This window comes from Xiphophorus hellerii, chromosome 9 (assembly GCF_003331165.1).
Source record: "Xiphophorus hellerii strain 12219 chromosome 9, Xiphophorus_hellerii-4.1, whole genome shotgun sequence".
Taxonomy (NCBI): Eukaryota; Metazoa; Chordata; class Actinopteri; order Cyprinodontiformes; family Poeciliidae; genus Xiphophorus; species Xiphophorus hellerii.
In genome coordinates, this window is record NC_045680.1 from 10934093 (window position 1) to 11056386 (window position 122294).

At 38.1% G+C, this 122294-nt stretch overlaps 1 protein-coding gene and 1 long non-coding RNA gene across 5 annotated transcripts; one reads left to right on the forward strand and one right to left on the reverse strand.

Annotated features, from left to right (window-relative positions):
- The first annotated feature begins 50764 nt into the window (after positions 1-50764).
- LOC116725236 (WAS/WASL-interacting protein family member 3-like) lies at positions 50765-56321 on the forward strand. Of its 4 annotated transcripts, none has more exons than XM_032571161.1 (5): positions 50765-51643; positions 51723-55031; positions 55137-55190; positions 55515-55630; positions 55935-56321. In XM_032571161.1, the coding sequence occupies exons 1-2, from the start codon at positions 50950-50952 to the stop codon at positions 52466-52468; spliced, it is 1440 nt and encodes a 479-aa protein (XP_032427052.1). In that variant the 5' UTR covers positions 50765-50949; the 3' UTR covers positions 52469-55031; positions 55137-55190; positions 55515-55630; positions 55935-56321. The 4 variants fall into 4 exon arrangements, with proteins under 4 accessions (XP_032427052.1, XP_032427051.1, XP_032427050.1 ...); XM_032571160.1 differs by having other exon boundaries at positions 55944-56321; XM_032571159.1 differs by having other exon boundaries at positions 55515-56321.
- Positions 56322-58649: 2328 nt separating this feature from the next.
- LOC116726505 (uncharacterized) lies at positions 58650-120476 on the reverse strand. The gene is made up of 3 exons (XR_004340608.1): positions 120372-120476; positions 115127-115280; positions 58650-59498 (listed from the first exon to the last, which is right to left on the reverse strand). It is a non-coding gene; the product is annotated as an uncharacterized LOC116726505 (long non-coding RNA).
- Positions 120477-122294: the final 1818 nt, after the last annotated feature.

Here is a 122294-nt window from a genome sequence, read left to right on the forward strand (position 1 = left end):
TGAGAACAGGATAATAATTCTCATTTGCACGCTATACTCAATAAGCACTTCATTGAATGTCTGATTGTGTGATAAAAGAGGTGGAAGAGATCCCAAAGCCAATCATCATTAAATCACTGTGTGTTTATTTGTTTAAGAGACCATGGCTCAGAAGGAGAGCTCACAAGAGCTGGGGTGGTCCACAATCTCCTTTTGTTCATCAAGATGATAAGCTCACAAACTGACTTTCTGTTTGATTTGAGATTAAACGCTGTAAAAGGGGAACAAAAAGTTCATGCATGGACAACTTCTTTCTGGGAAAATTACGTAGTGTATTTTACTGCATGAAATGAATAGTATGTTCTATAGTTTTAATAAAAAGTAGTCTTTATCTAATAAGCAAAATAGGGTTGGGGCTATTTCAGATTTACATTGAGTGCTTTCTTGTTGCTAATAGCTGCAGTGGGTAAATTTTAAAACTATATTTACATATTTGTTACAACTGTTAGTATAATATGAGACATAATGCATGACAAAATCGAGCTCCTGTTCCTCCTCACTTTGGTTCTACTGTCATTTTCAGAAATGCCCGCTCCCGGTCAAAAACAACCAATCAGTGCCAGGAGGTGTGTCTTAGCAATGTCAATCATTCTCTATTATGCGTTGCTCACACTCTCCTTCTCTGTCGCACGAGGCCCACAGGGTGAAGGTAGACGAGTTTGCTTTTGTCAGAGATTATTTGTCTCGCATTAAACTAGCAGGACATGGTGATAATTTTACCAAATATGTAAAAAACATATGTTTATCAAAGTTACCTGACTCTTATTTTGTTTACCCCAAAAAACTAACATTGTGTTACACATTTACAGCCTTGTTCTTTCTATTCCTTCCTATCCCTTCTAGCTCCTTATGAAATCTTCTTCACGTTTTGTCTGCATGCACAAAATAAACATGGGTCAGGAATATTAGTGATGGGTTGTCAAGGTTACGTTAGTCATCTAAACTCTCTCAGGACTCCATATACCAACCTCTCCGCTCCCTTTCCTTCCTGATGTGACTCAACAGGATTTCATTTTTCTCAACTGCTCCTACTCCTCTCAAAGTGTCAAAAAAGGTCATTTTGAAAGCATCTGTGTCTATTGCTAACTATCCACATACTTAACACTCAATTATCTTCCTGTTCATCTTTATTTATCCATAAAGCTCCCTTAGAAAAGAGTGTGGTGGATCTTCATTGGTTTCAAATTTGCAGTGCTCTTACCTTTCAAAACAAACACTTTTGATTACAGGCAAATACTTTGTTTTGTTGCATAAAGGAGAACCTGAGCTTTAAAAATGAATTAAGTATTGTTTGGCTCGGGGGACAAAACAATAATTTGCAACACCTTTTGTGACTATTATTGTAGGTAAGTTTTAGTGGTTAGTCAGAAAGAAATAGTGTGATCACCACCCCATGTTTGTGAAACACTCCCTTTGAGACCTTGAAGCTTAGAAATGAACTCTCAAAATCACAGGAAACATCCAGAGGAAAATGTCTATTCTCTCCCTCTCCTGCCTTCCCCTCCTCAGTTCCTCAACAACAGTGGATTTGGGACCAGAAAGCTTGAGAAAGGTCAAAGGTTATTGAAAGAAAAGCACAGATGACTCTCAGATGGATTAACACTGAGTTATCTGGGCTCTCCCACGCAATCACAACACCTAAGAGGTCATATTCTTGAGATGCCCACTAGGGCAACTGGGGGACCAAGGAATTCCTATTTTTTGTTACCTCTGTCAAACTGAAATTTTTTTCTCTTGAGTCTGAAATAGTTATAGCATTAGCACAAAAAATCCTGTACTATAGCTTCTTAATCAATCTGCCCTGAATAACATTATCAGAAAATTAGTGGAGCATGAATTGCTTGACAAATTATGTATTCCAAGTTGGAGGTGGGAAGCCATCATTAATCTTACACACATGTGGAAAGCAAGAAGAGTGGCTTAACACTCTTAAGTTTAAATTAACGGCAATCCATCAATTTTGGTGTATCTCATTTTTGCAGGAAAAGGCCGTGATAAGACAGAAAGACTTCTTATCAAAATCTAAACACTGTACTCATTTGTATCTTTCAAAAAATGACCAAAATCCTAACTTCCCAGAGCACTATTGGAGTTCAAGCAGGAAATCTTCCCTCAATGTAGCCTTCTCTGGCAGATATTTAAACGCTAAATGTTGTTTGGAGTTTTCAATGACGTAAATCATGAGCCAATCAATGAATGCAGTCAGATGTCAATAAGATGGTTTCAGTGCCATACCCTGATTGGTCCTACTAGTAGGTACTAAAATCTGAGAACAGTTGGGCTGAACCGCACCGGATTTGCTAATGGAAAAAAAAAATCTTGCTGAGGCGGACCGCGATCGTACTGGTTAAAGGCTGGCTAGTGGAAAAGCGATTACAGAAAATCTGTGGGCAGAGCTGATACTGTAGATTAGGTGTGTAGGGTCAGGATGGCCCATCAACCTGGCTCTCAACAGTTTCTTTTAGAAGTAATGGGTTAAAACATAGCAATATATTGCTATGAGAAGTTTGTGGAAAATGATACAAAACATTTAATCCAATTTATACTATCTAAAAAAAAGGCTACCAAACTTTGTGGCAATCTATGTAAATCTTTTAAAATGCTTCATTTTCTGGTATTTTTAAAATGGAAGTAATTTTAATAATCCTAACTAACCTACTACAACAAAGGCTCAATTTGATAAAATGTAAATCTATGAAAGAAAAGCTCATGCGTTTTGTATACTAGGTACGTAAATACACTGCCTGGCCAAAAAAAAAAGTCGCCACCTGGATTTAACTAAGCAAATAGGTACAAGCCTCCTATTGGATAAGTACTGCATAGGCGATTATCTTTCAGCTGGCAACAAGTTATTTAACCCCAGCTGATGCAATGGGTAACTCCTCATTTCTTAAACAACCATGGCAAAAGACACATCCTGTGGTCGTGGAAAAGACGTTAGTCTGTTTAAGAAGGGTCAAATCATTGGCATGCATCAAGCAGAGAAAACATCTAAGGAGATTGCAGAAACTACTAGAATTGGGTTAAGAACTGTCCAACGCATCATTAAAAACTGGAAGGATGGTGGGGAACCATCGTCTTCCAGGAAGAAATGTGGTCAGAAAAAAATCCTGAATGATCGTGATCGGCGATTACTTAAACGTTTGGTCAAATCAAATCGAAGAAAAACAACAGCAGAACTCAGGAGTATGTTTAATTGTGAACGCAAAAGCATTTCCACACGCACAATGCGAAGGGAACTCAAGGGGTTGGGATTGAACAGCTGTGTAGTCGTAAGAAAACCTCTAATCAGTAAGGCTAACCAGAAAAAAAAGGCTTCAGTTTGCTAGGGAGCATAAAGATTGGACTCTGGAGGAATGGAAGAGGGTCATGTGGTCTGATGAGTCCAGATTTACCCTGTTCCAGAGTGATGGGCGCATCAGGGTAAGAAGAGAGGCAGGTGAAGTGATGCACCCGTCATGCCTAGTGCCTACTGTACAAGCCTGTGGGGGCAGTGCTATGATCTGGGGTTGCTGCAGTTGGTCAGGTCTAGGTTCAGCAACATTGTGTGCCCAAAGAATGAGGTCTGCTGACTACCTGAATATACTGAATGACCAGGTTATTCCATCAATGGATTTTGTCTTCCCAAATGGAACGGGCATATTCCAAGATGACAATGCCAGGATTCATCGGGCTCACATTGTGAAAGAGTGGTTCAGGGAGCATGAGACATCTTTTTCACACATGGATTGGCCACCACAGAGTCCAGACCTTAACCCCATTGAGAATCTTTGGGATGTGCTGGAGAAGGCTTTGCGCAGTGGTCAGACTCTCCCATCATCAATACAAGATCTTGGTGAAAGATTAATGCAACACTGGATGGAAATAAATCTTGTGACACTGCAGAAGCTTATTGAAACAATGTCACAGCGAATGCGGGCTGTAATCAAAGCTAAAGGCGGTCCAACAAAATATTAGAGAGTGTGACCATTTTTTGGTGGCGACTGTTTTTTTGGCCAGGCAGTGTAGCTTCAACTGTATTTAAGATTTGTGTTTGGTGGAATATAACATAATGTAATTTTGTCAGGTACTGGTTTTCCTTGCCAGTGTTTCATTCAGCTGAAAATTCCCACATTAATTTTCTCGGTTGCTGTCCGAAGGAATAGTACTGGCTTGAAACACATCAGGGCTTCTGCATAGCAACAGTTTCCCAAACCAAATAAAAGCTATTTTTGTGTCACTAAACATTAACAGATGTCCTTCGGCATTAACAGTTTATAGTTCACAACTAATATAAAACTGTCACATCATTCTTAGAGGCAAAGAAAAGAAATAAAAACTGGGGCAGTTTGAGCTCCGGTGTGAATATTGCCTCAGTCACAGTACTCCAGCTCCCCCTCTCTCCTGTGGAGGACTTTCTCTCTTTTTTTGCCCTTTCCTTTCATTCAGACCCCCCTTCTCACACTCTTATCCTTCTGCATCTCTCCCCTATACATTCCTCCACCCCCAAATCGTTATCCCAGTTTCCACTCCACCCTTTTTTCTAATCAAACACATTCATACATCAGATTCTCTTGAAAATCCAATATTTCTCAATCTCTTTATCAGGCACTCTTCTCGCAATGTCCCCACCCTTTGTTTTTTTTTCTCTTTCTCTCTTTCTACAACCTTTTTCTAAGATTGCACATTACCAATCAAGACAGCAAAAACAAAAAAAAGCTGGTGGCTGGAGTGATGGGTATAGTAAATTTATCCCAGTTCATTGTTTTAATTCAGGTTTACTTAAATCTGATAATCTATCCACTCACTGCATATACCAGCCTGTCTGTGCACTGTAATGGGGGGTTGGGGAAGTATTGAGTACACTTTAGATAGCCACCAGTCATCACAACACAAGAAGACATAAGACAAACTATATACAGTATATATATATATATGTTTATACACACAATATTAATAGTATTTAATTAATTGTACAGTGGTGTGCCTCAAAAGACTCAAATGACTTGCTGCTAAAAGTTTTTTTTAAAACTACAGTCATTTTTTTTCTATTACTGTAATAATTTAAAATAGCAGTAATAGGATCAATTTGACCTTTTCTAGTTTTTGATTAAAGAAATTAATCGTTAGTTAGCATTGGCTAATAATGTTAGTTAGCATTGGTTATGCTAACTAACATTTCTGTAATTAATGACAATAAATTGCCTCAAAGTATCATAATGTTAGTCAACGCCTACTATATACTAATTTTAAAAATCTTCAAATCATCACCACATCAGCTTTGGATTAAAAAAAAGTATTAAAGACTCAGAAGATCATGAGAAAAACCTTAGCTGGCACCAATGAATGAGAAGTAGTTACAGAGCATGGTAGATAAGAACAAATTGTCCTTTACTTGTCACCCATTTTCTGTTTTTACATTTGCTCTTTTGTGGAAATTTTAGGCAGAAAACCTAATCATTTTGCTAGGGTAGAGTTGTTGGCGGAAAATTTTCCCACACCACAAAACATTGCAAGATGTTTCACTTTGTCATTGCCTAAACATGACACATCCAAACCCCAATGACCAAGCCTTGCCGCCATGTGATATTAATTAGTGCTTGTACTTTGCTAATCTCTCTTAAAGTAAATAGAATGACTTGCCTACTTTGACGAAAGTAGGTGAAGTCATGCCAGGAAACACTGACTCACATTTTAGCTATGTGAAACTACTCCTATACTGTAAGCCATGTCTTTAATTCCCACCCATCATCTAGGCATGAATTCTCTACCTAAAAGGTGTTTCTCTTTTCTTCTCCTTATTTCTGCCAACATATCAATGAAACTTTCATAACATAAACATTTTCTTTTTGCTGTGAGACATTCTTTCATTCACTAAAGCTCGTTTAAGGTCTAAGACTGACAGGTAGCCTTTGGGTGCTCTTAGCAGGATGTGGTTTGTTGTTAGGTCAGGTAAGCTATTTATTCTCATTAGTGCTGATAGTGGAAGACTGCTTTATTCCTCTTTTGCCTGTCATTGCTGACAGATGTAAGTATTTTGCCTTTTGCAACTAAAACAATTGACAACAAAGTCAAACACATCATAAAGAGTTGGGCAGTCTAATTGGTTATGCTAACTAACATGTCTTTGTGTACCTCATTCATATTTCTATGAGTGTAGATTCAGCTCATCCAACAGCTCTTGGAAAAACATGATGGATGGAGCCACTTTGGACTAACAGCTCACAAAGTAAATTTTATGATGAGGACATCAGTTCTGGAAGATTTTCCTCATGCAACAGAAAACTTCACTTTTCTTTTTTATGCCCAAATAATTCCATCCATTATGATAGCAATTTATGAAGAAGCTGAAAGACTTAAGCTTCTAATTAATTTTGTGTTTGTATTCAGTAATTCTGGTTTGCTAAATTGTGTGGGTGAAGTTTATGTAGGAGACCGATGCGTGCCAAATATGACTGACTCCATTTTTTTGTCAACATGTGCCTCTCACATTTTATCACCAACAAACATTCAGTAATAATCTAATCTTATCAAATGGAAGGATTCAAATGAACATACCATGGATACATGCAAAGATATAAAATGGATGTCTCCATAACAATATGAGCATTGACAGGTGATGGGAATAACAATAAGTATGTATAATGGGGTCTGTTAGTAGGGAGGATTCATATAATTCTGCAGGTAAACAATTTGTTATCAGAGGTGATGGTTTAGAAGCACAAATTTTGGTGCATGGATAAATGAGTCCATTTATCCATCCATGATCTCCAACACTGTAGTTCTTTAGACATGTTCCCTGTCCACAGAGGTCAGTATCTTTCACAAGTAGTCCAACAATGGAACAGTGGTGAACTGGTGTGAGGGTCAATTGAGGCCAAAGCTCAAGGATGCATGTGGAGAGAAAAGACTATCCCATGCAGTTTGGTGCATCAGACAAGCTAATTCCCCAAATCATAGTTTATAGGCAAAGCAACTGTAATGTTTCAGTTGTTGATTTGTTGTGCTTTTATGATGTAAATTACTTTGAACTGCCTTGTTGCTGAAATGTGCTATACAAAAAACTTGATTGATTGATCGATCGATCGATTGATCAGACAAAATGCCCACATTGACCCCTATTCACTGTCTGGACCATGAAGCACTGTCCCAAACAATGTTGGATGTAACATGTTTTCTTTTGCATAATACATCCAACATTGCACAGAGGGTTGAGTGCACAAACAAGAAATTTGACCTTATTTTCAGCGTTCACAGCATACAAACATTAAGCATGGATATATAAACTTGAGAAACAAACAAAATAAAGGATAAAATGAACAGTATGTACATGCATGTGTATGTAGAGCCATTTTTCTATATCAATAACAGAAGAAAGAAATGCAGGTTATGAAAATATGCTTATTTTGTTTCATAGCAGAGCACCTCACTACACTACACAGGCTGCAAAATACTCTTTGTGTTCATCAGAGATAGCTAGGGGGGGGAACTGTCTATGTGGAGGACATTTTTTGCAAATAGTAGTCTGTAGTAACAACCTGAAGGTAAATGTCTAGTAGACAGTATGTGTCCAGGATGTGTGTGGTCTGCACACACATCCATTAGACCTGTACCTATACAACCTTAACACAAAGTAGCCAACCTTTCAAGCAGTCCTCTATGATAGCAATGGAAAAACCAACAGGAAAGAAATTGATCTTTTGTTTGTGTTTTTACTTAGATGTCATTGTGATGCAGAGATGGTAGGTCTGACCATTCAGTGAGGGCATAAAAGACTAGATGAATGGTATTGATTACACTAGAACATGAGGTACTACAAACCACTAATCTGTTGGTGCATCACCAGTCGTACATCTTCATCTATCATCCACCGTCCTGTCCTTCATCACCATGGCTTAGGGGCAACCCAGGAGCCAGAAATGCTAAATTCCCTTCCTGCGCGTGCACTTCATGACTCAGCGCCTGTGCATCCATCAACCTGTCTTTTTCTGTTCATTGCTCATACAAATGTGACTTAAAGATCGGTGCTCAGTTGATTAAGTCCTGGATAGCTGGATGACAGTTTTATTTGCCCTCCAAAACAAAAGATAGGAAATGAGTGTTTTGGCTTTCAACTTGGATCCAAATGAGTTTCTTGCAAACATCTGTTTCCTGCTTTATAAATATCTGTTGCTGCTTTGCCAACTTTTGCTTTAGGTCAGACTTTTTGTTTTATACAGTTCATAAGGCAGAATGTTGCCCTATTATCTACGTTGCTAATTACCTCAATCGTGTCACTTAAATGTAATTATTGAAATCATGTTATAGTTTTTCAATGAAAATGCATTTAGTCAGAGAACTTGGGAGGGATTCTCCAGCTTGGCAAATGCTCCACCGATCCAAAACAAAAACATGCTTTTAAAATGGGATGCAGACTTTGATGTTTTTGATCACGAAAAACTGGGATGAGAATCTTGACATCTGTACTTAGCAGACTCCACTTTACGAAGCCACATTCTGGATCCATGCACTGAGTGCTGCTAAAAGGTGCAGTATGAAAGCTCAAATTTTTTTCTCCCAGTGGAAATAAAAACCAGAGCTTTGTGAAACTGAGTAACAGAGACCTTATTTCCTTAACAGATGGCTAAAGTACTTCCTTTTCCACCGACATTAACATGTTGATCAAAAGGAGTTTGTGGTGGTCAGGGAGTAAGGGGCCTTCTCACTGTTATCACATGCTGCTGAGAGACATCGTCTGATTCAGAAACAGTGGCCCATCCAGCTTTGAGGCAATTACACTGAAAGCAGAGAGGTCAGCGAGAAGAAGAGGTAAGAATGGGTCTGCTGGATCTGCTTATTGGACAGTCAGGAAACACAAGGAAAGCTGAGGAAATTCTCTACAGTTTCCTCAAAAGTTAGGAGAGTTGAGTGCAAAAGTGAAGGGCAAAGATCATACGTTATGGTTTTGTTTCAAAGATTTTAAAGCAGTGATGCTTTAAAAATCTTCTAAAGTAGCAATACTTTTAGAGCACTCTGTGCTGTTATATTCAGTGATAACATATCACTCTCCTAACAAGTGCAGTGATGAAAAGTTTAATTAAGTATAATTTGCTTAACCTATCAGTGGTATATGTTTGAGGTTTGCAGAACTTGGAAACAACTAATGAGAAAAAAAAAGGCCTGTTTGCGAATGTCAAAGATCAACTCTGCTTTTCTAGTTATTTTCACGCACGGACACCATATGCTGAATAGAACATATTAAAAATTACTCATCATTGATCCTGACCTCTAGAGGCTTTGATCCATTTTTCTCTGGCTTTTTGCGGTTGCCACATGTTCTTTTGCGCCACACAAAACTGTATCAGCAAATTTTTCTTCATTGTCATCTGCAGATTGTATGAGTTTAGGTTCAGGAGTTCAACAATACGGGTTGACAAAATGGCTTGTCCATTAAAGCAGCAGCCGGCTACGTCAGAATAGCTTCCACAGACTGAAACCAAATGGCCTCCGGTTTTATTGGGACATGGTACAGAACAGTGGAAAGGCAGCTAATGAAATGCTCAGGACTACCACTTCCACCTGAGGAGAACAAGAAATGTTTCTCTAAAGCATGCTTCATATCTCCTCTATTCATCTCTTTTGTATTTTTAAAGCAGTAAATTCTTCTGCTCTACCTACTTAGGATGTGATTTAAAACACACCGATCTCGTAAAAGTGTTTTTGCTTCATACCAAACCTTGTTTCTGTCCCTTTGAAGATACAATCCTCTCCATCTGTGACCAGCTCATTCTCAAAAGTCTGTCTTCCCCTCACTTTGTCTGCAGTTGATAATGCCAGAAAAGAGCTCAAGGCTTAAACTATAAACAGGCTTTGCTTTATATTATCTTGCCAGCGTGTAATGCACATGATCTCCATCTAGAAAATGTGCATATTTATTCTGTTGACATAGTCAAAAATGTTAAAAACCTGTTTCCATTAACTGTAATCTGTGCAATGCAAAAAGGAAGGGAAGTGTGTTTATTTTGACTCAAGCAAAACAATCTCCAATTCCGTTCCATTCTTCTGGCAGATTAATTGGTGCATTTGACTTTTGTTTGCAACACAAGGCTGAAGGCAGACTCCTTGAAACCGCCGGCATGGCAGCCAGGAGCAATTGGAGCGCCACGTAGCAGTTACTGTGACGAGACGACGGGGCGAGCACTCTAGGTAATTAAATGCAGTTTAAGAGGTTCATATGTCTGATCAAAATGACTGCAACAATGCAGGATTTTTACCTTCAACCTTGATTTGAGGAAACTTCAAGACAAAAATATACATATATATATCATTCTGTTTATCTTTGCTGTTCAGGTGTGGACACTTTTGTTGAGAAGATTTGTCAGTTATGTGCCAGGCTCTCCATCAACAACTCAGCACTTCCTTTTAAACATTTTCTCCGCTGAAGTGGGGATCCATCAGCAAAGTGTTGGGTTTACAGGACCCCTGCTGACATATATGGGACACCCAAGAGATCTCCCAGCTCTTTTCTGACTTATGACCTCATCCTTCAGAGGTTTTTGTTGCCTTAGACAAGCTCTGACCCCAGTATCACAGGCATACTTGCATACACACACAAAAAACAAAAAAGTGGAAGTTATCCCTTAATACTGTTACTGCTTCAATGCTTTTAAAAGCACATAGATGAAAACAAACTCTCTTCTAAGGCAATGCATTTTAAAGAAAGGGGGATATTTGGGTGGCACTTGAGGTGATTTTATCTACCCACTGGAGTGTTTTAGAACCAGAAATTATGCAAAACATTAAAATATTATCTACAGGCATAGCTGTGTACAATTTATAAGACGCAACAATACACAAAATAGGAATAATGAGAAAGTAAACATTTGAACCAGTTAGCCCCACCATTACTGCAGCTACAGTACAGTCTGTCTGTCTGTCTGCAGTATAGACAGACTGTATATCCCAGCCAATATCAGGGGGAAAGAGAACCAACAATAAAGTAAACATGATCCCCAATATGTTATTAATTACAACATGAGTGAGAAAGACAATTGAAAATTTAGATTGAAGCTTGATTCAATTATATACAACTTATAGAAAGAAGTCCAGTATTATTCTTACATTTTAGAAAAATCCTTCATGTTAGCAACAGTATGTTTCTGTCTGGCTGTTGTATTCGTATTACTATATTACTCACATAGTGAGCTGAAGCGATAACAGATAATCACATAAAAATATTTTAAAAGAAATACAATTAGATTCAGACAAACATTCGTCTGTATCAGAGCTGCTTAACCTCTTTGTCCAAATAGCATCTATCACAGCTTATGGATTGTCTGAGTCATATTCTGTCTCATAAAGAATAAGTTTAATGTGTTGCAGGTGGTCCCTTCCTTACTTTTGTCATTTTATTTTCCATCTGCATCGTATATTTTAGAGAAGGCTTGTACATTTTTTGGCTGTGCACAGAATGCACCTCTGCCATTTTCCTAAAACAACAGATTTAAATGCAGAACAGAGGTGTGACCTGCTAAGACTATAGGCAATACAAGTCAGTTAATTTATAAAGCACCAATTCATAACATGTCATTTTAAGGCACTTTACTAAGGCACTTTGAAATTACTTTGACTAAAAAGTAATTTCAATTATTATTATTATTAATTATTATTATTATATTATAAAGAATAATGCAAAAAATGGGAATAACAACAAATACATTAGTTCATGCTGCAAAATAATTTAATTAAACTTTTGTTAATGATATCTTTCATGTTTTTATTGTATCTTTCTTATTTTACATATTTACTAAAAATAGCAAACTTTTACTTTAGTTGAGAACTTTTAGTTCTCAAGGTAAAATGCTTATTGTACAGAAAATTAGAACTTTGTGTCATTGCTATGTTACACTGTATGAGAATTCTTTCAGCCAAATGACCATTGGTGCACAGTAGCAGGGGAGGGACGGAGAAAGGGAGGGGTAGCATTGCAATGCTCCATCCAGCAGGAAAATCCACAGTCACTCCAGGCGCCTGCTCTTGCATCTCATTACAAAGAACTTATTTGAACTTTAGTAACAATATAATGACAATTTTGTGATCTGAATACCTGTAACAGGTCCACAACTTACTTTGATTTCCAAAGAGTAATAAATTACTTGTGCTATTTTTTAAAAACCACTTCAATCTTTTAAAGTACTTGATGTCGCTACTTGTTTTTATATCACAGCTAGTTTGTTAAGTGCTTTGCTGGAATAAAGGTTTCAGCCTATTATCAATATCACAGTTTATGTTAAGAAAAGAGTGTACATTGTACACTTGGAGCTCATCAAGTTCCCTACTTACAAATTTTCACAAAGCCATCTGGTAGCTATTGAACAATGTTTTGGATTGTTTAAAAAAGAGCCCATAGCTTACTCATTATCCGACATAGACTTGTTTCGGGCACTCCGCTCTTTCTGACTGCCTCCTATTCTCTCACTCGCTCTGCCTGTCTCCAGCTCACTAGACCAGTTCACTTAGGCAGACACATTACTTAATGAGGTAATTGGTCTGATGTCTCTGGGGTACAATGAAAAATGCCACAGGACGGCATGCTATTCTGGTTAAGTTTTAGACCTAAAATCACATGCTCTTTTACATTATTGGATGTCATGCATTCTGGGTATGTCATACACAGTTTCAATCATCCTGAATTTAATATTACTTTAACTGTATTAAATAAAGACCTAAGTGGCGCTGTAAATGTCGGGGGCACATTTGCAAGTGAAGCATTTTTAACTGGCCACTTTCCACAGTTACAGCAACACCGACAGCATAACAATGTGCTGCCGTCAAAACGAAATGCACGTTCCACTGTGGGGGATCCTGATTCCTGGTATGTGACCTTGTGGTTGACATGGAACCACAAAACTAGTGATCCCTTTCCATCCCTCCGCAATTTTCCATCCAGCTCCATTTGTTTTTCATTTGGAGAAACAGAACTGTTCACCCTTTTCCTTCTGTGAAAACATGCCATCCCAGAAGGCTTTGCGGGAAGTATCAATCACTGAAACGACTGTATTGTGATTACCTCAACACGCCGTATCAGACCTGCCCTCCAAAAGGAAAAACACTAGACAGTGTGGTCATGACAGGCAAGATAACACGCTGTGTTGTGAAGCACAAGTAAAGAAAAATCTTATCTTTGACAGGATAGAAAGTCTACGTCTTTGTGCAACCTCAGTATCAGACAAACCAAGAGCATATAGAGTATTGATAGATGAGCAAAGGGAACCTGTCAGAAGATACAGTGCCTTGTAAAATATTGAGTCTGTACAGTGAGGAAACAGTGGAAACAATGTAAGTCTACAAGTATTAATCCGCCTGCAAATGTTTTGGGATAATTTAATTATTGCTGTGATTTATTATTATTTTTCTTCTTTTGTTGTTTCAAAGGCAAAGCAAATTATGCTGAGAATTACTGCAAAAAATAAATAAATAAATAAAATATTACTAGCAAAGTCATTTGGGGTAAAAAAGTAACTTTGATAATCATGTCTCCAACTTTATGCTCCAGTTTAAGTCATTTTAAGTAGCTGAATTATCAAATTCTTCTTGATTATACTGACTGCTTTCATTAAACAGACAACAGGAAATGAGTTCCTCTGCTTCTCATGGACTGCTCTGTCAATGCTATGTGCATGCATAATGAATAAAAAGAATTTGCAGAGTATGCAGTCATTTTAGCAATCTACTGTGGTTTGAGTTGATAATCTATTGCTATTGTCTAATTTAGCAGTTGATTCATCAACAGCCCAGAAGTTCCTTTTCAGGTCAAGTGGATTCAATTTCAAGAGAACTACAAAAACTCTTTGAAATTACCAGTTAGAGAAGGACTTATTGTGTCTATTACCCCTAGAATGACCTTTGACCCTCAGTTCAAAAGCCCAGAACCAGATGACAATCAGATAAAGTTATTAGTGTTTGTATATTTTTGTAGAGCTTTACACAAATGCATATGGGAAAACTGTGACTTCTCACCAAACAGGGAGAACAGACAAATAATGTGGATCTGAAACATGTTCTCTTGTGTTACCGCAATGAAGAGTGTTATAACTGAAAACATAAAAAACTATACAAAATTTTCATCACTGAATTACATGACATGCTGCAATTAATGTTAGTGGAATGCCCAGACTCTCTTTATCTTACATAAACATCCTAACAGCCAAACAATGTACTATAACAAAGTCGGCCTTCTATCACCTGAAGAACATTTCCAGGATTAAAGGACTAATGTCTCAGCCAGATCTAGAGAAACTCATCCATGCGTTCATCTTCAGTCGTATTGATTATTGCAACAGCGTCTTCACAGGTCTGTCCAACAAATCAATCAAACAGCTGCAGCTGATCCAGAATGCTGCTGCTCGCGTTCTCACTAAAACCAGGAAGATAGAGCACATAACACCAGTTTTAAAGTCCCTCCACTGGCTCCCTGTAGCTCAAAGAATAGACTTTAAAATACTGCTGTTAGTTTATAAATCACTGAACGGCTTAGCACCACAATACATTAAAGATATGCTTTTATTGTATCAACCTTCCAGACCTCTCAGGTCTTCCGGTTCTGGTCTGCTCTGCATCCCCAGAACCAGAACCAAACGAGGAGAAGCAGCTTTCAGCATCTATGCACCACAAATTTGGAACAAACTTCCAGAAAACTGTAAAACAGCTGAAACACTGACTTCTTTTAAATCTCAACTGAAAACCCACCTGTTTAGAATTGTATTTGAAATGTAATCAATTATTGATGTAACTTGACTTAATGATTGATTCTATATTGCATTGTGATTCTGTGTTTGTTATGATGTAAAGCACTTTGAAATGCCTTGCTGCTGAAATGTGCTATACAAATAAAATTTGATTGATTGATTGATTTGATAACACAGGACTCTACAAGTCCAGCTTCCGGGCTTAAGTAGTGCTTGAGTATTTGTTTTATTCTTCTTTGAGTACCACCTGAATGGGATTTACAGGACCACTTGATTGAAAATCCAGAACACTATTCTGCATAAGTGAATGTAAATGAACAAGTAAATAAATTAGTATTTATCCAACCTGTGTCTTCATATATATATATTATGAATATGCAATATTGAAGTAGTAATTACTAGAAAAAAGTTTTATATTTTGTGCCTATCAAAAAAATGCACACAAATTATGAAATCAGATGTTTTACTTAATTTTTTGATGTGGCTCGGTTAAAAAAACCGAAGTCAAAGTGATCCAGGGTCATACTGCCTCCCTTAACAACATACTTATTACCAAGCACTGCAACACATTCCTTCTCCTAAATCTTTCAACACAAGAAGTAAAAACTAGTGTTCTTGAGGAAGTGGAGAATATGAACCGCAATGGTGAGAATTTCCGTTTTATGTCTCCAATAACTCCCTTGTTTGTTCTTAAATGACTTCTATCCTATTCATTATCATCATAGTAGCAGACTTCCACAACGAGGTAGCAGCAGGACAAAAGGTTAAATTTATTTAAACTCAAAGAATACCTTGTTGTTTCCCTGGCTGTTGGCGTTTCATATTTATTTTCACATCATGCAAGAAGGGTTAACTGTTAAGGGCAGACTATTTCTTCAGTTGTATAAATGATGGTATTTGGTCTGGCATTTGTACAGCTGTGATTTATAAGCAAACTAAAGGCTAGATAGTGAGTCCCTAACAACTTAATATGGCATCTAGGAATTTATCCCTGTCCCCTTGGTCTCTGTAAGTGATATCTTACTAACTAGTTAAACTTGTCTTGATTTTAATGTGGATTGTACTCTGCTGGAAAAAAATCATGCCTTGCTGGAGATGCAATGCATCTATTTCATGTCCTGTTGTTTTGTCAAGCCAGAAAAATTTCCCAAACTATCACCCAATGTCACTTGTCAATGTCACAAACTAAGATCTTATATTCATCTGTAAAAAGTTGGCCACACAGCTTGAAGAGATAATCCTATGAATTTTACAAAGACTGAGTTTAGGAAAAACTATCATGATATAATTTTTGACCCTATGGTCAAAAATTATATCATGTATGGTCATGAGCTTTGGGTCATGACCGAAAGAACGAGATCGCAGATACAAGCGGCCGAAATGGGTTTTCTCCGTAGGGTGGCTGGGCTCTCCCTTAGAGATAGGGTGAGAAGCTCAGTCATCCGGGAGGGACTCAGAGTAGAGCCGCTGCTCCTTCACATCGAGAGGAGCCAGTTGAGGTGGCTCGGGCATCTGGTCAGGATGCCTCCTGGACGCCTCCCTGGTGAGGTGTTCCGGGCACGTCCCACCGGGAGGAGGCCCCGGGGAAGACCCAGGACACGCTGGAGGGACTATGTCTCTCGGCTGGCCTGGGAACGCCTCGGGATTCCCCCGGAAGAGCTAGAAGAAGTGGCCGGGGAGAGGGAAGTCTGGGCCTCCCTTCTGAAGCTGCTACCCCCGCAACCTGACCTCGGATAAGCGGAAGAAGATGGATGGATGGATGGATGGATCATGATATAAAATAAAGCAAGAAGACGTTGCACTATTCCATGGACTTCGGGGGAAGTTCTCCTGAATTGGCAGACTGGGGTGGTGCCCTTTTTCAAAAGAGGTACTTCAGTTTAGATAACAGATTTTGTTTTGATAATTTCTGTCAAAATGATGGAGAAAATTCTACGTCTTTCTACATCTCTTTTTTTTTTTTAAAGTCAGGCGTAGAGTCACAAAGATGATTTGCTTCAGTAGATGGAGCATGCCACTGGATTTTGTGTATAATTCAAAGTATGCAGATCACAAATCTTTTAACAAATTTCATACCATGTATCATTTTACCTTCATTTCAAAATTATTAGCTAATTTGTGTTGTTCTAGCAAATGAAGTCCTGGTAAAATTCAACAAAATGTGTGGTCAAAAACTATTTACACACTAGTAAAGCACTGTATTTGACTGTATGCTTACCAGGAAATCCTGTTTTCAAGTCTTGAATCTGAGTTATGTTTGCTCTGAGATATTTTTATTGACTCTTGCTACATTTCTCTCTGTGTCTTTGAGTTTATTTGTGTCCGTCTCCATTGCTCGCCTGCAGAGTGACACAGACGAAGGTGACGCCTTCAGGAGTCAAGATACTGCAGAGCTAATGGATTTGTCCCAGACGTCTAAGTGACAACTGAACCTCGTCTCAAACAGGACGAATAACAAAGGCAACCAGTTCAAACGTGACTCTCTTTCGTCTTCGTTTGGCCCCAGAAGGGATGAAAAAGGAAAAGGGAGCAAACGTCTCACATCTCACTTCATCTACACCACAGCATCCATCCATCATCTGTGGCAGCCTAAATTCCCATTTTTCCGTCCCCTTAAAGAAGCATAGCCGTTAATGCAGAGGGGTTTCTTACAGAAAAGACTGTTCTTTATATCCTCTAAGAAAAAAATACCACTCAAAGTAATCTTGCCTCAATCTATGTTAATGACCTTGTTTTAATATTTCAAATAACCATGTGTTTCTTATTTTCTGACAGTCTTCAAATTGCTGAATCAAGTGCAGATCCAGCTGTACTGGGTGTTGGATTATTTAAAAACATCCCGCCAGACAGACTCAAATGCCAGATTCAAGGCAGATTTGGATTGAGAGTCATCCACAGTGAGAGAGGAACGAACTCACCAAATGACCCCAAATATTTATTTTTGAAGAATCCTCTGTGTAATTTCACTTATATTACTAAAATAAACTTTAAAGATCTCTAGTCAATAATGGCACACACAAACTCAGCTCTCATGCATTCAGCTTAAGTTTTGGTAGAAAGGGAAATGTGTTTTTTTCATTTACTTGAAACTCTAACTTTGAAAACCCTTCCTTCAGCAGCACTAAGGTGGTAATAACCTCCACCCCAAAATCCCATAAAACTATATTTGTTTTGCATGTCTTTTTAAAAATGAAGCATTTAGTGAATATCAAACTTTATTTTAAATAATCTATGTGCATTGTAGATGCAAATTCAGTGATGTGTAAGCATTTTAGATTTTGACAGATACGTTCCTGAATTATTGAGAAGTTAAAAGTAAAAAAAATGCTATTAAATAACCCCTTACTGAAGCACCAAATCTGCAGTACAATCAAACTTCTTACTTTGTTTACATTACACAAAATATTATGTACATTTCCTATTGATTAGATATGCAAATAAGCACTGAAAAAACAGATTGTCATCAAGGCTGTAACTGACGTCCTGGTAAATGGAATAAATTATATAATTACAGTGTTTTTAAAGATTTGGGTTTTTTTACATAGTTGCAAAGATGAAATGTATGCAGTAAATTTGTCAAATAAATATGACTTCGGCTGTTGCACCCTGCCACTCTCCTTCAAATTGTCCAAGGAAATCCTTGAAATGCAATTGTAATCCATCCTTTGTGATGAAATATTGAAGCACATATGACCTTTAAGTTCAAAATCAAAATGTGTCAGAGTGTTTAACTGTTTTCAAACATGAATACCAGGAATTAGTTTTCCGTTGTTGCTTGTTGAATAATGAGTGGCACAAGTGTAATGCATTCCCGTGCAAACATTATTGATTTACTTTTCAGCTCAAATCCATTCATAATTCATATTTAAGCCCCAAGCCTGTCCTTGATAGCCCAGAAAATCCCTTTAAGACCCAGGTGGGTAGGCACTTGGGAGACTCACAAGGCTGTTAGCGAAAACTGAAGCGACAGGAAATGAAAAGGGGAGCGAAGTAGCCAATCATCCAACATTCCAGCAAAGGTGTACTAGGCGGTCGTGAGGTCAGAGGTGAGGGCTTTTTGCGTTGCAAGCACAGCTGTGTGCAATGAAGAGAGTACGAAGCTGCCCCAGCATGACCCCCGGAGTCACGGCTTCCACTGGGAGTTACCCATAACACATATGGGCCTGATTCCCACTAGCAGACAAGTATCACGGCAGAACAGAAGGCCCCCTTCTCTCTTGTTTGTTTGTCATATATTAACCTCATCTCAGCTTCATCGTACCCTTCTCATCAGAGATGTGATTGACAAGTTAAAATGCCGACCTCACCAGGAGACACTTTTGGAAAAAGCTATATATGAAAAAAGATGTTTGAAAATATAACAAATGAATGTAAAATGTTTTAGCTTTATTATTTTATGAGGTACCTGGGTATTGTTGGATGTAATGTCTTTAACATCACCATTAAATGTACCGAAAACTGGTAAGTCGAGACTAAGGAATTAGTTTTCAGTTTCCTTTTAATATATCCTTTTAGCTCCAAAGGCACAACCATTAGTGGAATGGAGTCTCTTTGACACCAAAGACTGATAATGTGTGCCGGGAGACCAAATGCATGATGAATTGCTCGGCTCCCATTTTTTAGATGAGATGCCCTCCAGTGCAAAGACCTTTGACCTCTGGTCACCTCTCACATTGGCTGTGTGTGTGCTTTTTTGGGAGAGACTGAACTATGGTGCTTGTTGTCCGGAGTCTTTATTTTTGCCTTGCACGTTGTCTGCATGCCTGCATGTGTAAAAGATTTCAAGATGTTAGTTTTAATTCATTCTCTCTCACCCTCCACCCCGCCTTCCTCATTAAATACACATTCTTCATTTGGCTTGATGGTAGAGTGCCTGTCCAACTTCTGTCCAGCACAAGGCCCAGGGTTTCAGAAGAGTAATGGGATACACCCACAGAGGAAGCAAGCCTCCATCTGCCAGCACCAGTCAAGCCAGTATCTGTGGCTCTTATGGCAGTCCTTCAACGCGGCAGTTGATTTGCATTCATTTTAACAAATAAGCGTTTTTGAAGTCTGTATTCAGACATATATGCAAATAAACTGACAGTAGAAGATTAAACATATGCCCGCATTTACACATTTACAAGGGGGAAAGAGGTGCTTCACTGTATTTATGTTTTTAATGCTTGTGAGTGTGTGCATATGTTTCTCCACCATCCACCTCCTAAAGTCCCATCTCTCTGAATGTGGGCAGTGCAAGCCAATTCACTAATAGTCACATCTCTTCCTTTCCTCAGTAACATTACCATAATATATTTTATTTATCAAACAGCCTGACACTCATGTCTTCTCCCGCCACCTGTTAGCGATGCTCTCTCCATGTCACCAAATGCAAACTAGACCTTGGCACCACACATAATTGAGCAACGTGACACATCTTCAAAGCAGATGCAGCAGATGTCTCTCATCTCCCAAGACCTTATCTAAGAGGAATGGATAAATAAGATATAGGTGTACAAATGCGGATGAAGGAGTGGAGGGAGTACAAGAAGAACAGGGTGAGGAAGACAGACTGGAGCAAGAGAGGGCAAAAGGCAGAGGTGTTGCTTCAGGTCACAATGTGTGAGAGTGAAAATAGTAGTGTGGATTTGAGTGTAAGTTAGACGGTGTGAGAACCAGAAACATATATGAGAACAAGCTATGAAAAAGTAACCATTAAGATGGATTGTAAGTTACAGCAGAAGAAGCACTCTTGGCTGTCAGGTTTGAGTAATATAATCAAACTTGAATCTGGATAATGAAAAGCTTTGCCTATTTCATCTCACTAGTATAAAGAAACTCCCCTTTTCTTCAGATTGACTTCATGAAAACCTTAGTAGGTGTTCTGTGAATCACAAATGCCTGTTTTGACATCTGCAGCACTGAAAAAAAAAAAATCAGGACTGTCACAAAGCTTTGATGTGATGTGTGAAGATGTACCTGCTTACAGCAAAGTTCTAATTACTAACAGCAAGCAAGACCTTCAGATTTCATTCTGTTTTTATGCTTTTTTTTCTTGTTGTTGCTATGTACAGTATATGAGCTATGTATATAAAGAGTCACAGGTGATCTCTGGTTACTTTAAACAATGTTCTCACAGATGGATCTGGTACCTTAATGCCATTACAGGACCAGCGATGCGTGGGATCCAACTGCAAAATTCACAAAGTGTCCTGGTAGGGAAGAGGCAAATTATACTGCATTTAATATTTTTCATAATCCAAATTTCTTATGACATTTGTCCTATACAATTCAGCTCAAAAATGTCAAATGTAATAATGACTAACAATAAAAAAAAGCTATAATAACTTGGTAACATTTAGTGTGCACACCGTTAAGCACTACTTGTTGAACCTTTAAACTCTCTACAAGCATTTGGTCTACTTTGGTAGGAGACTATTGACATGATTCATCTTAACTAAATCCATTTCTTTGTTCACTTTTCCTAAATTATCAGATCGTGAGGACATATCTTGTCAACAACTCTCCTCACGTGACCTTAAAGATCTTCTGTCGCATTTGGTTATGGGCGCTGGCTGTGACATTCCAAAACTTCCATTCTCTTCAGGGTAAGTAATTCTTTTGACTTAGATGGATGTTTGGATTTTCTCATCTGCTGAAAAAGGAAATTCCTCTGACTATAGCTGCATCTTTAGCAGCTATAATAATTTTTTTTGACACTCATTTTACAATTGTGGCTTGGTGGGATTTTGATAACTTGCTAAGAATTGTCTGATTTTCACCTTACAAAAAAGTAGACTTTTAGCAGAAGTATATATACGTTTTAAATCGACCATATATGGACTTTAACTATGACTATGCAGCTTTTTGGTTTCTCTCAGTTGTGATTTAAATCAGTCAAACACGGAGCCTCAGAAATGATTTATAAGCTCGTACGATAACAGCTAAAAGAGGATTTCATTGTTAGAAAATTAAGGTAATAGAAGATCAACAATGATTCAAGTCTTATTTTCACCACCATATATAAATGATAAGTTTTTGTTCTTAATCAATATTTTGTTGTTCAAATCTTGAGTCTTACTGTCACATTTCAATGGACCTGGAAAGCCCAACTCATCGCACTTTTAAACTTTAACATGTACGTCTTTAAGCACAACTTTCGCAGTACATTGGAAGTAACAGTAAGAAACAGCAAAACATATAAATGTTTGCTTACACTCTATTTACCTGCATGAATCGATTAGTTTATTTACATTTTTGAGTTTTAAAATCTAACAATTAAGATAGTTACAAGGTTTATTCTACAAGATTTTGATTGGCTTTCTTTAGAGCTTTAAATTTGCAGTGCCATAATTCCAGCACACTTTGCTCTATCTGAAAAATGTTAACGGTTTCTGAAAGGGGAGACATTGTGTTTTCCTTCCAGTGTCGGGTTATTACAGTAATTTCATCCTCGCCGTAGCAGGATGTGGAATTAATCTGAGAGGCACTCTTTTAATACACGGTAAATTGCAAAAACAACTTGCTAGATGTTGAAAGCTCCAGTTGTTATGGATAAATGGGCAAATATTTACTCACAAGACATTTAAGAACTGCGTACAATTAAAATAAGCCAAAAATATCCAGGCGGACATTATAAATTTAGGACATAAATTAATCTAACATGTAGATTGCAATAGGTTTCATGAACTAAATGCTAAATGCTTCCACCTATAGCCTTCCCTTTGTTGTTTTAATGAGATATTAAGACCAGGCTTATTCCTAGTGGAGCTTCTCAGCAGCGTCTTGGAAGCTTGTTGGGTGTGAGGAAGAGTAAATTAGCAATTATAAGACTGGCTCACAACTTCTGAGCCTGGATAGAGTCAGCAAAATCCTGCTGCTTTCCACCATCTCATTAACAAGCAGTCAGGAATATGGAAACAAACTGAGTATCTGAGGGTGTCTGACGTTACTCCTGGTAGGAATCTAATCAATGAAATGCTCATCCTCTGGGTGCTGACGAGGTATTAATGAGCTCCCAATGTGAATGAGAGCCAATTATCAGCCTTCAGGAAGAGGAGAAAGAAAAAAACAAGCAGTGTTGACATAAAAAAACAAACAGAAAAAGCACATTTTTGTCCATCAGATACTGGAAGATTGAGAAAAATGTTATTGTGGAGAAAAACAAATAAACTTCCATATGAAACAAGAGAGACAAAATCATTCCGTTCAAGAATATTTGACTCCTTCTGTTGTCGATGAGTTTCTTGTACTTTAAAAGTTGGATGAACTGAACATCAGAATATGACAAACCTTTCTAATATGTTTTTTAAAGGTAAGCATAGTTTTAGAAGGATATTTAAAGCAGTGGCGGGCCGTGCATTTCACACCTAGGCCTTCAGTAGTGCTCTGTCTGAATCAATCCAACCCTCAATAACTATTTTATGGCTATAAAACGTCTACAGCTGCGACACACATAAAAAAAGCATCAAAAATAACCTGATAAAATTGCAATATTATTTAGGAATATAGCAACATTTTACTCACCAAAAATCCTGATTATTTGTACACAAAATCCATCCTCCTTTCTTTCCTCAAGAAGATTTCAATTACTCTGTTGTGCAGATTATCCGTGCGTTTCACTTCCATGAAGAAGTCCTTTTCTATCGCCATCGAAGCTAATGCTGAAAGTCGAGCCTGCCCTGTCGTATTTCTGGCATAAGTTTTAGTTAGTAGACTGAAAGTGGCGGACAAATCCTTTTCCTGGTTGTGACAGGCTCGCTAGCTCCGGAGTTGCCCGACCTTGCTTAACAATGTCCAGCTTTTCTTGAAAAGTCCGTCTTGAAAATGGCTTTGACAGTAAATCTCCAACCAAATCCATTTCTTCTCCTCCTTTACCCATTGTGGGTTGACAAACCAGCTATTAAATCAACACAATATCTTTGCTTGTGCAGCTCGCTACAGGTGCAGTTTACTAGCTCTGGCTAGTACACTCTTTGACTATCCAATCAGAGCGTGTGAATACGCTGACGTTTCCGTACGCCTGCTAGAAGGCCTTGGTGTCGCCAACTCAAAATCTGATTGGTTGAAGCAACAGTTTGATAGACATTTATTTTATGCTACAAGGCCTCCAGGCAGATTTCTTTGACCCTGGCAACAAATAGTGGCTGAAATGTGATTGGTTAAATGCTTAAATATGAAAATACTCGTCTGGAAGCAGCGCAACCAGGGGACTAGCAATGAAAGGAAGCGGACAGACCATTTGGATTTATTTAATACGTATTCATGGACAAAATATAATTAACATCAGTCTGTGATGCAGATATTTTTAGGCCAGCAGAGAAGGCCTTGCAGGCCCTGACGGCCCACCACTGATTTAAAGTCATCCACATTTATTGTCTTTTTTCTCCTATATCCACTAAGCATCATGTTGTTTTATTTTCTTGAGAAAAAAAAACATTGTTGCTATTTCCCACATATAATGTCAAACAAGAGTGATTTGATCATTTTACCACATTTGTTAATTGCCAATTATAACTTTGCTGTTCCTTTTTCACCTCTTATATAGCTTACATTTGGACATCAACACCATCCTACATAGATGGAAGGTTATTGATATACTTTCTTAGATAAAATGTAGCTGCCCTGTTACTTTAACTTGTTGGTTTCCCAATATGTCTGTATCTTCTGTAAGTGTATTTTGCACATATCATCATTGTATAAAACGTTCTGGCAACAGTGAATGCTGTATTTCTAATTATGTCTCTATTGCACTGCATTTATGCATACAGATTTGCTTCATTTGCTTAAAGGGGCAGTACTATGTAAAATTAACTTTTTTGAGGTTTACAACAAATTATAATGTTATTCCCTTATTAAAGACATAACTGGAGTCTTGCTTTGATTCTTTCATGCATGTTTGAGAAATCATTTAATCTCCAGTGGCAATCATTCAGGGTGCATAAATGCTCGCTCTCACCAAGCCCCGCCATTTCCACACAGCTCCTCATTGGAGCTGCAGTCTAAAATTTCAAGCTGTTAAATTGCTAAGTCAAACTTCTTTTAAGTCATATTTGATATATACATATATCAAACATATATAGGCTACAGCATTTTTGTAACAACTGGAGGTAATGTTAGATTATTAGTACTTAAATTCATGTAAAGAGAACTGTCCTTTCTTTGTGTAGCAATGACAATAGCCAGATATAGGAAACCCCCATTTTCCACAGTTGTTGAAAAGCTGCAAAGAGTCTATGCTTTATTTTGAAGTTCTTGCTATGTACACTTAGAGAAAGCCTTTAAGGACTCACATAGAAAATAGTTCAAACCAGTTTGGTCACACATAGTCACATACTGACCTACAAGAGACAGAGCTCCGTCAATGAAACCAGGTGGAGGCTAGATAGGGATAAAAGGCTGTACGAGTCTATGTACAGGATTTCCCTGCCGCAAGGACAGAGGATAACATGTGTTCATGAGTAACCACCAGCAGGCTGCTTATTCTGTATTATTTCTCTGCCTTCCATTCATATTAAAATGTTAAAGTTAAGTATTGTGAAAGTGTTGTCTTTGGAGGGCACAGATAATTAATTCTCTCTAGTAAAAGTCCCGGTTCAGGCAGTGGCCTGATGGGAGGTGATAAAAGTAACATTGTTCCTTGATTGTGCTGTAAAATGGCAATATATGCCTGGAAAATATATAATACTGCCCCTTCAATACTGTGAGCACAAGATGGGCTGATGCCTATCTTCAGCATTCACTGGGGAAAGGTTGTAGTTTATCCAAGTGTCAGATAAATTAGTTGCCCCCGTGCACAGAAAGTTACTTTTAGAACTGCAAAACTCTAGATGCTTCCAGTTTATGGCTTCTATTTAACTTTTTAATACACACACTAGGCCTGATGATTATATTTCAATAATAAATTATCTATTAAGTTGGTAAGACGTTATTGCTTGTTTAAAAAAGTGCAAACAGTAAAGGCAGCAGGCTAGGATTTATCGAAGTCACATTGCTTTAAATAAAAGTATACGATAATGAATATCCTGAGTCATACCAGCGAAAACCATTGTGGCTTTTGACACCCCCCTCTTCCCATTTAATATAAAACCACAGGAACCATTTAGAGCAACAGAGGATGCACTCGAGGCTGGTAGAATCGTGACGCCTGGCCACATGAAAGCATGCCTGTGACTGGCTGTGACTGCAGTGCCAGTGTTTGTGGGTCCTGGAGAGGAATACTAAACACACAACAATGCCTTAAATGTTCCTGAAAAGGGCCATATGCCAGGGTGATAACACCAAGGGTACCATCTGGCTTTTCTTTCTTTCTTTTTCTTTTGACACTCTTCGTAAAACATCTAATTTAAAACCACAGAGAAGTTCATGTTGGACTTTTCTGGAATGTACTTACAGGAGGGACCAATATAAGTTTGGGGGCGTATATTTTGAAATACACAGTCAATGTTTATGAGAAATTCCACTACTCATAGCTTCAAAAAACACTAATTATGGAGAATTCATCATTGTACTTTGTTTCTTGTACTTTACTGTTTTTTTCTCCTAATACACATCTGAAACATGTAAACTTTTCCCATTCAACTCTTTTTTTTGCTTGGAGACCAGACCAAAAAAAAAAAAAAAGAACTGCAAAAAGACCATTTGTAAAACTGTAAAATGTTAAGATGTTTTTACACCAGAGAGACAATTAGAGATTAATTGTATGATAAAAAAAATGCAGAGTAATTTGAAATGTATTTTGCTATTTCTCTTTTCTCCAGCTTCCCCTGGATTAAGAGACTCTGCTCAGTGTTTATCAATTTACAAGTCAAATCACTATCAGTGAAACTTAATTAGACTTGTAGATGCAATAGAACCAAAGTATCTCTATATTTCTTGAATAAATTGTTGTTGTTGAATAAATACAGACTATTAAGTCTAAAATATTTAATCCAGTGTTCTCCAAAGTTGGTCCTCAAGGGCCGGAATTTTGCATGTTTTAGTTCTCTTCCTGGTTCAACACACCTGGATTAAATGATAGCTTGTTAGCAGGTCTCTGCAGAACATTGACATGCTGAAGCAGTAGCTACCACCAGGGAGAGAACTTGTAAAACATGCAAAATACCGGCCCTAAAGGACCGACTTTGAACAGCACTGTTTTAATCAAAGGAACTGTACAAAGTACACAAATCTATATTCTGTCAAGCTAAATTTGTGTTTCACTTACTTACTTCACATTATTGCAATTCAAACAACTCAATTAACTTTATTTATGTAGCAACTTAGGTAAGTCTCAGTCTGAAGACCACTTTTTGATGATCGCCGTCTCATCTCGGACTCGACCGGGTTTGTCCTCAGTCTTGTCCTGGTCTTAGATATTGAGGAATCTGGATTTCACTTCAAGACCATTCCAGACTACAATTGTTGAAATATCACTAAACTGTCTAAATTGCTTTTGAATATGAGGGGCATGGACAAATATTATTGCTAATCCTTACATGGATGCTGGGAAATGGTGCCTAAAGTTGGGATTTTTGCCATGAACTGTTGTAACGATATTATTTTTACTGTCATTGTTCTGCCCTTAATAGTTGTATATAAAACAATGGTGAATAAATAGTGGATTTTTGGCATATCCACTATTTATTCTATCTTAATCTGAATTCTCTGATTCAGAGAACGTTGTGGCAACGTTTTGTGTTTGACTCTGGCTGTTGTTTTTGTTACAAAAAAGTTATTACTGTTCTTTACAAATAAAAACAAAAATCAATCACACTCAAAAATCAATGTGTATACTGTGTGACTGCAAATGCATGATAGAAGTATTGGTTGGAACTAAAAATTAGGAAGCGAAACTTACAGTGTACCAAATCCTAAAAACTAGAATACAGCGGTTCTTAAAAAGGAAGCACAATGAAAGGTAAACTAAGTTTAAATAATGTTACCATAACTAACTAACAAACTAAACAATATTCTCTTCTAGCATTACTTTTGCATGAATTCAAATGATAAAATAGTAAATGGCCTATACCTGTATAGGGCTTATGAGCCCCAATGCACTTCACACTATATTCAGTCATTCATTCACACATGCACTGATGGTAGGAAGCTACTACATCGTAGGCACAGCTGCCCTGGGCAGTCTGACTGAAGTGAGGCCGCCATGCACCACCCTACCTGCACTACCAGCAGGTAGGGTGGTCAAAGTGTCTTGCCCAATGACACAACACCGGAGATGGATGGAGCAGGAACTAGAACTGGCAACCCACCGATTACAGGACGAACTCCTACCACCATCACCCACCAATTGAGATAGTTTCATAGCCACTTCTTCAGTCTTTGCATTTCGCCTTCTTTAATTAGTCTCCCTGATTGTAAAAAGACAACGTTCTACTCCTGTTGCTCCTTTCTCGACATTTGTAAGCTTCATCAAATATTACATATTCATCAGACTCACATTTTTTCTCATGATTTCTATGCTTAAATAAAGTAAGTTATCCAACAAGGAAATTTCCACTATCCAGACCTCTTGTAGAGCACATCTGCTCTGACACAGAAAACCCAACAAGTGACATCATTCTGCTTTCCAAGGCTATTGGGACCAGACATGGGGAAAGGGAAGACTTGCTTTGAATTCTAAAATGATTTAATCTTTGGTAAGACTTGTACAAGTCTTACTATAGCTAATTTTACATATACTAAATAAGAAAAAAAAAAAAAGTTTAACTCAAAATGTATTCAATCTTAAGTAGTGCTATAGTGACATAGCAGTTGACATTTTAAGAAAAATACTTCAGTCTATAATTGGAAAAATGTTCATGTGTCACTTTTAACTAACTTTAAAAACAGTAAACTGGCATTTGGAGTTTTAGTAAGCTGCATAGTAATTACTCACAAATCAAAGGCCCTCTGATGGCAGCAGATGTACTGAACAGCTGTGAGGTGTGAATTAACTTCAAATATAAAGAGTGGGCTGATTTTCAAAGTAGCAATGTTTTCGTCTGCTACACAGTTAAATCATAAATTTGGACAAAAGATGAGTTTTTGTTGTCATTTTAAAACACATCAATACGCAGGGTGGACCTTGCTTAGCATTTAGAGTCTGTTTAATGAAACTCATTAGTCAAACTGGGCTTTGGGTTTTAATTATTAAACTATTAAAATACATAAAGAAAACTCCTACTTTGTTTCTAAAACAGACATCTAGTTTAGATGTCTTGTCATCTAAACTAGACATGTATAACTTAAAAAAACTTGGTCATTCATCTCTTGCACTGTGGCGTCAACATGTGTTTATTGATACAGTTTCAGCTCACTTTTCTTTTATATTAAATTGCTTTATTTTAGTCAATTTAAATGATAAGCAGTAATTTTAAATGATATTTTTCACTCATCTACTCCCTACGTTCTTCCTTGGTGTGCTTTATGATCTAAGACAATATTTTTTGTCTTTTTTGCTTCAGTGGGCTCACTAGTTCTAGATATTGAAGCCTATCAATACCTGGACAGGCTTCAGGTATTGACTATACCTGAAGCCTATCCATTGTTTCCCCTGATTCAAACCTGACTTTGTAGACCTGAAAGTGCCAATCTATAAACCTTTTGAATATGGAACAATTACAATTCCCTGTGCTACTGGCCAGGAGGCATAGGGCCATCTTGGCTTTCCGAGAAAGGACGTTTTAGTGCCTGTAATGGTGCAAGTACTGTATGAGCATCGTCCAGTTTTCCTTTTACAAATCCAAATACCTCAAACATGGTTCAAAGGCTTGCAATATGAACTTTTGGATGCAAATGTATTTATAAACTGAGTATAAAAAATGGGATTTTCTGCAAGCTTCCACATCTGCAATCTTTTAATTACATTAAAATGTGTTATTGTTTTGTGTGCACAATTTAATTATCAGTGTTCATGCTGGAAAAGGAAGCAGACACAATGAACTGTTGCTATCAGTTTTAAAGGTTGAGTGCTTGTTTATAACCGGAAATAGTTGGAGTGAGGGTCCAGGATTCCAACACATGCGTGGGCCTCTACAATTACTAAAAGGAAGTGCAAGTTCCCTTCATCTGGGAAAAGAACGTGTAGTTTTATGCATTGCATAGCTATTTTACCTTATTATCTTTGTTATGACTGCACCAAACTGATTAAGATATGATAAAGAAATTCATGGCTTTATTATAAGTAATAGCACCATAATCGACACGAGCAACTCATGTTGGAAGGCTTTATTCTTGCCTAATGTACTGTGGGCGATAAATTACTTGTAAGCAAATGCTCCTGTTTAGGCGACTGCTTGCTCTGAGGAGGAAGTTGCTTATTGCCTTGACATTTGTATGTGCCTTTCTGTTTGAACAAAGGTCAGGGTCACCACCTCTCAGTGCATTTTTGTTTAACCACCTCAGTTCCATAAATGAATAGGATTGGAGAAGCCGATAAAAATGCTTGACATGACAGAGTAATGAATGAAAGTCTGAATGTGACCTCTGGGACGTGGGGTCATAAACACTTTATACCATCTACATGCGAGAGTAAAAGCTGGAGGGAAAGCACAGGAGGTAAGAGCAAAAATATTTTCTCCCCGCTTGGGAATAAAACAACTCTAATGTGGTACATTGTGATGAAATGTGTGCACTTGACAACTAAACTAAATCAGATCTCTCAAGTTACTTATCCATTTTCAAATTTCTGCAACATCCGATCCTTTGGAGGATCTTAATTGATCCAGGGCAATTCTCAGGCTTGATCTACGCTGTTTATTTTTGAAAGGATGTACAGGCCTGTGGCATCCCTGAAGTGAAAAAGTAAAAACAAAAGTTGTAGCATTTTTTTAGCTTGATGAATTTGCTATGCAGTTAGAAGAGACGTCTCCCTTAAACGTGGATAGTAGGTTTTCCAGAAAAAGTGAAGTGGATAAATGGGTCTAACCCACATGTAATGAGAAAGTAGATTACTCATGCATATAGGCATGAGTCACAGCCTGCTACAAAGCCTCTGTAGCCTTGGACTGAGCATAGTGCACTTGGTGTACTCTTCTGTCCAAGAATAAGTGCAAAACCAAAAGCTGAGATAAGCCCAACACTGGGGAAGCAAGATAAGACCAGACGTTGTCCCTCATCAGAAGACAAATGTGAAGTCTAACCTCTAAAATTTAACAGTATCCAGCCAGATTTGGCTCTGAAACCACTTCCCATCTTCCTTCCTTGCCAATTTCAAGAAAAAAAGAGCATATTTTTCATATTATGGAATATTATTCTAAAAATGCATTTCCATATTACAAAATAAAAGCAGTGACCAGAAGATATATTCATACCTCTTTGTCTTTTAGAAAAAAAAGTAAAATTGAACCACGCAGGAATCCCTGGGAAACCAAATCAAGCAAGTTGAAAAGAATAACTTATAATGAGAAAAAGGGCTTCCACTAAAGATGTCTGCTCATGCATTAAATTGCAAACCTGAACCTTAAAAACTCCCACACAAAAATGTCTTAATACTTTAGATTATGCCAGTCAAAAACTCTGAAGAAGATAATGACTTCTTAATCCTTACAAGGACAGTTTTTCTGCAGACTTTTAAGACCGGTACCATTAGAACAGCATTTAACTGGAGTTCTTGTGGCATATTTCTTATAGTGCATTCCAAAATACTGGATTTATTTGGAATATGTAAAACCCAGCAGTTTTGTTTTCTACAATAAGGCTGAATTCTGTTTGTTTATGGTGGTATTTTTGCTTCTCACCACATGCATGTATGAGAAAGTTGCTGGATTTCAAGGGACTTCCCATTAACGATGTACATAAGTGGGGGGACACACTACAAGCTTTCTTCACACTTCTACAACAATATAGAGAGTTTGTCAATGACCTGGAGATATTTTGCCCTTGTTTTTCACTCTCCCTGCTATTGAAGCTCACTAAGGTTTTTCCAAAAACATGGAGCAATGAAAAAGTGTCAATATCAAGAGCAATAAAATTTTTTGAGTAATGTAAAATGAAACACAAGCATGTAAGCTCAGACACATAGATAGATGTCCAGTGTTTTCTTAATATGTAAATCATATCAAATGATTACATGCAAATTTAGTCAAGTAATCCAAGATTTTTGGGGAGAATACATATGAAATACTACAGTAAAACAAGTCAAGTCTCACCATTTAAACACATGTAGCATGTCATGTGACAAAATGGCACACGTCATTGGATTTCAGTAGCAGTTTTATCCAAAGTGGTAGGACTTGAAAATAGAACTGCTCCAAAAAAGCTTGTTTGGGTGTTTATCTTTGGTGGTTGCCAGAGGTAATGGGGTGGGTGCTCTTGTTAAACCGTGATGTAGCCACTTATGGTTTGACTCATGTCCTGTGGACTTTGCAAGTCTTTTCCCTTCTTTCTCTGTTCATCTTCCTGTCTGACATGGCCACATTTCCTAGTGCCATCAAATCTTAAAACAACACAAAGCTGATTAACAGCTAGCATTTTATAAGGGATGTAGTGGATAGAATTCTTGACAGTAAAAGGAAAAACAAAAAGACAACACACATGGACTGGGAGGACATAGAAATGATTAAATCATGCATCTCTCTAGTCCAACTACAGTGAAGTTTTTTGATGTGTAGCAAAGATTAAGGATTAGCACTGGGGCTTAGTTGATGAGGTCCTATGCAATACATAGTGCAATTCTGCACTGTGTATGTTACTTTTGTCACCTTTATAAAGAAAGCAACCTGTCAGAAGAGTGATTTTTAATGTCGCTCTCAAAATAATGACCCTTGGCTGAAAAGTCATGGTTTTTTAGATAAGGAACTAATAAGGAAGAAGTAATCAAAGATTGGCAGTCATGAAGTACATGGCATTTGAAGGAGCAGGTTTTAGGTGAAAGTGTACAAATTCATAAGGCTCCAGACAAAGGGAAGCTCTTTTAGTGTGGAAGAGCAGTGTCATCCATCTAAGTATTGATTTGATTCAGTCACAGTTGCCCTTTTAAATGGAAGCTGTCACCTGACATTTCCTGCTATTGTGATAATGAGGACCTTAAAACAAAAGGGAGAAGCAAGTCATTTGATGAAAAATGTGCTCTATATCATTTGAAGTAGACTCTGATGGAAGTCTGTTTCTCATAAAGTCAGCAGATGAAGATACAGTTGAATCCTGATATTATTTACACTTCATAATAAGATACATGACACTTTTCCCCACAATGTGACATCAGACCAACCTTTCTGTGTTTTAGGTCTTCACACGCACACCTCTCTCTCTCTCTCTCTATATATATATATATATATATAAAGATATATATATATATATAGAGAGAGAGAGAGAGAGAGAGAATAATCTCAAAGATATATAAATAAATCTTGAACTGTGCTTTTCGAGTCTGTGTTGGAGTGGTTCTCTTGTAGTACAAAAGTCCAGTCTGTTACCAGCAACAGGTCTGACCACAGCACTGGAGCCAAGTTTAACAGCAAAACCTGAGTAAACACAGTGCTCTTATCTCGAAGATATCTGCTGACTAGCCGTGTGCTGTGACACAGCCCTTCAAACAAAACTGCAACATATTTAAACATTTACTGGCAGTGGAGAAAAAAGGAGAGGCTGTAAGCCAAATGTTGCAATAGCTCTTTCATGCCAGAATAGTTTTAGGGCGCCAGAAGCTAAATTAGTTTACAAGTTGATGCCTTAGAAAAACACTAATGGAAACATAATCAAAAACACAGGGGCTAACCCATCATGTTGGTGAAGCCACGTGTATAAATCTTAAATGTGCAGATGAGGAGAACTCCAGAAGGCTGTGTTAAAGACAAATAACCATCACATTTCTGAGAGTCAGTTTGTAATTTAGGCCGTCATTAAAAAAGACCCCTGGCTCAATAGTCAGAGGTGCTCTATTGTGCTTTTCCTTTTGTGGTGATAAAGGAATTAATCCAAGTATTTGTCTAGGTTCAGACCATTTAATTTAAGGCTTGAGGCAGGTGTTTTATAAAGTCAGCACATGTTTTGTGTGTGGAGTCTCTTCTGCAGTCTGAAATCAGAGGAAGCAACAGATTAAAGGGACCTAACACTCGTGGGACAATTAAACAGTTGGCATTTTCACACACATTTTTTGTGGAAACCTATTTAAAATTTGGCACACACAAACACAACACAAAAAATTCTTACCTGTACATGAAGTCCTTTGAATAAGTTTGAACAATAATGAAGACATCATCCCCAGTATTTAAAAAAGCATTTAAAACTACATTTTTCAGATTTAAAACGTAACAGTAATTATTTGTGCTAACTTTAGATTAATATTAAACATTAAGTTGTTTACTTTTACTTCCTTTATTGATGCTAATGTGAACATTATAAATGCAAGTCAACTTTAAATGTAGAGTCTATTGGGTTTTTCTATATTTACAGTAAATCCATAAATATTCTAACTATGAGCTTCCGTCCTCATTCTCCGGACACACTGTTGAGCACAGAAAAACTCAAAACATCTGTATTACAAATTGGCTAAAGACTTAAACTAAGCAGAGCTAACAGCTACTTCAGACATTTTCATGAAGACTTTCAGGTTTTAGTGACTTTAAGTAATTTGCTGTCATAAATGGGATGTTTTCATATCTAAAACTCAAACATCACATTAAGATGACGTGTAACTGTAGTCTAAAATTATCCTTGTCCAACATCATTCGAAGCAGAGAACCTCTCTCTGTGGTTTTATACTGTAGCCGTTCACATCGATTGGCTCTATTCCGCTTTCTCCTCTCTCACCCCATCTGCAATTCTGATTCCACCACTGTGCAGCCAAGTGTGTCCTCTCCAATCCCTGACAGGTCCTTTGAATTTGCACAGGTAGCCTTTCAAAACTGCGGAGAATGACGGATGGCCAACATACCACACTGGTCGGGTACGCTCATGTTTAATTCTGTCTGCAACCTTTCTTTCCAGCCAGTCATCCAGCTGCTGAGCCCAGGTCCCAGTCTGTGCCACCCAGGGGAACTGCAGAGAGCCGTGGTTCTGAGAAGAGGCCCTTTCTGTCCATCACCTTCAACATTTCCCTCAGCAGAACATTCAATTTATTTTATAGCTTCACTCCACTTGATAGCACTGACCTCCCAGATCCCTTGGAGAGTAATGAGATGGCAGGACTGATCTGAGCGTTGAGACCGCCCTGCTCGGATCTTCAGGAGAGTCACCCTGTAATAAAAAGGGAGAAGGCTGAAAAGGGGATTAATTTTGTTCAAGCTGTTTTGTGCTTTCAAAAGAAACTCCTCTCAAACCCCAGAGAACCTGCAGTAGTGTCCCTTCTCTGATAGGCATGTGTGATCGGTTCGTCATGCCCATGATTCATCTTTAAAGCTAAATAAAAAGGACAGGTTGCAATGCAGAGCTGAGTCTCACATGACAGCATGTCCCAGAGTTGACTCAAAATGTCAGCAAGGAGCAGAACTGTTTAGAAAGAGGTCGGATTTCAATTAGAAGAGTGCCATACTGTGGCCAGAGGAAGAAAATGCACCTTGAATTCGTGGAAACAAAACACTTTTTGAAAACTTTGGCTTCAGAGTGATTTGTAAAAGCTTTTATTCATTGACCAGATGACATAGATTGCATACAAAACCTCAACATTTAGGCCGATGGGGCCTGTGTTGGCAGTGAAGCTACTCATGTTATTAAATGACCAGCTCATTGTGCTTAGATACAAACAATGAAAAAGTAAATTCAGAATTTATTAAAGATAATTAACAATTAACTAAAGCACCAATTTTAGCTGACATTTATCTAGACAGGAGGGACACACATGGTCATGATAAAATGTTTAGCTTTTTTTCTCATTCAAAAATGTATAATACTACAAAGTTAATGAATAAATGAGTTTTCTTTATATATTTTAGTAAAACTTTAACTCTGTTTAATTAAATATGAAATACTGTATCTTATTTCAGTTATTTGAGACACACATCACTGATCTTTGTTTTTACACCAGTCTGTCACTCACACAGGTCACAGCTGTATTCCTTCCTGTCCCACTGATTAACAAAAACATTAATCAGACCTTCAGGTGATTACTGTGTATAAACAGCATTGATACTCCATGTGGCCTTGATGTCAACATGTTTCCCTGTGTTTATGTCAGAAGATGGCCATGTGTCCTTCACCTGTGCATAAGCATCTCACTAGAAAATTACAGTGGAACCTTATTCCGAGGAGAGGAGAGCGTGTGGTGGCAAAGTTAGATGAACAGAAAAATAGGAGACGGTTAATGGCAGAGAAACTTGGAAGTTAAAAGAGATAAAGTGGAAGTGAAAAGGGAAGAGAAACGTAAGACAGCAACAGAGAAAAGCTAGGAGTTAGGCATGAGGAAGTGGCTGAGAGCGTCAAAGATAAAGAGGAAGATAAATCTGGCAGAGTTTGGAGTCCTTGAAGAAAGGAAACATAGAGTAAGACAACTGCGGTGGGCGAGGACAACTGTGTCCTTTTGATGACACAGTGGCAACGTTTGAGTCCTATCTATCAGAAACTAGTAGCATTTAGTTTCCTCCTGTGTCTAAATACTTTTTTTGTGATTGACATACTCATAGGAAAAAGCAATACTTCCCATGAATGTAGCAGACTGTCAATATGGCTGTTTTGGGAAGAAAATAAATGTATTAAATCCCAAACTCAGCTGGGCTGTTGAATTTCAATGATTCTCTTTGGTGTTCTTACGCATAATGTCTCGACAGAACTGAGCCGTCAGCCCAGTCTGAGGCACTGCTTCAGGCTTACTGCAAAGGAATGCAGCGTAGAGGCAGCTATAAATATCCCATCTGTCCCTGCAGTAAACACAATTAAACTCCATTTGAAGTCTTCAAAATCGCAGGTCAGAAAAAATACCTGCTGTTATTAGTGTGGTATTGTTTGAGCTCAGAGTTTCCACTGCCTCTAATGTAGCATTCCATGGGATTTTGTGTAGCAAAGATGAGAAACCTTTTGATAAGAATCAAGCTCATTGAGACAATTTAAAGCTGTTTTAAGGGAATTTTTCTTCCTAGATTGATTCCTTTGAACTGGGGAAATTAGCACGGAAACATTATTTTCCACTCCATTCCCCAAAACAAATGGGTAAACACATACAATGTGCTCTGTCTGTCGAAGAACAAAAGAAGCATGTGAAGGAATAGGAAAATATCAAGAAAGGACCAAGAGAAAATAAAACTCCATTTAAGGACTCAAAGTCTTGGATCAAACAAAAAAGAAAAGTGTATTTTGATTATATGTGATTTGATGGATGATAATCATCATAAACTCAACTTGTGTGTGTGTTTTTTTTTAAATACTGTGTCACAGCTTCATTTTAACTAGGAGACAGAGCTTTGCTCTGGTTTTGCTGGTAATTTGTGTTGTGTGCTTTCACACCCAGGAATACGTTGTTACTGGGGTGGTCTGAGATCCCTTTAGAAAAACACATTCCCGACCCAAGATCCTGATTTATGAAGATGTGATGATATCATTCGGCACCTTCCAGGGCTAGTCAGCTCTACCCACCCTGATTATTAGATTAATTTCTTTCTTTTTCTGGAACATCTGGAAGCCATAGCTGTGGCTAACAAGGGCTTTTAAAATCGTGTACTACAGCAAGTGAATCATACCAGAGGGTATTTATAAGGCTGCTGGGACAGGAAGCTGTCATTCAAAACTCAACATTATTTTTCCTTAACTCTTGGGAGTGTGTGATTTGTTCAAAAGTTCATCATACACTGGATTGCAGGGTTTTTCTATACCCACTCATCTCATTTAGACAAAGTTTAAGAAAACATCTCATGATTCCATTTACAATACCTTTAAAAAGTATTCATGACATTTTATTGTTTTACAACCACAAAAGTCAATGTGTTGTCTTACTGGTGTTTAATGGATGTTTGCTACAACATGAAGTAGCACATAAAAAGAAATAATAAAATAAGCTTATGATAGCTACTGTTTTATTTTAAAAAGCCTTCAGACTGTCTTCACTAATTAGTGTACACTGTCTACTTGACCAGCTACTTGTGTGTAGCTTCATTAATACAGCTGATTTGTGAAAGTGTCAGAGGAAGAATGTCATAACAGAAAGCCATTACCGAAAGAAAGTAAAAGAAATCCTGTTAGCCACAAGCCTTGAATAGGACACATAAAACATGTAGAAGGAGGTGCTCTGCTGGGGTAACACCAAAACTCAACAATCTGTAAATGTGAAGAGAATGTAAAACAGTGCATCACTCCGACTTTACAAGCCCACTTTGAAAAGTGGTGACAGTATCATAGTGTGGGGATGCATCTCTTTAATAGGGATGGAAAAGCTTTTTACATTGGATGAAGTTGATTACAAGAGAGTCCAGGAAGAAAGCCTGTCAGTGTCAGAAGTGTTTCTTCCTCGTCTCCTGTCTTTGCTTAATTAACACTAGAATATAAGGAAAAAAGATTAGAAATTATCTTCGTTCCACACCATTTCACTGTTAGCTATTATCAGCAGCTAAACTCAAACTTAAATACCTGCTGGAGTAGGTAGGCACTTAAGAAACACATCATGATCCTGAAATACAATTAGTCTTGAATTTGAGTTGATAAAAATGACTAAAAGTCTTAACTTAGTTACAATTCTTCAAGAAAGAAGCAGTCAAAAGATTTTTCATCTACACACAAGTTTGAAATCAAAGCAGCTTATTTGCTCAATTTTCCCTGCAGTAAATATGTCATTACTCCTTAAACAAAAGACAATGCAAGAACACAGCTCTAATGACGCAAAGAGAGTTTGAAAATAAAATTAGCTTAGAGTGGATAAGAAAAGTGCCCAGCCTCGTTCAAACCTCTGAAATAAATAGGGCAAATTTAATACTCAATGAAGCAGAGCTTAATAAATTAAAGCTATAAACAAGTCAGTTTCCCTAAATTAAAACTACTTTGCCATTTTTCTGAATAGAAAGAAATACTGCAGAAGAAATAAAAATCTGCTGATGACAACTTGACAGTTATTTGAAACACCACAAAATATATTTTTATAAGTTTTCAGACCAGATCAATGTCACATTATATTGCCTCCCAGGCTTTAGAGTTTATCTTTTCATTCATCACAGTGTTTCACAATAACAATGAAAGCATAAAATCTAATATTTCGGGCGTGGGGCCTAAGCCTTCTGGACTTTTGTTGGAGTATGACAACTTCCAAGTCTCTTGGACATTTTCCAGTGAATTCTAGGGTTTGCTGATAATCTAAGGCCGACATCTTAAAGTCTTTCCTAAGTAGATCATTTTTCTTTTATGGTGTGTTCACTGTTTTAGGGGAGTATTGTTAATCCATTCAGACCTAAGTTGTTTTCTCTGCATTGACGCAAACAACTTCAAACTGAGCTGCTTTCTATACATTGACACGGGACCTGTGAGTCAAAAACTAAACTAGCCTTCCAGAAGTCTGTGTGATTTTGCTTTTCTCTCATCCATTTCTCTATGGCATACTTCTGTTCATCTTAAATGACCTCCACTTTATCTAATTTTCTCTAGGAATTTCGCAAGTACTCATCTTTCTGATCTCAGTTTAATTTCCTTGAGCTGGTTATCAAAGCAACACTTGAGGCGCCTGCCTGCACACCACTTGTCTCACCTCGGTATCCTCTGGACAGTTATCTCCTCATAATCTTTAAATCAGGACAAACAAGGGCCTTGATCTGTATCCCTGCAGCCACAGACTCCCTAGCCTTGTAAGGTGTTTTTAATTTTGCACAAAATGAAAATGAATTCCCTTAGTTTGCATTAGGGTTTTGGTCAAAAACTGCAGTTACTATCTTATTTTTTCCTTTTGGGGTTAAGTATTTCAAATGAAATTAACACACAAATTAAACTGACTTAACACTAGAATCTGATTTTATTTGTTTTATTTGTATTGTATTAAAGGGGCAGTATTATCTAAAATCAACTTAACATTCTGACATCAGTGAGATTTCATTACCAAAGTCTTAGTCATGTCCATCGCTTTAATCTTAAGTTCCCTCTCAAGAGTAACAGTTGGAGTGGCTGGGTCTCTCTAAAATATTTATATTTTAGTCAGAAGAAGCTTATTGGTAAAATAATAAAAAATAAACTTTAAACCCAAATTGTTTGTGGCTATGAATATTTTGAACATGCAATTTTTTTTTAGATTAACTTTCAGACAAAAACATTTTATGTAATTCTACTTTCAAGATTGTATAACTGGTGATAAACAATGATTTTTATTTTAATATTTTGTGTAAAGCATTTTGTTGTTTTTATAATTTTAACATAGACACATAAAAATAATAATTGTGACATGAATTAACATAAAATTGCATACTACAACAACTAAATGAAAACAGACTTCAAAGGGAGGTTTTCATAATGCCAAAACTATATGAGTCATTCTGTATGAATTGCACAAAACTATGCAAGTCTTACAAACTATATAAATATAAATATATATGTATTATTGTCCACGAATAATGTTGTTTTTCAACAACAAAGCATTTGGCATGTCCTCTTTTAATTAGCTTTAAACAGTGCAGTGTTTGAAGTCAATTCATACAACATCCAACTGCATAAAAGAGTAAATACAAATTTGATATACTTGCTGGAAGGAACAATTCCCTGAGCCTTTGTAGAGGTAGAAATACCAGCTAATCACTGTTTTTTTTCTTTTTAATTCCCTCTTGAATGGCAATTGTGTATTTTAAAAAGGAGGATGCTGGGGCTTCTCCAGTTGCATGGTTAGAGTCACCGGTGTGTGTGTGGAACCAAATGGACTGTGGGATTGATGGTCAGGAAATGAACACACAGGCTGAAATCACTTGGCCATTCATTGCGCTGCCATGAACAAAGCTACTCAGATTCCTTTTTGGAGCATCGCCGGACAAGTGCCGAGGATCGTCTGCCTATGAAAGTTGAGGTAGTACAGATTGTATGTTTGGGTGTGTAACTTTATACAGTATGCACACACACCCCCGCACACGCCCATATAAGGAAACACAAGTGGCCTTGTTAGAGCTTTTCATGGCCGTACATGATCTATGCAGGAATGAAGCTCTCATGCTGTAGTGCATTGCCCCTGAGCATTATTGCTCCCCTGCTGGCTGCTGCTGGGCATCTTGTGATTAGCTCTGCACACAGGATGATGAGATGTGACTGCTAATCTAGTGACACAGACAGACGGAACCCAATTTTTATTCCAGCTTTTTGTTGCTCAAACATTTCAGTTAAAATCTTGAAGTTATGAAGTTATAACTTACAAGTGGCAAAAGTCTTAAACAGTGTGTGACATATGAATTTCCTCTGTTGCTACACGCATTCTCTGTATGGCTTGTTGCACAGCAAAATGCTTCATGTCAGTGACTCAATCCAATCTCCTGGGTGTCCTTGGATGGAAAACCTTCTAACCAATTTGAATAATAAACTCAACTTGACTGGATTGTTTGATAAATAGGATCAAATTGAATGTGTGTACTTGACGTGATCTGATTGAATTGACTTTTTTTGCAATGAGCCGTGAGATGACATGTGTTGTGAATTGGCAGTATATAAGTAAACTGAATTAATTTGAATGGACACTTCACTCTGCATACTTCATAGTTGAGATGATGCAGAGCAAATTTTTTCTCCTTGTACACCTACCACTGAAGTTAAAATTGTGAAGCCTCTTTCTCTACATAAGGGTTGTTCAAGTCCCGTCCTCGAGAGCTACAGCCCTGCTACTTACCAACATTGAATTACCTTCTTAGTATCCAATCAAGTTTAGTAGAAGCCTGGTAATGAGCCATTCATTTCATTCAGGTGTGTTGGGGCCTGGATGCATCTAAAACCTGCATGACAGTAGCTATCAAGGACTGGAGTTAGAGACCCCTGCTCTAAAGGCATCCATATTCATATCGATACTCTTGTGACAGGGTGTTTTTCATCTGCACCTGTGATAGCTGGGTGTAGCTTAGCCTCTTTAAAAACAGCTGGACAACTGACTGTGAATCAGATTACTCTGTAACTATTGTTTAGAGCAGTCATTAGGCAGCTGCGCTGATTGTTTTAAGGAGATGTTAGTTTTATCTTGTCAGGTAGGCATCTTCTTGTTATGTTGGGTTTCTGTTCTGTCACTAGGTGACATGATCTTTTTTACAGATGCCAGTTTTGCAGACTTTGACGTAGATCATTCGAAAGCCCTTCTGAGTATAAGTGGGTGAAGATCACGGTCTGGAGGTAGCCGTCATTCAAGCCGCTTGAGCAGGCTGTAAATTCTTTTTTTTTTTTCTTTGAAGAGTGTCCTTCAGTATCCAGTCTCCCTTGACAGAAGACCTTGACTCTTCTGTGGGTGAGTGCAGGGAAGATATACTGTTGTTTTTTCTCCTGGTTATTTGTTCTGCCAAAGTCTCCAGTTTTGGCCGTACTGTCTGTTGGCTCCACGCTCTGCTTGAAAGCACATGTGCCGAGGTTACTGTGGACTGACTCCAGCTCGCCAAAACTGAATTTTACTTTTGCCTGTGTGCTAGTGGGAATTGTTCTAAATTTGCTTTGACTTAATAATTTTAATTTGGTAACTTTGTTTTGTGCTATTTGTTGACTTAACTGTTTTTTGTTAGCAGGTGCAGATCTCATCAGTCGCTGGTTATTAGATTTTTCATCATAGTTTTGCAGTGATGAGCACATTGAGTGATTTGTGCATTGTGTTTTCTATTCATGTTGTCTTCAGGTATGGCTGAGTTCCTATTATACCCTTTCATTTGCATTCCATCTGTTAACCTATAGCATGCTGATAGTTGGGTTTTATTTGAAAAATAAAATAAACTGAAAACCTTTGTAGACATCTTTAGAACATTGTAAACTATGTTCTATACAGCAGGCTGGCTGATTTCAGTTTTGCTTGAGACCTGCCACAATGTTTTAGTTGAAGGCCCCAGACAGCTCTTTTGCTCATACTATAAAGTTTTGCATCCGCAGTTGGGAGTATTTCCCAACCCTAATTAACTCATTAATTGGGGTTTTAGTCGAAGACAGCAGTTAATATCTTATTTTTCCTTTTGGGGTTAAGTATTTCAAATGAAATTGAATTAACACACAAATTAAATTGACTTAACACTAGAATCTGATTTTATTTGTGTTGTAGTAAAGGGACAGTATTATACTATAAAGTTTTGCATCCACAGCTGGGAGCATTTCAGATGTATTGCCTAAAGTTTAAACAGTGCAAGCCTGCATCAAAATTAACAGGTTAACGTGTTTAACATGAGTAACATGCTCTAATCACATTAACTTTAGATGACATACCTATATGTAAGCTTAGCCATTTTAAGTGTGTTGGTTAGTGCTTTATCAAGTCCAAGGACTTCAAAGAGGTTTACACTACACTCATTCATACACACCCCCACTGGTGGTGGTAAACTACAGGCACAGCTGCCTTGGGGCAGTCTGACACAAGCGAGATTGCCACAACGTCCTCTGACCACCGCTAGCAAGTAAGAAAGGTGAAGTACCCAAAGACACCACAACTGAGATGGACGGAGTGGGGGGTTTGATTCTGCAACTGGACAAATTGAAGACTTTTCAATGTCCATATGTCCAAAGGTAGAGTAACCTTAGGGTGTCCTAATTTTCTCATGACTTTAAATGGAAACATTTTAAAGGAAGAGTTTTGCATATTTATGTGGAGTTCTGCAACTACTCTGTCTGACTAGCTATTAGTTTTTCCCTATTCCAAGGTTTTATTTAAATCTCCCTTATTTGTGCAGGGAAGAACTATGACTGATTACAACTACACAAAACATAACTTCCAAATATGAGTTCCAATGTCCTTCTTGTCCATGGCTCCCTTTGCAACAAAACACCTGGACATAAAGACGTTTTTATTCCACAAAGGTTTTTGGAAGATTCTTTTCTCCAAAAAGGCACATAATCAAGCGATTGTGTGCAGACACATAAATCTCACTGTACAATCATTGAACCATAGCTACATTTTGTAGAAGATACACACAAGAGGCTGTGAAGTCATACTGAGTTCTCTTCCAAACTTCAAATCGAAATATAACAGCCAAAATCGTACTTTGCTTAGACTAAAAAATTCGGAGCAGAGAATACTGCAGGACTGATGCCGTTCACTGCCACAATGTGTCTTCTCATTTTACATTAGCATAACTAGATTTTCCTTTAACAAGGGGTCTGGAGCAGATCTGAGGAGCGTATGTAACATGTACAGGAAAGCAGTGACAGAGTTCTGCAGTCTTGAGTTACTCAAAGTCCAGCTGTAAGGTTTCTGCAGGCCTGGAGGCATTGTTGTTTTATTTTGCTTGGAAAGGAGGTTTTAGTCAAAGCTTTTATAACATTAACCACAGTTAGAGAAGCGCATCATTATGAGGGTTTGGCTGTAGGAAATAAGAGAAGTAAAGAGAATGAGTAACATGAGATTTGTTTTTATTGGTATTTTTAACATGCTGCATTTAACCCATCAGGCCTGCCTCCGGAAACACACATTGTGACTTGAGAAAAAATCTAATTTTATTTTCTAGATTAAACAAGATCATCTCATCTCCTCCTTTCACATTTCTGTCTCTTCCTTCCTTATCCTGCTTTTCCTGCCCTTCCTTTCAGATACCTCTCTGTGTCAGCCATGCGATTTTGAGACAGAGGAGTGGACCTGAGGTCTGTTTACAGCCAAGACTTCAGGAAGTTGACATCAGATAAGCAGATTCCTTGGATACACAAAACAGGCAGATACAATTCCAGGGAGACAGCTCTACAAAAGATAGAGCCTAAACGTTTTTCCCTGGCACAGGACATAAGCAGAGGGTTCATGGGTGATGAAGGTCATTATACTTGTTTGAAGAATCCCAGGTTCAAAGCTAGTTTCTAAGATTACAAAATCTCATCACCCCTTTGGCAAAAAAAGGTGCGATGGACAAAATCTTGACCTACTTGTGTCATTGTGTTATATTTTTGCCTTTTTGTTCCAAATCAATAAATTCTCCATACACTTGCCCTCGCATGATACCACTTTTTAAGCCAGAAATTGGAATCTAACAATAAAATAAATACGTCTCTCTCCACCTCATGCTTTGCGCTAAATTACACAAAAACAAGATAATCTATTCCTAATCGATTCCAGGTGCTTTCTCAAGAGGGAAGTCATTTTCTAAAGGATTAAAAGGAAATGCCATGGGAAAGATTTCTTGCATATGCTTCACAACTGTCTCCTGTCACAGCCTTTCATAATTCTTCATTCTCCACTTTAGGTATCAAAAGGTCAAATTGAAACATTACTAAATTTTCTCATCTTTTTGAGACATGTTAAAGAGATAATTTAGATTTTTGAAGTGAAGTTCTACATTATTGGAAGTTCAAATACATCAAAATCACCTGGAGATGCATAAAGCTAAAAATAAAAACCAATATCTGTTTAACTACATCAAATTACAATGATGGATGAAATTAATTTGCTGAGATCAGTTCAGATATCACAGTTGCCAATATGAATCCCCCAGAAATTCATTCATTTCAAGCAAATGACAGCGATGATACAAAATGTTTTCTTTACTCTTGGTGGGCCAGAGTGAACCGACAGGTTGCAGCTGGTCAAGTGGATCGATACAACTGCAACATCAGCAAATGTAACAGACATTCTCAGGAAAGAAAATATAGTAAACCTAAAAATAGTCTTGCAGATGTTTATTCCTCGGGCGAACATAAAAATTGTTAGCTTGAGTGGTTTAAAATGGCTAACATCAAATACAACAGCTGGTCCCAGTGACTAGCTGTTCTCCTACATGAAGAATCATGTTCATGTCATAAAAGGCATACAGTCTTCTACTTCAATGAAGAAATAAATGACAAACCCAATAAAAATAAATAAATGAGTAATTCTATCATAATCTTGTTAATTTTATCTTAGCCTCTCTGCATGAGGGAGAATTGTAAATTTCTTTGGCCTGACCACCCTTCTAAAAATTTTCTGGGAGCGCCACTGCTGTCAACCCAATCTTATATAATTTGAGCCAGCACACACTTCAATATTATATTAACCTGGGCCAGCAATGTACTATGTGATTCTTATTTTTGCCAACACACCACACCTAAATGACGACTAAAACATTATCCTTAAAGCAGAATATATTTACCTTCCATTCTTGTCGACAAACTCACACGCTCTGATCCAGCTGTTTTCCTGCCTGACAGATTGCTTCAACCTTAAATATGATGAAATATATTCCCCTGGAGACTATCATTTCTCTGTACCAGTCAAAGTAAAGGAGAGTTGAGGCGAAGTGTAATCCTTCTCCTGAGGATCACAGTCCCATTCAGACGTATCAACGCTTTGTTAGCCTCTGCATGAGGGGGAATTGTAAATTAAAGCAGCCATACTTGCTGTGGTGTGGATTTTCTTTATGTTCAACACCTAATAAATATTTGTTTTCTAACAGATGCTTATGAGTTATATCACATCCCAACTAAAATGAGAATCTTAAAAAATCCTGCCTGAAAATGTTGTTTTTTTTTCAAACAACTCAACTTGAGTTTTAGTCAATTTAAGATAAAGTATTAGCTATTCTGCTTCTTAGGTTTCATGAGGAGAAACATTGGCACTATATACATTATGTATATACTGTACATTGGCTCTATATTTAGGTGCTATATATATAGCACCTAAAAAGTTTACATAACATAGTTCTTCTGTAAGAATTTTACACCAAACCAGTAACTGTACTATAACAACGCTGATGCGTCAAGCCAAATCTTTCTGTCTCATGACAGAATCCCCCTAATTTTAGTGCAATAAAGTTAACTCTATTCTGGTAGTACCTTTTCACAATGCATAGGAAGGAGTCGCTTTCGTCAGGGGCTGGCTCATGGAGACCAACAACCAGTCAAATTGTTGTTAACATTAAACTTTCCTATTGCCCAAAGAACTCAGTCATTCAGCCAATTTGATTAACTGAACCAAAGAATAGTTTAAGATAAAGTGTTATCTTAAACTTCTGGTTATTGTTTTTCCCATGATAGCAGCATAAATGTGTCCACATCTGTGGTTCAACAAAAGTCACAGACAATTGATAAGTGGAGAGTAATAGATTCGGAAATACAAACTCAAAAGATGTAGAAGATTTGCAGTATGAGAAAAAGGGCCTAATGCAGTATAGAAATATCTATCCACTGGTCAACAATTCTCACGTAATAGCTGAGTCCTGCAAAATATATCTGTCATTTCTGTACAAGGCTGGGTTACTAATCTGTGAAAAAAGTTTTCTTCTTTTCCAAAAATATATAAATAGCCTCCCTGTAATGTACTGACTTTTTTCCTCAACTCCTTCCTGTGTGGTCATCAAAGAGTTTAGTTAATCTGCAGTCTGTTTCAAGCGTGCTCAGCATTCTAGCATTTGCTTCTCTCTAGGACCTGTAGTTTCTCGCAAAGAAAATAAAAGAGACAAGAGTTCACCAGGGAGAAACTCTATGAAATTTATTCTTTGGTTGTGTCTTCAGCAAGAATTCTTGCATAAATAACCCCACACACTTTCTCATGAATTCTTGAGACTCTGGACTCCAAGGCTAGGTCTCTAATGGGTGCATAGCATATTCTGGCCCTCCAAATTTTAAGTGGATTTTGTCTTGTGTTACGCCAACATTAATTTGAAGTATGCACACTATCTCTCTAAGATGACACCCAACCTATTCATTATTTTTTTATTGTCCTCATTTATATTTTTCACCACTGGTTTGGTTAATAATACTGCTGTCACATTTAAATTCCTTAAAGTTTGTGCAACCTTGGTAGTCTGACGCATCATGTAAAGACTTCAAAGGGAAGCTAAGTTCAGGTCCCACTCTTTGACCTGTCTTGAAAACTGTAACCAAGACCAAATGTATTTAAAACAGTTTATGCATTTCTTCTTTCAGGTGCACACTTTAGAGCTGTCTAGCTTTCTAACAGCCACCCATCTGTTATGTTAATTTTTAACCTATTTTGTCAACTTCTAATAGATTTCATAACATCTTTAGCTCTGCCTTCTGTAATTTTAGTGCCCTCATCTACAAACCATGGAGCTGTCATTGCTACAATCATATACACATTTTCTTCCAGACAGATAGATAGCGATAGATAGATAGATAGATAGATAGATAGATAGATAGATAGATAGATAGATAGATAGATAGATAGATAGATAGATAGATAGATAGATAGATAGATAGATAGATAGATAGATAGATAGATAGATAGATAGATAGATAGATAGATAGATAGATAGATAGATAGATAGATAGATAGATAGATAGATAGATAGATAGATAGATAGAGCTCATTCCAGCACAGCAGTGACCTCAACAGCTCTTCAGTTCAAGTGTTCTCATTACACAAGTTACATTCTATAAGGCTACTGGAATTGCCAAGCCATTTCAACATGACCTTACTTGGACTTTTTTCAAGTTAATGGCTCTGCAGGGTGTGAATTAAGCATCCACTGTGATGATTTTCTTCTGTGAAAATAGCAGTAGTCTGTGACCTGTTAATTGATCACTTCTGCAGTTCTGCTCTGCAGGCAACTGAATGTTTTCTCTCCTGCGCATGGAAAAGAAAGGGCAGAATACAAGAACTTCTTATATTCTATCTGATCACTTTGAAGAAGTCTGGGGGAGATGAAGTCATCCTTTGCTGATTTCCAAATAAAACAGAAGACAACAGCTTAGTAAGCCAATGAACTGGCTTCACTCAGTCACCCAGCAGCATGCATGACACATATAAGGGAAATGCTTATACAGGCCAGTATGTGGTCTTATGGTCGGTTAACTTCCAGAGGGGTGATGAAAGGGTCTCTGTTTGAGAGCGTTGGTAAGTGATAAATAAATGACCAGTGATCAGAGGAGAGTTTTCATCACTCTTCGGTTTCCGAACTAACTGGTCTCATTTTACTCATCAGATTTTACTCTGTCCTTTATATTTTTCAACATTTATCATGTGCAAAATACAAAAAAGTGCACAAGCCTTCTTAAATGCACCATTATCTATCATGATGATTTCAGATCATCATGGTAGATCATGGCAGAAGAAATAGCAGAAGAAAAACGTCACTACCTACCTAGGAAGTGACATTTTCAAGTTCTAAGTAATGACATAGTGGCACAGTTATCCTTCATCAGTAAGAAGTAAGAAGGATACAGATAAAGATATCTATCTCTTTGTTTTAAAGTTTCTTTCCCATGTAAAGCCTTCCCAAAAACTGGAGCTCTGTCTCGCACCTGAACAACAGAGGGAAACCACATATGTTTCCATTATAAAAAATATGCTCCCCAAGACAGTTATTTGTGAAATGACACATGTACACGTATCTCACTCCAATACAAACCCTTTACCATATGGGAGCAGTTAACCCCATTCCTAAGCGCTGATTGCTACTTGTGCAGAATCAATGGACTAAAGCTTGCCCATTTGTCCATACTTCGAATAAAATCACTGAAAACTTTATTTAGAAGCTAAAGATTAGTTACCTAAATCAGAGTGTTCTGCCTACCGTAAAAATTAACCAGATCATTCACTGCTTTATGGGATTTTTTGCATTGGATTCCTTGCCACTCCTGGCTAAAGAGGAGAGAACAGGGGGATATAATGTGGAAACTCCACAGGAATGGTGATTACGGGCCACTGAATTGAAACCAGCTAGAAAGAAACTAGATCTGAGTCTGAGAGATGTATTATGGTAGTTAAAGCAAATAAAAGCTTCAACCCATCACAGTATTTTCTCCCATCCTCCCCCTATCAACAATGGACAATAAAAAAGAGATGAAACAGAAGTCTGTAAATGGGAGAAAAAGATTTCTTTGAGCATTCAGTGGTCGATAGATTAAAAGGAAGCTAAAGAAACAGAAAAGCAGTAAAAGGTCAGGTAAGGAGTGCTGTGATCTGAAAACGGAACCCCATTTGTTGTAGTCATTACCAAGAGTTACCAGCTTAAATTACAAGCATCACAGAGAACTACCCAATTTAAATCTAATTCCTCTGACCAATCACAGCCCACACATGTCACTCCTCCTAGTTCATAGATTAAAATAAACACTTTGAAACTTTTACCACCAAAGAAATGGCTTTAGTCAGACTATGAGGGTTAACACTATACGTACAGCTCTGGGAAAATTAAGAGACCCCTGCAAAATGATCAGTTCTCTGATTTTACTCTTTTTAGGTATATGATTGAGTAAAATGGACATTGTTGTTTTATTCTATGAACTACCGACAACATGTCTCTGAAATTCCAAGCAAAATGTTAGTACTTATTTGCAGAAAATGAGAAATGGTCAAATTAACGAAAAAGATGGAGTGCTTTCATACCACAAATAATGCCAAGAAAACAAGTTTATGTTCATTTAGAAACAACAATACTATGTTTTAACTCGGGAAGAGTTCAGAAATCAATATTTGATGGAATAACCATGAGATTTTCATTGGGGGTCAGTGCAGCTGTCTCTTATTTTTTTTCCAGATCTGTCTGTTTATGAATTTGCAATATGCTAAGCAGAAGAAAAAGATTTCACTAATATCCTGCATTCATGGATATTGATTGATCAATCAGTTAAAAATAGGTTCCGTTGTTTAAGCCCACCTGTTTTGTGTATAAATACACAAAATTATTTATGACCCCTGAACTGACAATTAGAAATTATAAAAGTACCGTAAACATGGAAAAAGTGACTGCTATACACAAATCCAAAGTCATTGCTTTTATTTGTGAAAAAACAGCTTTTATTTTGAAGGTGGGTGTTTCTGATTCTACACTGCCCACATGTGCAACATTGTCACTTCATGTTAAAAGAGACTGATACATAAAGTAGAGTTTTTTAGCAATGCACCATTTTCAAAGAAAGGGATGCACACTATATCATTATCACTGTCAGTGTGCACATTAATAATATTGCAAAAGACCATTTGGAATGCAATATCTGCTGGTTATTAACTCCAGATGTCATGAAAACACACTTTGCATGCCAATAAGATATTAGGCCTGCTGGATCAGTTTTACTGCAGCAGAACAAAAACTAAAATAGGGCAAGTCGCAAAGATACTAAAGGTCACAGAGAGTTTTAGAAGCAATAATATTAAAATGAAGCCTAGGCGCAAGTTCAAGCTGGAAGACTTCCGCTCCACCCATTCCATCTAATTACTGCGTCATCTTCATCACTGGACCTCGACCCGCCTTCTCCAATCTTCAATCAAGCTCTGTTAAAAGGCTCCACACCCACGCCGCCAGTTGCTTTCCAGCTTTGCTCAAGTTGGTACGCGTTCGTCATGTCTGACTTCGAGTCCGATATCCCTCCTGGTTCTCCGGTCGCCTCTCGTGAGGGTCCGGCTCCCCCCTCCTCCTCTCCCGTCCGCCGCAGCTCTCGTTTGGCCATGCGCCCGGACCACCTCTCCCCAGCTTCTTTCCTTAAATCCAAAGGCGTCTCCCTCGCCGCTGGCCTTCAATCTCCGCAGGTTGCCTCTCTCGCTGCCCTCATGCCGTTCATCGACACCTCTCCGCCCTATATTCCTCCGTCTCCCCCTGCTCCCCCTTCATCAGTCAGCGGGAAAAGATCCTGCAAGTCCGTCGCTCCTCCAGCCAAGCGACGCAAGGGCCGCCCCCCCTCCTCTCAGTTGTCCTCTTGTTTACCTGGGCCTCCTTCAGCTCCACCGCCAAATCCTAATCCTCCTCCTAACGCTCCCGTCGTACCTCCAGAAGCCCCCGGTCCCTCCTCAGGTCCCCACTCTCTGCCTCCCCTCCCCCCCTCTTCTGACCTGGTCCTTGCGTCCTCTCTCGTCGCATCCATGGATTCTCTTCAGCGTTCCGTATCAGCGCTGTCCTACCAGCTTCAACACGGTGCTTCTAACTTCGCGGTGGCGTCCTCAATCCCTTTCTCTGCCGCTCCAGTTGCCCCTCCTCCCTCTCTTCAGCCACCTCCAACGGTGTTCACCCTCGCTAACGCCCGGCCTGCGCCGCCTTCAGGTAAGTCCGTTTTTCTAAACTTTACTCTTGTTTTCTCAATCGCTCTGATTTTTCCTCGGCCATATCCTTCCCTTAACAGGTGCGGCTTATACGCCTTTGCACGCCAACATCTCTCCCAGACTGCGCTCAAAGATACTGCAAGGACAGTACATCAATTTAGCTTCCATTCTCCTTCCCTCTCCCGTAGTCGACCAAAGTATTGCTTCATCCGATCAATTTTCAGCAATCATTAAATCTTCGGATCCCCGCCTAGCGAAAGATTTGTCTATCGGGCAGTTCCTAGCCGCATTCAGTGTCTTTAGGGATGTCATCTGTTCAGTTTACCCTGAGCGCAGAATAGATTTGGATGCATATTTGGCATTGATCGCTGATCTTCATTTGCAATATGGTCGATCTCTATTTTATCAATATCACAAAGCTTTCGCTACCAAAGCTGCCGCCGTCCTCTCCCGCTCTGGTCTGAATCTCAACTGGTCTACTCTGGATACGGAGATTCTCATCATGCTTACCCAAGCTGTTTCATGCCACCTGTGCGGCATTTCGGGCCATCTTAGCGCCTTCTGCCCATCTCTCCCATTTAAGCCAGGTCCTCCCGCCGCGGCTTCTCCGCCATCTCTTCTCAGAATCCCGTCGCAAGATCGTCACGGCAGACAGGTGCAGGTTCATAATAACATGCCTATCTGCAATAACTTTAATGAAGGTGTCTGTTCATTTCCCAAATGTGCTTTCCTTCACATCTGTAGTTTCTGCAGGGACGCTCATCCCAAGTCCGTCTGCCCCCGCCGCACCTTTCCCAGCAGAAACCGTCGAGGTTTCAGGAATTAGTTTTCCAATTTCTTTCGACTCCCATTCTAGTTCCCGAATTGGCTTTCCTTTTACAGTATCATCCCGATCAATCATTCGTTAATTTCCTAATCACTGGTCTCTCCCAGGGTTTTTTCATAGGTATACCTCATCCCCCCGCTTCTTCTATAGTCATTCCAAATCTCCAATCAGCGCTGTTAGATCCGAGCGCCGTCTCCCACTTATTACAGAAAGAGGTGTCTAAAGGTTACGTCATCGGCCCCTGCGTTTCCCCTCCCTTCTCCCTCTTTCGCGTCAATCCCCTCGGAGTCGCGATCCGCAAATATTCAGGGAAAAAACGTTTGATTCTTGATCTGTCTGCGCCTCATTCTGGTTCCCACCCTAGCATTAATAGCCTTATTCCGAAGCCACCCTTTTCACTCTTTTATGCCACAGTAGATCATGCCATAGCGTTAATAAAGAAAGCCGGTCCAGGAGCGTGGCTGGCCAAAGCCGACATTACTGACGCTTTTAAGATCTTGCCCGTGCATCCCTCGCAGTGGCACCTGCTGGGTGCTAAATGGGACGAAAAATTTTATTTCTTTGTCCGTCTGACTTTTGGATGCAGGAGCAGCCCCAGTCTCTTTAATTCATTTTCTGAAGCTCTCTGCTGGATTTTGCTAAATGTTGTCAAACTTCCCTCCGTGCTCCACCTCCTTGATGACTTTCTGCTTATAGATCCGCCCCACCCTTTTCCCCGTTCGCTCAGCAAATTGAAAGACCTTTTTCTCCGCGTCGGCGTTCCCCTCTCCGAGGAGAAAACTGTTGGTCCGCGAAAAAAATTAGACTTTCTCGGCATCTCTCTGGACTCGGTAAAAATGGTTGCTTCGCTGCCAGCCGATAAATTAGCTCGCATTCGTGAAATCTCCCAAGCTTATCTTTCATCCCCGACTCTTTCCAAGCGCCAGCTTCTCTCGCTGCTCGGGCATCTTAACTTCGCCATGCGCATAATCCCTCAAGGTCGCTCTTTTATCTCCAGGTTGCTCGACCTCGCTAATTCAGTTCCCTCTCTATTCGATCGAATCGTTTTGGATGACGGCTGCCGCTCTGATCTCGTTTTTTGGTCCTCTCTGCTTAACTCCTGGAACGGCATTTCTTTTTTCTATGATGACGTCATCCTCTCCGCTGATTCCGCCCAGTTTTACACCGATGCTGCTCCTTCCGCAGGATACGGGGGCTTTTTTCAGGGCAGCTGGTTCGCTGAGAAATGGCCTCTTTCGGTTCCTCGGTCAGAATCTTCGGCTTTTTATGAAATAGTCCCCATTGCTACAGCATGCTGCCTCTGGGGAAACCAGTGGAAACGCAAGCACATTGTCGCATTTTGCGATAATGCCGCAGTTGTAGAAGCTATTAGTAAAGGCCGCTCTTCTTCCAAGTCTATTATGCCTTTTCTTCGTCGTATTACATGGCAATCCGTGATCAACAATTTCATCCTCTCTGCGCGTCACATTCCAGGTCATTCTAACGCCATTGCCGATGCTCTGTCTCGTCTTCAATTTCAGACCTTTCGTCGCCTCTGCCCTTCAGCCGACCTCCTCCCGACGCCTGTTCCCTCCTTCGACAACCTCATCCTGAATTAATCTCCCCTTCTCTTTTACCCTTGCTCCAGTTGGCTAACTTTTACATTAAAAATGGCCTCGCTCATTCTACGTTCAAATCTTACACCTTCGCCTGGCACAAGTTTGCAAACTTCTGCTCTGTTCACAAGACCCCACTTTATCCCGTTCAAGTTAGCTCAGTCATCGCTTTCATTACCCATTGCTTCGTTCATCTTAATCTGAAGCCCTCTTATATCCGCAGTCTCGTCGCAGGTATAAATTTTTTCTCCCAACTTTCCCAGTCTTCCTCTTCTGTTAGCTTTTTTCGTGACAATGTTATAAAGCTTCTGTTAAAGGGTATTTCTAACGTTCGTCCTTCCCTCCCAGATAGTAGAAAACCTATCACCCTTCCCATTCTCATTAAGTTACTCAATGCCCTTCGACTCAGTTCCTACTCTCCTTATCTCCAGAGCCTCCTCTCGAGTTCGTTTCTTTTAGCTTTTTATGGGCTCCTTCGTCTAAGCGAGTTCACGTCCCCAAATACCACATTCATCCCTTCTAGAGACTTAGCGGTTTCTGACCTCAGTTTCCACGTTAATTATTACAGCTTATCCCTCAAGCATACTAAATCTAAAGGCGCATGCACCATCGTCATAGCTCGTACCGATGGTCCGTTCTGCCCTTTTTTAGCCATGTTCAAATTCGCGCTCTTAAGACACAAATTGAGTTTTTCCCCCGAACCCCTGTTCCTAACCCCCGAAGGTTTCCCCATGTCCTCGGCCTGGTTCCTAAAGCACCTGAAGCTACTTCTAGCCGCATCCAACCTCCCTCCTAGCCAATTCTCAGGCCACTCCTTTAGAATAGGAGCGGCTACATCCGCAGCCGCGCAGGGTATTCCCACGTCAACCCTCCAGCAACTCGGCCGATGGTCGTCTTCAGCTTTCGCATCCTACATTCGTCCAGACCTCTTAGCCGTTCTCGCAGCTCAACGGTCTCTCAGTGCCTAGGTAAGCACTTCGCAACTCGCTGGTGGTGGATGGTTCACCCCATTTAAGAGCTCAAGCCCTGAACTCATAAAAGCCCCGCTCATCCTCCCGTGCTGCCACTTTCAGGTTCCATTTCAAGCAATCCCACCTCTTGTCCCTGCCGGCTACCAACTTTATCCGGTGAGTTTACTCCCAGCTTCGCTTAGATCTTCAGCTCCCGGTTTCCTGGTGTCTTTCTTCCTGTCTCTAGTCTATTACTACCACCGGCTTTCTTTCACCGACTTCACTTAGTTCATTTTCTCTTTTCTTTTGGGGCGGCCTCGCTAAAATTCTATGTCTATCAGCTTACTCTTAGCTTTTCACAAGTCTTCGCTAACTCGTATCCATCGGCGTCTCTTTCTCTCTCTTTCCTTTATGAGAATCGTAGCTATTCTTTTATCCAACTCTAAGCATATTCATAACCCCAGCTACCTTTTTCCCCTGCACGGCTCCTCATCATCCCAGCCTAACGCCGCATCATGTCAGTAACCCCTCAGCTGGCCTACATCTACCAGCCCAACTTCGCGTCACGCCAATAACACCCCAGCTGGCCTTCATCTACCAGCCCGACTCCACACCAGGTAAGTAACCCCTCAGTCGGCCTTCTTCTATTAGATGGCGCGGCGTCATCCCACAAGGTTTTCACTGCTATCCGTCACCTCGATTTCTCCCATTTGCATTTCACCTCTCGTAGCAAAGTCTTGGCCTCGGCCCCGGCATCTGCAAAGAAGTTTTGGGGGGGAGTATCCCTATTCAGCGTTGATGGGCTCATCTGAATTCGCCGGAATTCACTGCTCAAATCTCCAGCCGGGGCCCGAGCGCCAAAGAATTGTTATTCATCTTTTGTCAATAAATTTCCTAATTGTTTATTCTTTTCCGTCTGAGTCTCTCCAGATTGAAATGAAGCCTAGGCGCAAGTTCAAGCTGGAAGACTTCCGCTCCACCCATTCCATCTAATTACTGCGTCATCTTCATCACTGGACCTCGACCCGCCTTCTCCAATCTTCAATCAAGCTCTGTTAAAAGGCTCCACACCCACGCCGCCAGTTGCTTTCCAGCTTTGCTCAACCCACCTCCTCCCCTTCTCCACCAGCATTTCAAGTCGTCATCTTTCCCAACCTCCACCACCAGTGTCGGGCCCCGGGGGAGTATCCCTATTCAGCGTTGATGGGCTCATCTGAATTCGCCGGAATTCACTGCTCAAATCTCCAGCCGGGGCCCGAGCGCCAAAGAATTGTTATTCATCTTTTGTCAATAAATTTCCTAATTGTTTATTCTTTTCCGTCTGAGTCTCTCCAGATTGAAATGCTATTTCCTAATATGGTGTCGCAGTTCTCCAAAGTATTTTTTAAAGTACGGAGGGAGTAGCTTTATTTGACAAAAACATACCGATGTTTTCAGAGATTACATCTAAAGTTAACATTGTGACAATAAACATATAGTGAAATACTTTAATATTTTTGACAATTGTCTTTCTAAAGAATACTTTTACAACATAAGATAAGGACGTTTTACATTTCACATTTCATTATTCATTTACAAAACTATTATCCACAGCAGCTAAAATTAATTAATTTATATTAGCTGGTGCTGGAGGCGTACACACTGATGGTGGCAAGCTTCTATGTAGCTACAGCTGCAGAAGAAAACTCTTGCATGTTCAAAAGCACGTGCAAAATCCAAACATCAAAATGTAGTAAAATTGCTCTCAATGCCTACAATCGTTTTAACTATTGTTAATCATTGTTAAAAATATCGTAGGTGTTTTAGAGAGAAAACTTTCAGTTTTTGCTGCAGACATTTAATGTCTGCAGTCTTTTTTTTTGGAAAGACTTTTCAAAAAAGTCTTTGTATTGCTACTGGACTAACAATCTAAATCCAGCTCCAGATAAATGTTTAATTTGTCAACTTTTACACTTTAAATTAGTCTTTAGAAGCATTAGAAAATCCAGTATGTGGGGAAACTCATGCACATTTTTGTTGAACTTGTGTCCCTTTATATGGTCCGTAGTTTTATTTGATCAAAAACAGCAGCACTGAAGGCAAGAAAAACAGGATACTTCATGTTTTAGCTGATGTTTTTATTTTCTCTCTTCCTGCAGCGTTGCACCAATAGCTGTGGAAAATCTTCAAAAGACCACAGCAACACATGCATGTGAAGGCAGAAGTTTAAGTTAACCCCCCAGGCCCTATTCTTCCATTTCAGAATTTTGAATACTTGACAGCATATTATTTTCATCAACATAGGAACCCAAATCCTGGAAGAAAGGTGCAGAAACAATTACATGATTGAAATTGGAGTATTCTGAATTTGAAACATGTGATATCAATGAATTAAGCTTAACACTATTGAGAGAAACCGAAGGATCGTGTTGATGCTTGCTTGGTTGCTCTGGAGTGTGCGTTGAATTTCAGCGGGCCCTTCTGCTGCACCCAGCGGCCTCTGCACCTGGCTTTAACACCGTGACATCACCACTGAAAACGGGACTGTTTGGTTTATCACGGCTGTGCAGTGAAGAAGTCAATCAGTCATCCTCCTCCATGGATATCCACTATCACAACATCGCCTAATCAAAAGATTAAAGGAGGCTTGTAATTTGTCCAAATTTGTGTCGAAAAGGATTGCAAAGGCAGGGGGAAATTGTAGATATTATAAATGTGGCAAGGCTCCATGCAAAATATGGAACCTTGAGGTTTGCTGTAGAGTCTACAAGGATAAAATGGTTTCACATGATTTGGATTTTCAAAGTGCTGGAGGCAGCAAGCTCAAACTCAACACAGTGATGGTGACTGAACTAGAGAGAAAACTTTCCGTTTTTGCTGGAGACATTTATTTAATGTTTTACATTTTTCTACAACATGAATTAAGGTTAAGAACTGGAAATAAAGCAATGCTATGACATATTTTTACTTTTATTTGTGAGAACCTTTGTTTGCCTTCTTACATTCTCTGGTAAGATATACAGTAGCTCACTGTTACATATTTACTGGAAACAAAAACATGCATGTATGCACTAAGTAATCAAAAATTTTATGCATTTACTAAAGAACAGAGATAATCTATTGTAACTCAATTCATTAAGTGAAAGACATTATATGGCTAAATTACACACAAACCATTTGTTTATGTTGATTATAATTTTTTTTTTCTTATAGCTCATGAAAACATGTCATTTAAGATCAAGATATTAGATTTAACCAATAAAAAAATAAGACAGCAGTAAAATGGAAATACAAAAAAAATTTAATAAACCTTTAATCTAGATTTATTTCCATTTATATTTATTAACTTCAAAATTTTTGCTTTCATATGTTCTTTAATTATACAAATATTTTTCATTTCTTTTATGAAAATCACCAGTGAAATCTGTAAAATTTCAACATTTACTCCCATTGTGATCATAGTCTGTTTTCATGATTTATGCAAAACCTTGAAACATGTAAGTTATTTGAATGCTGTTTCAGAACATAGCTTTCTTAATGATCTTTCATTAAGATTATTAATCTTAATGAAGGATTAAGATTAATGATCTTAATCTTAATTTTAAGATTAAGAAACTTGAACTTTGATTGAGGGTAAAAGACAAGAAACACTCAAAATTGAAAAACTTGTGAATTTATGTAAGATCCAATTATTATCAAATACACTGGACAGGGCATCTCAAGTTAAACACATACAGCAGAGCCTTTCTTTATAACGAAGGACCTGCTATGCAGCTGTACAAGTGGCGCATTTGGAGCTGACTCTGCCTAAAATTAAGACTACAGATAGAACTCCTGATCCAAGAACCACATAATGACACTCTTTACCAATTATACAATTGCAATATTGCAAAAGATAATTATTACATGGTAGATGTAAATAATTTATTTGGCATGTTAATCAGTGATGTTACTGTAGATTTCAGTTGGTGTTTAATAAAGCTGTAATATTTCGGACTAAAATGTTACATCTGACTGACACATTTCAAAGACCTGAACTGAACTGAGAAAAAGGAATAACAATAAAAAAAGATGTTCCTTTAATCAAATACTTATTTCTGTCCAAAACCTTATGCCAGCCATTTATTCATCCCAACCTAGTAAACAATATCTACACAAATAAACAAATAAATCCCCACTACCATGTCATCCACAGCTTAGACTTTTCTCAACACTCGCTTCTGAAGGCAACTCTGGTTAGTGAATGCGCTTCATCTTTTGAAGGTAGTTTGTTCCAGAGCATATGTTTGGATCCGATCGCTGTTTGAAGGCAGATGTAGTTCCTGGCAGCATCCTTTCAACAAACTGCCTCCTGGTAATTGGCCATTACTCTAGAACGGAGAGACGTGCTGTCCAGAGGGCAACAACACTTGTCTGGAAACAATCATGGAGTTAGCAGGCTGGCAGACAGCCTTGTCATCGGATTATGCCTCTCCCGCTGAGGCTGGCTTCTCCTGGGAAGATGAACTTTGACAAAAAAAAAACATTGGATAACATGCAAAATATAATTGCACGCTTCATCAAAATCAATTCTATATGCAAAAAGGAAAACATCATCCATAAAATGTCCTTTATTGGTAATGTTTGCATAGTGTCATACACATAATGAGATTTCTGTGTCTAAAAACATTCTCTCTAACCTTACACAATATTTGTACTGATTTAAATCACACACGTCATTGGATAAAAACAACGTATAAAAGTATCTTCACTGCCAAAATGTGTGTGCGGAATCAGAGGCAAACTTTGCAAAGCAGGAGACTTTTTTATGTGTACCTTCAACACAATCCTTTGCAATCATGTTCAATGTTATTCAGTTTAAATTGAACAAATAGTTCAACTTATTTAAACAGGAATTAATTAAATAATCTACAAGAAAAAGCTACAGATTATTGTGAAATGAAAGGAAAAGGATACATAAATAAAACTCTAAAACGTTTGGAATTAGTAGGCATGGATTAGTATCCATCCTAAAATATCTAGGCATTGAACTTTATATTTTCTTGTACTGCCTCCTTTCTCTGCACCCTACTGTGTACTGTAAGAACAAGCAGCTATAAAGCATGTTATATGTACTTTTTTGAAACACTATGTAGCTTTAAGTAGACCTCCCACGCCCTCTGAATGTTGCAGGTAACATAATGCTGACTCATTTCTGAGACTTGAGGCAATGTGTGAATACCTGAGGACTCAGCTGAATCCTAGTATTGCCACCTTTTCAATCTTGAAAGCATTGGGTTCTTCTTTTCAGGTCTGTGCAACCAGGGAGGCTTTCTTTTTGTTCCAGCCTGTTCCCTTCCATCCTTCCCTTCCGTCTCCTTCTTCCCCAACCTCTCACTCCCCCCACATCCTGGATACTCTCTTTGATAGTCCCTGCCTCTGTTCCAGTCTTGCATAGTTTCTTGGTTACCTGAGGATGTTTGTTTATGTATATTTCAGCTAGTACTTCCCTCACTTCTACCTCTACACTTACAGGCAAACGTCTCTTTTTTTCTTTCTCAAAGATGTTATCCTATGGTGTAAAACTTTCATGTCGTCTTTGCAGTCGCCACCTGGTTGGCTTACACTGCTGCCGGATGTAGTTCTGATCTCCTTTAAGATTTTGTGTAACCTGCTTTGATCTAATGTTGGGAAATATTACAAGGAAGAAAACGTGTAGATAAGTAAAGGGTCGGGGGAAGAAAGCTGATCTGACATGATTCAGGGCCAGAGGAGAAGTTTCTCTTCTGAAACTGTTTAAGTTGTGAGTAGAAATATATTACTATAAACTTAGTAGTTGAAAATTCTGAGTATTTAGACTTAGCTTGAGAAATGTAAAAAATGTTATACGAAATGTTTACATATAGTTAGATTCAGTTTGGAATGTGTGTCCACTTAGATTGATGTCTAAAATCAGTTTTTAGTTGTTTATAGAAATATCAATAGATAAGATTGACCAGCTTCAAAGAAAAATAATGTAATCAGCCAGACACAAACTCTCAGTTCAATGTGTTTAGGAGATGAGCTTCACATCAGCACACTCCATAATGCATACATAATAAATAAGTCAAGGACTCTAATGTACCACGTAATATTTTATTGCCAAAGCAATAGATACCTGACAAAATCAAAACAAACCCTTTCCTCTTCTGCCTTAGAGATATTATATCAGTGATGCATCATCTCTGTGTTTTATGCAGGCAACTCGGTCACAGAGGTGCTGCCACAGCATGAGAGTGTACTAGTTATTTAAATTAATACAATGGCATGATAAATAATGCAAGCCACATGTATTGGAACCTCTAGTGATCTTTTTCAATCAGTAAAACTTTAAAGGGATAAAAGTATTTATCCTGAGTACTTGACTCTGAGCTTGTTTTTATCTGAGTTCTGGGTTATGGCTTTTGTATTTAGAGTTATTTCTGTATTTTTTATATATATTAATCTGTTTTTTTTACCTTCTGTGATGTTGTTCCAGTTGTCCCTTATTTCTATTATTCTCTGTGTCATTAATCAAGATTCATCCATCCAAAGTTTTGCTGTTATTTTGTCAACTGCATGCACTTAGTTTTAACCCCACTGATCCTTAGCATTTAATACTTACTTACCCTAATTCATTAATTGATTCTTCTGTTTTCACCATCCAGGTTCCATTGTTCTGATGATCTGGGTTTATGTGACTCTAACTTGCAGCAATTTTGTCATGAAGTTATCTAGCCCTATCATTACACATCTGCGTTTGCCTTGTTTGCATTTGGGTCCTAAACGATCATCAAACTGTAGTCTAAATTCATTTTTATGAAGGTGTTGGAGTCACTGAGAGTCTTAGTTATTATTACATATGCAAATACAGCTGACAGCTGATGAAAATATAATGGAAACAAATTGAAACCTACCTTATCTGGACAACTCTGATTAGCAAACCATCAGAATAAAGAGAGAAAATTTAATAGGCGCTGGAATATGGAATGACAACTAATCAACGTGAACAATTGGGCCAATGAGATGTTATCAGAACAGTCATTATCAGAATAAATTTGTGCTGCATATTTTTTCTATATTGGTCTCAAGTCTTATCTCAGTTTGCTCAGTGTGCCACATCATATCCCATCTTAACATAATAATCCACAACAGTTTTAGTTTACATTTTTTAATTTTGTGAGGACAAAGTGTAGAAAAAAGTTGTATTTTTGGTAAGAAACTTCTGCCGATAGTGTTTTATTTCTGTTTCAGTTGTACGGAAAATTGCCTTCTCCAATCTTACAGGCATAAAGGTCTTCTGGTCGATTTGCGATACCTTAGAAGAAGGCCATGTCACACCTAAATTTGGCTTTTTCTTGTCTTTGCACTCTATGGGGGAAAGTGCTTTGTGAGATTTGTGTGTCTACTCTGTCTTCATATACAGCCGCTTATACTGACCCTTATTTTAGTGGCCGTTCCTTTCATTATAAGGCGGTCATTACTTGTACCTGTCGCCACACGCTTGCTCAGGAGTCGAGATTGCTGCAAAGTTAGTGTCTTTATGCAATCAGCTGAGCTTTTTAGAAGGACTTTTACTAAATGTCATAAACTTAGCTTGACTGTATTGTATCTAATTGGGATTTTATTCATGATTGGAATGTCTTAATTGATTTATTGTATATTTGTAGATATGAATTGTGCCTGTTTATCTTGTAAAGTAAGATGACAATGTGAATAAGTGTGTTTCACATAATTTGAACAGAAGTGAAAAACTGGTTGTTGATGCTCTCTTTCATTAATTAGTCTTTTATTATTTAGTTAACGTAAAACAATAAATGAATCAAATGTTTTAAAACTAATCAAGAATAACAATTGAAACAGATTTTTAAAAAGACACACACACACACAATACACTGGGCAGACTTCTGTCAGTTCATTCAGCTGCTGAGCTGCAGAAGTTCTTTTAGAAATGTAATATTTTAAAATTTTCAAACAACCTTCACAGAATTTGGGATTCTGTGAAGGTCCTACAGACCTTCACAGAATATAATGTAAAAGACATTGTAAGTCTTTTACATTATATTTTCCTCATTTGTCTTCTATAAATGCATTTCTAATGCATTTTGACCACATTTCTTTTCTTTGTCATACTGTTTTCTTTAACTGGTTTCCTTATTAAATACATTTTAATTACCTTTAGTATGAATGCAGTCATAAAAATGAACCTCCCCTTGCTTGCAGACTCAAAAAAACAGAATATAGATTGATGGATGAGATTTTCTTTTTTTATTTTCATTGTTGAATCTAAACCCCTTAACCCTTTCATGACTTTAACAAGCTTTAATTTTTTGCAAGTATCCATATTCACATTTGCATGCCTACAAGTCAGTGTAAGAAAAAACATTTTATGGTAAAAAAAAAAAAAAAGGATGTTAAAGACAACTTTCAAACTTGTTTTGCATTACCTTGTGGTTCTTGACAGATTAATTTTGTTGATGTGCTCCTTCATTTATCTAACTTTTAAAAAAATATGAGATATAATCCTTGCATTGATTTTTCTTCCAATTAGCTCAGATGGATCGAATTCCCTCTAGAAACTGTTAAACCTTTCTCCCAGTGTTTACAAAGCTATCCTAATTAAGCAGAAAAAAATAACAGTCCCTCGTCCAAAAATAATAGCAAGGCTCTGTTCATTCACACAGATTTTGTCAGGGTAAAAAGGAGCATGTTCTGAAAGACCTGTAACTAATATTGCACTGGGCCTATTAACTTTACAGTAACACACCAAGCCAGATAAGTATGAGCTGTAAAATAGATTTACAGGGTGGTAAACAGCATGAAGAGATTCAGTCTGTTGCGGGTTCCAACTTAGAACGTGACTTTGAATGACAGCAAGGACGAAATAGAGCTGGTCATGATTTATAGCCTTGTGGGCTCAGGTGTTGAAGCAGACATGTGGTTTATTTGTGTAGCTCTGCGGGGCAATAAGCAACTTTCATTCTAGGTGAAGAAATGATAAGAAAAATGTACCTTGTCAATTTAACCAGCCTAATGCAAAAAGATCAATTGATAGGAAAAGATGAATGAAGAAATTTGCTGAGGACACAAATTGTCCTTTCTCTTTTTTGCAGTAAGGTATAACCAGCAATAGCATAAAACCTGATGCTACTGCAGACAATATTAACAGATCCATCCATCCATCAGCACAGCAGAAAAAGAATAAATATTGTATTTTAAATTTGAAATGTAAACATATTCTTCCATAATTTGTTCATGTGGACATGCATTATTTTTCAATGCGATTTTAGTTGGAGAATATTTCATGAGAGTAGGAAGTAGCATTTTAAATAAATCATATGTAAATAAATGTGTTGTTCAGCAAATAACCTTTGTTATACCTGAACACTACTCTTATTAAATTAGGAGCTAATAAACATGAGATTTCAAGCACAACCTCAACTCTCAGCAAAACCGTTTTGCTAGGTTATGGAGCTCGGTGCTGTTCCTGACGTACATTTTATTGCATAAAATTCATTTTGCCCTGAAAGCAAATAAAAAAGTGACTTTATTTAATCAAACTTTTTAGATTCTGCTCAATCAGCATTTATTATTTATTTTTTCATTTGTTTTGTTTCTTTACTTCCTGCTTCCCCTCAGGATTTGGTCTGTGGTGCGATCAGAAGGAAGCGTACACAGACAATTCAGTGAAAAACTGACCTGCTAAATTTTTGATCTGCAGCTAAAAACATGGTTTAGCACAATGTGAATGCTTCCTGGTAACAATTGGCAACAACCTTGTTTCCATTTCAGTTTTGGCTGCTAAATTTGTCCCAAAGATGGATACATAGCCCCAGGAGTTTGTCCTTGCTTTTGTATGTATTATTTGAAACTCTATTGAGAAAGAAAAAGCACATTAATTCAGAGAGGGAACTAAATCTGTGTCAGATTTTCTTTTTTTCCAAGCAATTATCGGGATGGTCATGTGAATGTTTTTGAGCATTTGTCCATCCTTTTATGCACCTGTGTGTGTGTGTGTGTGTGCGCGTGGGTGTGGGTGTGTGTGTGTGTGCTCGTGTGTGTGTGTGTGTAACTACAAACAGAAAGAGGTGGTACAGGTTAAGCAGCTGCATTTGATCTCTTTGGAGGCGAGGTAGCAGTCCTAGATGCACATGTTGTGTGACATCTGAGGCGGCCTCAGGGAGGAGAAACCGCAAAACTTTCTAATATCAGAGCTGCATGGAAAGCAGTGGGATGACACACTTCAAACCACCCACTGTGATTTGTACACACAAGCACACATAATGAGAAAAAATACACACAGTCATGATGGGTCACTCCTCTAACACAGACGGTATGTGTTTAACATTTAAACATGTGCACGCTTACACTTAACTTAGCAACATGACCCACCATCGACAGCTCGTCATCAGACACATTGTACCCCAGAACCTCCCATGTAGCCCCACAGGCTCCAAAGCATCTACAGGCCACTTGCACCATTTGCTGTTCTCAGTGTTATCTGTCAGAGGCCCCATATATGTCTTAATTATCAATTTGCAAGGTGTATTATTTCAGGGGGCTTCCTCTTTCCTGAATCTGCTGGAAAAGCTCCACCAGGCCATCACACAACCAAAGGAAACAGTGCAAAAGTTGAACATAGTTAAATGAAAGAGATGGATTTTCCTTGCACTGAGGCTGTTTGTGGACAATGTAAATGAAACTGCAGAGAGTGCATTTTTCCACCTTAGTGTTGGAAGTACTTTCATGGCTTTAGCCAACTTAATTAATCTCTGTTTTAGTAAAGAGAAGCTAAAGGTTGTATATTGGCGACTAATAGTTCTAAACGTGACTTGCATGGCCTAATATGTGTAAAACTAACATTTAGGCATGAAGAAAGCTAAAATAATAAGAAATGGTTCCAGATACAAATAAATATTTATAAAACTGATAATATTTGGAAGTTAATAGAACTCAATACAGCACTCATGTGCAAATCATATAATAATCTCCTTTCAGTCTGCTTTTAAAAATAGTTGAAATTTAAGAAATAAAGTGTTATCTTACAAGAAGAAAACAAAATTGTATTTGTAATGCTGATTTTAAAAGTGTACATAAGAGGTACGACTCAAACAATGACAAGCCAAAAGGGAGATCTGATTATGACTGATTATTATATAAAGTGAACCTCCAGAATTAGCAGCCAAAATCTGTAAATACTTTAGATCCCCTCTAAAACAACACATGTAACTGCCTATTTTACTAGACCAACACCAAATATACCCTAATATGCATCAATACCCACAGAAACTTAATTTGCACTGCCACAGAAGGTAACATCCACAGTCCTTATGGACATAAGAATATGTGCTTTCTTATCTCTGCTCTTGGGGGAACAGTCAAACAGTATCAAGTAAAGATTATTGAGTAGTACTGCACTGAAGTTTGTCAGTTTCCAAAGCTGTATTTTCTGTCAAATATTTTAATAGACTTGGCAAAAAAATCCAAGCATAGGCATTTTTTGCAATTAATTTGGAGATATTTTTCACAGAAAAATGTACCAATAGGTAAATCCGTGAAAACTAAATCGTGAATAAATGGGAGTCCATTGTAGTTTTTTGCATGAAGGGGGTTGTTTTGCAATAAACTGGTGAAATGTTATTGCTGACAGTGTGTTGCAGCAGCAGAGAAAGTGTTCTATGTGCAAAAGCTATTGATTCTCAATGCTGTCATTTGGGGTTCAATTCCCACCCTTGACAGTTGTTGTGAGTCTTTCCTCTTCTTTCTCTGTCCATTTCCTGCCTGGTTGCTATCAATACATGCCAATAGTCAAAAATGTAAATTCCACTAGTTATGTTGAAGTGATTGTAAAAAATAAATAAAAGCTTAGGCTTCTGTGCAAAAAACCCTTGGTGTAAAACTCATATTTTTGCCAGCGAACAAATACTGAGCTAATAAAATCATACCTAACAATATCAATCAGCAATATTCAAACTTAATTGTCTAAAGGTGTGCTAGGTATTGTCGAATGTGTGAAAAGCTTTTCAGGGATCTTTTGCTAGTTTTAGGAACCTTATTACCTTCAAACCTCACAGCTTCTTGAATGTAACTGAATATTGGGTTGGACATTTTTGGTTTAAGAATAGTCTTGCATTGAGACTGCCACTGCGCAAACAACTGGTGTTTGCTCAAGTGGAGCCAATTACTCAAAATAAATTGGGTCTTCCTCTCTAGTCTCTTCTTTGCTCCAACCAGCTCTCCTTCCCCCAACTCCCTCATTCCTTTATTTTTCTGTTAAGAGTGTTCATTTGTAAACCAGGTCAAATCCACAATGAGCCCCTCCCTCCAAATAAACAGGCTAGTAATAGTTGTTTACCCAGAGTACAAGAGCCATTATTTGCTAGGAAGTTAAACATCTCTGACAGGCAAAATGGCTACAGACAAATCACTGTTGTCCTTTTTTGAGGTATTGATTGGAGGAATGCTGATGTTTCCTTAACTGTTACCAGCAGCCTTGTGATGGCTTTTCAAAAAGCATGCCAACTGAATAATGTAATGATCCAATCAAAAGAGCTTTTGTTTATCTGTAATTATGCTGCATAGTGAACAGATGACCTCGCTGAACATATATTTCATCATCTTGGTTGCCTCGGAGGTGCAGTCTGTGCTATCAGAACCATTGGATTTTACAATCTTTTATATCGCCTCACAAAACCTGGACACAACCTGGAAATTTAGTAAAATAAGTTAATTAAGAATATGTCTAAAAAGAGAAGTGTAATGAGTTTGGGGTCTATCCCATGAGGTCATTAAGAGATCATATAATTGTGCAAAGCACTGTTGTGTGACTCCCCATTTAATTGGAAATGAAACAGTAGGGTAAACGGAACGATGCATTTGTGGTCATACATGTGTGGAGAATCAGCTGCATTAAATTACAGCCTGCTAACTAGGTCATAATGGAACACTAGATAATGAGTGCCCAGTGAATAATTTATCACAAAGCATTTATATTTTGAAGGTCAGGAAGTTTTAGGGAAGGTAAGAAAATTACTGCAACCTTAATATGAAATGTGGTGTCTCAAGCAATTAGCAGAGGCAAGGTGATAATTTTTACCTGAATGGTTGTATGTTTGACCCTTTTAACAGCAAAAACCTCCTTTATGATTTTTATTTCTGTAGGCAAATTTCCTTAATATGTGCTTACAATGCCTTTGCTTTCCTAGAATGTATGTAAGAGGCCATTGACTTCAAATAGACTATTATTATAATTTATGGACACTGTTGGTAGTTCTGCACTAACATTTATTTTTTGTCCACCATTTCCTTCTTACCTTTTGGGATGGAAACATAAACGTGTTGTTGGATGGCATGTTCTCCTGTCTTCCCTGTTATAAGAAAAATGGGTTCAAATAATATCTACTCCCAGGAAGTCAAGTGTAATGAATGAAAGTTCCTTGAGATTCGGATTAATAAAAAAAACAAAAAAAACACTGAAAGATTCTTAAATTACCTTTAATTTGTGGGAACTGGGAGAATTGTTGGGTTTTCTATCCCAATTCTACCCCCCTTTATTGCAACTTATATATAATTATATGTATAATTTAACTAATAACACATTTTATCAAGGAAAAGATATGAAAAACACTTCAAATCTTCAGCAACCTTGGACATAAGTCTGCTTACCCTCAAGCACAACATTTCTGAATAAGTTTTGATTCTACATATTTCAATCTTTTTTTAGGGGAATCTGTGAGCTTTACACATCTTGAATTGCCAGTATTCTCCTACTCTGTAATAATTAAATCTATCAGATTGTGTGGAAATAATTTGCTCGTAGCCCTCATCAGGTGAGTCCCACTGATTTCCATTTGATAGAAAGTAAGTCCCATGGATGAAGCTACCACCATCAAAGTTAAAGTTTGGATTCATCAGATCATACCAGATTCTCCAACAATGTTTTGGGAGATTTGGGTCTAGATTTAGCATTTGGAGGAAAATCTTATGTCCTTCAACCTTATCCAAACAGCTGGAAAGTACAAGAGACCAGTGTCACTTGTATTTAACAATCACTACTAACCAGAAATTCCTGCAGCAACTTTCATGTTAATTTTTGTCTCCTGACAGCTTTTTATCTTACAGACTGTTTCTATTTTTTTTTTACATGTTTCTCTCTGACAGATATATCTACAATATATCTATATCTATATCTATATATATATACCGTATATACAGTACAGACCAAGAGTTTGGACACAACTGTGTGTCCAAACTTTTGGTCTGTACTCAGTTCAGACCAAAAGTTTGGACACACCTTCTCATTGAATTCAATGAGAAAGTGTGTCCAAACTTTTGGTCTGTACTGTATATATATATATATATATATATATATATATATATATATATATATATATATATATATATATATAGTGCAATAATACAAAATATATGTCACAATATTGATGGAGAAAGTTTGGGAATAATTTATCATTGCCTATTTTTTTTTTCTTATTTTATTCTGAAAATTTGTACCAGGGTAAATACAGTTCTCAGTCATTACATATCACTTTGGCAAGCATTTACCCCAGAAGAAATAACTGTAAGACAATGACCCAGATTTAGACATAGAAAGTTAAAGTTATGTTATAGTTTTCCTTTTTGTGAAAGAGCATTTGAAAAAGAAATCTAATATTGCCAGAGCCATCAATGTAAGATTAGTTTGAAAATGAAAAATTTAATCGAATTGTCAAATATCTTCATTGAATACTGCAAATTTGTTTTGAACAACAGCATCAAAATCCAAGGTTAATCAGCTATACAATCTTGTGATGCAGCACTGCTATGGTATGAGACTTATACTTCAAAACTCAAGCTCTAAAGCTGTTTACAGTTACAATCATGGTTTTTGTTGGAGTCAGAAGCTGAGCAACTCATGGATCTGGGTTTTTTCTCTCACTAATTTAAGCCTCCAGAGAAAGCACAATGGGCTGAGGCATGTTGTAATTGGCTCTTCGCGAAAAATTCCGCTTCAGAGCGGTCAGGCTTTCTTCAGATGGGTGTTGCCTTAGAAATGATTCAGCCCATCATCAAGCTCAGAGACAGAAGACAGTTGTACAGTTTGAGCTACAAATCCTGGCATGGCACCCAACAGGAATTTCTTGTCTAGTGATTTTCCAAATGAATAGTTCATATAATGGCAGGATAATGCTTCATGCATCCGGTGGAAACATGTCGTAGAGCTCCTGTTCGTGCTTTGGAACCCAGTTTGTGTGTTTTCCTGTAGTCTCCATGTATTTGTACAGTACGTAGTGCATTAAAGCGTACATTCTTCTTGCCTTCGGCTGTCACAGTGCCAACCAGCCTTCAACACCTGGATCAGCAGGTCTGCTTCCCATGCATATCTACTCTTACACACTCCACTGATCTCACTCTTCTAACAAAGACACAGAGTCTGCACAGCTGCTAACGTTCCCAAGACTCTTTATAAAGTCTCATTCTGAACCAAGCTGTTTTTACAGAGCCCTGGGAAGACGCAGGTATCCCAGCATACCCTGATTCTGTGTTTGACTATCTGCTGAATAATACATATGTAATTACTTTTTTTCTTGTATAATGTGAAATGACAAAGTGAATTTTAAGGTTCTTATTTCTTGAGATTTGTTATTAGTAGATGCCTTGTAACCTAGATACTGCTCGGTCAGTAGTTAAGCACCCCCTTTGGGTATCGGCTTTGTTAATTGTGCCAGATTACTGGCACCATAAAAATACCCTGCATTCACATGCAGTGTAATTATACAGTGGGGGAATTATCATCATGGCATTTATTTTCTCTCGCTCAAGCCTTTGTTGAATAATGTATTCCTGATGTTGGCATTCCAACACATTATCGTTCCATGCATACAACAGTCTAAGTGTGCCAACAGACTCCGTGAGTCTGTTCAGCTCAGCCGCTAAATAAAACAGGGGGAAAAGTCTACATTTTTCTGCTTGTTTGGCAAATTCTTTATGTATCTTTAGTGAGATTAACCATAATAGACAGTTATAATAGACATACATTATAACAGACATAATAGACAGGACTTCCAAAGTCTCCAATGGTGTCTTTTCAGCTGGCCTATCATTTATCATTGCCTCTGACTAAACTTATTGGTCAGTTTTCAGAGAATGCATCTACAAGAAAAAACAAAAAAACACATAAATCATGCTGTCCTCTGGTAGAAACTGATGAATGCACCAAAACATTTGGGATTGTGAGAATCATCATATTTTAAAGAATCAGGATGGGTCATGCTACGTTTGCCGTGACTTCATCATCTCATTTAGTTTTCCAAATTTAAGGATCAACTGACCACCTAAGAATGAAGGTTCATTGCTCTGTGCTTCCTAGCAGTCACATAATTAGCTGAATCAATCAGAAAGTAGGTCAAAGCATTCAACATGGGAAAGTAAGTGAATATTACACAGTGTAGACAGAATTTACATAGTGAGATAAAATAATGTAATTATTGGATTACCACAAAGCTCTGTAACATTTGTGTGAAATTTAAAGCAGTGTACAGGTGCATTATAAATGGTGTCTCAGAACTGGGAAGCTCAAACTTCTGACCAAAAAAAAATCCTGCTTGTCTAAACATAAAGTTGTGTGAGCAAGGAAGGCTAAGCTGAAACATTGCTTATGTTTACCACCTTTTGTGAACTACTGAAATTCAAGGAAAGACAATGGTGCAATGGGGGAAAACTTTCTTTGGACCCTGTGTTTCTTTGGAGTGTTTCTTGCTCCAAAGAACCACAAGTCCTTTGGAGTAATGGTGGATGGTGAACACTTGTTTAGTGCTATATCAAGAACAGAAGACCTCAAAGTGCTTCACACTGCATTCACGCACACATTCACATGCTGATGGTGGCAAGCTACTGCATGGTAGCTGGTGCAGTCAGACATATTATTGCTGCCATGAAGCCATACCTCCAGACCATCTAACCAACTCTAGTAGGCAAGGTGGGTGAAGCATCTTACCCAAGGGAACAACGACTGAGACAGACAAGGTGGGGACTTGAACCAGCAACCCACCTCTTCCAGGATAAACGTCTACCTCCTGAATCATTGTCACTTCCAAGAAATGCCAAGAAGAAGAGCAGGAGAGGCTAATAAAGGACTTATTTCAGAGCATTTCTGTGGTGATGGTCCCACATTCATGGTAAGCAATAACTTGACTTGTATTTTGTCCAAGGAACTGTAGATTCATTCATCATTGCTTTCTATAGTTCTCACGAGCAGTTCAACAAACTTCTACTGGAAGTAGTAATATATCACTGTTGTGAGTTTCTGAACCAACTGAAAAGTATTCTCATTAGGGAGAGCATGAGTTTAACACCAGCATATTAAGCAAGCCACTAAAAATAGCCTCCCTGCCATCCTTCAGCCCTTTGAGGATCAGAGTTGAGCAAGGCAGCTGTGCAAAGCCTCAGTCCGTGGACAGATGTTTCTGGGAACAGGTGGCTGGGGTTGTCCCCTGGATTTGCATGGCTATGACAGACACAGAAGACCTCACTGACTTCAAAGGGTCGGAGCATGACTGCTAATGATCTGTGGAGAGAAGAAAGAGGAGTGGCTAACCGTAGCCAGCTAGCTTTACAGGCGCCATGCAGACAGGCACCTCCAGTGTTAAATCCAGGGAAAACTTTCTCCTGCTACTGAATTTTTTCCATAATGAGGTCATGGTTTTTCACTCTTGTCGGAGGACAATATGAGTCTTTAAACTACATTGTCAAAGAAGGCAGAATATAATTGAACATAGTTTAGTTTACAAGTAGAGTCTTGCAAATTACAACACTAGAATTCCAATTTATTTTATATAGTTAAACATTAATCAATTTACACAACTAATCCTTTACGAACAAACACTATGTCACACTGAAAAGGCATATTTGCTGTAATATCACTGGATAAATTTAATTATGCAATTTATTTTCTTTCAAGTAAAAAACAGTTTCAGAATTAAAGGTACCATTTAAATCAGCCTTTTTAAGTGGAAGAAATTATGCTAATTGGGTGTGAAGATACATTGTGAGGAAAGGCCATTAAAACCCTCACTGAGTGTGAAACCGTGTATGAACTCTTCAAAATCCAAGTTCATGAGGTTCCTTCTTTCAAAGCAGCAATTAGATCCGACAAACCAAATCTTAGCATCAACCCCTCCCCATCATCTGTCATAAATCCAGCTTTGATCTTTGCTAACGCCATTCATTAAGCAAATACAACACACCGCTACTTACAGTCTGCAGTAGATCCTTTAACATCTAATAAATAATGCATTTAGCCAAGATCAAAACACAAGATGAGCCCCAAGCAAAAGAGGGGTGAACACAGAGGGAGTTAATATGCTGAACAGAATAAGAAAAGCAGCAACACACAAATAAGCAAAAAGACCTACCAGCCTGGCATTTGATTATGAGAGATGATTATGGATGCAGTTGTTTCAGCCCATCAATCTGATGTACAGGACATCAAAGGTGATGTACAGTTCTGGATGAAAACATTATGATGCTTTTTAAGTAGTTTGAGCCTGAGTGATACTTGACCCAGTTGTAGCAAATTCTTTTTGAGAATGTATTGCACACATGTGGACTTGAAATACTGCACTGAAAATTGCCTAAATTACAAATGGAGTTAAAGTATAATGTTGCTTCAACCAAGTACAAAATAGAAATGGAACACACACCTAAAGCCAACAATCATCCTTCGTTTGGTCATTTACAATAGCATTCAATTGATACAAATTTTGACCTCATTATAATAGAACATGAAAGTGAAAAGTATAATCACAACAACCAAACTTAAATAAACTAACTAATGATGCAGTTTTGACATAACAGACATATTTTTTGAGGAAGAAACTAGGATTGTTACAGTCAAATCAAAGCAATGCGTCAATAAAATAACCTCAAAAACGCTCCTGACCTCAATGTCCACTTTGTAGGTTCAAATTAGAAAGCCAGTCAAATTTCCTCATAGTTGTCCTTACTGACTGGGATAACTACTGCAAGCAGAAAAAAATGATAACACTCCACTTCTCTGCAACTTCACATAGAAATGTTGTTTATGTCTGTGGCTTGCCAGAACGGCCATATTACATTCTTAGATCAGTGCTGGTGAGAAACCGCTGATATTCAAACTCAGATTATGAACTTCCACGATTGTGCTGATTAGTACAACCCTTGACATCAATCTATGACTGTCAACTGTATTGTATTTTTTTTCTTCAGTAGAATAAACATGTTTGATTACTTTGGGCAATGAAAATGAATGTGATTTACTCTCTTAAAGCCCACAAAGGTGCACAGTGGACTTTAGTTGTACTGTGATTTTTTAGTGTTTTAGAAAATAATTTAAAGTTCCTTTAGGGATCCGGGCTTGACTATAAAATGGTTTCTTAATACCAGTTCTCTCTCCTACTTTTTATATCAATACACTAGGCTATATATTACTTCATATGGCCAGAGTATGAAGACTTATCCATTTAACTTACTCTCTCATAGTAAAACCTCTCCTCAAATACAAAGTTGTTATATACACACACTTTGACACTATGGGACCTTCAGGTACGATATAAAAATATTAAACCCTAGTAATCTCCCAACTTGACATGTAATGAACATAAAATATCTACACATCCTGTTAAAATCCATTTTTTGTGTGTCTAATAAATAAGACAATACTTAATGTGTTCTGTTTTCAATGTGACATACGTCTAGTGTAATTCAATAGAAAACAATATTTTGTTAGAGGGAAATATATAAATATAAAAATCTACAATAATCTGGTTGTTTAATTATGCATACCTCTTCGTTTCATTCAGTGTCACTATAATTGTCTATAGTGAATTTGATTAACCATTTGTAAAGCTTTGTGCTAATTGGTTTTCTTAACTTTTGCTCACTTATCTAAAGCCATGTCTTATAGAGATGTTACAAAGGATTAAAATAACCTCACTGTCCAATTCGTAGAAAACGTAACAAAAGTTGTTGTTTTCTAAACACATATAGAAATTTTCTCATCCAGTCTATTTCTATCTGGGATCTTGTTGCTTTAGTCATGATCCAAATCTCATGACCATAGGTCAGAGTCAGAACATACAGTTGATGTTCTAGTAAATCGAGAGCTTTGCTTTTCTGTTCAGCTCCTTTTTCAGTTCAGAAGGGAACAGCACCTGGATTTCTGAAATGCTAGCCTTACCTCACCTGTTCATCTCATCCAAACATCACTTGTGAAAAAGACACCTTGAGACGTGAAATCCTTCAACAAGGGCACCGACTGACCTCCAACCCAGAGGGAGCAGTTCATCTTTTTCAGGTCGAGAACCCTGACCTCAAACTTAAAGGAGCTGACTCTCAGCCCACTCTCATCCATTGACACTCAGCTGTGGGTCAGTGAAGATGATCAAACAGTCAATAGGGCCACATCATCCACAAAAGTAAGACTCTGAAGTTCCCAAACCAGACATACTCCTTGTCAGAACTACGCTTTGAGATTCAGTTTGTGAATATAACAGGATCAATTAGTGACAAAGGCCAGTCATGTCAGAGTCTAAGTCGAACTTCTTCCCAGTGAATCAAACATTTCAAGCTTGGACAGTTATCTCTTAATTACGCAACCCCTGTTTTCCTTAAATCAAGTACTAGCAATCGTATTTGTAGTAAATTGCACACGACTATTGTTAAATAACAATGTTAGCTTCACTGTTAACATTCTAGCCAATGATCTCTCACACACAGGACTATTTTAAATCCAGTTCTTAAAGCAAGAATTATAGTGTTGCACAGACTATGTTTATTCTGCCAGAAAAGCTTAGATATTTCAAATCATTATAGTATTTTCCAGCAGTTTAGACAACATACCAAACAAGCTATTCTTGATAATATAATGTGGCAAGTGATCTTTTTCTTGTGTGTCTGTGTGAATAGACAAAGAACTTCCTCTGATTTCAGTTCCAGAGACTTTACTGAGGCAAAGTGACCCAAGCCAGCAGGGAAGCTTTGACCACATCTTGACTTTATTACCATCACCTAAATCTCACAGTGACCCCCTTTTCTTCTGTATCTTGTTCAAATAAACATCCAGACAAAACTATTATTCCTCCCCCTGTCCACTAATGCTCTTAGGGTCCCCTTCTCATCCTTCTCTCTTTCTGTTTGTTTTTCTTACCTTCATCTTCTGATGGGAGACATGCCATGTCCTGATGGTGCACCACTGTGAGATTCTTGCCTGCCCAAGCCATTTCTATCGCTCACACAGACACACACATAGTGAATCACCTTCATGAATCATGTGGGTTTAAGGAGATGTGGTGATTTTATGCCCTCTGAGATTTACTAAGTTCCTGTATATTCATGCTCTTCAACATAAACAATCATCAAAGCACTTGAATGGAGTTCTGTTTCTTGCTCACATGAAGTAAAATTTACTTTCAGAAGAGATGGAAATGTTTTTTTTCCATTTGTCATCCACACTGAGATCAAGAGCAACGCCTCAGCAACATTTCAGTCCCAGGCTTCTAGCATGCTGTGTCATGAACAACAAAACAATGTGTGTCTCCCTTCATACTGGTACATTTAAACAAATCTGAATATTGTGTAAAATTTCAATATTTTTGGCCATTCAGAAAGTTAACTGGCCATTTTAAAGATATTCATTACACAGAGAAAAATATTTCAAGATTATTTGCTATTTTAATGATTATTGCTAAAAAGTAAAGATAACTCAAAATTCAGTGTCTCAGAAAATTAGAATACCTCACTAGAACACCAAACTAAAATTTATATTTTAAGCACAAATATCAGATTTCTAAAAAGCATTAATATTTATATGCCCTCAAAATTTAGTTGAGCCTCCACTTGCAAGGATTATTGCATCTGGCTGCTGAGGCATAGAGGCCCAGATTCCTTAGATACAGTAGCTGCTTACAGGTCATCTGCCTTGTTGCAGAAATTAGGTCAAGGCCTTATTGCCCTTTTTTACAATAGAATCAACACTAGCTAATTTCATTAGGATTAGGTATTAAAATTTCTTCAGCTCCAAGTTGATACGATTAATTGTAAAGACCACATTGTCTGTTCCAGACCTAAAAAAACCCCCAACATTATATGAAAAACGTATGCCTGCACCCACAATGATTTTGATATCAAGTACTGAAAATATGGTACTTTGATTTATCCACTTTGGCAATATAGTGGCATATTACCTCTTGGAAGCAATATGCATCCAAAAAGAGAAGGGAACAAAGTAACAAATGGTATGGTGACATTCACATGTGAATACACTTGGACTTAAGTTGTCGACATACACAGTATTAGGCGTAATACCCACCCCTGACTAAAGTTCATCAGGCCTGTTTTGACAAATTCTAGCACTATAAACTCACCATACAGTAATAAATGTATGATACCTTTTCAGAAGAACATGTTGACCAATACCTAATTGCAACAGGCACCTTATTTACTATGCATATCTTGGTATAATTCAACTGAACAAAGAAGAAAAAAAATAATTTGGCTGATGTATTTTTTTTGTTTGTTTTTATCAAGTAAGTCATTTGCATTCTGTAGGCTCATACATTTTAAAAACTCCACAAATTCCATCTTCAGTTTATACCAGCCTGAAACTGTTTTCTGAGTTGCTATTCCGACTGCAGTCTGAGTAGCAATTGAAGCTAGATAATATCTATTTTTGGAATGAAGCTAAAGTGTTTTGCCAGCTGAAGAAAGTAAGCATTCAGATGAGCATAAAATGTATTTACGGTTAATACTATCCTCAAGGTCAAAGATATTAACAGTGAGGGGTTGATCTTTCACAAAATCCATTTCCGAACTACATTACTGACTCAAAACCGTAATAAAAACACATTCATTGTAGAGAATAAAAGCTGCAAGGAGCTGTTTGCATTTTTAGCCTAATATCACTCTTCATGTAAAATTCCATCCACATAAGTATGTAATTTCTTTCCATAGCCAGAAGAAATCATAAAATAAATTTAAATGTTATACAATGTGCCTGATAATAGTCAACCTGAGGCATATACATATTCTGAGGCATATACATAAATTGCTGAGTGTTCAACACAGCAGAAGGGTGAATGACTTCTCACCATTTGGTCTGTGGCAAATTACAACGCACTAAATGCATTCGAAACAAAATGAAATGGCCAGTTCCGAATGAAAAGAAATGAACGTCTGAAAACATAGTATCTCCACACAGAATTGTTCTCAAATCTGTCAAAGCTTAGGCTGTTTAAGGCTTGTCAAATTCAAATGGACAGACAGATGGTAGTGTGAAGCAGCACGTGAAACATGATCCGTATTTAAAAGCAGGATAGCTTTGAGCCAGCGAGAATAAATATGTAAACTCAACCCACTCTGTAAAGCAAACATGCCTCCTCTCATTGCCAGTACTATGGCGCCCCGTGTCATGCTTTCGGGGTCCATTAGATATAATGAAGTGTAAAAATAACCTTCAGTGCACCTTTTTTTTGCAAGGCTATAGTGGTATTTGGCCCAAAATTCCAGGAAATCATTTCAGGATGGAGAAAAAAAAAAAAGAGAACCTCGTTTGTCTCTGGCTTAAATCAAAGGCTTACGGAAATATGTCCCGATGGAGGTAAACTGTTCTCAATGGGAAACATGTGACCTCCAAAGTGGCCGGGCGCTTTGAGAGAAGTCGAGCCCTTACCTTCTCTGCTCTTGAGAGGTGTGACGTGAAGTACCACAAAGTCTGCAGGGTGCCTCCTTTTGTTTGCATTACGAATGCATCGGTGTAGGGTGAAAGGTCAAAGCGATAATCACATATATAAACACATCACCCCTCCTGTGCACTGCTTTGGAGAGCATTCAGCTTGACCCCGCCGTATCCAGCGGGTAAACGTTTGCAATACAACAGCATGCAAGGCAAGTAGGGCGAGGCATTTATTGGGCTCGGTTTTTCAAACAAAAATACTGAGGCAGAAATAATGGTACATGGAAGGTTCTCACAAAACCATATATGCAAGCAAGCATGCATACTTCCGAAGACAAACACACACACACGCAGCTCTAATTAATAACTTCTCTGCCTTCTGAGTCTGTGAGGCAAGTCCACCCTAATCCCTTGGCACTTAGTTCAGAGTAATCAGCAGAGAGCAAACTCTGCCTTTGGAACACTAATTAGCATCATTGATTTTTCTCCTTAGACTCTTACATACAAATAGCCTAAAAACAAGCCACTTTTTATTGGATCCTACCGGTTATTACAGCTTGTTCTTTCACAAGATCTAGTTCAGAACACTTAAAAAATGTGGACTGAGGATAACACGAATGCTTATTTGTGAAAGAAAAAAAAAAATTTATCACTATTCTCTTTTACTGACAATTTGCAGCTAATTTAGCAAGAAGGTTTGTCAGTCTAAACAGCTTTAGGTATGTTTACACTGATATACTAATTAAGGTATCTCTGGTGATTACTTTGCCAGTCAGTTTAACAACTTCTCTCTCTGGTAAACTGTGAAGCCTCATTCTAAGATGAACGAGCGAGAGAGGCAGCTTCAGTGAGTACTTCCAATGTCCACGTGCCATTGGGAGAGGTAAATTGGAAGTAATGGACTCTTACAAAGTTGAGATGTTTATCAGACTAAATGAACAACATCACACTTGGAGAATGTCAGTCCCTGCATGGGTGACAACAAGCCAGACAGAGTCCCAATTAGGAAAAGATGTTTGCAGTCAAGACTTGTTAAAAGTTAGAGACCTACAGAGACTGTTAAAAACAGCCTTTTTTTAAGCATTAAAAAGGGTTTACATGTGAAATCAACGTATTTGAGCTTAATATTATGTTACAATGTTATTCCCTCATCAAAACATACTTGGAGTGTTGCTTTGATTTATTCACACATATTTGAGAAATTGTTGAACCTCACTTGGTAGCCACTTGGGGTACTTTAATGTTTGCTCTCACAAAGCAGCAACTATTTCCACAAAGTTGAGTATGAGAAAAGAGTATGAGCTGCAGGCTCTAAATCAAGCTTCAGCCTCACAGAGTAACCACCACCCCCTTGTCTCTCTCACTCAGCTCCTTCAGACTAGTAGCAGCAGCAATTACCAAACACCTGGGATACTACAAGTCTGCTGAGCTTTTCATACAAACTACTTCTGAGTCCAACGCTCCTAAGAATGGTTGATAACAGCATGATGGAAAGGCAACGCTATGATAGTCAGGTGGATAGTCAGAAAGAGCAGAACATTCTTAACGATACAGAGGCCAACCTGGTTGTACAGTTGCAACTCCATAAATTAATGAAATATACACAAGAGAATTTATTTCTTTATTCAAATCCAAAAAGTCCAAAGTATATATTACATACAAAATCATTACAAGGAGAGTGATTATTTCAAATGTGTGTCATGCAGAGTGGAATGGTGGTGATCAGATTGTGACACGGTGGGGGAATCGCAGGATATCTCATAGTCTTCAGCTAATTGGTTCTGGGGTTTATCTTCCTCTTGAAAACATTTTATAGATTCTTTTACTGTCCAATCAAGCCCATTGATACCATGGTGACAAAAGCAGCTATTGGTATTATTGGCAATGTGAGAAGGTGCCAAGCTTTACAGGAAAATGTAAGCAGGATGTCCATAAAGCTTGTCAGCGAGAAGTGGCCTAAAATTTCGTGGTTGATGATTGTGGTGATTTTGGACCAACGGCAGCAATAATTAAAGACTTCGAAAACTTCACACAATACCTTTATACTTTCTCTAGATTTTGTGCTCTTGACTTCTAAATTAATGTTACTTTTACTTTTAAAAAATGGACACTTTTGGGGTGTTGTGGTGGCACAACCCAAATAAGGAGGCCTTAGTCCTCGACTTGGTTATCGCAGGTTCTATTCCCAGCCTGGTGATCTTTGCCACATGTCTTCCTTTTCTCTCATTAACCCTACTTTCCTGTCATAGCACTTTCAATAAAGGCCATTGGAGTAAAAAAAACCTTTAAAAAAAGGACACTTTTTATTTAAAATAATACTTTTATATTTTGTTTTTCTGCCACAGTAGAACCACTGAGTAACAGTCCAGTTCTGTTCCTTACACAAGAATGGCTTAACCCAAAGAATTTGACAGTTGTAGCCCATGTTCTGGGTACGTGTTTGTGTGGTAGCTCTTGAAGCAATGAATCCTGCAACAGTTCATGCTTTGTGAACTTTCACTGCTCTCTCGGGGCTGTTGTTTGCCCTGCTGCTTGTGCATCATTCTTTACTACTGCACTTTTTTCTTTGACTCAACTTCTCAGTATTATGTTTGGTTACAGTGCTCTATGAACAGCTAGCTTTTTTAACAATTACTTTCAATAGCTTAACATCTTTGTAGAGCTTTTTGGCAACTGTCTGTTACCAAATGGCAAGTCAGCAGTGCTCCTCATGATTGTGTAGGCTATAACATCACAACATGGTTCTAACATCTGTATTTAAAAATGCCTTGATTTCTGACTTCATGCAACTGAATTTTGTGTCTTTAGTGTATATTCTGCATTCCTTGACAATGCATCCACAACGTATTTCAAATTTTTAACCATCATACTTAAAGGGGAACTGTGTGCATGTTACTGGGTTCCTTTGCAGACCTGAAAAGTCTGAAATAGGATTTCAGTATCTTCCGCATCTAGATATGTTTCTCAAAAACATAGGAGCAATATGTGGGTGCACTGGTGTATTTCCACAAGTTATTCCCTGTCTCATTGCCTAAATCTTCCCCTATTCCCATTCATGAGCCATTTCTCAGTTGTTCACTTCCTCCCTGCCTTTCCCATCTCCTTCTTTCCTTCATATATTGTCCTTCCTCCATTTCTTCCTCCTCGTCTTGTCAGACCTTTCTATCCTTGCATCTTGCTTTTCTTTCTTTCTTGTGTTCCTTTTTCATTGGTTCCTATTGTCCTTCCTTCCTATTGCCCTAACTTTCTCCATCAAGCTATTCTTTCCTTCCTTTCTTGTAGCTTTCATTTTTTTCTTGTGTCCTTCCTCCCTTTTCCCATAGTGTCCCTTCTTTTCATGGCAATAGTATCTAGTTTTTGCAGTTTCTACATTTAAATCTTCAACAAAAATGTAAGTTTTTCATAAGTTTATGGTAAACTTTCAGATCTTATATTTAAAAATTATTCTAAAGGACTTTGGAATCTCTAGAAGTGATTCTGGCAAAATGTGAATTTCTAATACTACAGTGCATTACAATAAAGTAGTATTTCTCAATTCCGGCTCTGACGTGCCCCTGCTCTGTGTGTTTTGCAGTACTAGATGGTCTTGCAATCATTTGAATCAGCTGTTCTGGAATAGAGGCACATCTAAAACATGCAGAGCAGAGGGGCCTGAGGACTGGAATTGAGAAGCACTGCAAAAGAGCAATAAGGTCTTGAAATCAAATTCTGACCCAAGGACTTTCTGCATGCAGTTTGCATGTTTTCCCATTACATACGTGGCTTTTCTCTGGGTACTCTAACTTCCTCCCACAGTCTAACAACATGACCTTTGGTGTGTGTGCATGGTTGTTTGTCTTTATGATGGACTGGCATTCAAGGGTCAAGGGTACATCAAATGACTGTAAATAAATAGGCACCAAAACCCCAAAAACCTACAACGACAAGTGAATGTAGACTATGGATGGATGGACGTGTGGATCCCAGCAACAAGTGTTAGAGATCAGTTCAGTCTGACCACAAGACTATTAGATGATTCATGGCTTTCTTCTGCATGAAAAAGTATGAATTATATACTATTGAAATGTGCTCATGTACGGTTCCTTCAAAAAAACAAAACATTTTCATAAGTTTTAAAGTATACTGAAATTAGTAACACTGCTCATTCATCTGATTACTTAAACACATTTGCCTCTATAGCTCATTTGGGAAATTGTAAAATGGCAGAGTCAACAAGACTCAGCTTAGTGTGAGCTGGGCTAGCTCTTACTGGGAAAACAAATCCTCATAAAGACTTTGTACATGTGGTAAACAATAACTCAGGTATTGTATCCTAAAATAAAAAAGGGACATTTTAGTGTTATTTTCCTGCTAATTAGCTACTGGCACCATGTCAAAAGAAAAAAAGAATCAAAATGGCCACAATCATCCTATGCTTTCTTAACAAAGGTTGGCAAGAAAACCATCACACCGTGACTTAGCCAAAACCCTCCACTGGCAAATCCATAAAGAGAGGGACGAACAAGGTATTAGGGAGATTTTCTGTCTTCCAGATACACAAGCCAGACGGCAATTTATTGCTCCTCTCTTCCCTTCTCTCTCTCTCTCCATTTCTGTATTTTCTTCTGTCTTGCATTCTATTCAAGCTCTCCGAATTTTTCTCTAGCTTTCACTGCGCGTGATTGCATCCATATGCTCTCCAGGGATAGATGGGGTCAACACCCTACTTACTCACGCTACAGTGAGGCACTGACACTTGTGAGAAAACTCTTGTGCACACACTCAAGCACATGTATTCTCACACATACATTATGTGCTCGCCTCCGTGCAGCAGGCCCTGTGCTGAGGGGAGAGGATAGACTTGCTATGCCAATGCTTAATTCCCCATCAAGACCATATAGAGTATGTTCCTTTGCAGTGATCCTCCTCCTTCTCTCTGATCCATTTAGGATTGGCCCCTGAAAAGATCTGGCATCAATTAGGTGGTGGTGAGAAGAATGGGGTTTGATGGGGCCCAATGGATCCTTCTGCCTTCAATCCCCTCTTTTTGTTCAGCAAAGCCAAGAGAGATCATAAATTTGAACCTGAAGACAGCGCGCAAATTGCAGTCACACTTGGAAGTGAGGGAAACCAAGGCCAGAAAAGAGAGAAGGAATTAGGCTGACCCATACTAGTGGACCAAATCTTTTCCTTTTCCCCACTCAGACAAAAAAATAAAAATCACACAGATAAGTCCAAATAACACATGTTGCTCACTAAAATCATCTGACTATATCCTATCCTTACTTATCTTTTTACTTTTCTCTGTTTCATATGCTCTTCTATCTGTGCTCCCACAGATAGAAGGGAGTACTCATTTTTCCACATGCACACACAAACACATAACTGAAATACACCAATAAAATTTCATATGATGAACACCTCTTGTAGATCTTGCCAGTGACCTCTGAGGGTTCTATATAATTTACTTCACTTCTTACCATATTTCTGTCATAACTCATAAAATATAGCAAAGAATTGGATATTCACTGATCTTACCGGCTTATATCTTGTCCATAATCAGTTCAAATGAACAGGTTAAAAAAAAAAAGCAGAGTGTGCATATTAGAAAGCAGAAAGTATTTATTCTAAGTTGTGTTAATTTTCTCTTGTTGATGATGATGATGATTATTATTATTATTATTATTATTATTATTAAGGGCTACAATTCCTGAAAGTGGACACTTTCATTAATCTGGTATCCAAATATCTAATTTTCTAAAGTCACTTTGGCAGGGGGAAAATAAGTTCCTTTGCATTGTATTTACCATTCACTCAAAAATTGCACATCACACATTTTTTTTCAAGCACACCTATGTTTATATATTTGCCATGGCAAAATATAAAAATTACATTTGTTTAATAATGTCCTGTCACTTTGATGCTGTTGCACGTGAATTTTCCCACCATGAGACAATAAAGGATTTTTTATGCTACTTTATTCTATTCTACTGTAATTATGTCTCTAAATGAGTTTTGTTTAGCTGATATGAGAGCAAAAAATGTTTTTTGAGGATAGTAGAGGATGCAGGTTTACCAATGTGACAGAGGATAAGCTATTCTGCAAAGGCACATTGGCTGAAGTTTTGTTTGTACTATGATCAAATGTGACAAAGGAGTCTAGGTACTAAGTAAGTCAGTGTACATGAGTATTTCATGTAAAACAAATTTTGATTATTTCAAAACTCAAATGTTTCTGACTAGGCACTTGTTATTAATAGGTGACATAAGTTGCATGCATGTTGTCCCAGTGACCCTGAGTGAGCCAGGTGCTCTGTGTATCAGAGGCATTTTCATCTGGGGAAGTAGCAGTTTGCTCAAGAGGTCGCAGGGTTAAACTTATTTTAATAGGGAACTGCTTGGTGGTTTGCTACCTCAACCCTAAAACTCTAGTCACAAGATCACACAGGGGGCTCCCGGATTAACACGCTATCCATTTTGAGAAATAACGAGTTCACCCTGCTGTCTTAATCCTTTGAGAGAGCAACCTTGGTCATGGCCTTGACTTCTCCGACCAAAGACTTAAAAGAAAACTTTGATTTGTCAGCGATGACCACAACAAAGGGGGTTGTGGTCCCCCCTGGCTGTCAGGGTCAACTCTGCTTCTGTGTTACACTTTTCACATGGCTCGTGTGAGGATGAGATCACAGTGTTTTACGACATTTTCGATGTTGATCTTTTCAGTGTACTACAAGAAACCTATTAATCCACCGGATTAGCAAATAATCTAACCTACATAATGAAAACTTAAAACTTAGTTTCTCAATTTAAAGTAGACTTTTTGCTGTTTTTTCAACTCAGAGGTGCATTAGCAAACTAGTTGATGAATAACTAACAAACTAGTTGGTGAATAATTAATAAACTAGTTGGTGAATAATTAACAAACTAGTTGGTGAATAATTAACAAACTAGTTGGTGAATAATGAGTGACAAAAAATATTCTGCTAATTAAGAAAGTTCTGAAACTATATGTACAGTAAATTTCTGCAAACAGTCAAAAACTCTAATAAGAAGAAAATACGTGAACACCGACAACACTTCAAAACCACAAGGAATTTGGGATGGCAGGGGGCCAATGTAGCAGCATGACCTGAATATTCAAACATCAATACATTTTTCATCTATACTTGCTTAATTCTGATCAGAGTATTTGGGTATAGTGTCTTAAAAAACACTTTAAAAAACATTGACAAAGTAACAACCAGCTTGTGGAATGTTTACTTGTGTACTTTAATATGAAAATAAATCTTTTTTTTCATATAAAGAATTCAGACCCATTATTAGGTGTAGGATTATCCAGCTGAAGCCTGACATGAATGTCATATTTATTTATTTATTTTTAACCAGGGATGGTCAAATGCACCACAGACTTCTTAAAACTACTGCAGTATTGCTTTATTAAACATTACTTGATAACTAGGATTAATTGTAATGTATGTTTGGTTGAATTTAAATTACTTTATTATTTGTAAAGTCCCTCAATATGAAATTTGCTCTGAATTGGTACTATATGAATAAACTTTTCAATGGAATAAATGCCAGGAACTGGCTGTCCTGTAAAGGTCATAACAATTAAATTTAAGGATAGTCAGTGTGTCTTTGTTGTTATTGTTTTTTTATGATATTACTCACATCATCTTATCTAAAACTATTTTGAATGAAGGCATTTTATCTTCTGAAACCTATTAAAATATTTACAAACCAGAATATGAGCAGGCCTTCAGCTTATTTGCCTAAAGACCAAGATAATTAATTTACCTAACTCGCTAATGCTATCACATTTTAACAAAAATAAGAATTCACTTGCTAATTTAAGTTGCAAGTAAATTTGTAACCATTGGTAAACTAACCAATGGTTACAAAGTCCCAGAAAGCTAAGTAGAAATAACAGAATAGCTTACTAGGGAAACTGAAAAAAGAAAAAAACCCCACAAAAAAACTGACATTTTCTCTCTAATTTATTTTTCTATTTACTGTCTAGTCTTTAAGGCATTTATTGTGACTGTATGAGGGATTCTTGGCTTCAGCATGACTGCTTTGTCTAATTTGAGTAACAGGTGCTGCAGTGGGAACTTGATGAAAAGCATGCATTGTTCAGTCATGTAAAAAAAAAACTTTTTCAAATTTGTGGCTTTTAAGTGTAAAACCATGTCGGAAAATCCAAAGCATCTAAGCATTTGTTAGTGATATTAGGGGGATTGTTAAAGATGCTTTTTTAATGGTTTTGTAACTACTTTGTATTGAACAACATAAAGGATTAAAAGTTGAAGTCATAGCTTTGCAAAACTCTTCTGCAACATTGTATCCTGCACCATATTAAAGCACAAAGAAAAGCAAAGTTCTCTTTGTTGTTTGTCCAACAGCTCACATTTCATTGAAGGTGACGTAAAAACCCAAAGACCCACTGCACAACATTACGGTGACAGGTTGGGATCAGAGGTTCATGAAAGTCCTTTTATGACCTACCAACACCACCATAAAATATTAGGCAGCAGACTGTATGGTTTACACACAATTACATATAACAGAATCCAGAGCCATTATCACTGTGTTTGCAATCTAGGAAGGGTCAAGGGAAAATGTAAGGGGTTGGAAATAAGTGTTGTAAAAGAAAAAGAAAATCAGGTCATACTTTAATTTGAAATATCCAGGATGTAAGCTGTTGCACTGTATAAGCCAGACTGTTGACATTTACCATGAACATCCTGCATCTATTACTGTAAAACATGAATGAATCATTGTCACAGAGAAATACAGGCAGCAATTGGTTGGAATCTAGTTTATCCCTGAACAGGACACACCCATACACACACGCAACATCTAAATGCACAGAACTGATGAAAACAATGACATGGAGCCAAATTCCTCCACAAGAACACCACAGACTTACACAGCTTGAGTTACCTTGTAACCCAAGACACAGCAAGAGACACAGAGAGACTCACACAGAGCTGGGAAGACAGTACGATCGTGTCCAGAGGTGGTCAGATAACACCACATGCATGCATGAAAAGCTGGACCAGATACTTTATCAGCAAATAACTGTCAGCTTTTACTACACCTGCCTCATGGAACCAAATGAATGGTATTAAGCCAGTCATAATAATGTCAGCGAAAACAGAGGACCCCATGAAATCAGTGCACTGTGCTGTGTATCTGTGTTAAGTGATTTATTATAGTTATTTAAATGTCCAACCTCTTAGACGCAACACATTATGGCTGACTGAATGAGCAAACAGTGAAGCAACCATAGGGGGAAAGCAATTCAGGAAGATTGTGTTTGCAAAGCAGCGCAGCAGAGAAAGAGTGCATCAGTATGATAAAAACAAGACACACAATCATACCATTATGGTGCCACTCATTGTTGCAAGTAATAACCCAGTCATTACCAAATTCAAAAATGCAAGCAAGTGACTTTGCAGACTTTTGTATTTACAAATTTGATGAGACAAGTGTAAAATTGTCAAGTTTTTTTTTTTTTTTTGTTGCTGTTTTTAACCACCTTCTCTTCTGGTGATAAGGATAAGGAGTCTTATTGCACTTCACAAATCCCCCATGTGTCTCTTGTCAGTAGAACCTGAGGTGGTTTGTTTGCCCTTATCCTTGTAAACTCCTTACTCTGAGTTTTTAAAATTCATCTGACTCAACTTGTTCAGCTTCAGTTCTCAAACTCATCTCTTTCTACTGCTAATGATATTTCAATCTACAGCAGTTTGCTGAAGTGGTAACACTATCATACTTACTCTGTTTATGTTACAATTCATTTACATTATGTAAATGCAGTTCCAGTTAACTGTGTCTCCTCATAGCTTAAAGTGGAACGTTGCTCTAAATCAAGGGTATTCAAATTCAGGTCTTGAGGGCAGGAGTCTTGCAACTTTTAGATATGCTCCCGGTCCAACATACCTTAATCAAAAATGGCTGAATCATCTCAGTGCAGTCAAGTTCTCTGCTTATAAGATTTGTTGAAGCAGAAGCACTCCAGGACACAGGCCCTCGAGGACAGGAGTTGAAGACCCCTGCTCTAAACCTTCACAAACATTATGCTTTGCTTTGAACATCATAGACTGTAATGATGAGTGTCTCAACTCCTTTTGCCCAGCTTTCCCCACCATGGGCACTGGTGAGAGCACAGTTTAGATAAGGTCACATCATAGATAAACATGAAGCTATAGAAGTCAACTGTCCATCTTTCAATGTGAACACTATGTAAAGGATGAGGAACACTCAGATTGGTAGGGAAATAATTTATAAATGAAACAAAAATTGCATATGCTTTACAATTTTAAAGCTGTGTACAAAAATAGACGATATCTCAATATTTTTTAAAAACTTTAATTAGGCACTCTAATGTCAGTCATTAAAGAATTCCTTAATTTAGTGGACAAACCCACTATAACCCCAAATTGTACCTTGTATATTGAAATTGTAAATTTTAGAGTTTGGTATTCTGTTGTCTTTGAAAACAGACGTACCAGTGTGAGGATGAAAGAGAAGAGCTGCCATTCTCAATTTAACACATGTATGTACCTTTGATATCTAATATCCAGTTAATTATGGAGTTATTTATAAAAAGAAATGATTCCATGCAGGTTGATTAAGAGCAGTAAATCTCACTTATGATACTGCAATGACTTCTGAGAAAACTTAGTATTTTATGAGAGAAAAGAACAGTTTTAAATTGCAGTATTCTGGAACAAAAAATATTTTGCTGGAAGTAAGTGCAGATCTGGAGAAGCAAATTTAGCTCAAGTACCATAATGGCTTTTTGGAAAAGTTACCATTTCATGAGAGACGTTAACACATTTGAATTGGGACCCGGAAGATTTCCGAGCCAGTCCTTATTAGCTGGAGAGGTTACTGCAGTTCAAGGCACTTCTGCAGCTTCACTTCTATCACAGGATGGCCATGTCCATTAATTCTGTTCAGAATTAATCATGGAGTATCTGGCATTATTATTATGACTTAAGTGTTGGCAAATTTTCTGTTTATTGCAGTGAGAGAGTAAGTTTTAAGAAATATCAGCCAGGCAAAATTCTTTGGCGTTGGAGAGCCTATTTTTCGTTTTTAATCGAGCATATCCGCAGCTTTCATGAGTCCTGATCTGTGCAGGAACCCCTTGTGCTTATAAAGATAGAAGAAACAAACTGATCAGCAATTAATTCAGGTATTTTATTGTCAAAATCAGCACACCATATTCATTGAATTGGCTTGAAAGAAAGCATAAACTAAATAAGGCACAGGTTGTACTTGGCTTTATTCTTGTTGCATCATAAACATATAAATGTTTCAAACCTAGTTAACAAAATTAACTGAAGAAACCCTGCAACTGACCCTTCCCAATGTAGACCAGGGAGCAGCGCTGTCATCAGGATTCTGCTTTAACTCACCACTGACTCGGCATCATAGATGTGATATACTTTTGACAAGGTACAACACAGTTGAGCCAGATGAGGGAATCCAGACATGTTTATTCCAGGGGTTTCCCTTTGGGCAATATGGACTCTGGGGCTTGTTTGAACTCCCATACTCTAGTCGTTTTGAGCTGTCTGAAATGATGGGATGTAGAGGGTTAATCCTTAGGGGTTACATGTAGAGCTGGCGGTCGGTTGGTAAGCCCTGCTTTCGCTTCATACAGGAATTATTTAAACTTTTTGAACCCAGTTGAACTCTATCTATAGAAAAATATTACTACTGATACATTTTCCTATAGTTACATGCTACACTTCTTAAGTATACAACTCTGGACACACTTATTTTTCACTCCTGGTAAAGTTATGTTAAAAAAAAAAAAAAGAAGAAAAAAATATATATATTTTTTTAGCTGCATAAAAACAAAGAAAGAAAAATTTAGCCTTCAAGTAGATTAACACATGAAGAAACTTTCATGCTGAGTAACAATTGATTAAAACATCCCCAGTCACACAATTACTGACATTGACAGTCATTATACAGTACACTATTTATATGCAAACCTGTTATTTGTTAGCAATGCCAGAAACATATGAAATGTATTGACTAGACAGGAGAACATAATCCTTCCATGGTTATCCCAGTCACCAAACCTAAAGCTTGTAGAAAGTCTGTTGTCTGAGCAGTAGAGAACAGTGCATGAGAGGATGTTAAAAGACGGTGCAAATAGAAATGGTGGAAATAGAAATTTCCACCTAGTGATTATGTTCAAAGCATTATTTAATAAGTATTTCTATTAAGGGTTAGATTTCAATTTGCAATGAAAGATTTAAGTATTTCGTGATTTTTAAAATATGTGCTAGTCTACAATTAATATTGCCATTTAAATTTGAATCTGCTTCATCTTTAGTCTCTACCAGCACCTCCAGAAGCTAAGCAAGCCTTGTTTCTGTCACCACAGCTAAAGATTAACTTTTCAACGTACGTCGCTAAAAGAAGAATCAATATAAACCATTTGCTTGGCACCTACACTTATTTTTCAACAGCCCTTGCAAATACTAAATAGCCAGCAGGAATAGATTAAAACACATGAGCTAGTTTGACTAGGATGTGTATACTATTAGTGGGTGTTGCTAAGAGATAGCTGTTTACTTATTTGAGGAGTTATATGTCCACAGGGGTCCCAATTTGGGTTGGAGAACACATCCGTGTAATAATAATAATCCAGTACAATCCTGTGGAACTGAGGTGTTGCATCATTAAAGCTGCCCTGCAGAAAAACAGGAGAATGACCATCATGCTTAGTGGAGACAAAGACCTGCATGAACCCTCTGAGTTAGATGTTTATTGCAGTGATCTGTTTGCTATTTATTTCAGCCAAGTGCAATAATTGCTGTCAGCTGTGTATTGATGCATATGTCAACAATTTAAATTTCAGCACCAGCTATTTACAGTACGGCTAAAACCATGTAACATTCACACACATCTACAACAGCAGGCTTCATCAGATACATTATCAGACTATAGTCTCCACAAGACCTTTAGAGGACCGCACGTCATCCTCTGATATTTCCTGCACAGTTGCACATCCCTGCCATATTTTCACACTTCTAAAGCAAATGCAGAAACAGCTAAACTGCACTTCACCCTGGGCTTGTTTGAATACATTTGCATTTTAAGCATCAACTGATGCCCTCACCCAGAGCAGCTATCAGTAAGAGGGCAGGCAGGGTTTCACAGGGCACCTCATCATGCTGCACAGTCAACCAGAATTAGCTAACATGAGCTCAGCTTTAAAATGTAAATTCCATGCACGGTAAACAACACATTAAAGATTTACAGTAGGAAAAATACATTGGGCTAAGAAGATGCAAGGTTTTCCTTCAGCAAGGTATGGGATGTTGAATTTACTGAGCTGAAGGTGATTAGTTTTATGTTATTTTATATTTGCACTTGTGAATTATTTATGTAGGTCAGTGCTCATAATGGGTGCTGCATATCTTTCTTTTAAACAAAAAGCCTGTCAGGAATATTCTAGTTGCAACATAATGCAATTGTGTCAATTTTACCAAAAGAGTCAGCTGATTCAACTGAGTACCTGGATAATTTTAAGCTTTCTCTTATTTTCATCATTTCTGTCCCTTGCCCCCTTACTGGATCATGTTTATTGGAGCATGTTTTTCCTCATGGCTTCTGATTTCTTCAACAAATTGCATTTTAAGCAATCTTAACATTACATTTTGGGTTATTGTCACGTATTTCTCATAATTATCAAACTTAGCTAAGTTAGCAAGCAATTTTACTCATCAAACCTGAGTAAAACAAAAAAAGTATAAGACCTACACTTTCATTATTTTTCAATGGTGTAAAGCTCTCCTCAAATATGTCTTCTGCATATTTACCTATGAAAATTGTCTGAAGCAGTGATTTGTTTGTTTTTCTAACGTTTGAGCTGAATAAAGGAAATCCAAATCCATTTTAACTTTTTTTTAACACATATGATTAGCATTAGCTAGATTACATTTTTTAAAGCATTGACACATAACGTATTTTCCTACTTTTTTCTGAAAGCACTACTGCCTTCTAATTCAGTGCATTTAGCTTTTATCCACATCCTCTGTGGGTTGCCTTGCAGAAGAAGAAAAAAAACAACCAAATTTGAAAAGGAAATTCTGAATAATAAACTATACCACATCGTTGCAGTAACCCACACCCTTCATTATGATAAAATAAATAAAGTATGAGTTTCAGTCAGGTCTGAGACCTTTATACGTTAGTTCACTATGCTGTATTTTTTGATGACCTCACTGCATTTCTGTATTTTGACAGCAGACATTTTGACACGGAAGAAAAGGCACAGATGTGACCAAAAAACAAAACAGTGCATTCCATTTAGCTGAGACGGATCCTTTTTCTGTGCATGTCGCATTTATATGGTTTCCTGGGCCATTTGATGGACATCTTGGGGGTCATTAAAATTGGTTTTACCCGCTTTATATGCAATAAAATGTCTAAAGGTCAGTCCTATAAAAAGTAACAAAATGTTGGTTCATTACTATCGTAATTTAAAAGACCAGAGAATTCCTTGCTTTTTGTTTTATTTTTTATTTTAGCTCGACAAACTCTACAATCTGTTATACAGAGTTTAGAAATGGCTCACTAATATAAGCTCCTGCCACTTAAGCTCATCCCTGCACTGAGTCGCCAGCATCACAGGAGCTGGTCAAAGCTTTGCCCGTAAGTAATTACTCTTTCCTAAGGAGAAACTTTGAGAAGACATGCGCTCATCACTCATTCACTAAAAAAATCTCAGTGGTCTAGAATAGCACCCAGGAGGTGTGTGCAATTAATTGATAAACGCCGGGACATGATGTCGCCTCAGATAGTATGGATAGGCGGCTAAAAGAACTTACTGGTGTGTGAATCAAAAACTGAAAAATGCATTAAAAGAAAGTTGGTGAAATACCATTAACCTACCAAAGCCCTCAACCGATAGTGATGGGCAAAGGAGGGAGTTTTAAATTGCACCAAGCCCTGGAGATTATGACAAAGTCTGTAAGTCTCTGCTGAAAAGCTGCAAACTCTTCTTGATTGCTTCTGACAGAGACTCATAAGGCTCCATCAGCAAGACTTTGAATTGGAAAAAACATCATTAGGGATGCAGTAAATGTCTTCTGACCTCGTGATTATTGTATAAACACATACTAATTTATAATCAGACAGACAATTTTAGGAAAATATCATACTTCACATTGGTTGCTTTCTTTAATACTGTGCTCAGGCCACAATGACGACATGTGTCCAATAACAGCATTCAGTCACTTCCCAAAAGGCATCATCAATAATCCTGAGGGTTTAATTCCTTCTCTACATAGTGGATGACAAATCAGCAGACAAGGAGAAGACCACAAGTACTTCCATCATGCAGATGTGTGTTGTTCCCTCTAAAAATGTGAATAAAAACACATTCTTCCTTTGACAAATTAGCACACGCACAGATAGAAACACACATCCTTTCCCCTCATTACTCTGGAGATTCCCCTGGTTTTCATTAAACTCTGGCGTCAGGGGGATGCTCCTGTGTTCATGCCCCAACAGGCAGGTTGCCCACACCACATCTGGAATCTAGCTTCCACTTCAACACTACTACCCAGGAAAGGTCTTGAGTATCAACCAAAAGCTCCACCTAACATTAAACACCTCTGCATCATTTACAACCTCATTTTAGTCCACTGTGAACTTTTATGTCAGGGTTTCAAACAGTCGTTAGTGACTCAGAACACCCTGTTGACACATTTTCGATTGGTAATAGGACTCAGAATTTCTAACAAGTTATGAGCCCCAAAAGAAGACTTTTGAACACAGAAAGTCATTATGTATTTAGAAAAAAATTATAAATTGCCTCTCGTCACTGTTTACAGTTGAATATCAGTCAACAACTATAAATACATACAAAATAAAGCATTTTCTTCTATGGTGTTTGTTTTTAGATAAAGGTATATATGATTTCACGTTATAAAATTTTATATTTTTACTTTCTTAGATCAAAATGCATATTATTATTCAAGTTAGTTGCTTTCATCTTGCTTTTAAAACCAAAATAGGGAATGATGTTTGCTTGAAATTAGCACCGCACTGCTGTGAAGCATGAGAACCCTGCTGTTATGCAGCCTCAAAAGATTAAACACTCAGAAAGAATTAGTTGTATCTTCCTCATATGTGTTGGACATAATAATTTCTATTTTGTTCTTCTAATTTATTAACTTACACAGGTTTACACAAGAGAAACACTTTGAAGGTTCAGTGGAAACTGAGCCGTCAACAAAAGACAAATAGTTGATGGACTACGTGGCTGCTGCATATTAGACCTGTTAAGTGCAAATCAGTGGTAAGGGTTAGCTGGGAAAGGACCCTACAAAATGATTTCTCTCATGTTTGAAGGTAGGTGTCAGATTCTGAATGGGTTATGTCTCCAACATCCACTGCAGATATGGTTTCCAAGAGCTGCGACCTGAAGGTCATTAATGGACACTAGCGGTGATAGAAGCTGCAAACTGAAATACAAGGTCTTCAGGGCTTAGTTATCTTTGGGGAGTCTTGAAAAAGCTGGCAGGTAGACCAGAATGCCTTTGGTTTCTGTGGTCGTAGAAGTAAAGACTTGGACATGAAGGTAATTTAGAGCTATGGAAAATGACTTTGAAGTGGCCTCAGGGAAATTCTGGAAAACCATTCCATGACTCAGAATGGAAGAGCAGCAACCATGGCAGAACGGATATGGTTCGGAGGGAGACTACTGACACACAAGGACTTTGTTGGGTTATTGTGTTGATGGATGCAACCTCAATAAACAAGGTAGTCTCTGATAACTAGGGTGAAAAAACATGGGCTAACCAGGTAGGTTATAATACAAAAAGCATTTGGTTTAAATAGTTGACATCAAGTTAATCTTATTCCTAGTGCAGGTTGGATTCTGTTAGTGCTCCTGCTTGTCACCAAATCTTGTTTGTGGTGTTCGTTGGAACCTCAGGGTCTCATCATTTTCCAGATTCAATTCAGTTCAGCTCAGATAATTTCTTTAGTACCAATTCACAACAAATGTCGTCTTGAGGCGCTTTACAAACAACATAATGTGATAACTAAGCTGTGAATGATTCAAAGCTGAGTGTAAAGAAGGGGAGAGTCAGGTCCCTTAAGTCTGAAGCCATGCTCTCAGCTGTAAAAGGGTTTGTAGGATCTGGGTGGGAAAAGGATATTGACTAGGGCCTCATCAGTGGTAATGAAAGTGCTGCTCTGTGAAAAAAAGAGAAGAAAGAGCTGAGGCAGAATATAATGCTTTAGATTTACCTGTCCATCTATGTTCGAACATTTACCCATGGTCATGAGATATGGAATAGGCCTGAAAAAAAATAATAATTTGGATACGTTTGACAGAAATGTTAATGTCCTTTGTCCCTACCAATTAAATGAAATTAAATTAAACTTGAACAGCAGTAGGCATATCCCACGCCAGGGCAGCAATTATATGTCTCTTCTGGCTGGGAAATGTCTTGAGATCCTCCAGAATAAACTGTGAAGTGATCCATTTACCACACCTGACAGTAATTGCAAACCTTCAGTCAGATTTCATGACATAAATTATAGCAGCATCTATGAGTTAGAGTTGCTGTTAAAGTAATAAATTATGTGATATATTGGCAGTTTCATGGGATTGTTCTTGATGTACAACTGGATAATGCTGTATCTTTGCTGTGGTGTTATCAAAGCAAGGTAATAATATTTAGGTTATTGATTATCAGTGTACATATGTGAACAAGGACCAAAATGCAGCAGTTCAACTGAGGACAAATCTAGACTATTTTTGGCTTTAAACTATGCTGATGACTATCCAGCCCAAACACACCCAGTTTGATGCACAGTGACTTGATTTTCTTGTACGCTCTTTCAACACAAGCAGAACTTATGTTAAACCACCAAACCCTCTGAGCCTTTGTATCCAAGACATGGATAATAAATTCTACTGAAAACGCCGTCACAGAGCCATATATCAGAATGTAAAAACAGACATTAGTCTTGTAGCTGAATTTCACCACCATATTATATTTACAACTTGAGCCTTTCAGAAGTTAATAATATTCAGTCTGCAGTAAATGTGTACTATATGTGCTTGTATTGCCAGGAGTAGCCTTACATCTCCATTCTTCATGAATGAAAGCTAAGTGAATTCAAAAATATTGTGGGAATGAAAAAGAATCTTTACCAAACCAGAAAAAAATATGATAGAATGTAGCTATAACCACAATCATTTATTTGGCATCTGATTTTTAAATAAAAGTAAACATACAATAATTTATGAAGTTACAAAATCCATCACTTTTAATGAGCATTCTTACTGAAGCAAATGATATAAAGCTGAAATTAGAAAATAAAAGATTTAAAGACACAAGTTGTATTGTTGTACACTTCAGATTGAATAATTTAAACAAATATCTTTCTTTTAATGTGCAGACCATTATTTTTGGAAAGAAAATACCAAATTGTTCAAATTCTAACGCTTTTCAAATGTTCAAATAACGTGACAGAGAAAGGTTGTAACAGAGGCAAGCCTGTTCTGACTGCTCCACTTTGACCTTTTTTGTGAGTGAGAGACATTCCACCTTTCATTCTCAGACACTTGGTTAAGTCAACATTCTCCCTCCCCTCAGACCAGTGTTATCGTGAAGTGTCACTTGCTGCTGTCAGAGGCAGAGGAGATTGTTTTGTTCCTTCATGTGTGTGCCTGGGAGTATTTCATATTCTCTCCAGTTATCTTTCCAACTGGGTTGTAAGTACTTGTGTGTCAGGGCATGCCCCAGTGTGACTGTACTACTGCATGGAAAATCTGCTTTGGTCTCACTTATGACCCAATACTGCCACTCAGTGGGCTGATGTTGGAAAATAACAGCAGAAGATGGAAGCATAAAGAAGTTCTCCTCTGAGACTCCATTACCTTGTTGGGAGCAGCTGTTACCATATGTACCGTATTCAATATTGTATCAAGTAATCCAAGTGGAACTGCTCACACTAAGGAATAGCCTGACTGATTTCGCAACAAAAGAGAATGACAGCTGAAAACATTCTGTCCTAGACTACTTTTCTTATTTTTGCTCTCTGATATGAATGGTTTAAAACTGCCTCCAGTTGGTGGGTACCTCAGGTTAGCACAAAATGAAAAGGACATGATAAAAAGATCATAAAATTTTAGATAAATAAAATGAAAGTATCTGACTAGTGGAGAGTTGTATCTCCTTATGTGTCACTTGTAAAAAGAATACTAGGATCTATTATCCAATTTAGTTATTTAATGGGCTTGAAGTGAAATTCCTTTATTCTTCCCTAGGAACTTTTGCAGCAAATGCTTTCAAGCCTACTGTCTTGATGTTGTGGGCTTCACTTTATTTTTAAGGCATCTTTTTAGAGCATAAATTGCATTTTTAGGTGACTTAATGCATAGCATTTAACTTCACAATAATGTTTAAAAAGTGGCATGAGGCCTTAATGCACATTCCTTTCAACTCTGATGACAAGGTCACTTAGATGAATGTGAATCAGATGTTATGTGTGCCAAGCTATCACTACTTCTACCAGCCTCCTTCAATCGATAATATCATACCACTGAAGTTTTGTGAAATTATGGAACTTCATGCATATTTGGAAACAGATTGTGTTCTTGATGCAGCCCAGCTGACCCTGCAGAGACTGTTGTATGTTTCAATGAGAGGGATCTCTAAGATCATTGGATATTTAGCAAATTTTAGAATATGATAACCATGGAGCATAACATTTCCAGACAAGAAAAAACTTTCCTTTGAGCTTTGAAGCTCACTTTTTCATTGAAAGCCATCAGTTAGTTTTCTACATTCACTAATTGGAGAAGTTTGGGACCAGATATGAACATATGAAGTTTACGATGAAACAACAGTGAGCTAAAAACAGAGATAGAGAGGAACAATGTAATGAAATTGACTACAGTTTTAATCAATAAAAATGGAGCTGAAGTTAACTAACACAAGAGAAGAAATGTGACCTACCAAGCCCAAACCAGATTAAATGGACACATACAGTATGAAAACAGAATTGGAAAAATAAATGTTCAGAGGGGGAAGGAACTCACAACAAGAAAAAGGATTAAGGGAAGGACAAATTTACACAAAGAGGAACTTTGGAGGAGATGAGTGGGCCAGCAAATGGAGAAGATCAGTAGAATGAAAAAAGTACATTTAGAAAACAGGAGATAGGTAAAACAATGAAGTAGTAAAGAGGCAGATCAAGAGCGTTAGGCAGTAAAGTAAAAGAGGGAAGCAGAAGAGCAGGGGAGAGGCCATGGTTTGCCTTCCTTCAATTCAGATGTGGAACAATGGCTGCCCATCAGTCTGTCAGCACATAGAGGCACAAAGGGAGCAAGAGGGTAGAAGTGAGACAACGCTAGCATCAGCATACTATTGTCAGTGCATGAGTCTCTGAACAAAATCTCATTCAGTTTCCTATTAAAATATTTCAGAGCTGAGTAAGAACTTGAACCAAGGACACTGCTGTGCCTTAAAGCAAGCAAACTCTGTGATTATGCTGATGTGTGTGGGACACATGTGAATTCTTTGTCCTAACGTGACTGCGGCCCACATGTGCAAAACAGTATCTTGCACTCATGCAGTAGGTTTGACAGACAAGCACACACACAAGTCTGCTTGCACGACCACTGAAAAATGAAGTCCCTAATTATTCCCATTACCTTCCTTCAAGCAAAAGCCCTGTTTCGATTCAAAGGTTTGTTTGTTGACAGCATGCACTGAGAAACAAAGGAGATAAATGAATGTTCAGTCTGTGAGCACACTTCCCAAAAGGCCAACAAGCATATTGCTACTAATGCAATTTATCTGTCATGCACCAGTGTCAAACATGTTCACTTGCTGTCCTTTTAATGTTTGACCTCCAAGACTGATAAAGGGGTTGTAAGTATTTTTAGCATTCAAGCTGGCTTATTTAATCAAATTTAGTAATAAGACTTAGAGTGAATGATTGTCTTTTAATCAGGTTAAAGAGCTGACTGACCATCTCTTCTGCTCCTCTATTGTGTCTCAAATCAAATGAAGCCAAATGTGGGACAGTGTTTTTCATAATCTTTTTTTGTATGAAAACATTCATATGAATTCGTTCAGTAGTGCAACTCACACTTTTAAGAACTTTGAACTAACTGATGCTGATGTTTACATAAAGAAATGAAAGTGACCAGAGCTCACCCTGATGTCATTTTAATTGGCATCAAGAGAAAACAGGAAGTAAAGAACAAAGAGAAGGAAGCCAGGCAGTAAATAGAGATTGAGAACCCACCAACAGATAAGACCACACTATACAAGAATCAACAAAAAACAACTTAACCTCCCAATCAACTTCCAGAGCCACACCGCCAAATCACAATCCAGACAAAAGAAACCAAGGCTAGATTTACAATTTAAACAAGACACTTTTATGTGGAAATCAGATTTCACTTCATCTAAATCTCAGAGTAGCTGACAACCCAACCCATCATAGAGCTTCTGGACCAAATAGCAAACTACCAAATAGCAAACTGGCAGTAAAACTGGCTCCTCTCTCAGCTTTACAACATGCTTATCAAGAGCCAGCTGTGCCCCGATGGTCTGCATAAACCTAACAAGAACAACAAAAAAAACTTAGGGGGAGAAGAATTCTCTGAAATGTAAACATTGTTGCATGTAACATTTCTCAAGACAAACAGAGTGTCTGTATGTGTTGACATGTGGATAAAATTCAGCTGTTGTCACACAAGAAAAGTTTTGTGAGGGACAATATTGGTCATCTATATCCACGTAGGTCCTCTAACTTTAAACTTTACTATGCCACTTTGTGCTTTCGCTTTGCTAAATATTATGTGTAGAACATACAGAGGTATATACTAAAATGTACCAACTAGTTCAACTAGTCAGTCCAAATGATACTTTTGAGCCAGAGTACAGCAATTCTTCATTTTTAACATAGTTCGCTGAGCTGTGTCCAGATGCTGCTGCAGTAAGAGTTCAGATAAGAATTAACATAAAATATCAAGTTTCACCAGTTTTAGATCACTTGGAGCAAGAACCCAAGCTGGGGCCTATCTGTGGTGAGTTTGCATGTTCTTCTGCTTGCCCCAGGTACGTTGGCTTCCCTCCTGTCAAAAACTATACATCACAGGTCATATGTCCTTTACTCTGCTTTATGCCATCTGACTAGAGGCGGTCCTGGAGATAAACAGATCCCTGCAACTCTTCAACGAATTAGTGGATAACTCAATTGTATGTAACTCTGTTTCAACTCAAGTTCACATTGTTTATATCCCACTTTAACATGACTTCAGTCATGCTGGTGGTAGACTATGTCAAGCAAGTAGCTAAACCGCTCCTTGGAGTCTTCAGCATGCTGTCTCACAAACAGGAATTTGTAATCACTGGGAGGTTCTTGTTTAAGTCAGTTATCTCCTATTATCCATCCCTTGATGTTCCATAAGGCCCCCTCCTTCCTTTGCCTTTGGCTTTCTGAGAGGGTTACTCATCAATTCATTCTGGGGAGACCTTGACTCAACTTCAAACCATGAGACTTACTTCAAGAGAAGCCTGCAGTCTTTTTTACTTCCTTTTCTTTTTTTTTATCTGTGTTTTTACATCCATGGTCAAACAAATGAACATCAGGTAATTATACCAAACTCTACAGATCAACAATTACAAAAGAGGAGCGGAAACATTTTTATAACTTCATCAGCAGCTGAATAAATATTCTTATTATTAGCTCTGACAAAGTAACGATTCAGATTACCAGGGTAATGCACAGAAACTATTGGTTTATTTGACTTCCGCTCACTACATGTGAAAACATGGCTTCTATGTGACCCACTAATATCCTAAAGTTATTAGTCAGACTACATCCCAGGTTTGCACACACACTCTGAGCTTATGTCTACATGCAGCTGTATGCCTTGTGCTCTATTCGAAGGCAAAGTTCATGTGGGTCTGGTTAGCAGGAGAAGCAGACATTGAAAAAATAGACGGCCATTTGTCAATGTTCTGATTTAATATACTACTCTGAAATGTACAGAGTAAAATAAAACTATACAAATGACAAAAGAGCATAGGCCGATATGAAGATTAAAGAATGGATGAAGAGGTTTCTTGTTAAACTTATAAATGTTAGCATGATTTTAGTACTAGGAATGTGAAGAGAAAAGTACAGAAAAAAGCAAGCTATATGTTTGTTTGCCACACAATCATCCATTTGTTTTGTTGAAGTAAATCTTTAATCCATAAGTCTTACAGCTGTTTTTTTGCCCTTTAGTTTTGAGGTTTCAATGTATAAAGATTTATAAAAGCCGCATGTAGAAAACCAACTAACAGTGTCAGAGATTCCCTAAACCCTGATGTCCCCACATTCCCTCAACTTTCCTCCTCACTAGCAACAGCACTTCTCTTTGATTTCTTATCAGCTTGTTATCTGGGCAGTTTCAGAAGCAAATGGGATATATTACAAACTCTGCACTGGCTCACCATTAAATATGCTGTTCAAAGTCCATGTTTTCTTGAATAAAAGTATCCTTCTTTTCATAGCATTTAATTTAACAGCAGTCAAAGAAGTGTGAAAATTCATGCAAATTCATTGGCATGTGGAGGAAACGCTCCTTAGTTAAAAAACATCTTGATTTAATGACAGCTTTGCGTCACATTATGCTCACAAATAAAGCATAGAACTGATATAACTTAGACTTAGACTGACTTTATTGTCATTTTGCATGCACATGGTGAATACAGAACGAAATTTCGTTGCATATGGCTCAGGACAATGTTTTGAGCTTTCAATGTTGTGAGGTTACTCCAGAATAAAATAAAATACAGTATAAAATATGAATATAAATATAAATATAGAATATAAAGTGCAGTAATGACAGTAAAATATAAGTTATTTAGCTCTGTACATGTGCAAGGTATAAAGTGGAGACCAGATTTTAAGTGCAGTCCAGTTAAGAGTTCAGCAGTCTGATGGCAAGTGGGAAAAAGCTGTTTCGGAACCTGGTGGTCCTGCACCGGATGCTGCAGAACCTCTTTCCAGAGGGCAGCAGGGAGAACAGTCCATGGCGGGGGTGTGAGGGGTCACTGATGATGTTTCGGCCTCGGGACACGCAGCGCTGGGATGAAATGTCCTGAATGGAGGGAAGGGGGGCCCCGATGATCCTTTCTGCTGTCCGCACCACTCTCCTCACGTTCTTCCAGTCGGAGGCGCTGCAGCTTCCACACCACACAGAGAGGCAGCTGGTCAGAATGCTCTCTATGGTGCTTCTGTAGAACGTCTTGAGGATGGGCGGGGGCAGGTGTGCTCTTCTCATCCTCCGCAGGAAATACAAACGTTTCTGTGCCCTCTTGGCCAGAGACGTGGTGTTCACAGTCCAGGTGAGGTCGTTAGTGATGTGCACCCCCAGGAATTTGGTGCTGCTGACCACCTCCACAGCCGAGCTGTTGATGAGCAGTGGAGCGTGGCTGGGCCGGTTCTTCCTGAAGTCGACGATCATCTCCTTCGTCTTGTCAACGTTCAGGATCAGGCTGTTGTCTCTGCACCAGTCCACCAGCTGCTCCACCTCCTCTCTGTAGTCCAGGTCGTTGTCGTCTCTGATAAGGCCCACCACCGTTGTGTCGTCCGCGAACTTCACGATGTGGTTGGTGGCGAACCTGGGGACGCAGTCGTGTGTCATCAGAGTGAACAGCAGAGGGCTCAGGACGCAGCCCTGAGGGGAGCCTGTGCTGAGGGTGATGACATCGGAGGTGTGTTGTCCGATCCGGACTGACTGAGGTCTGTCGGTGAGGAAGTCTAGCAGCCAGTTGCGCAGGGGGGTGCTGAAGCCCAGGTGTTCCAGTTTTCCTGCCAGATGCTGTGGGATGATTGTGTTGAACGCTGAGCTGAAGTCCAGGAACAACATCCGCACATGAGTGTTCTTCTCCTCCAGGTGAGCCAGGCTCAGGTGTAGGGCAGAGGAGATAGCGTCCTCAGTGGAGCGGTTTCGGCGGTAGGCAAACTGGAACGGGTCGAATGTGGAGGGGAGTCTGGAGACGATGTGTTCTTTTACCAGCCTTTCAAAGCACTTCATCATGATGGGAGTCAGTGCCACAGGCCGGTAATCGTTGAAAGAGGTGACTTGAGGTTTCTTTGGCACCGGAATGATGGAGGCAGTTTTGAGACAGGCTGGCACTGTGGCTTGGTCCAGTGAGGTGTTAAAAATGTCTGTTAGGACACCAGCCAGCTGACCTGCGCATTCCCTGAACACCCGCCCAGGTATGTTGTCGGGGCCTGGGGCCTTCCGTGGGTTGACTCTTTTCAGGGTCTTCAACACATCGGCTGTGTCCAGGCAGAGTGCCTCCTCTTCCTGGTGGGGAACAGTTTTCTTTGCCGGAGTACTGTTCAGTGCCTCGAACCTCCCAAAGAAGTTATTGAGTCCATTTAGAAAGTCGGCATCAACTTCACCCACTGGGGGGGAGGATGGATTGTAATCTGTGATCGCCTTTATGCCTTGCCACATACTTCTGGTGTTGCTGGTGTCGTGGAAGAACTCCTGTATTTTTCGACTGTGGGTTCGCTTTGCTAACCTGATAGCACGGTTCAAGTTGGCTCTCGCTGTCCTCAGTGCCTCCTTGTCGCCAGACTTGAAGGCTGAGTTCCGTGCTTTTAGCATTCCACGTACCTCCTTAGTCATCCAGGGTTTTTGGTTGGCCCGGGTGATAATGTTCTTAGTGATGCTGACGTCCTCTGTGCACTTGTTGATGTAGGCTGACACAGTCATGGTGTACTCATCGATGTTGATCTGGTCGTTGTAAGTGGCTGCTGCCTTGAACATCTCCCAGTCAGAGCACTCAAAACAGTCCTGAAGTGCCTCCATGGCCCCCTCAGTCCACACTCTCACCTGCTTCACTGTAGGTTTTGTTTTGATCAGCAGGGGCTTGTATGCAGGAATTAGCATAACAGATAGGTGGTCTGAAGAGCCTAGGTGGGGGTGGGGGGCTGCTCTGAATGCTTCTTTGATGTTGGTGTAGGCCAAGTCTAGAGTGTTCACTCCCCTGGTTGGAAAATCCACATATTGGTTGAAGTGAGGGAGAACAGTCTTCATGTTGGCCTGGTTAAAATCCCCAGCAATGATGAATACGCCCTCTGTGTGTGAGGATTGCAAATCACTGATGGTCCGGTAGAGAACACTCATAGCCTCTTTAGTGTTAGCACTGGGGGGCACATATACGGCAGTGATGCTAACAACAGTAAACTCCCTGGGCAGGTAGAATGGTCTGCAGTTAACAGTCAGAAACTCAATGTCCGGGGAGCAGTAACTGGCGACAGTAATGGCATTTTTACACCAGTTATTGTTGATGTAGATACACAGCCCCCCTCCTCGGGTTTTACCGCTGAGAGCGCTGCTCCTGTCTGCGCGGAATATACATTTATATATATATATATATATATGCTCTGATATAACAGCACATGTTGCTATTTCAAATTTAGAATAGAATGGCAAAGCAGGTTTTTCTAAAGGTCTAACAGCTAAATTAGGCTTATGGCTTTCTCCTGTGGCCGGAGATGAGATGTCAGGTGTGATGGATGGGATAGACTTTGACAGGTATTTTTTTTGTTGTTGTTGTTGGAGGGCTGCTAAAGGCTCCGTCTGACACTTTTCTGGTGCTGAATGGGAGAAGAAACTCCCAGGCCTGCTGAAACTGTAATTTTGGCCATTCTGTGTCCAACACTCTGTTCCTGATGATTGAAAACTTTGACATCGGTTTCTCCTAAAGTTCTGTCAGCTTAAAGGTAAACGTGTTCTAGAGAATGCAAATGCATGCGTCCAAGATCATGATTATTTTTTTTCTATACAGGTATTGAATGAGTCCAGAACCTCGGGGTAACTTGTTGACCTCATCATAGCATATTAATCAGTACTGTTAGACATGGCAGTTTTAATGTTATAATTTTGGGGACCTCTGTCTTGTGCTTTGCTTTATTTTAGAATTTATAAGTATTTGTTTTGTATGTTCAGTTCATTCCTTTTGAAATTCTATGTGGGGTTTTTCTTGGTATTTTAGCATTTTTTTTATATTTCTATTCTGCTCCGAGTTGAAGTCTTTAGCTATCTTTGATAGATCTTAGTTACTGGTTTCCTGTTTCTTAACCTGTAGCATTTGAGTTTTTGTGTTTTCTTAGGCTTGTATCTCTATTTGTTCTTGCTTCTGCTGATGTATGTGTTCCCAGATCAAAGCCTTTAAAAGACTGTAAAAAGGAAACAGACCCCAAGTTTGCTTTTGTCACACTGAATCCCATCAAAATAAGTTGAAGTTTGTGGAAGCAACCAAACAAATTATGGCAGAGTTCTTGAGGCTTTAAGCTGGCGGTATTATGTAAAATGGACTTTTTTGAGCTTTACATTATGTCATAATGTTATTCCCTCAACAGAAACATACCTGGAAGGATGCTTTGATTCTTTCGTATGTTTGAGAAATCTTTTAATCTACCATGGCAACCATTCAGTAGTGCAAAACGCCTGGGTGGAAATAGCGCTGCCTTCAAGGAGCAGTCCTCTCCTCACAGTTTCCCCCTCTTAGCTCCTTCAGACTCACCAGGAGCAATTAGCAAACACCTGGTGGAACTTCGCACCAGCTAAACTCATCATATGAGCTACTTAGTGCAAAGCTGGTAAAAACGTTGTTAAAGGGCTAATGGGGGAGCAATGTTGTGATGACTTCCAGAAAGAGCAGGAGCTTTTAAAGAGACAGAGGCCTATTTTCAATTAATTAAACTGCAAAGTCAAATTTCTTTTAAGTCATAATTGACATACATAGCGTTATTATTTTTATTTTATTATAACTGAAGGTAACATAGTTACTTGACTATGTCATAAAATGGAATTTTGTGGCTGGAAAACACTCAATACTGGCCCTTTAATACTTTTGTACTTTTCTGGACATTTTAAAGTAATGAGATAGTTACTTGAAATTAAGCTTACCAACGGCCACATTTATAAATGTACAAATTAAAAAGATAATATGATGATAATGCAAAAGAGGGTAACTTTGATCCATTTGCTTATTTCTTCTAACGTTTTTCTTAAATCTGTCTTTTACATTGTCACATGAGTAAAATCACCCTGCAGCTTTTTAAAAAAGTCAATATATTGTATTCAGTCACTGTGCCCTGGGGAGGAGGCATCGCCACTCTGAAAGAGATGCGGTTGGACGGGAGAGGATTTTCATGGTCACAGACCCTGTAAATGTCATTCCGCATCTTGCGAGGACCAAATGATAATTAGGGACCAAAAAACAGTATCAACCCAACGACAATGTTATCCACAGGTGATCCGCTGCGACAACTTTCAGATTTAAATCGAATTTCTCTAACTCCTAACCCCAAAGCAGTGTCAGAAGTGGAGATTAAACTGTGAAGCTCTGCGGCTCAAACCAACATGCCCTCTCACTATACGGTCACAAGAATATTCCAGTAATTGCAGTTTGTGGAAGTGGAGACAAGAAAGGCTGGTGGTGGTGTAACTTTCCATGGAAAGCTCTTCAGGAGGAATAGTGTTTCAAAGCACGTTGAGGCTGGACAGCCTGATCCTGGTTAATGTTGGTCATAATTAAATAAAGCAGGAATCAAACCAAACAGGAATCTCAGTAAGGTAACCCAGGAAGGAGCTGGCTTGGGAAGAATTTGAAAATGTTGAGGGTTGATCATGTTTCTGTTTGTGGAGATGTCTTATTAGCAATGGGGAAAAATCAAAGCTAATATTTCTAGATGATTTATTGCCCTTCTCCAGTCTTTTTGGCACAATAAAGTGGTTGGTGTTTTTGTGCTTTGCAAGTTGAGACTTGAGACTATCCAGAGTATATTCTGATTATCTATCAAAACAGATATTGTATGCTTAGAGATCACTGGTTCCATTAGACATCATGAGAATTTTTCAGTATGTACACTGCAGGACACTGTGCTGAAAAAACTACGCAAATAAAAAAAATGATCACATTATTAAGGATTTATTCATTTTCACATGTATTCATCTGGTACTGTCCTCACTGAGTACTTCTGTGTAGTTATGTACCTCTCTACTTTGCTTTCATCAAACCAGAGTGATAATAATCAGTGGTGCTAATGATTACTGATAATGCAGTTAAAGATAGAACCACTTATCTAGCTCATACTTTTGAAGAAAAAACAGAGAAACACACACAGACTTTGGCAAACTTTATCCAAAGAGCAGGACTTCCCACCAAGGCTCTACTAGCACTGTGGGTGTCTGTGGCCTGATGCCCTCAGGGCGCAGGCCTATCACTCTCCCTGCAGGGCCTGGCCGGCCCTCGGAGACCCAAGGGTAGGTGCTCCTATAAGCCGTTTTCAGCCATCACCTCTTCTCTGTATTATTGATGAGCACCCTGCCCCGCGGAGCTCTATGACAGCTCCAGCACAACCCATAATTTCTACTAGAATCCACTGGTAAAGAAGATTAATTCCAATGACATTGCCAGACCTTCTTTTCCCACTTGATATTTATATAGACTGCTTAGCCTTATGTTTGCTTAGTACAGAAAAATACAGTTTTAATATAGAGCACCCTGAAAACATGCTCCTTCAATAATTTCATATTTTCAAACTGTACAACCACAAACTCCAGTGTATTATGGGGGGGATTTTATCAATAGACCAGCACAATAAACTGCAGACCTGTGTAGTGGAAGGAAAAATGATTCTTGATTTTCTTTAATTTTTAAAATAAATAAATAAATAAAAAAACATGTGCCTTGCATTTGTGTTCAATCCTCTCCACCCCAATACTCTTAAATAAAATCATGTGCCACTTATTGCATCCAATTACATCAACTCAATTTAAATAGTAAGTTCAGTTGTACAAAAAAATACAACTCAAGTTGAGTTACTACGTAAATAATCTACTTAAATAGTAAGTTATTTTAGTTTAAAGCAGTTGTGAGCTGGGCCACCTTCCCAGATGAGGGGTGGAAACAAATAACCCTAAAAATTATCTCCACCCATAGTCTAAAAAAATTTATTAATAGTTTTTTATTAACATTGTGTGATTAAATTAAGTTTGCATTATTTAGACAACATTTTCACCAATTGAATTTCCCTTCAAGCCATGCTTCATGATCCAAGAGAGATCATCTGTTCCCTGCCTGTCTCTGGCCACTGCTTTTGCCTTGTGTGCGAGTAAAGTTTTTTTGGTCTCCCATAATTGACCCTCCATTTGAATTATATTCTGGATTTTTCCTTTGCCTGAGACCATCCTGTGCATAACTCTGGACTGTTTATAGACGACAAATTATCAGATTGTGGATGCACTAATCTCTGCTTTCAGATGTCCTTCCTTGCCATCAGCAGATTTTGGCAGGCGTGGTGTAGGCATCTGAAATCCTGTTTTAAACTTATCAAATTATTTGTTTTATTTGAAAAATCTGTTTAATGGAAGAGAACATCAAATACAAAGGTATTTATTTCTCTTGTATGAGAATAAATAAATTGGCAGTGAGATTTAGGAAATCGTGCAGGTGATGCAATCAAATGTCTGCTGGCAGTTTCATTTGTCACAAGAGTTGCCCATTTTTTCACTTGGGCACCTGCCCCCTACTTTGTCTGTGCATGCCACTGCCAAGTAGTATTGCTGTTTACTGTTTTGACCTTTCTTAGGATTCTAAGATTTATTTTTGTTTTAATAAGACATAAATCTCATTATAACAAGTTTTTTTTAACCTCATTAAAAGAAGATACTGCTCCTGAATTTATTTCCAAGCTCTGGCAGTTAAATGCTTCTGAACAAAGGTGGCAAACTCTAGAAAATTATTTCTTAAGTCATGCAAAAAATATAACATAAGTTTCAGATTGTAATATGACAGAATGGGTAAAAGATCAAGAAGTACGGAAACTTCAGCTTTTCCATTTTGCCCAGTTAGCCTGTTTTTCCTGGAAGTGATGGGTGTAAAAAATTACTGTGGGACAAGGATGGAAATGTTGATTTGCTGCCTACCGTTTTTTCTAATTTTATTCACAAGGAATTTTAGGGTTTCAGCCAAACCCTTAGTATTATAACTTGAGCATATCCAGAAACTTTTAAGAAAAACAGAATGCTGTACTTTGATCTACACGGAAAATGGCAAACAAAAACAACCAAAAATTCAGCAGATTATGTTTTCTTTTATAAAGAATATCTTGCCAATGCATTGCACTGTTCTTCTGTAAAAGAAAGTTAAACTCCATTATAAAGAAGAGTAACCTTGGGAGCAACTAACTGGCAGGGATAATGTAAACATTACCTTTTAAAAGTCATAAATCAATGAGGGTAGACTGTTCATTTTAAATAAATACTGGATTTAGGAAAAAAGGTGGGAGTTTGGGTTGAGTGTGAGGCAAGAGGAGTCAAACTTTAGGCAGAGCATATGGTGGTAAATTGTAACTACAGTGATAAATGTGAAGGTTTAATATCACCGATACAGTAATTGCTGTTTATTGTTTTAATTTGTTCAACACAGAACAATTAATAAAACACAGGACACAACCAGACCTCTATTAAAAGAGGCCTTTTGAATAACTCAACACTAACACTCTTTATGTCCTTTGCTATGTCCTTTAGTTGTTTCTTCCTATTGTTTACATTCTCCTTTCATTTGTAAGAGGTAAACCTTTGTGGCTTCTTACAGAGGTGGAGAGTGTTGTGTGATTTGGAAGAGGATGCAACAGCTAAAAAGTTAACTATAACTTCAGCAAGAAAGTTATAGTTTCTTATGGACCACAAATGTAGCTTTATACCAAATAATGCAATTAGTGCCTATTAATAATTTGTAACAATTGCAACATTAGTAATCAAGTTCATTTAAACTTTCCTTGAGTTAACATGGTGTTTTCCGGTTGTGAAGCTAATATCCACCACACTTCAAACATCCCTGCTATTTTTAAAAACTATCCTTTTAGTTTGAAGTGCTACCAACAGTAACATCCTTCCTAAAAGAATGACCTGATTTTTTTTTTTCCAAAGTCATCTTTTGGCAAAAAAGGGTTAAAAGAGGTAAATGTGAAATGTGAGAAAGAAAATGTAGAACATATATTTATAAATTGTGAAATACATGAGCCTTAAAGGGCAAAAATGAAGAAAATAGTAAGAAGGGCAGCACATGAATGGAGTCTTCAAGGAATATGGAGAACCGAAGGAAATATGGAAGATTTTTGTACATTAAATAAAGCATTACTTATTTATCTTCATGATACAAAATTAAAATTAATGTGAGTTAATGTTGCTACACACATGAACAGTAAGTGACGGTATGCACCTTGAAGTTGTTTGAAAAGAAGTCAAATGCACACTTATTTTAGGATAAATGTTATATGATTGTGTAAATAAATTAATTCTAAACCATAACCAATTATTTCATAATATACAATTCTCTATTGTAGCAGTGTGATGAAGACATTACCGAATTTCTGTGGCTGTAATTGCAGCCATTACGTATATACACATACTTTACAGTAAAGAAATACATAAAACATAGAATGGTACATGAAATGTCAGGTAAGGAAGATAAAACTTCCAAAACAAAATTAAACATTAGGAAGTATAACGCTGTCTAACTAAGCATATGTAAAAAGAAATGTTTTTTTGTTGAAATGTTTTCTTTTTAATAGAAAAATGAAATGTTTTTCTATTAAACATTTCTCCCGATCCAGACTGTGGATTGGGAGTTCCACAGTCTGGGTTCTACTGGTACAAATCAGTGTCCATTTCATAAAGTTAGAAGGCTGAAGGTTTCTTTCTTTTTCTCTTAATCTTTTAGTTGCTCTTTCTCCAAGCTTGTGCACTGCATTTTATCAAAAATATACTTTGTAAATAAGAGAAAAGATTGATTCTGGGCATTAAGTGAAGGTTTGCAGTCTGCAGGTCACTGCAGCCAAGCTCAGCTAATGCCTGTCTTTCTGCTTCCTGCTGCTGCTTATGGGCAAAGAGCCTGAAGACTGGGGCCGTCAGGCCTTTCCTGAGACGCCAGGATCTCTTCCTTTTTGTTGCCCACCCACAATTTCTCTGGCTCCTGCTATCCTCTCCACCACGTCCCGTGATGCTGCCCCAGCATCCCCAGCCAGCAGGCCAGCACGGCTCCTTCAACCAATGTTTTGACAAGTGCTTTAGACATAATGTCACGGGGAACCTGCAGGCTGCCAAAAATGCTAACTAACCATAACACTAATTAGTCAGTTGGAGAATGGGCTTGGAAATTGTAGCCTTAACAGGGTGCAGTACTGGTGGCAGCCATTGTGGGAAGACTTGGCTCTCATCCTGATTGACAGAGGGAAAAGAGACCGTGGACAAAGAGAGAGGAGGGAAGACGTATGGCTGGCCAAAGAGGATTCTTAAGGAATTCATTTCCTCAGTTCACAGACAGCCAGTTGGACAGCAAGGCTTTGACAAGGTGGGTTGGGTTTCTTATAATCTGTCCCCAGTGTGCTCCCGTCTCGCTTATCTCAGGGGCCATCAATGTCAGCATAGCAACCTCTCTTAAAAGTGTTTAATGGTTTCATCACCCATGTTTTGGAGAGATTTTTATAAGAAAAACAAAGTTCTTTCTCAGGTTACTTAGAGGCTCCTTTTTTTATAATCCAACCGGATCTTCTTGAGCCAAAACGTTAGACCTGTCAAAGAAGATAGATACTGTAGCAAAACGTTTTCATCTCAAGCAACATCTCGATTAATGACCATTTATGGCTTTTAGTACTCCAGTTGGAAAGTATACAAAGTAAAATGGCAAGAAATTAAAGGGTATATTTTATATCTTAAATCCAGAAAACCAAATAATTTCAAAGTTTGAACTATTAAAAGAAAACAATTTTTCTGGTTTTTGATGACAAAGTCATTTTAAAGCTCAAGCGTCATGCTAAAATAGGCTTTTAGTTTCAACTATAAAAGGAGGAAACTACTTTATGTGGATGAAGTAGTGCACCATCTGCATTGTACCTTCTAAAAATCTTTCAGGAAAATCACAGAAGGGATGTCTTTTTTTTTTTTTTAAGTAAGGTTTCTTTCTTTAAAACCAAAGACCAAAGGGTGTATTACAACTAAATGGCAACACACAAAAAAAAATGCTACAAAGTCCATCCATGGATGAAATGTTGATGAGCTTTCTGGAAAAAATCAGGCATGATGTTTTTTTTTCCTGACCCACCATAAACTCTCTTCATAGACACATGAACAAAATACAGTTAATTAACAATATGGTATTACATCATCTTCTTAAGTAAAAAGCAAGAAGTGGTATCTCTTCCTGGTACATAATAGTCTACACAACTCTTAGACAACTTAAAGATTATTGTATAAATCAGTAGACAAGTGATGCCCTACAGAATCGCAAACATCTTTTTAGCAGTTTAGTAATCTCACTGAACCCTATGCCTACATAACAAAGACAGAGATCATCTTCATCTCTAAGTCTTGTCTCCAGGCTTTTTAAAAACTTGTTTGGGTCACCAAGAGAGTTTTGGTGCAAGGAGTTCTACACAAGAAATACGCATCATTTGTTTCTATTGGCTCGCTGCAGCCACTGAAGGAAAACAAACAACAATGTTATTTATTAAATTTGTCACAAAATGTGTCAAAAGCTAAGCAAGCAAATATTTTGCATAAAAGTGTCCCATGAAAATAATAAACATGTCAGTGATCCGCATTAGCTTATCCGAAATAAATTACATCACATCGAGCATTTTCTACATTTCAGAACTAGTCATAGATGCAGGATCTGAGGCAGCTGAGACTGTGCATAGTTTTAAGTTCTGTTATATCCAACAACACATGAGGCGCATCAGCAGTCAGTGCTGCCGTCTTACATGTCACCTTAGTTTCACTTCTCATTACATGAGACAGAGGTTGTTTACGAGATCACAAGATAAGAGTTGCAGACCACAAGTCTTCCAGGGAAGGTCCATTGGGAGCAACATGTGTCATGCGTGTTTTCCAATTTGAACTATTGTTTATTTGGTTTTTTGTTTGTTTTTGGGGTTTTTTGTTTTCTTTTTTGTTTTTGCCATGTGAGGCTTTATTACAGATGGATTAAATGGATCATATTTGAATGATTCATCAGCTTACAAGCTTCTACAAAGTTTTTCTCAGGCTTCTGTCCTGTGTCATACTGAGACGTCGACACCTAAAATCCACCAGAATGATGTAAGCTGCATAAGGTCTGATATGTCACATTTACACATTTACAAGTAGAACTGATCACTCAAATACTGAGGTCACATCTTGAAGGACCAAACACTAGTATCATTTTCTTAGGGCTAAGAAACCAAATATAACCATTTTTTTGTTCGTTTTTTGTAATTTGTACCACATGATGAGATAGACAAAAGGATTAAACTCATGGCTGAGGGTCAACCCCTCAGTGCAAGATAATGGGAGGATTAATAACAAAGAAGATTTTTTTTAAAAAGCAGGAACCAAAAAGAGCCTCAAAGCTGAAAACAATTAAAGCATTAATGTGTCCAACCCATTGTCTGGTTTGAGTATGGACCAGTAAACAATTCTCTCAGAGGAACAAATGTATACTTCCATCTGTGTATAAAATAGCACAATGGGAAAGGGAAAATATGAAAAATTTGCTTTGTTGTCTGAGCTGGCACAAAATGTTCAGTTTCACTACACAGTTATCTTGAACTTGACAATTACATCATCCTGCTCACATTTACTGTTTCACTCACCAAAGATGCACTTTTGATTCATCTGCAAATTAGATCCAGAATGCAACTAATCACTCCCTGGGAAAGAGTTGGTCTAAATAATAAACTTCCCTCTGTGGCCTCAAAACATTCTTATAGTTATTGTTGTGCAAGAAGGAAAGGCTGAATTAATTTGTTGGATCTGAATGGTTATTTCACCAGAAACTGCAAATGTACTGTAAAAATGGAAGCAAATAGTCTATTTCTTTTCCGAGACATTCGGGTCGGAATGACTTGGATCAGACAGGGACATCTTAGCTATGTTACCAAGATTGTGACAAGGCAGCAAAGCATTGTACAATAGCAGCACTGACAACATTTTATTAATAATAATAGCTCAAATTTTATGATCATACTTTGCAGAAAATGGGGAAATATGCAATAAAAAGTTGAAAGATGAGGTGGAAAAAGAACCAAGCAAATTGTCTAAAAACATCCAAACTCCTAGGTCACTTTTTGACCCCACTATCCACTATACCATCCATGTAAGAAAACCTAGGAGGGTTTCACTTTTTATTTAAAAAAAAAAAAGCATTTTGACAAGTTTTGGTGTTATCCTTTTTACTGATCAGATTAAACTAGAGCTTTTTGGATAGTCATGTCAGCTCTGTTTACAAAAGAAAAAATGAAGCCGTCATAAAAAAGAACACCACACCTACAGTGAAACATGAAGGGGGATTTTGTCTTGTGTTGGGTCTGCTTTGCTTACCTGGCATGGAGAACCTTGAATTTCAGCAGAGCACAATGAAGTCTTATTGACTGCCAAGACTTCATGCAGCCAAACATCCTGCCCAGTGTCAGAAACCTCAACCTCAGCAACAGCTCATAGGTCCAACAGCAGCATAGCGACCCAAAACATACAGCTTAGTCGGAAGAAGAAAAAAAAAAGACATTGGTCAAATTTAATCATATTAAAAATTTGTGGTAACATCTGACATTTGCATTGTGGATGTTTTTTCAAGCTTTTTAATGCTTGAAGGTCTGGCAGTTGGTAGATGCACAAATCTCATTGTAAAGTATTGTGTGAAGACAATGGGTTAAAGGACTAATGTCCCAACAAGATGTAGAAAAATTCATGTACGTTTAATTTTAGTCACATTGATTACTGGAACAATGTCTTCACAGGTCTGCCTAAAAAGAAAAATCAGACAGCTCTTGTTAATCCAGAACGCTGCTGCTTCTGTTCTCACTGAAACTAGGAAGATGAAGCACATCACCCCAGTTCTAAAGTCCGTACACTAGCTCCCTGTTGCTCAGTACTCGTGTTGTTTCAGAGATGTGCAGTTAGGTCTTGTGGTTCTGCTCTGCATAGGAAGAATCAGAAGCAAATATGGAGAAGCAGCATTCAGCTTCTATGCACCACAAATCTGGAACAAACTTCCAGAAAACTGTGAAATAGCTGAAACACAGAGTTCCTTTAAATCAAGACTAATAACCCACCTGTTTAGAGGTGTTTTCGACCCATAATCACTTAAACACTGACCAACATATTTGATGTGTAATGATGATTTTGTTGATAGCACTCGACAAAATGTAATTGTTGTCACTGGTTTCTCAATTCGTGACTATGTGATGTTTTTTTATGACTTCTTACTTGTGTGTTTTTATTATGTAAAGCACTTTAAACTGCCTTGTTGCTGAAATGTGTTATACCAATAAACTTGATTGATTAATAGTGAATGCTGCAGATGGTTGTGCCGTGAAATATTGCATTACTGGTAATTTGACTTGTCTATAGACAAATGGCAAGCCAGATTTGTTTTAAATCTGGAATAAACTATATGGGATGCATCTAAATACTTTTTTTGTTTGTTTCAACTAATTTCAGGTATACCTTTTGTTTATTGGTTGCTGTTAATTGTGGAAAACTACTAACAAATTTCACAAAATCACATACATTGGTTAACAGATGCACACTGTTCACATGAGCGACTAAGCCGAGATTTAATGGTCCCTGAGAAGCAATTTTATATATACTGCAAACAAGTAAAGACCCACACAAGCAGCTCCATGTAACATAGGCTTAATGTCTTTTGGCCTGCTTCTGATCCAGGAGGCCAACAGATGCCTCCCTGTGGGTGTTTTTCTGTAAATACAATTTATATAGCTTCTAATTTATGAGGCTACTCCAAGTAGCCAAAAAAAAAGACCTTTGACTTCTATTCCCACAGTTTTTCTCCCCTCCATCAGCAGTTCATTGTAGAGTCCTGTTCATAAATGGTGTACAAGCAGAAAACCTATGTAGGAGTTTGTGGAAAGGACAAAAAACATTGTGAATGGTTTTGACAAACTGTTCTGCTAGAGAAGCAGGATTATTTACATACCACCCCATAAACTGAGCCAGAACATTCTGCTGATATTAGGGCCAGATAGTTTTTTTTAAAGCTATTAGACAATATTTCTCTGGCAAAATGAACTGCATCCCTCATTGGATAGAATTAATAAAGGTGAGACAGACTGCCGTAAACATGAACAGCCTGGCACCAGATACTGTGAAAAAGTGGCATCCAAAACTTACCCGGCTTACTGTCAGGTTGCATTAATGAAGATGAAAAACTTGCAAAACTAGGTTTAACCAAAGTTTAAGTGCTGCTCACATTTGTCATAGTCACTCCCACAGAAGTGACAACTATAAAGTCTTGCTGTTAGATTGAAATCTTGTTGGAAGTAAAAGGTTGTTGTCTATAGTTGAATGGCAAGCCAGATTTGTTTTAAATCTGGAATAAACTATACGGGATGCATCTAAACACTTGCAACAAAAATAGTGTTTTGTAAAAAAATTAATAAAAAATAAACAAACTCAACACATTTATCATCTCAAGCAGGAAGAACACACTATCCACATTGTTAGGAAACCAGTTCACTTGCTGAACTTAGGCAGTTCTAGTAAAAAAGACCTGAGTGGAGATTTACTGACTTTTAATCTGGCATGATTATAAATGCCTGACAGGCTGCTGTGAGTATTTCAGAACCTGCTGTCCACTGGGGTCTTCAGGCACAACCCTCTTTCAGTTTTATAGATTGCAGTCCAAAAAAAAAAAATCCAGTGGGTCAGAGGACTGACTGAGTTTAGTATACTCCAATGGTCTCCATAGTAACCAGACCTCTGTTCAAGATGTGCAGCTGACAATACGCAACATCTGCATGATGGGGGAAATATTAATACAGATGAAAATCTCTGAGGAATGTTATAAGATCCTATTGAATCAATTCCATGAAAAATTAAAAGTAGTTCTGAAGATAAAAGTAGGTCCAACCCAGTGCTAGCACGGTTTGCATAATAAGCAGGCTAGTGATTGTATGTCAGACTAATAAATGAGATAATTTGGATACTTGGCTCTATCATCTTAACATTACTCCAAGTCTTTCTTTAAGAAGCAACATTTGCAGCAGAGAACTCAGATCTTTGACAAGCGTCCAAAATTCCCAAGCTATAACTTGATTGATCTAAATTTGATAAAAGATAAGAAACATTCGAAGCATGTTTGACCTAATGTACATTTATTGTTACTTGTTTAAAATGGCATTTCTCCAGACGCTGAAAGAATATGAGTATTATCCTTTGCTCTACTGATCTACCTCCCATGTGTTTTTTATTTATTAAAGTGAATACTTTCAAAACTTCCGATGTGATCTTAAATCTTGTTTTCAAATATTCTTCTTTTGTAGTTCAGAAGGTTCTGCGGAGCAAAAGACTGATTGATCTGGGCTCCATTTTCTAGGAGAGCCTCCCGGGTTTGCTGTGTTCTCTGATGCTGGCTGGATTTAAAAGCGAAGGAGGCCAACACCAGCTCTCAGAGGGATTTTGCGTCTTGTAGATGGGTGTGAGGAATCCTCCGGGGCTACACTGACCTTTCCGCTCCTTCCAAGTGATTCACAGTGTGGCTGTCGACACCTCCTACTCATTTCTATTTCTCCTGATCTTTTGCCATCTTTCTCCCATTGGTGGGAAGTTCAGTCCACATCCTTCTCCACAGCAGTTTTATTTTAAAATTATCCATCTATAAAAATGTGTGTACACACACCCGAATCACAAAAATCACATCATGAGCGCCGTCACAAACATGTGCTCTGAAGAGCACTTTTTTGATCCACAAATAAAAACAGAAAATAATCTAAATATTATGTTCCCCATTATAAATGAGAAACAAACTAATGAACCACACTAGAAAATGACAGTTTTAATTCTGTTTTCTTAATCTTGCCAGCAGCTGGGAAGCAAAAATCAACCCCAAGTCACCTCAATTTCTTCCCTCAAAGCAAGAGAAGATTTTGCAGACTTACTGAAAATTACTGGTTGAATTAAAAGCCCATTTAATCTGAAAACATAGAGACCGTGAAAGAGGCAAAATATTAGCACAAAAGCTCTCTTTAGGCTTACAGCTACTCCTACAACCAGCACGAGCTTACATTGCTTTATTGTCTCAGTAAAATAGCTTTTTTTTTCATGCCTCAGCATTTCTATTAATTTCTCTTCTTGTCTTTTGATAGATTGTTTTCGTCAAACAGAGAGGAGATAAACACGCATCATTGCATTTTTACTCCCCAAAACTTTTTTGGACTTCTGATTACTTTTATTTTCATTTATTTGTTTTTCACAGCAGCACATTTCCCAGAACAGATTCGAGGCGCCCATCCTAACAAATCTGTTTGTTTAATTACTCACCCTGTATATTAAAATAGCTGCAACACTATCATACATGCTAACTCATCTTCACCCACAGTGAGGCATATTTCTACTGAGTCACACCGCTCATGCTGACCCACACACCCACACAAACCTACCTTAGATGCTGGACGAACACACACATATATACATTGTGTAGAGCAGGATTAACTGTTCATGACTTGGAGTCTTTTGTTGTTACAAAGTCAAGTTGAAACTCTACTTGCTGAAATAATGTGGTTAAAATTGTTGATGCATTGACCAGACTTTGCCATTTCAAACTGTTATTTAAGTTATATGGTGCAAAAATGTGTAATGCACTTTAAAGTACATTTCTTCAGATTTTATTATTACGTGATCATCCAAAGTTTTCTTTCACAAAACACCCTCTCTGACCCACACACACGCACACACACACGTTCGGAAATACCACTAGCCCTCACGACATAAACCAGATGCACTGCAACAATGTGTTTCATAAGGAACCGGAATGGCTGGAGGTGGATGAAAAGCAAAACCTCTTTTTTATCTGCAGGGAGCACAGCAGCTGTTACAACAAAGCACGTAATGAACTCAAGTGGCTGAAATTAATAAGAACAACAAGCACCAGCAAATTTCTACAATTTTCTCATTAAGGCTACTGTACCGTTAGCCCTGAGGCCTTTATTCTCAAATTTACATGATGAAAAATCCTCAGTTCATTTTAGCTCATGCTCTTCATTCTATGTGCTGAAAGAAATTATATAATTTCCTTTTTGTAGTTGTTCTTCCTCTCTTATCTTCTTTTTTCTTTACTTTAATCAGCTAAAAACAGTGATCCAATAAGAAACCTTATTTTGAAGGAAACTGCTAAAGCTACAAGAACAGATCCTTTATTTAAACTAATTAGCAGACATTGAAAAGGTTTGTAAGACAAAATTATTTGAAAAAATCATTCATACTCCTTTAACCTCTTTGCATTTTGTAATGGTATAACCACAAGCTTTGTTGGCCTACAACAAAACAGAATCCATAAAAGACAACTTACAGACAACACAAACTACACACAAAATATACATTTCCCATTACCTCAACAGTAATTTGTATCCTCAAAACAAATTATAACAAAACAAAGAATACTAATGCAAAAAAAGAAAAAGCAAACATAAACATGCAAAGCAAACGAATAATCAACAAAATAGCAAAACAAAACATGCAAGCAAATGACAACTTAAACCTGCATGCAAAGGGAACAACATCAAACAGCAAGTAAATATGCAACAAAATAACAAAAAGATAAAGGACTCACCATGAGCGGAGTGAGCCCTTGCCTAAATAAAATTAAGTTATTAATTGGGTAGTTGACAACCCAGCTGTAAAAGACAGGAAGCAGAAGGACTGGGACAAAACAACAACGACTCCTTCAGGAGGAGGCGGCGGCTCTGACGTGGCTGCGCACGTGCGCTACGTACCTGCAGGGTCAGGTGCGCGCACCAGGGGGTGGGAGCCGCGGACAATTCGCGGCCAAGGCCCGCAACAAGCCAACTGTAGTCCAGATCCCAAGACAGGTCTGACTGCAAAGAACTAGAACAAAATCCAGACAAAAGGAAAACCACAACACACTAATCTGGAAACGATGAACGCAGCGTTTGGGGAAGACACGCTGAGAATGAGATATTTTGGGATTCTACAGCACGGCGTCACCACAAAGCTCAGTAGAGATCGTATGTGTGGACTCGCGTGCGCGGATGCGTAATACACACCTGGCATTAAAGGCTATGTTGGTGCCACCCACCACTCACCTTAAAGGTGAACCTGGACCAACATGCCATACAGGAGGGGACACGGCAAATATGTGCTCAGACGGTGGCAGAAAACGAACACTGAACATGAATCTAAACACTCTCTACTGTATATAATATAAAAAAAAGCAATGTGGAATTTTTCTTTAATTCACTATTGTGGATTAATGTGTTTTATCACATGATATCACATGAAATCATACACTGAGGTAAGAACAAGGTGTGTTAAAACATTCATAGAGAATTAGTACTTTTGCAAGGAACTTAAAAGTCAGGCTGCACATTTTAAAAAAGGAAACCAACAAATGTATAACTGAGTGTGTTTTAATGTTCAGTGGGTGGCATAATGTTTTTTGTGGTTTGCATTTCTGCCTCCAAGCAAAAGTCTCTTATTTATTTTATTTATTTGCTTAATGTTTTTTTTTTTCAGAATAAATGGGGGAAAAAAAGAGCTTTCTAAAGATCTGTCCTTATATTTCAGTTTGAGAACAAATGCAGGAAGAGTAAAATACCTTCCTCCAACAAAGTCATTCTAAAACTACATGAGAAAAGATGGTTAATGACCCACAATTCTGGAGGGTACAGGGTGATGCACATGTTTCACTCCATTACTTGCTTCTGGTTCTGCCTGATATGGCCTTTCTGTGGCAGATGTCTTTTTTTCTGCCTTCTCACATTTTACTGCAATTTGAATGTGTTTTGTTTAGGATCACTGCCCTTGGCACTTAGGTTTCAAGTTGAGCTGTGCTGTTCACGATGTTGGCATTAGGTACAGAAAAAATTAACAGTGCTTGAAGGGAGATGTATATAGCCTCTTGCGAGATGTACTGTCTTTTGCACACTTTCACTCACTCTTTAATGTCTTTAAATATTCCTAGTAGAAGAAAAGAGACTACAAATAGAAAAGAAGCAAAAGTCCTAGACGTATGGTTTTGATTTACATTAGGCCCTTTTTACTCAGATAAGCTTAATTAAAATCCAGTTCTGTGTGAGTGTGAACTCTTGTTACTCATAAGTCACAGTAAGCAATTTATTGATGTATATATCTGTCCATCCTAGCAGGTTTAGGGGAGCTGGTGCCTTTCTCCAGCAGTCACTGGACAAGAAGCAGTATACATCCTGGACAGGATGTGAATAATTTCATCTCAGACAAGTGCACCAACACCGGAGCACCACAGGTATGTGTGGTAAGTCCACTTCTGTGCACCCTAAAGCCACACATCTATCACGGTTGGTGAAGGTGGAGACAAGAGAGAGCCAAAATATAGGTCATAATATAAGTCAAATTGATTGATTGATTAACGTTTCTCTCATCATTTGATATACTTATTATTATACATATAAACATATAACTTAACTATGATCCCCCACCTAAATCCCCATTGATATTTAAAAAATTGTTACTGGTTTCTAAGAATGTTTAATGCATT

Coding starts and splice junctions, on each gene's coding strand:
- LOC116725236 (XM_032571159.1), top strand. CDS start 50,950: ATGTCTGACTTCGAGTCCGATATCCCTCCTGGTTCTCCGGTCGCCTCT. Junction 51,644..51,722: donor CCGGCCTGCGCCGCCTTCAG/GTAAGTCCGTTT, acceptor TTCCCTTAACAG/GTGCGGCTTATACGCCTTTG.